Consider the following 144,179-nt stretch of genomic DNA (forward strand, 5'->3'; position numbering starts at 1 on the left):
AGTAGCATAATATGTGTCATGTCAATAAAGCTAAGGCCCCGTTTACACGATGGGAAAACGCAGATATTTCTCTGCGTTTTGGCCTGTCATTTACACGAAAACGCAGTTTTTATCCCAGAAAACGATTATTTCTAAAAACTCCGGCCAAAGTGGAGATTTCTGAAACCGCCGGTTATATGTTGTCGTGTCAACTGGGAGAAACGGGGTTTTAGGTTCTCTCTTGTCGATTCTGAGGATTCTGATTGGCTTGCATGGCTTTATCCTTCTCCCTACACTGCCGCCCATAGGTTTGGCATAGTTATAAAGGCGCTCGACGGCGTATTTATGCGGGTTGTGTGCACAATGTTATTATTGAAAACTGAGGGGGAGAAATATTCGGTTCTCTAAATACCCGGCTATGTGTAAATGTGGCCTAAGTCTGTCTCTATTGGCGCTTTTCCACTGCATGGTACGGCTCGGTACGGTTCGTCTCGGCGCGGAACGGTTCGGCTCGCTTCACTTTTCCACTGCGTGGTACGACTCGACTCGGTACGGAACGGTTCGGTTCGCTTTAGATCGGTTGCTTTTCCACTGCAGTTAGTACCGCTTCAAAGTGGGTGGGACTGATCGTTAATAGTTGTCGCCTCTAAAGTCCCTACACTGTTTGTAGGTCCGGCGACAATCAACGAGAGGAACGTCTGCACCTCGTCCACTGACCACGATTCAGCCATTTCTTTTTTTATTTTTTTTTACTTATTTTGTCAAGTAAATACTCTAAAAACAGGTGCCACTGTGTTGGCTGTTGTCTGGCTATTTAAATCTAGCGGGTTTAGTGTCTCGTGTCGCAAATACAATGACGCTGAAGTGACGATTCTGTCTGACCAATCAGTGATCTGCAGTGTTTTCACGTCACATTTAGTATCGGTACGGTACGCTTGGAACCTCAACAGAGGTGGTACCATTTAAAGCGAGCCGAAGTGAGCCGTACCGTACCGTACTATGCAGTGGAAATGCGCCATAAGTGAGCCGTACCGAACCGAGCCGTACCGTACCATGCAGTGGAAAAGCGCCAAAGCGTGCCGTGCCGTACCGTACCATGCAGTGGAAAAGCGCCATATCTAAAAGGGGGAAAAAAACAGACGGAAAGAGGGAGATAAATCAGTATTTTTCTTTTTGAGCTGAGCTCTTTGATGTAAAGACAACACTCATATACTATATATTGCTATTACTATACTTCCATTAGCTAAATTCAGTAGCTTGAGTCAGTTTCAGCGGTTATTGTGTCTTGCTTTATTTTATTTTTTTTAAGTATAGATCAATAATCTATTTGTCCTTGAATGATGGGAAGAGCTGCTGCTCATTTTTCTAGGTGTAGTGGAATGGAAAATTTCTCTTGATTTGTGACACAAGATATATATATACACACACACACACACACACACACACACACACACACACACACACGTTGTGTTTTCATGTTTTATGGGGACTTTCCATAGACATGATGATGGTTTATACCCTACAAACTGTATTGCATATTATATCCCCTAAACCTACCCATCATAAAAACCTTCAACAAACATCATTTTGTCTGATTTATGAGCTGTTTTCCTTATAGGGACCAAAAAATGTCCCCATGTGGTCCAGGTAACCCCTACGTTATTTCCCCACAAAGATGGCAATATCCGAAATCCTTGTCGGGACATTTTGTCCTCATAACGTAGGGGTTACCTGGAACACACACATAACACAATGAAAACTACTTTAGTGTAAATACGCTGTTACTGCCTTGCTAAATCAGGATAATGTATGTACAATAATTTATATATATACATTTCAGAAGTAAAAAATGTGTAAATGACTCTCTGATAGAAAATATAATTTCAGCTGACTGCCTCACTTAGGCTAGGTGTAATCCAAAGAGCTTTTCTGTTTACAGAAAGTATTGAGATTTTTCAACGTGTCTAAATCTACATCCTCAAAAGGCCTCAGTAAATCAGACTGTCAACACAAATCAAATTAGGCAGGTAGACTACAGCGATATGTCAGGCAGGTGGCTGGTCATCGCTCTCCTTTGAGGGGTAAATTACATTTGGCATCCACACAAGCTATAAATAGACACACACACACACACACACACACACACACACAACAAGATGTTTGATCTTGATAAAAAAAAGATTATAGCAATCTGACAACAGACTATAACATAAATCATGCTTTATCTCTGCTGTTGTTTGACTCAAAGGTTTTCAGCATTAGTGCGTTTGATTTGTTGTGTAACCAGAAACCATAATTTGCTTAAGGTGAATATGCTGAATGCAAAGAGGATAAAACGTCCCTGATGTTTAGTTGCATTTGGAGTAGTCCATGTGTCATGATTTGTGTCATGATTCTTGTCCTATGTTTAGCAGTTCCCCGTTATGTTGATTAGTTCCCAGGTGTTTCTTATTAGCCACGCCCCCTTGTTATCTTGTTGCCTCTGTCTCTAATCTGTCTGGTTTTGTTCCTTTGTTCTCTGACATCTGTTTTATGTGCAACTTTATTAAAATATCCTGCGTATAGATCCTCTGCTTCGCCTGCTGTCTTCAATACGTTACACCATGAATGTGTATGTGTGTGTAGCCTTCATTTATTATGTGCCATTGCTGCACCATTGAGACATGTGGTACAATGGATGTGAAGACTCAAATGCATCTGATGTGCAGTGTATTGCATTTACTCACTGGATAACTTATCTCAACATAAAATACCATTTTAATAATTGGAAGAATCTTTTTCCGCTATAAAGTAGCCTCCCTTTTGTCCAATGAAAGGATGGATCCATAGATACCAATAAAGAACCTTTACTTTATAGGGTGTATACATAAAGTTAAGATCAGGAACATTAGGAAAAGGGTTTCTTTTGAATTAATGTCAACTAAGTTAGTAATTACTGTTTACCGTATTTTCCGGAGTATAAGTCGCATCAGTCAAAAAAATGTGTCATGTAGAGGAAAAAAACATATATAAGTCGCACTGGACTATGTCGCATTTATTTCACAAAATCCAAGACCAAGAACAGACATTTAATCTGGAAAGACAAGTTATTCAACTAACTTACACAATAGCACACAGAACAACAGGCTGAATAGGTGTCCGGCATGTTAACGTAACACCTGGGAGGCTGAATAGGCTAACAAGTTACCGGTAAGCAAGTTGACCAAGCTCCCGCGATCTCATTCCACATCACTGTACTCTTCATCCTCGGTGTCACTTCTGAACAACTCCGCCAACTAGAGCGCCCTCTCGCGGCTGTAGACGGTAATGTTTTCTCTTGGTTCATCTCAGTCAGTATGAATACATTTTTATATATAAGTCGCACCTGACTATAAGTCGCAGGACCAGCCAAAATATGAAAAAAAGTGTGACTTACAGTCTGGAAAATACGGTATATATTTTTACACCACTGGTCACCACCACCGATGGCTATCAACTGGTAGCCTAGATCTGGGACTGTCCCTGTAGCTCCCAAAAATAATAGAAAAATAAATTAAGCTTGACTATATTTGTATATTTGTATAATTTATGCATCGAGACTCTAAGGCGCTAATTTAATTTATAGTAGTATTACAAATAATGCTGCATAAGATATAGAGAACTACACTTAATTTAGAATTTTGTTTGCACACATTTCAGTTCTAGTTTATAAAATGATAATGCTAAATGTAATAATTTCAGAAGCTTCAGTGGATAAGCAGCATAAAGGTGAGCAGTGGCATTTCATATGATCTGCTCACTGCAAGTGTTTTCTTGGTTGCATCAATCTGAAAAAAACAAATAAATCTGAAATTCAAACACAATTAGACTAAATAAGTACAATGTGCTAGGGTTTTTTTTCAGCTCAACTCTTAGATGATCTCGCCTTTCATCAAGATCGAGATATTGTGCTTAAAACGGTTGATGACCTCTGCTTTACACCATTACACATCCCTATTATAGTGTATTGCATTGTATTTTCTGTGAATGTACTGAATAGTGGCATGTGTACGGTATATTGATTGTTTGCACTACCATAAATAACTTAAGTCAAATTCCTAATAAGTATAACTTCCTTAGCCAATAAACGCGAATTGTCATTGTGAAGTTCCGCCCTCCCCTGCTGAATAACACACACACCTCAGTATCCTGAGGAGCTTCAGACGCTGCGAGAGAAACTGAAGAGACAAAGAGCAGCTTCACACACTCGAACTGAGGGTCTGAAGGACACCCTGGCCGTCCCTGCAACCATTCCGGCTATTTTATTTCATTCTCTTGCAACGAACTAGATAACACAGGAACAACAGAGCTTTGGGTTTGCGTGCAAAACATTGTGTAAATCTGTCTGTCCGAGGCGCGCCCGCCAGTTTGGCTTCACCACACAGGCTCTGAGCAACATAATCTGATTAAGTTGCAAATGTCCTACTGGTGAGCATACAGAGGAGGAGAACATCCAGCCAGATGTTGAAACGCATCTAGACTAGTTTTTTATATCCATCAATTGTTGGTCAAATCGCTGGACAGACGGATGCGCTAATCTGTGATCGGACTGACGAAAATCATCCACAACTCTGAGCTTCGGTTTGTAAAACTCAAATGAGCAGATGAGTGACAGACTGAGTGTTTCAGGACTCGAGCCGCTGGACAGCGCCTGTGGAGAGTTTCCCGCTTTCATCTCCAACGAGGGAACATGTCTATTTACTCCTTTTCCGTAAATAAACAAACGATTGCTTCCCTTTAAACTGAGATGATACGCAGGTAATGAGAAGAGAGGAGAAATCACTGCATGGTGAAATATAGGTAAGATTATTGTCTGTTTTTATTCTTTTTCAAATTGTCATTAGACCGGGTTTATCGTTACAATTTCCTCTGAGTAATTTTCAGGTTTTGAAAGTCAATATTTATATTTTATGACTACTACAAGCAAGCTATTGAACATTTCCACCGCCAAGAGGTTAATTCACTATTATAGATCATGGAATCTGCCGTCCATACTTTAACTTTATTCTATCTAAAGCTATCTTCCACAACATGTTTCTAAAATATTACAGGCTATTTATTTTTTTTACAAAATGCAAACAATTAAAGAATTATGGAGCAAAAACAGTTAATGAAACAGCCAATAAGGAAAAAAAAGAACATAAACGTAAGAAAATAACATTAAATGTTAAAACTTTATTTTGGTGTATTACATGTACAAGTTTGCTATAGTATTAACACCAGTAAATTATGCATAATTATAAGCAAGTAATCCTAAACAAACCCCAACCCTAAATCTATAGTAGGCTATTATAGTTGCCTACCTATGTTTATATATATATATATATATATATATATATATATATATATATATATATATATATATATATATATATATAAACATAGGTAGGCAACTATAATAGCTTACCATAGATTACTATAGATATAGACTAAGTTATATATATATATATATATATATATATATATATATATATATATAACTTAGGCTCCAAGGGGCTAAAGGCACACCTTAAGGAGAAATGTGCTTTTCACCATGATTGCAGAAAATATATGTTTGTATTGAACATTTATGGAGCAACAGATTTTGTGTGAAAATAAATCACACCATTTAAAAATGGTGTAAATGTATGTGGTGCCGAGGGGGGCCTTTTACCAAACACACGGGCTAAAAGGCTCACCATCATGGGGCAAAAGGCACACATTATTTATACAAATACGTTAGCTAAAATGATATGTTTTTTATAATGTCCTAAGTTAGTACTTGTTCAAAATAATCACTTTAGCAAAGTTTGCACCCTTTTCTATTTATTTTGATAATAAAACAATTATCAATTATCCGTCGTTAAGATATGTTAATATAAAACAAAACATAAACACAACTATTTTAAAAGTAAATATTCTGAAAGCATTGAATGAGATCCTATAATAATATAAATTTAGAGTAATAACATTAAATCACATTTTATTATATCATTTAATATCATATTTTTAAATATGATGGTTTGATTATAATTATGGTGATTATCTCTAAGAAGGTCACCCTATTGAATATATGATCCTTACTATCTCAATCTAATCATGTCATGACAACAAATGGAAAAGTCAGCCAGCTCTTTATCATCATGTTAATTATTGTGCCTTTAGTTTAGCCCCAACAACTGGCGCCTTTTACCCCCAAACACCATACTTTTACATATTATTCCATTATTGAAAAACTGTTGCTTTTAGCTTGAACAAAACTGAAAATCATCAAGAAGACCTTGTCTCAAAAATATATTCAATAATTTTAACGATTCTCATTTGCTGCTTAAATCTTGCCTACAACATTTTAAAAAAACATAAAATATTATCATATATCAAATTATAGCGCAGAATCAACTTTACTGCCAACAATCATGTCAAGGATCAGCCAAATGTCCATGTGCATCTTGAAAAGCAGATGTTTCTGCGACAAGTTTTTGTGCCATCTACTGATTTAGAGGAAAATAAAATCAAAGTAGCATTTTACCCCGTGTAACCTTTAACCCCGTTGTACCCTACGTGTATGTGTAATTACACTGTGAAAGGGACATCTTAAAATAAACCGTAACCTATAAAACCACTGTTCCGGTGAAATAGTATAAATCAACTGAATAAATTGACTATAAAACACGCGTGAAAACTTGCCCCGACCTGACATATCAGCCTTTCAGTATTTGACTTTTGACTCAAAAGCATGTACGGTAAGAGATAAAGACCAAGTGATAACTTCTTCATGTGACAACTAGCTTCAGTCTCTTCTATTTCTGTGGTCTTGTTTTTAACATCTTTATCCACTGAAAAGGTCATGACAGGTCTAATACACTGCTAAAATATCAGACAGTCAAGATAGTTTTACTGCTGTCTCTGCAGGATAAAATGTCTGCACTTCGTAAGAAATTTGGAAGCGACTATCAGGTAGTGACCACCAAATCCTCCAGCCAACAGAAGGACAAGAGGAGGAAACGACAGCGATTCGTGGACAAGAATGGACGATGTAACGTCCAGCATGGAAACCTGGGTGGAGAGACCAGCAGATATCTTTCAGACTTATTCACAACTTTAGTAGACCTCAAATGGCGATGGAACCTCTTCATCTTCATCCTCACATACACAGTGGCCTGGTTATTCATGGCCTTAATGTGGTGGATCATTGCATACATCAGAGGGGACCTGTACAGAGTCCACGATGAGAAGTACACGCCATGCGTGGCCAACGTCTATAACTTTCCTTCTGCTTTCCTCTTCTTCATTGAGACAGAGGCCACTATAGGATATGGCCACAGATACATCACCGATAAATGTCCAGAGGGAATCATTCTCTTCCTATTTCAGTCTATCCTGGGCTCCATAGTGGATGCCTTTTTAATAGGCTGTATGTTTATTAAGATGTCTCAACCAAAGAAGAGGGCAGAGACCCTGATGTTTAGTGAAAACGCAGTCATCTCCATGCGTGACGGCAAACTCACGCTGATGTTCAGGGTGGGAAATCTGCGCAATAGTCACATGGTTTCAGCACAGATCCGGTGCAAAATACTCAAGGTAAGAGCCTGCCTTTTGTCACATTTTAGAAATGCTTAACTTGTAATTAGACATGTATGTACTGAATAACATTAACAGCATGTCAGGGCTCCCTTGTAAAAGAGATTTAAATATCTCAATGGGACATCACCTGGTAAAATAAAGGGTAAATAAATAAAAAAAATGTAAATACAGTAATTTGTAATTTTGTTATGTTATAAAAATAAGTATCTTATGTTCACAAAGGCTGAATTTATTGGATAAAAAATACAGTAAAAAACTTAAATATTTTGAAATATGATTACAAATTAAAATAACTTAAAATGTTATTTATTCCTGTGATGGCAAATCTGAATTTTCCGCATCATTACTCCAGGCTTCAGTGTCACATGATTCTTCAGAAATCATTCTAATATGCTGATTTGCTACTCAAGAAACATTAGCATCAATGTTAAAAACAGTTTTTGCTGCTTGTTATTTTTGTGGAAACTGTGATAAACAAAGTTTCGGTAAATAAAATTTAAAAAATATTTTTATTCAGCAAGGATACATTGAATTGAAAGATTTATATTTCAAATAAATGCTGTTTTTTTTTAAACGTTATATTCATGAAACAATCCTGAAAAAAAAAAATCATGGTTTCCACACAAGCATCATAGGAATATAGGACATTTTAAAATATATATTCAAATAGAAAATAGTTATTTTAAATTGTATTAATATTTTACAATTAATTTACTGTTTTAATTGTATTTTCATTGTATTGGCAAACAAAAAAATTGCAGCCTTGGTGAGCATAAGAGACTTCTTTCAAAAACATAAAAATAATATTCCACATTTTTGACCGGTGGTTATTTTCTATACTGTAGCTGCTGAAAGTGTTACTCTGCCCTCTGTTGTCCATCTAGAGACTCAGCTAATGTTTGGATGTGATACTTGACATCCTCACATTTAAAAAAAAAAAAAAATTTAATTTAAATGTTAAAGATGTCAGTAAGAACAGTGTAAAAAAAAACAGTATACAATTTTCGCAGAAAATGTTTTCAGTCCTTTAGACCCAGATGGGTTATGGCTGCCTTATACGCAGGCCTATATTTAAGTACACTGGCCAAAATCTCGTACAATAACTATGAGACATGCTGCATAGTATCTCCCTGGCACCTTTGTTGTATTAAAAAACTAAACAAAAAATATAGCATTGGTTCCTTTATTGTAAACGTTGAACTTTAATTAGATTTCCTACCTGTCTCTCCTTTGATGACTGACTGTCTATCCTCACAGCTCACTTCACCGTACAGTTTGTAAAGCGATGTTTACGCCCCGTCTCCCCTCTTCTCGCTCCTGCAGTCCCGACAGACGCCCGAGGGTGAGTTCCTCCCCCTGGATCAGCTGGAGCTGGATGTGGGCTTCAGCACCGGAGCGGACCAACTCTTTCTCGTGTCACCACTCACAATCTGTCATGTGATCGACACCAAGAGCCCCTTCTATGAGCTCTCTCAGCGATCCATGCAGACGGAACAGTTTGAAATAGTTGTGATTTTGGAGGGTATTGTTGAAACAACCGGTAAGTTATTTTGTCTGCTACTTTAATCTTGTTTTGTCTTTCACATTTTGATTTTGAATTTAAAAGGCCTCTGAAATTGAAAGGATGGAATACACTACACAACATTTGTCCTGGTTTTTGCCCTGATTTACAGTCTGGATGAGTCAACACAGAAGTCAGTATGCAGATTCTGGGCAGTAGACTTTTTTAGCTTCAGATTTTCATTCCATCCATCAGAGGATATCAGACATTTTTGAGCTGATTTTGGAACACGTGTTTTCATTTTCCACGCGTCTCTTAGAAACTGAGTGCATGTTTCTGCGTAATTTCTTTTTCAAACTGGTAGTGTGTGATCCTTAGTCATTTAGAGTATGATGCTCAGTTTATCTCTGTAACCATTTACAAAGTCAGCAAGTGTATCTGTTCTGATCTTCTGTCCAGGTCTGTTCTGATTTAAAAAGTTGTGTAAAGTTTTACAACCTTAAGCTGCATGCAGAAGAACAAGGGACATTGTACTATTTATTCATTTAGAAAGACTACCACATCCTGTTAAAGCGAGTTACTAAAATAGGAGGCATTGGGTCTCACTGGCCTTGAAGTGCACATGATTGATTTTTTTCTATTGATCAGCAATGTGTAATTGTAGACATGCTGCTCGGGGAAGTTGGTAAAACCAGTGTGGTGTCAGTGTGTATCCCTTAGGATGAAAGGATAACATTTAACAGGGCTCAGTAGTTCATGCACATGTCTTAAAATCAAAACTACAGTATGTCCATTTAGCTCTCAGTGTGCTACAATTTTCCTTTATTTTTTGTTTAAGGTAATAAAAACGTTCAGAGCTTAATAGCAGATATTCTTGAGAAAAAAAAAAGAAAATAACGCGTATTGCATTCTGGAACACACATATATATATATATATATATATATATATATATATATATATAACTAATTTTAACAGGTGGTTGTCAGTTTTATAATTATATTCTATTTATTTAGGATAACTGTTATGTTGAGATATTATCAAACATAAAATAGCACTGTTGGATGTTTGGAGGTTGGCCAGCACTACGAGTTTTCGATCTAATAGTGTAAAAAAAAAGAAAAAAAACTGGTAACTAATTGCATGCCAGCTTATTGATATTGCCTTCATGTTAACAGATTTGCCATTTTGTCAACAACCCAAAGTAAGCCTCAAATACAGTACTCTTCCAATATCTCGTTATCTTCCTCCAGGGGCCTCATGTAAACTTTTACGTAGATGTCATCCTAAAAGTGTGCATAGACACAAAAGCTAGATTTTGCATATACACAAAAGTTTTCAGATTTATAAAACCATGCGTACGCAAGAACCTGTGCAAAATTCCCTTTATAAAACCCAGTCAGTAGAATTATGTGTACATGCATCTCCACCCCGTCTCCTCCCTGAAATAATATGGAGCTTACATCGCCTCGTTTTACTATGCATAAGATCATCTGCATATCATTTTCATGCATATTTCCATCCATGTGATACCATGTTTAACACAAGACATTAGGAAAAAATGAGATAAGGACTATGTGCCGTTAGCCTGGCTCTGCCCTCCTACGTACTTCCGCTCAATTTTAATTTTCCTTTGTACTACGTCTGGGATTCTGGTATATTCTTGGCTTTTCTCCTGTACATTTTTTACCGGTCCAATCAGCGAACAGTGGCTGAGAACGATGACGTTGAGGTTGTGCACTAGTTTGAGTCGTTATACGTCACGACCAAGCGTTAGCCAAGTCAAGTCATCTTCATTTATATAGCGCTTTTAACAATGTAGATTGTTTCAAAGCTGCTTTACAGAGATAAACGTATAAGTTAAGGTAACAGATTGTTTTAGCTTTATAGCGGTTCTTGAATAATGTTATTTTCCAGCTAAAGTTAGTTTTGATTGATTCACTTCCGTCGAAAGGATAATTTGTTATTAAATTAGGGGCCGCTAAGACGACACCGTTCTCTCTACACAGACTTTAAACGCAAACCTGTGATAAACACTGATGACGCTCACGTGCGCTTCAAGAATTAATTATATAGTTATGTGCGTTTGAATATATGTGCGCATGTTTGTAATTCTCTACAAACCAAGCCTAAACAAACTACTTGTCCTGCCTATAAATTTGATACAGAATTTTATTTTATTTTATCATCACTACGGGTTAAATACGCGAATTTTCCACAATGCTTTATCTGTAGAGTGATAAAGGGATCCTCCATAGGGAGAGGCTAGTTGGCACTTCAGCACTGCGTTGTCATCGGGTCCAGGCGAAGGTCCTTCGTCAGATCTGGATACGGCCTGGATCCGGCAGGCTGCGGGAAAACCTCGGAATGAACAAAGACACTAAAATTAGCGTAGATGCCATTCTTATGATGTAACGAGTACATCAGGATTTAAGGGAAGTGTTCCCAGTTCCGGCTGACCTAATCTACACCTAATCTATAAACATTAAACAACAGCATTTCACATTTACGCCTAGTTTATTTTATTATTAATCCCGATATGTGCGTGGAAAATTGATGTATAAACGTTGCGTACACACAAAAAAGGCAATAAAATGTAACGTTTATACATCAGGCCCCTAGACCATTATTTTAAAGTTAAACATTTTTTTTTTATCAACCTATTTTTAACGAATCTCTTAAATAAATGATTCAATGACAAATCTTTTTTTTTTTTTTGTCGTCACCTAGTGGCGGAACGATGTAATCGATACAATTGTTATTTGAAGCGCCATGTTACTTTCTAAAGGTGATTTACTCTATTTTGATAGCTTCCGTAGACATTTCTGTACACTTTTATCCCAGTTCTTCTGTGATAAAATTAATATATATATACAGAAATAACAATACTGTGGGGTTAAAAATACTGTTTGTGAAGTTGTTTCATACCTAGGCTATACATAACAACCGCTCTCTCTGGCTCAGCGGCAGCGCAAACAGAGATTTGAATGTTCCGGTATGATTTTGTCAAAGGTTTAATAGACACAGGCGAATTGTTGTCTCATTTAGGAATAAGATTGCGTGGGTGTTTGAATCAAGATTGCGATCTTTTAATGATTAAGCGTGCAGCTCTATACTGTGCAAAAGTCTTTGGCACGTTAGTATCTGATCTGATCTCACCATCATCGAGTCCTTCTGGGATTACATGAAAAAAATGAAAAAAACGGAGAGACTAAATCCAGAAGAACTAGAGCAACATCTCCAAGACGCTTGAAGAAACCTGCCTGCACAGCTACAGTACTGTGAAAAGTTTTAGGCACTTGTAAAAATGCAGTAAAGGGAGGATGCTTTCAAACATAATGTCATAAATAGATTTTATTTTTCAATTAACTAAATACAACCAATAGTTAGTGTGACCACACTTTGTGTTTATAACAACTTTTGTCGTACACTTGCACATCATTTTTCAGGTAGCATTGAAAGTTAGGTTTCTTCGAGCGCCTTGGAGACGTACATAACTGGCTTGTGTGTGTGTGTGTGTGTGTGTGTGTGTGTGTGTGTGTGTGTGTGTGTGTGTGTGTGTGTGTGTGTGTGTGTGTGTGTGTGTGTGTAGTTCCTGCAGAGTGACTATGTAACACGTGATTAATTGATGCATTTTATAACCATGTTCTGATAAAATAAAAAGTCTATCTTCAAGAACTACTTTTGAAATACATTTTAAATTGAGTCAACATAAATGTGAGATATTTATATAATATACTGGTCATGAAGAATGATTGTAAATTAACCGTGCAGTGCATTTTATATCTTTCACATGTCTTTGATATCGATTCAATCACTGCAGAAGTCATTGAGTCCAATCCCCAACATCTCAGACATCGACAAGCATTTCTGCTGTAGGGGACTCATGTGGCATGAGCAAACGACAACGTTAATAGCTGATGAACAGTGGAAGTACAGAATCCCAAGACTCTCCAGTGTCCTGGTGGCTGTAACACTGTTTCTATGGCAACCCATTTTGAACAGCACCCCCCCCCCCCCTTTTTTTTTTTTTTTTTTCCATACACCCTTTGAACATATGATTATTATGAAGCCCTGGAAAGTGTGTGCAAAGCACTTTTTTCAGAAAGCAGAGCAAGAATGTGCATCAAACAGAACATAGAAAGAAGCAGAGGTACAGAGAGAGCAAAAGTGCCTTGACATTGGTTTAGAGATACAGAAAAGAGGTACTTTTATGTTCAAGTATTGCTAGTTTATTTCATATTGGCAGTTTCTACAGTCTGAACAGAATAACCTCAACTCAAACGGGAGTAGGTGATTGCAAAATGTACAAATATCTGGCATTAATAACCATGCACATTTGGCATGTTAACAGATGCTCCTTGTGTCATTTCCAAAATGTATCAAACGTTTTCCAATATTTTCTGTGAATAAATATTGTGTGATAAAATGTTCTTCTGCACTCATTATACAGTATGTTTATTTCAGAACATTAAAATATATTAGTTTATACCATAAATATATATCAGTATTGAATGTTGAAAAATACATTTCAGTCAGCCACTATTTATATTGGTGTGATCCATGTGTGTGTGTACTGTATTAGAAACAGATGAGGAAACATTCATCAGCATCATGCCTCATCTTTTTTAAACACTTACTGAGCACTTTTTTTTTCAAGGAGATTTATATTTTGAGAGCTCTTAGTGCGCTCAGCAAATATTCCTGAATAGTTCTGACACAACAACAAAAGCTTTGGAGGTAGATTTTTGAATCCATCATGCTGATTTGAGGAATTGTGTCAGTGAATGCAGGAGCTCTTTAAAATAAAACTACACAAACACTTTTGAATGTCATGAAAAATAATCTCCTCGGGCTGTCGCTGATAAAGTCTATACTAAAGATTTTTCAGTGAAATTAAGCTAATTTATTTGAGAATAAGTTGTGTTCTAATTCAGGGAATTTAGAGCAACACCTTTCATTATACTCGTTTTTTTTATTCCAGAGGTTGAGCTTTCTATGTTTATGTACATATACAGTTGTAGTTGAAATGAATAAACCCCCATTGCAAATCAGGCTTATTGGCAACAATTTCAGCTGTTTGCAATGGAAAAATCAAACAAAAGTAATTGAAGTAGCTCAAACCAACAAATGTTTCAAGTGGTTTCCTCCAAATTCAACTGAAAATGCAATTTTTAATGACTTTTGTAGTCTCAAAATTATTCAACCCCATTCATGGCAAGCATCTTTAGTACTTAGTAGAACACCCTTTTGCTGTTATGACCTGCTGCAAACGAGATGTATAACCAGACACCAGCTTCTGGCTGAGATTCTGAGGAATCTTAGCCCATTCCTCATTAGCAATGGCCTCCAGTTCAGTAATATTCTTGGGTTTGCGTGCTGCAACCGCCTTCTTCAAATCCCACCAGAGATTTTCTAAGGGGTTCAAGTCAGGTGACTGTGATGGCCACTGTAGAATCTTCCAGGACTTTTCCTGCAACCAAGCATTGGAGGAATTTGAGGTATGCTTGGGATCATTGTCATGTTGGAAGGTCCAATGGCGCCCAATCTTCAGCTTCCTCCTGACGGCATGACGTTGCTCCAAGGATTTCCTGATACTTCAATGAATATATTTCCCTTCCACATGCTGCAGGTTTCCAGTGCCAGAGGATGCAAAGCAACCCCAGAGCATCACAGAACCACCATTATGCTTATTTTAGCCCTACAATGAGGTCATCCCGATAATGGCCCTCATAAATACAGACTTTAAGTTCTGAGCTTTCCTCAGCTGTTCTGCAACCAGTGATAAGAAGTTTCATAAATGATGAAACCAATGGATGGAATATAGCACATCTTGCTGGCAAAACTATAGCTTGAATTATAGATATGCTGAGATGAACTAGTGTCCCTTGACTGCATAAACTGTAACACCCAACAAGTAAGGAAAACTCACTTTATTTGAGGAAACCGATTTCCCCAATACATTTAAGTTTAGAAATAGTATTGAGTACTGTGAACTTATTTAATTTGAGCTCACTAAAAAAGAAAGTTTCTTAATGTGCAATTAAACTAAACATTACGTTTAGTTTAAACTTATTTGATTGTAATCACATCTTCACATGTTAGAAACATTAACTCAAACATCTTGAAGTTAACACTGCTAGCTAGCAATAGCTTACATGTGCTAATTATAACATTTATTTAAATATTCTAATAGTCAGAGCCAATAGTCTCGTAGGAAGTGTTTAAAAAATATAGTGTGGTTGTGCTTCGGGCAACCCAAGTTCGAGTCCTGGCTCAGGGACCTTTCCCAATACCGGTATTAATAAATATTAAAATATTTTCTAATTAAAACAACTATAGTAAATGTAAAACACATATATATACATATATATATATACATGTATATTTTCCAGAGGAACTTTGTGTACAGTTATGACAATCATCCAAAACCTCAAATAAGAGGGGTCAGACTCTATATAAAATAGCTGATTGCTACGCGGGTGCCATAGGGTGCCCAGTCTCCAAGAGATCAGGTCCTCTCTCAGAGAAATGGGCCAGGGAGGGGCTGTCGCGAGGAGTGCTAGTTCAGAGAATCAGGTCCGGTTGGGCCAATACGGAGCAACAAGCAAGACCTGCTCCTTGTCCTCCCTGACTTTGCAGAGGGTCCGTGCAAGAAGGCTCACTGGTGGATCCCGGGGCCAGCTGTGTGCCAGTGCATCCGTGCCGAGGGTCCCCTCGGTCAGGGAGTAAAACAGCTGGCAGTGCACCGTGTCTTGGGCGGCAACAGATCTATCTGTGCAGTCCCGAAGCGCCTCCAAATCAGCTGGACCACCTGGGGGTGGAGTCACCATTCTCCCGGTAGCACCTGCTGCCGTGAGAGCTCATCGGGCAAACAGGCCTGGAATGCAAATGGCACGAAGCAACTTCAGATGCTTCTGACTCCCGAAGGAGAGGAGATGGCTGGCGAGATGTGACATGCGGCGGGAGCGTAGACAACCCTGGCAGTTGATGTACGCAACGGTCGCAGTGCTGAGCGGCGTTTTGAAGCGGCCCAGCGCAAGATGTACTGCTAACAATTAGAGGCAGTTGATGTGCCAATGCAGTTGAGGCCCCATCCACAGACCTGAACCTGCATGCCCGTTGTACGTGGCCCCCAAGCCGGTGGCAGAGGCATCCATGGAGACCACAGAATGCCTGGACACATGTTCTAGGGGAACACCTGCCCGCAAGAACGAAGGGTCCAACCACAAGCTGAGAGTTTGGCGACAGTGCGGAGTCACTTGGACTCCGCACGAGCTGCTCTACCACGCCCATCTTGGGACTATATCGTGGAGCCAGTGTTGGAGCGGCCTCACATGAAGCAATCAGAGCAGCGTTACCGCGGCTTCAGATGTCATATGCCCCAGGAGCCTCTGAATAAGTTTCAATGGTGCCGCTGTTCTGCGTCTGAGCGAGCTCACACAGTTCAACACTGACTGGACACAGGCCTCTGTGAGGCACGCTGTCATGTTGATCGAGTCCAACTCCATACTGAGAAAAGAGATCCTCTGCCCGGGGGTGAGTTTGCTCTTTTCCCAGTTGACCCGAAGCAGAAGTCTCTGTGTTCGTACAACTGCTCTCTCGACTGGACCAGGATAAGCCAGTCATCAAGGTAGTTGAGGATACGAACACCACGCTTGCATATGGGAGCAATGGCCGCCTCCACGACTTTCCGCGACAGGGCCAGCCCTAAGGGTAAGACTTTGTACTGATATGCCCGTCCCTCGAACGCAGAGCGAAGAAACGGTCTCGAGGGAGAATTGAAACGTGTCCTTCAGGTCGATCACTGCAATCAATATTGGGGACGGATGCACTTTAAAATGCGTTTCTGCGTAAGCATCTTGAACGACAGCCTGTGAAGGGCCGGTTCAGGACACGCAGGTCCAAGATAGGTCGTAAGCCATCGCTTTTTTTGGGTACAATGAAGTACGGGCTGTAGAAGCCGGTCTTCATATCGGCTGGAGGGACCGGCTCGATTGCGTCCTTCGCCAGTAGGACTCCAATCTCTGCCCGCTAAAGGCCGGGGGACGCCGGGTGAACTGAATCGCATAGCCGAGTCTGATGGTATGGATGAGCCAGCGAGACGGGCTGGGAAATGCTAGCCAGACTCCCTGACACCGTACAAGCAGGACCAAAGGTACGACAGACGTACCTGTGGTGGGGCAGCGTGGCAGAATGCAGGGACCCGACTCGGATGGCATGGCGGCCCGAAGTGGGTTCTCAGTGTGCAACACTAACCTGACTCCACCAATCGGCAGAGGATGAGTGAGACGGCATAGGCGCGGCCTCGAGCACATCAGGCTACCACTGACGAAGCAAAAGGGGGCAGAGGGTGGCAAGGCATAGCGTTGCACACCGCCAACCTCGCTCTCTTGGGACCCAGAGTCCGTTAACATTATTTATTTGCTATCATCTCTGTGCTCTCTGTGCCGAGTCTGACCACCAAAACTTTAAGATTAAACAAGACGGTTCATTCATATTATTATAAAAAATGGGAGTCAATTTGTGTTTTTTTACTTTATTTCCCGGCTCACATTTTCTTATCCTAATTTTACAAGTTGCAAGTTACAAAAAACACACAAGCAGTGCTAACAGACTCTGATCAGATTTAGCGCAAATACTCAACTCGTGAGTCATCGTGATATATTAAATTTAGATTCTGCGCATATCTGACTTACTTGAACATGCCCCTCACTACGCAACAAATAACGGCACGCAATTCATTGCACTGAAGCGAAGATTTAAAAAAATATATATAATAATAATGTGGCGATACTTCCCGCAGACCAGAGTTCACATAGTTCACATGCAAAGACAGAGCTGGCTAGACAGGATTTTGGTTGAATTAGAAATGAATGTTCTAATTATATAAACAAATATATATATATATATATATATATATATATATATATATATATATATAGGCCCTAAACTGTGACGTAGTTAATCTGGTTAATTTATTTATTTTTGGCTAGTAGAAGTTCTAAATGGCCGGTTCTAAAAATGTTAACTTTTTTCGGTAACCGGTAACAAATTTAGTAGCCAACTTGGCTGGTGAGTGAAAAAGTTAATTTCAAACCCTGAACACAATGTCAAACAGACCTGGGACCCGAAGTAATAGATTGGTACCCAACCCGGACCCGGCTGACCATTTAAAATATAGACCCGAACCAGTTTGGGTCCCGGGTTGGATCGCGGGTGTTGTGTAGACCTCTAACACATAGGGCCCTATTTTGACGATCTGAAACGCAAGTGTCAAAGTGCAAAGCGCAAGTAACTTTGTGGGCGGATCCCGGCGCTGTTGCTATTTTCCCAGCGCGATAAATGACTCTTGCGCCCGACGCAAATCTAAAAGGGGTTGGTCTGAAGTAGCTTCATTATTCATAGGTGTGGTTTGGGCGTAACGTGAAATAAACCAATAAGAGCGTCCTCTCACATTCCCTTTAAGAGCCGGCGCGCTTGTTTCGTGGCGGATCGCTATTAACGGCGGATTTGCCGGCGCACGCCAGGAGCGGTTCACAGCCGAGGAAACCGACGTTCTCGTCAGGGCCGTAAAACACAGAGAAGTGACATTGGGGATGATGGGAGAAACCCACCCAAATTAGCTTCGGTTAAACAGGCGTATAATTTGGGTAGTAAATGTGTAGCCTAATCTAGAATTTTTTTTTTTTTTTTTTTTATCTAGATATATCTTTTTCACATCTTCACGGACACAACAATGATTTCCCTCGTGTGTTAATATTTTTCCTTGTAATAATGTATGATTTGCAAAAATGAAAACTGCTGCGTCTGTTTATAATTATTAGAGAATCAAAGTGGATGCGCGTTAACACACTGCATTATGGCCAAGCACGCGCCCTTAAAATACCATATCACTAACGCGCAACGCGCCACTGTCTTTAGACTGTTTTTTTCCTGATCAATGGCGCTATTGCTTTCTAAAACTGGAAAATAGCACCAGGGCAGTTTTGCGCCGGAACACGCCTCCTCTTTGCGCTGAACCGCCCCGGCGAGCGCAAGTTCATTCCCTAATTTACCGACGTGCGTCTGTGGAGGGAAAAGTCCGCTGTGCGCGGGTGCAAAATAGGAATGATACATGCGTCGGTGTTCAAAGTCAATTGCGCTGGGTGCAAGATAGGGCCCATAGACAGCAACGTGGCTTTTTGATTTTCAATCATTCTGTACTTATTTTGTTCATTTGTCTATCATATCATACTGTACAACATTTAAATAATTTAAAGATTGTAGAAAATCTGTCTGATGCAGTATTTTAGTTATTACTCTTGCCAAGCTCTTATTTCTGAGAGCATCCGTAATCTGCACCCAGCACATTTGATTGAGACTGAGTAAACATTATAAACTGGTTTATTTGTCTTTCTGAACGGGTGCATGATGATTCTGTGTTGTAGAGTGTTGCATTGCAATGCCCCATTACTTTGACGTGTTCATGACCTGTTTTATCTTTGAAGGTCTAAATGCAGCTAATTTTGGCTTGCACTTCTGTAACCGGAGCTAAATGTCTTTTCCCATGTAACGCATCAGCCATTGTCCCACCGGCTTGACACCCTCTGGCTCAGCCTGCCTGCCACAGAAGTCACACCCCAAACTCAGGCTATAGAGGGTATGCATTGATGTCACTTTCCCACCAGGACATGCCGGACTGAGTGGCAAAGCATACTGCAACATGAGGGGAAACTGTGAAAACTGTACTAAATCAAATTATTATCTTCTTAAATTAAAGGCAGCTGGACTAGACGGTGAATCCTTATAGCTTACCGAAGAACCAGTGGTCCATGGACATTGGCGTGTGGCCAGGAATCAGGTTTCCTGACATTTATGTGTCTGATTTGACGCCTGGGAAATATATAAAGCAAAGCCTGTGAACTTAATTTGCATGATTATTTATAACAGAGTAATATATAGCCTAGCCCTAAAACTGTTAAAATACTAAGGCATTATATACATAACATTATGACTTTCAGTAAAGCTACTTGGAAACGATGCTCTAAAAAACAAAAATTGAAGCTTCGTCGTACTTCAAGATGGGATAAAATGACGAGGACATCAATTGATATTCTGGTTGTTTCAATATATTTTGAAGTGATCTGGATTTATTTAAGAACTCATTTGTGCTAACTATTTATCTATATAAACTTGCTTTGAAAGAAAAACTGTTTTTGTCAGTTTTGGCATTATCCAAACATCCATCTTTGTAAAACTCAAGGCTCATCAAATGGATGTTTTTTTTTTTTATAAATGCTGACAAAACTTTAGTCACACAGAAAATAAGAGTCTAAATATTGAATCTATGAGCTGTAAATACAATATATAACCTAGGGTATAAACATCCAGCATATCTGACACAAAACGGAAATTTCAAATCCACATTTCTCTGCCTGGATTCCAGTTGTTTCTGAGAATTGCAGCAGTCCATTTGCTTCTCTTTTGGCCTTCAGCAGACTGTAAAAAAATTGCTCAGATTTCTTGTTGAATCTATATGTACACTCAAATCGCAAAGCTCTTTCCCATTTGAGGTGTGTTTTTCGTGGCATTCAAGCTGAACACCAATTCTGATGCTCAAAAACACTTAATTTTAACATTTACTATGCGAGTCAGAAGCAAAGTATATTCTGCGTACTGTAACTGGGTACTGGATGCACAGTATTTCATATTACAGATTGAATACAAAACAATTCAATAATTGGTGCATTTTTATCTAAACATTTAGCTTCAACCCTCACTGTTTTAGACAGTGCTATGCTATGCTGCCCCAGTCCCAACAACGACTGGTCATGCTTAAGAACGAGCAGCCCCTATCTGACATGACGATGAAGACAACTGAGAGTTGTAGCATTTTGTGTGTGTGTTGTGTGTGTTTGTGGGTCATCTTTCGGGTGAAAAAAAATTGTTAATTGTCTCTTTAGGGATTTTCTATGGCTTGGATGAATGGTGATACATTATTTGAGGGTGCACAGTGGCACACAACCCCATGTGAACCTGGTTTGCTGAGGAAAAATATCTTCCAAGGATCTGTCATAGACAGAAAGGAGAGAGAGAAAAATAATTGGCTCAGCAGTGCAGCTGATGTTGTTCTGTTGTATAAATGATTTGTTCTGTACAGAGTTCAGGTACGGGCTCATGGGGTTTTACAGTCATAAATGTTGTGATTAGCCCACCTGCACTGCAAACATCAGAACACTCAGTCAGTAACCCGTCAAAAAGTAAAAGCCTTTTTTTTTTAACTATATCAAGCAATAAATGTTACAGTAAACATACTTACATAAACATACTTACAAACATACACACTTCATACATGCAATGCATATAATAGAGTAACTTGGAAACACTGAAGCTCGTCTCACATTTGTAGTACTGGCATGATCGTACAATGTCTTATGGACAGATGACTACAAAAGTGGGCATTTTTGGTAGACATCAAGGTCAAGCATGGTGGTGAAGTTTTGGGCATATTTTTTTGCAATAGAACCTGGAAGAATTATGAATTCTGCTTAGAATCAGATAAATCTCTTGGAGCATGTCAAGACTGTCTGTCCTAATAAAAGTCTGGACTTAAACCCCATTGAAATGCTGTTGCAGGACCGGTAATGCACAGTTCTACCAGAAATACTCGGGAGAATAAATACTGTGACAATTAAACATTTATTAACAGCCCAGCAAGCAATCGAGTTCTTTGGCGTAGGCCCCATCCGCAGCTTGCAATCCGAGGGTCCGGACTCTGCATATCCTGCCTGAAGACGAAGGCAGGGACGCAGCCGACCCCCTGCGAGGTATGGGAAGGGACCATCCTGGTGGTGGTGGTGGGGTGGATGGAGGGAAGGGACCATCCTGGTGGTGGTGGTGGGGTGGATGGAGGGAAGGGACCATCCTGGTGGTGGTGGTGGGGTGGATGGAGGGAAGGGACCATCCTGGTGGTGGTGGTGGGGTGGATGGAGGGAAGAGACCATCCTGGTGGTGTAGGGGAGAATGGAGGGAAAGACCCGTCTTGGTGGTGGTGGGGAGGATGGAGGTGAATGGAAGCGTCAGCATCTGCGAACTCAGACGTGTGTAAGTACCAATCTTTTATACCACAAGTATAAGAATATGATTGGATAGATGAGAAGGTAATAAGAGACGTAACAATTGAGTCTTCCCGGCATAACTTATGCTAAAGCTTTCATTTCAGGCTCGAAAGCCTACAATTGTCACTAAACTGAAGCATTTCTAAATTTCTCCACAGCATTGTGAAAAACTCTAACTACAGAAATAACTACACTCTTAGAAGAAAAGGTTCTATATAGAACCTCAAAAGGTTCTATAGGCGCTTCGTATTTGGAACCCCTAAAAGGTTCTACACTCTTAGAAAAAAAGGGTTCATTGGGGTTCTATATAGAACTCTTTACTCAAGAGTTTACTCTTTACTTGAGTTCTTTACTCAACTCCAAAGAACCTTTTATGCTAAAAAGGTTCTATAATGACAAGAAAGAACCCTTTCTTGGGTTCTGTATAGAACCTTTTAGGGGTTCCAAATATGAAGCGCCTATAGAACCTTTTAAGGTTCTATATAGAACCTTTTCTTCTAAGAGTGTACAGATAACATCCATCCATCCATCCATCTTCTTCCGCTTATCCGGGGCCGGGTCACGGGGGCAGCAGTCTAAGTAGAGATGCCCAGACTTCCCTAGGTCTTCCCCGGGGTCTCCTCCCGGTGGGACGCACCCGGAACACCTTCCCGGGAAGGTGTCCAGGAGGCATCCGGAACAGATGCCCGAGTCACCTCAGCTGACCCCTCTCGATGTGGAGGAGCACCGGCTCTACTCTGAGCTCCTCCCGAGTGACCGAGCTTCTCACCCTATCTCTAATGCTGCGTTCACACCAAATGTGAATAGAGCGTCAAATTCACGTCTATCGCGTCTAGTTTGATGCTTGAACATTTTGAATGCATTCGCGCGTCCAAAGCGAAATCCGCTTCTTGTGGGAGGGGCAAGTGCTAGGCGGTGGTCTGTTTTTTTAGAGCTCTCTATATGGCTGGTCTGTTTGCAAGAAAGTTTAAAAAATTTTAATTGTTTAGTCGAGAATGTAGTTGTTTAAAGCTCAAATAGGTGGTTTATTTATAAAGATAGCGCCTATTTAAAAAATGTTATCTGACGTTTCGGAGTTGTGAGATCCAGGAGATCACCGGGCGCTCAGCGCTCATGTAACCTGCCTGGAACAGCCTTACCTCGGCTAGTCCTCCTGACGTTTGCCGCTGGTAAACAAGAAATGTTTAAAATCACAATCTATAGCTTCGGTATTATTTTGTGAAACAAATAAGTTAAAATACATTAATGACTCGTTATAACGTAGGTCAAATGACTTCTTTAATTATGTGAGTTTTTCTTCATCTCAGAAATGTAGCCAATGACTGCAAGTGTTCAGTGTCACATTCATAGTTAACATCTGAACAATGTCATTCATTCTTTCACACGGGCATTTAGTCATTATAAAATAATTTATTGAGGCCAAACATATAAGTTATTGAGGCCAATAAACATTTAAAATGACATTATATTCCTCCTCTCTTTGCGCACGTCATAGACTTATACAGTGCAAGGTGGTTCATAGAGCACACTGGACCAAAACCAGGTTAGCTCGCATTAACCCCTCTATTGACCCAGAGTGTGACCGGTGTCATTCAGGTTCAGCCACTTTAATTCATATGTTCTGGTCCTGCCCTGCCCTTTCTTCTTTTTGGAGGCAAATTTTTGTCTCATTGTCAGCCATAACCTCTGTGGAAATACCACTTTGTCCAATTATTGGTTTATTTGGGGTTTCCCAGCCTGGCCTTTCTTTGCCTTCTTATTTCTCAGACTTAGTAGCTTTTTTAACTCTCTTGGCTAGACGGTTAATTCTATTGAATTGGAAGAGCCCTGACCCTCCATCCCACGCTCGCTGGGTTAGAGACGTTCTTTATTTCATGAAATTAGAGAAAATTAGGTACTCTCTTTGCCGACCTAGCGCTATTTTTGTCAAGATTTGGCAACCCCTTCGTGAACATGTTCAAACTCTCCAGCTTGACCCTGCTCTCTGTGTTTGATTTTGCACCCTATTCTCTGACCCCAAGCTCACCAATCAATCTCCAGATGATACTTGTCTGGTCATTATATAATTGGGTTTACTTTATGCAGGATTGTATTAGATTGCACTCGTAAGTTTTTTTTTTTTTCCTTTCTTTCTTGTGGGACTTCGGTGTGTCTATGTTCTTTTACATATGTTAGTGTCTCTTTGTCTCCCATTGTTTTGTAATGTATCTTAAAATGTATAAATAAATCATAAAAAAAAAAAAATAAAAAAAAAATGACATTATAATCTGAAAAGCGGGCTTGCCCCCGTTTATCACGTCACTTCACTGCGTGACAGCAGCAAGCAGGCTCCTGATTGGTTAATGCGGCACGAATTGACGCAGAAGTTCAGATTTTTCAACTCGGGCGGCAGACGCGAATTGGCATCAAACGCGTGAATGTGCAAAAACCACTACACAAAATAATTTGCGCGTAACGCACTTAACGCGCCAGACGCTCAATATATATATAATGAACACCTGGTTTGTTGTGCCTTGTAGGCATATACCTGCAGGGCTGAATAAAATAATAATAACAATAGTATAGCAGACATCGTTAAAAGGAACACTTCAGCAACACTACACTAGAGAAAAATATATTGATTATCATATGTTACTTCAAATGTTTACAATCGATATGACGTTATGAAATGAGATTGAGGTAAAAACCATGATAAAGTTTTGTGTATTTTGCTTTTCAAACGCACGTCTGACTCAAACTCACAGCGCGTGCAGAGAACATTTACTGAAGCATCGAGCAACAGTTCAATGGCAATGTGAAGTTTATGCAGCAATAACAACATAGATCAAACAATTAGGTATCAATTTGTTATAAAACAAATTGATATTAATTACTGTGGCATTCTGGGTAAATTATTGCTTGACAACTATCACATAAATGTCTGAATTGTCCTCTGGTCAATTTAGAACTGTAGCCTTTGTGTTTGGGCCTTCAGTACTATTGATTGATTGTGTCTGAACACCTCTGAAGAGCACTTTAATCAATTGCAGATAAACACATGTGCTCATGCACATTTTGTTTTCTGGAGTGGCTCCTTGTGAGGTGATCCTCCGGGAAATATAGTTGCTATTTCTGTCCTATTGTTATGCTACGCCTGTCAGAGCCCTGGAAAAGCCTTCGTCAAAGGGAACGAGAAAAGTAATGTTCTTTTCGCTCCTTTTCTCTGACCTCACTTGATCTACAACCTCATTTATTCTGTATCTCTCTCTGCCTATCCTAGTGACACCATACATACAAATCTTTTCTCCCTTCCTCAGCTTTACTTAACTGAAAAGGAAAACCACTCCAATAAAAAAGGGTTGGGTTTGAAGCTGCAGGAATCAATAGCCTTTTTAAGGTAGAAACAAGTGATACTTTAACTGTTCCTTCCCAATGTCAAAGAAAGTTTTGAATGGGACACATTAGGGAGAGTTGCATTTTGCTAATTTCTTGAGAGCAGCACAGCAGATTACATAACATTCCAATGTAGTTTTGTCATATGCCAGAGCATTTATTATTAACGGCAATGCAAACTGCCATTCACAACCTATTTTACTTCCATAATCTGTTGTATTTCAAAGTGAAACTAGGTACACAAAGAGATAAAATGTAGGGTGGGATTTGTGGTTATCGAATGGATTGGATTATTAAAGTCTATATATATATATATATATACATTTTAAATTATATATATATAGTACGGGACTTGCTACTGCCAATACATATACGACACGCTGCTGCTTCTGTAAGATATAGTGTACATAGATTACCCATAGCAGATCACACAGTTGGAGCTGGGGAAGGAGGAAGGTTTCTGGAGACGCGCTGCAAGTCAAGTCAAGTCATCTTCATTTATATAGGGTTTTTAACAATGTAGATTGTTTCAAAGCTGCTTTACAGAGATAAACGTATAATTTAAGATAAAATATTGTTTTGGCTTTATAGCGGTTCTTGAATACTGTTATTTTCCAGCTAAAGTTAGTTTTAACACACACACACACACACACACACACATACACACACACACACACACACACTGCTAAGGCAAATGCTACCTAAGCATTTGAAGGTTGGGCATGTGAGTTCATTGGCTACTGATACAGCAGGAATATAGACAATGATGTGATTACAATCAGGTTGAGTTAAAGGACCTATTAGTCTGTGCCATCTAGAGTTTCATGACAGAACTTTGTATATTTATATATATATATATATATATATATATATATATATATATAAATGTACCTGTTAATGTAACATGACTGGAATGCTGAATAGTGAGACAAATGAGCATATGGCTAATAGAAGCAAAATAAATGTCATACAAAGAGCATGGTAAACTGACACGACCCAGACCACACGTTCCTCACATTTTATCATTTTATTTTTTAAGAAATAAATAATATTTTTGTAATATTTTTTGTATTTTTCCAAAATGAAATAATAGTAAAGAATCAGTAAAGAATTTTCAATAAATAACTGTATTTATATTTTCACTGTCTTGCATGTTGTGAGTCCTTGCATGTTGCGAGTGCCTCAAATTAATTATTAAAGGGAAACTGACAGGATGTGCTATTTTTCGCACATAAAATATGCAATTCTCAGATGAAGACCACTTTATTAGACCAGCTTAGACAGCAGGTGCTATTAAGTTTTTTTTGTGTGTGTGTGTGTGTGTGTGTGTGTGTGTGTGTGTGTGTGTGTGTGTGTGTGTGTGTGTGTGTGTGTGTGTGTGTGTGTGTGTGTGTGTGTGTGTATACACACGTGTGACCCATGCTGGCAAAATCATCGTAATGAGCACATTTAAAAATATATATATATTTTCATATTCTCTCTATAAAAAAAAACTTCAAAATGATGTATGATTTGTTTAAATCAGACAAAAAAATACTGAGCTGCACTTGTTTGAATTATACAATTCAAAACCAAATATTTCCTATAGGGAAAAAAAACATAGTCAACTGTTTTTTCCATTATGTGTAGGTCATGTATTAGGTGTATACTGTGTACATCAGCGTGAGTTTAAAAAACTAATTTAAATCTTCCTTCTCATTTCTTTGATTCATTCTGGCAGAGCATGCTGGGAGGGTTCTGGACTGGAGGGTCCCCTTGTTCTTCTAGTTGTATGAGAATGAGGTTTTATACCATTGAGGCAGATCTGTTGTCTTAACACAGTAATGAAGAGTGAGAAAAAAGTTCCATTGTGGTCTCTAATACTGTTGTTGCCATAGAAACAAATTTCTCAAAAAATCATGCAAGTACATTTGTAGAGTTAGAAAAATTAGTATGTCTGTAGATTCTTAACACTCATACTACTATTGCATTACTCTTTCCAACTCTTCAATTAAAATATATAGGCATACACTAAACTAATATTTGCATTGACCATTGACTAACTCAAGCTTAAATGTGTCTGTCAGTGATAGGCCACTTCCACATAATTTTAGAAAGAGGGCACAACTTTATCACCATAGACAATATAGTGACTCTGAACAAGTGGTCAGTTTCATTGTCAACCAGCTCCAGGGAGGTCTGTGTGGCTATAGAACAGCTGCTGTTTTGCCAGGACCATGGAAAAGAAATATAGAAAACAATAATACATGGCCTTATTAACATTATGTAAACATTATGTTTGCAATTTAAACTTGTTTTGTAATTGAGTAATTATTATGAATTGTTCACTTTCAGTTTTTAAATATATTTATTCACCTCCCCCCACAGTAGTTCATTTTAGTGCCCTGCGGCAGCGTGTCAAATAAATATTTTAAGGACAAATATTCCATGTAGTCTCTCCAAGTATCACAAACTACATATGTACCTCATCAATAATTGATAATCATAAACATGACTAAGACTTTAATGCTTGTTAAAAAAAAAAACCCCAGTCTTTCTGCTAGGTAGCGGTAACACAATACAGCAAAAAAAAAAAAAAAAAAAAAAAAGGAATATTCCTGTAGTCCCACATAATAACTGCAAACTGAATTAATAATTTGTAATAGTCTTGCTAATTTTTCCAGGCTGAAATTTGCAATGAGTAAACTACTACTAATAACTACTCATTTGTGAAATCTGACCCCAGTTAGATAATACCACGTCCATAAATAAAAGGATAAACAAGTCACAATAGAATATCTGCAAGAAATACATATCATAAAAATACATATAACTGCACAGCTGCATTTATGAGTTTTGGTAAGTCTTAATAAAAACAGAATTCTGAGATGTATTCATGTGTTTGTTGGAAGTTGATGTCAAGATGTAATTTGCTAACCCCACTTTTCTCCATTCTCCTCCTCTAATATGAAATCATGAAAGAATATGTAATCATGATAGAAACGGCATCATTGTGACCACTATTTTGGTTTGCTTTGCTGAGTTCACGCAAGTGATTTTTTACTTCTTTTTCGTATTTCTTACACTTCTCTTAAAACCTCTGGGATAAGGACAGGCCTCTCTCTCTCTCTCTCTCTCTCTCTCTCTCTCTCTCTCTCTCTCTCTCTCTCTCTCTCTCTCTCTCTCTCTCTCTCTCTCTCTCTCTCTGTGTGTGTGTGTAACAGTGAGATAAAACGGAGTGTGAAAACACTACAAATGTAAATACCTTTCCTCCATCCATCTTAACCTTTTATTTCCACACTTTCCACTTGGGGATCTCTACTCTACACCATAGAACCTCATTTTGCTTGTGGAAATGTATATTTTTGATGGTTAAGCCATGTGTGTGTAACTCACATTCAAATAGAATTAGTGGAAGAATAAATGTATTGCAGAATGGAGATGTAGGCCGAGCATATTCCTCAGTCCTTGTATTTGTTTGCACATGAAATGATTAGTTTGTTAGCTTTCATGCCAGGTCACTGCCTGAGAAGCACTGGGATTTCTCATCCCCCCATCCTTCTGCTGCCCTAATCCCCAAAGACTGAATTTTCACCTCACATTATCAAGGGATCCCCTCTGCTTTTAGTCTAAGGGTGTAAAGGACTGGATTCCTGTGTGTCAGCTCCATTCACCTTCATTTCCAGCTGTTATTTAAAGGATGTTACAAACACTTTCCAGTCACTGCCTTTCTTTGAATCCCGAGTAATACCTGGTTATTTCTGCTTTAGTGATTTTGTACACATATTTTAGGAGTTTATTGTAAAATAAGACATAATTAAAGAAATATAAGTTACATATTACAAAAAAAATACTTAGGCTACATGTATTGCATATTTGAATTTAAAGTAATGATGCTTGCCTTAGTATGAACACTAACGTTTCCAAAGTGTATTAATGATATCAGGCAAGGGTGCCCTCTGCTGACTGACTTTACTGCTGAATTTATTCACTTTTAACCTCACAGACACACATAAAGACCCTGCTTCCTTTATTAAAATTAGCACATGGGAAGTCTCCAATTTTATACAGTTCCCTTTTCGCCTAAGGAAAATACATTATAGTGTGTTGTTTACCGAGTTTCATCTTTGGGTAGTTTAGAAATGAAATCATGTTGTGCATGGTGTAGAACTCAGGGCACAGGGCATCAGATGATTTGTTATTATTTGTTTCTGCTGTTATACATGTTATAGCTGACAAGGTCATTCATTCATTTATACTGTATGAAGCACATAGGAGTTTTACAGTATGCTCTACACCCCAATGCAGCCCTGTGTCCAGCTGAACACAATCACAAATGTGTGTTATGTGTTGCAACTGGCTGTGAAACACTTTGTGTTTGTCTTTGGAAAATAGTGGTTATATCCCACAGACTGTCCTGTATAACCCTCAGACTGACAGATTGAGGTAAACAGTCTATGTTTATTAATGGGAGCATCAGCATATGCGCGAGTATGAGAGAACAGCTTTAGATGCAAGAGCTATGCATGTGCACATGGCAAGATTAGGTTTCCATAGAAACAGTATTGTAGTTCCCTTTCGAGTGAAGCTCAACGGAGCGGTATGGCTTGACGCTATATGGGAACGTTTCACGTGAACTGTTGTCTAAAGCACGTGTTTACACACACAGAGCCTGGTTTCTCCCAACGTTTTTTTTTCTTCTCCATTCTGCCACCTGAAGGAGTTTTTGCTTCCTTGACACTGTCGCCTTTGGCTTTTGGCTTGCTTAGTTGGGAACACTTAATATTCAACAATATTATTGATCTGCCTGCCTACAAATATTATTGATACCTTTATATGAGAACTGAACTGAGCTGAACGATGACAGCACTGTTTTCTCCAGAGTGGCTATAAATTAATAACTTCTTTATAACAAAAATTAACCATCACTGAACTTACTTCAACTTACGTTATTTTCTTCTAGATCTGCTGTACAGCAGAAATAAACTTTCCTGTTATCACTGTAAAGCTGCTTTGAAATAATCAGTATTATAAAAAGCGCAATATAATTATAAGTGACTTGACCAATCAGCGATTGGCTAAGCGTGATTACGTAGCGGCATAGTATAGTATGTCGGGTTAGGGTTGAGATTGAACGCCAAGAGTGTGTTTTCTTCAGCTCAGAGAACCACTTTTCTTGGGGTCATTTGGGACTCAACTACGAAGCTGGCACGGCTGCCACTGCACCTGTAGAATTGATCCTAAACCCTATGAAAGATATATCAAGCTAGGTCCGGATAGGGTTGGGAATCAAAAATCGATTCCAACTCTGGAATCGAATACTTTAGGTCATGAATCAGATACTTGTTATAAAATAAAAATTGATATCTCTAATCGATTATTTCGTGAGCATTTCAATATGACTTTAAACAATTCAAGCGCGCGACTCGCGGGCTGTTTTCTGTGCTACGCACACATCCAAAGCGCTCGCAGAAAAAGTGATTTTAATGTGGTTTTAAACCATTCACGCGTAAGAACAGACTCGGGCGCTGTTGGTGAACTGCGTTGGTGACGACACTATGGAAACGCCCCTCAGCGTAGCGCGTCTGAATCATGAATGAAAACTAAACCAATCCTATTGGCGTTGCGTGATGACGTAGCGTGTGACGGCATACACGGTTGTGTACAAAGGAACGCCGGCACACAGCAGAGTTAGCTTTTCGCTATTCAGCAAGCGCTCTGTGTTGTGTGAAAACATGTGTCTTATTTGGTGTTGTATTGTCTCATATTAAGCAATTGTGTAATGGCAAGCGAGCAGTTCAGAAAGTGTCCCTGCCCTCGCTATATTACGGGTGGGGACACATACAAGATGTGTGTCTTGTCTGAGAATGCAGCACGCCAAGGCAGCCCTCGAGCCCACTGTGAATCTCTACCCATCAGAGTGCTGTGTTCTCGTCTGACTGTATTCAATGAAGACGGCCAGGTTCGCGCTCCGCACGGTTCAGGTCCCGCATCCGTCGAGGCAGTGCGGCGGCTTCGATCGTGGGGCTCGCAAAGAGAGCTTGCAGAGGGGATCGAGACTGCCAAGGCACTTTCCAGATCCTCATCTGATAGCTCAGATTCCCCTAATTCCCATTCGGGAGCCCGCCACGCGGCTTCTCCTTTTCGGGATGTGGATCTGGTGCTGCAGCTGTCTGATTCTGAGGAATTAGACGTGCTCAGCATCGTGGCGGGGGATGCGGACGAGGCACACCACTCAGTTCAAACTTCGCCTAATTATGATGAACTCGTGGAGGTTGTGACACGGGCTGTGGCCAAACTGAACATTAGTTGGCCACAAGAGAAGCAGGAAGCGCGAGTCAAGAGCAAGCTTGATGTGCGTTTTCTGCAGCACCGCGAACAGCCTTCACACCGGTCTCTGCCGTTCTTTCCAGATTTACACAATGAGTTGTGTAAATCTTCGAACAGAACTTTTTCAGTGCGCCTGTCTAATCCCCCGAACTACAGCAACATTATGGGGGTTAGAGAGAACGGGTATGGGATGATGCCTCAGGTTGAGGAAGCTTTGGCCAGTTACCTCTCACTCGACATTGCGTCTTCCCTTAAGACACCGGCACTGCCCACCAAGTCATGTCATACTACATCTGCTTTGGTGGGCAGAGCTTATGGCAGCAGGTCGGGCAGGTGGGAGCCTGCATACCATGGCTATTTTGCAGGCATACCAGGCTGACCTGTTAAGCGAGATAGACCAAGGCGAGGGTCCTACAGTGAAGAACAGGGCCTTCCTCCTTGATGCGCCCGTTTCAACTACTGGTCTGTTTGGCGAAGCTGTTAATGCTGTCGTTGACAGATTTCAGGAGACAAAAAAGCAAAGCAAAGCCTTTAAGCAATACCTCCCTCGCCGATCGAGGACTAGGAGGGTGGCTGCTAAGGAGAGGCAGTGACAGCCATCATCAAGCTCTTCCTATCGCCAAAGACAGAAGGGGACCGTCACTTCTAGAGGTCCCCCTCAGAGAGCTTGGGACTCTAGGCGGCGCTCTTACCCACAGACTCCTGAGAAGGCAGATCCTTAGGGAAAGCAGTCCTAACTATTGTGAGACCTCTGAGGGTCCTGTCAATGTCTAACAGAGTTAGAGATTCCTGTGTGTTAGAGGAATCCAACAGAGTTAGAGATACGCCGGACAATTTCCAACCCTAGCTGCTCCACATACACCCCAAATCCAGCTCTCCAACTAATTCGATCTCTAGATCCATCTGTAAAAACAATCATTGTGCTCTCACTAATTGAATTAAGATATTCCTCTATTTTTGGTCCCACCTCCCATATTTTTTTCCCGAAGAAAAGCAAGTTCAATATTCAGTTCAGGCAGCACCCAATAGGGCATAGGTAACCAACTTGTGTGCTCTAAAATACATCCCTGATCCATGCTCATCTTCCCTGCCCACTGATTTATTATGACAAAAAAAAATATTGTATCTATTAGCTCCAGCAATCTCTTGCAACAGACACCTTGCTGGGAAGGTATGATTACACCCACTAAGTTTTACCCAGTACTGTAACCCTAACTTAATTCAGTTTCCTTGATTCTGCCTGTGCTTATTGTATTCAATTATCCCTAGCTTGCTTAATTATTAGTTCCCTTGTTTCAGGTGTGTTGCCTTGTTAGTTTGTATGGTCCCTCTCGTTGTTGTCATTTGCCCCAGCTGTGTCTCGTTCCCTGTTCCCCTCTGTGTATTTAAACCCTGTGTTCTCGCTTGTTCCTGGTCAGTTATTGTATGTATTTATCCATGTGCGTGTTCATGTTCCTGTTCTAAGTTTATCCTGTTTTGTGTAATTAAAATCTACTGCTGCATTTAGATCGGACTAATGTCTCCGCTTCTACGAGTTTCATGACAATATATAATTGTTTTTTTTTTTCTAAAATATCTTGCACCACTGACCTTCAATGTAGCTAAATGCACTTCACTCATAACTAACAGAAAGGGAAAAAAAATCCCACAAAGCCATAACGCAGCATTCCTACTCCTAAAGTTATTAGACATTTTTATTCAGGGAATAGTTGAGATTCCTCACAATTTTCTTTAATCGATAGATTTCTTTATTTGTAATTTCTAATTGTGCCATTATGCCTATTTCTGTTTCAACTAACTGTTTTAGATCAGGAAAATATTCCTGCACTTGCAGACCTCTTTTATTTTTAGTCGATCTAAGAAATAACTTGATATCATCAAGCTCATTACTCCGACCAACAAACTCACACTGAGAAAGTGTCACACTGGAGTCAGAAGACTCTTCTCTCTGTATCCTGATCCTCATCCTCGTGCACTTCACTTTTTTAAAAACATATTTTGGCATCAAGTACTTTGTTAATTTTCTTTCTTTTTTGGGGCATTTTGAAAATAGTTTGCTCTTCATCCATTCTAATACAATCCACCTCACAAGGTTTTTTTTTTTTTTTTTTTTTTTTTTTTTTTTTTGCAATAGCACTGAAGTTTTCTTTGCATTTTGCCCGTCTCTTTTGTTTCCAGAAAACTTTGCCACACTCGCTAAATCCTTCACACCAGTATCTGAATGTGTTTCGCTGTGGGGCGTATAAAGCCTGAGTTAAAATGTCATTGCTCACAAAAGGTGGAACATTTGTGAGAGTAACTCGCTTAGCTAACAACGCAAGGGGAAGAACAGGGACAAGTTCACCGCTAATTACTATTGCTAATTGCTATTCCGTGCTCAACTATTTCATTGGCTTTGTCAATACTGTCAAGAAACACTAAAACGGCACTATTCATTCTGTATATTGTCATTCCTTCAATAATAGTTTTAACAAGAACAAGACGACCTTTCACAAATTCTTTTGTTTTTTCAATACTAACATTTCCATCTGGAGATAAAATGGAGAGTATTTCCAGCGCTCAGATTTGTACCATGGCTAAGCATATGCTGACCGTTCCATCACATCTGCTTCCACTTTATCAATATCTGATTCATTATCAATATCACTATGGGTTTCTTGCAATAAGACGACGTGTAGCTTTTTATTCTGCATTATTTCAGACACCAAGGCTCGTTTATGCCGATCCCTCCCTCCATTCATATTTAATGAACCCACCCTCAAAAGATCCATAGGTTTAGGAAGAGGAGAGAGAGAGAGAGAGAAAAGACAACAGCAGAAGAAAACAGTAGAAAAAAAGACAAGAACATCACGTACGTGATGCATGGCTTATCCCAAAAGAATGCTTTTAGCCTCTTCTTTTTATCCACCTTTCTTCGTTTTCAAATGCATGTAACGTGTCTTTTTTTAACGAAAATGTTTATTTACACTCAACTGATCAAGACACATTATTTTAAAAAAAACGTCACTGACCCCTTACATTTTTCAACATCAGGGAAAAAAAACTGTAACACTTTACAATAAGGTTTATTAGTTAACTTTAGTTAATGTATTAACTAACCATGAGCAATCCATTTGTTACTGTATTTGTTTATCTTTGTTAACGTTGGTTAATAAAACATACAGCTGTTCATTGTTAGTTTTAGTTCACAGTGCATTAACTAATGTTAACAAGATTTTAATAAATTATTAGTAAATGTTGAAATTAACATTAACAGAGATTAATAAACACTGTACACGTGCAGTTCGTTATTAGTTCATGTTAACTAATGTACCTTATTGCAGCTCTCAATCGCTCTCAATGAGCCGAAGACGCAATAAAAACACTCTGAATGAGCAGATTACATAATAGAGAGAATAAACTGACACTTTTCAAAGTCTGTGATTGTAGCGCCTCTTAGGGGTAAAAGGTAGCAAATACACACCCGCAATTTTACCGCCGCGGGAACAGATTGCCAGATCATTTGCGTTTGAATAGCGCGCGCTCTCCGTGGGCGTGGTCATATTAGCACTTAATGAGCTATAATGAGCTGAAATGAGAATGACTGACATCTCTCTCTTTTCATAGATGACAGAAACTGAGAATATTTGTTTTTTATATAAATAACTTAATTTAAAAGAAGATAATTCAAGCTTTGTGCCTGTGTGACTCTCTCTCTCTTTTCATACAGATGACAGAAACTGAGAATATTTGTTCCCTTTCGAAGGGAACTCGACAATACGTCATTGACGCTTTGGGGAACGCCTCAGGCGTGACAGGTGTCTGAAATCACAATCAAATCACGGCAATCACATTGACCGGCGACAGCCCGTGAATCATTAACGTGAATGATTAACGTGCGACCTGGAAGTATATAAGGGCGCCTTGCAAACATGACAAATCATCTTTTCGTCTTCAGGGACTGTATGTTTGAAACGCAAATTAAAAATACGGAGAAATGAAGCGTGCAGCAAAAGCTAGTTGCTTTCAGAAGTGTGCCGACCCGTGTCCTCGATATTTGACGCCGGAGGACACACACCAGCTGTGCGTTTTCTGCTTGGGTGAAGAGCACGCACGGGAGGTTCTCGAGGGAGCTTCCTGTGCAAACTGTGAGCGTTTTTCCTTGAAAACGCTCCGCTCTCGTCTGTCCCTCTTCTCGAGTGAAGGGGGGTCAGCATCTCGTGCCGAGGCAGAGCGGCGACTTGCGTCATGGGGCTCCCAGATGGAGCTTGTCGATCACCTTGAGAGGGCTGTAAACCTCTCAGATGACTCGACAACTGACGAGGGTGAGCTGCAGGTGGATGATGATAGCCTTTCACCGACTATTCCTGCAGCTAGTGCTCTTCAGAACGCGCAGGAGATGGCTGAGGAGGTTGAGAGTCAGGTGGATCCTGAACCCCCTCAGCCATCCTGCCCCGTGTATGCAGAGCTGGTGGATGTGATGAAGCGCGCCGCCGGCAAGCTGCAGCTGCCATGGCAGCGCGCTAGAGGAGAAACCGCTCGTGGCAGGCTCGACGATCGGTTTCTCCCCGGCCATAGACCACCAGCTCAGGTGAGCCTTCCATTTCTCCCCGACCTCCACACTGAGGTCGAGAAGGCATGGAAGAATCCATACTCTGCCCGTATTCACCGGCATCAGCGGGCTAGTTTCGCTGATGTCGAGGGGATCGGAGAGTATGGATATGTGTCGATGCCGCCCATTGACGAGACGTTTGCGAGCTATCTCGTCTCTGGACAGGCGTCGACACTGAGAGCTCCAACCCTACCATCCAAACGCTGAAAACTACGGCTCGTTTGAATGGTAGAGCATACTCGGCAGCAGGTCAGGCTGGTGCTGCCCTGCACACCATGGCGGTCCTGCAGGCGTACCAGGCCGACCTGCTGAGGGATCTCGACCAGGGGGCAGGATTGTCCCCTGAGGTGGTGGCTGAGCTGCGCCGCACCACAGATCTTGCTCTCCGGGCCACCAAACAAACCGCTGCTTTGATCGGGCGGTCGATGGCAGCGATGGTGGCCACGGAGAGACATCTGTGGTTAAATCTTGCCGACATCGGGGAGAAAGAGAAGTCCTTTCTCCTCGATTCGCCGGTTTCGCCCTCTGAACTCTTCGGCACCTCCGTAGAGGCGGTGGTGGGGAAGTTCAGGGAGGCAAAGGCGCGCTCAGCAGCATTTAAAACATGCATACCGCTGAGATCCGGGTCCGCGCCCAGGCAGGCGGGAGGACCTGGCCCATCCCGGTCTGAGGACCAGAGGCGGGGCCAGCGAGCCAGTGTCACTTCTCGTGCGCCCCCTCCAGGTAGGAGCAGGGCGCAGAAAAGTCGTGACTCCCGCAACAGGAGGGACTTGAGGGATGTTATCCAGCAGAAGCGTCAGCGCCGCTGAAGGATAACTCCTTCCGAGGGTCATCAGATCTGCCCTCTCCTGCTTCCGACTCCCCAGGCATTCATCACATCAGGCCTGGGGCGGGGCCTATGATGAGAACGATGTTCTGATGGCCCGCCTAGGCTTGGCCTGTGAGAGCGCCTCTTTCAGGCATGTAAAGTGATGGACCCCAGGTTCATATGAAACTACCTGGCGAGTCTTCACTCCGCACGCCGCAGGTGAGCTGTCTGGTCTTCTTAAGAGTAATTTCTGAAGAATGTATACTAATATGTATCTCTCTACAGACCTCGTTCCCTGTATAGAGTCATGGGCATGTCAATGCAGAAAGAATAAGGTAAGGAGGAAAAATCTGGATTTTTGGGGGCCCTGAAGTTCCCCTTTAGGTGGCTGGAACGATAGGAAGAAGCACCATCTGTTGGGGCTTCTTTTGTGAAATTTGTGGGCCCTTGGGCTCTTAGCCACCTCAGGGTAGAGTAGTTGGTCTCTCTCAATTAGGATTTTTTGATCTGAGTTTGACTGACACTAGAGCTTCAGATAGATCTATGTGTCCGGCCCACGGGACCATTTGACTTCCTTCCTGAGTACATCGCCCCCTTGAGCTCTGTCTGGGTTTTCATTGGGCTGAGCGATTCTGCAGCCAGTTGTATGAAATAATAATAACTATTTTTCTGTTAGGCTGTGGCTCCTCCGAGCCCTCAGGTAGATCTATGCTTGCAGGTTGGCCCTCACCAGGGCCGCCTCTGTAGCTGGCCTAGGCTGTGCCAGGGATAGTAGGGGCGCTCTGCTTTAGCATTTCTGCCTCTGAACCTTCACTGTGTGATAAGAAAAGAAGATTTAGGTTCCTAGCATCCCTGTATGACAGCCTCCTCCAATGGAGTCGTTAGGCCAAGGCCCGCCCCCTTCTCTGCATTCTGGGGCGACAAGAGTAATGCAGCGTGGTGCAGAGGTATGGTTTATAAAGATCCTGGGTTAGGCCTCAAATAGGCCTCCCCGGTACAATGTGTCTTTATTGAGCAGGGTGAGGCCGCCTTTCGCCTCACGAGGAGGCTGGGTCTGTCTGCCCGACCCTGCCGTGCAGACTAGCATATGGAGTACTCCCCTGTGATACAGGGCAGGTCTGAGTCCTTCACTTTCAGTTCTGTATTATCCTACCTCGCACCACTGTGGCTCGGGTTGAGCGGAAAGTTCTAGCCTTCACTTCTTTTTTGGTCGAAGTACGCTCCCCTGAAGCCAGAGCATTGCCATGAGCTGAAGCCCATGCTTACAGTTGGTAGGCCCCTGACTCTGGGGCCTCCATTGAGGCAGAGTGGCGTATGTTGTACTCCCCTTGCTCAAAGGGTGCTAGCGCTCTTGCTGAGTACACTGCCATGGGCAATGTGATTAGGTACCAGAGTGCTGTAGGCGCTGTCTAAACAGCTTATCTGCCAACGAAGGCTGCGCCATTAGGTAGTAGGCATCAGCAGGCCTCCTGAATGGGCAGCTCCCAAGAGGGCGCTGTAGTATAGTTGTTTTTGGCGGCCTGTTTTAATTTTAGTTTTAGTCTAGTCTTTGTGTCAAGCTGTCATTTTAGTTTTTATTAGTTTTAGTCACATTCATACTCTTTTTAGTCTAGTCTAGTTTTAGTCGACGAAAAGTCTGAGCATTTTAGTCTAGTTTTAGTCGACGAAAACTAATGACATTTAGTCTAATTTTAGTCAATGAAAATAGTATTTTAGTCTCTTTTTAGTGATGCAATGCAGTTCTATTTAACCCAGTCAATATAGTATAAGTAGACTAGCCTTCGTAGTAATGTAGACGAAACAAATTTTGTTTTAGCCAAACTCATTTCAAACAATGTTATCTTATTATATTGTTACCTTATAGACTAGACACGGAAAACGCTCTGATTTGAATTTAGCCTACAACATAAGCCCTATTTATTTTACAAAGAATATAGCCTATAGACACATAAATGTCCCTTTCTCTAACTCACCGCAGCGGCATCTTCTAAACAGGGGTCGGGAACCTTTTCTTGACCAAAGAGCCATTTTTTTTTTTTTTTTGGTTAATGCACTTTCCAAAAGAGCCACAGTAAAAAAGAGAATAATATTATTATTAAAGACGTGCTTTTTTCTCATTAAAATTAAACAGTAGGCTAATAATTAGGTCCATAGACAACTAAAAACAAACAAATATTCAGCAAACAATAAATAAGTTGCAAAATATAATTAATTGGGCATGGCTTTCACTGTGAGGTTGAGTTACCAACTGATGACTTTTGAGCATTTTTTAAAATATATTTCTGTGTTTATTTGGCCGTTTAGGCGCGCAACCGAAGACAGGCTACTATGCGTGTGCGTGTTGCGCTTGAAGCGCGCGCAGCTTCCTATCCTATTAGTAGAATTCAGTTCTCTTTCGCGACTTATCGGGCTTTTAATATATGTTTTCAATATACAAAGCACATCCTGCTATTTTCTTTCTCATTCATTCATGTTTTGTTATTAATAACATTCAACAGTATGTATCGTAAACTGAGCTGCGACACGTTATAGGACATAATTGTCTCTGCGGCAAAAGTGAAAGTAGCTATTACCAGCGGTTGAAATGTTTCGAAGTGTCTCTTTGCACAGCAAAGCACCCGTTTCAATAAAAGGATATATTAAAGGTTATATAGCCTACTTTTACATTTTCGCCGCTGTTCTAAAAGTTTTTTTTTGCCATTACCTTAAGCAAGCTGTAGCTGCTCGAATCCCAGTGCAAGGAGACTAACATTTGTCTCGTTTTGGTCAATGAAAATGAGGAGACATTTTAGCATAGTTTTTATTTTGTAAACCACTTTTAGTCTCGTTTTTATTCGTCAACAATATTGCATTATACATTTAGTTATAGTCATCGTCACATGACCAGCATTTACGTCTCGTCTCGTCTCGTTTTCGTCACGTGATAAAGGTTCGTTGACGACGATATTTAGTCATAATTTTCGTTGACGAAAGCAACACTACGCTGTAGGCCAGCTCACCTCATGTGGCTGGCCTTGGTGGTTCGGGCAGTTGACTCACTGACGGGTAGTAGGCCCTAAACAGGCCTCCTCGGAAGTGAGTCCCAACATTGTGGGACATACTTGTTGGTGTGGTATGTTTCCCAACAGTGTACCTTTGGAGCAGATTGACTTGCTGTCAGCTAGTAGGCCCAACCAGGCCTCCCTGATAGGCGAGTCCCCAGTGGGCTGGCCTTAGCAGGCCGCCTTCGAACTGTCACCCAGATTCAGGGCTCATAGCTACCAGTTGTTTAAGATTACTATCAGGTAGTAGGCCTCCTCAGGCTTCCCTGAAGGTGAATTCCCACTTACGGTGGCTATCAGGTAGTAGGCCTTACCAGGCCTCCCTGTAGGCAAGCCCAAAGGACAGGCAACTGGACAGCTAGCCTGACCTACTATCAGGTAGTAGGCCTCACCGGGCCTCCCTGAAGGCATGTTCTCACATAATGTGATTATCAGGTGGTAGGCCGCTCCGGGCCTCCCTAAATGTGAGCTCCCAAGTATCGTGGCTGTCAGGTAGTAGGCCTCAACCAGGCCTCCCTGAAGGTCTTTCCCACATACTGTGGTTATCAGGTTACAGGCCTCACCAGGCCTTCCTGGTCATGAGCTCCCACATGCTGGGGTTATCAGGTAATAGGCCTCACCAGGCCTCCCTGAAGGTGAGTTCCCACATACTGTGGTTATCAGGTTACAGGCCTCACCCGGCCTTCCTGAGTGTGGGCTCCCACATATTGTGGTTATCAGGTTACAGGCCTCATCCGGCCTTCCTGGCTTTGAGCTCCCACACACTGTGGTCGCTAGGTTACAGGCCTCACCAGGCCTTCCTGGTCATGAGAGCTCCCACATACTGTGGTTATCCGGTTACGGGCCTCACCAGGCCTTCCTGGTCATAAGAGCTCCCACATACTGGGGTTATCAGGTTACAGGCCTCACCAGGCCTTCCTGGTTATGAGCTCCCACATACTGGGGTTATCAGGTTACAGGCCTCACCAGGCCTTCCTGGTTATGAGCTCCCACATACTGGGGTTATCAGGTTACAGGCCTCATCAGGCCTTCCTGAATATGAGCTCCCACATACTGTGGTTATCAGGTAGTAGGCCTTGCCAGGCCTCCCTGTGAGTGGTTCCCCAACGATGCTGGGTTCTGGAAGCTAGTGGCCGCTTGCTATCAGTTCAGCTGGCCTTATTAGGCCGCTGCTAAAAGCGAGCTCGTGCCCTGGCTCAACTAAAAGTGTTCGTCCTCTGCTACTGGTTCCCTGCCGGAACTTCTTACTCTGCCTACAGCCTGGTTTCCTACCAGTCGGTCCATTGCTCCCCTCACTGAGGGTCTCTATGAGTGTTTGGACTCCTGAGTCTGGTCAGACGGTCGTAGGCCTCTCGTGAGGCCTCCCAGTTAGATCAGCCCCTAGGCCTTCACAGGCCTCCTCAGTGTTTCTAACACAAACACTGGGTAGATCCGTGGATCGAGTAGAGAAACTCCCCTCTCTGCAAGGGTTCAAAGCACTATGCTGAGTCATACTCTCCGGGATATCCCGTCTCTGAGATCCGGGCTGAGGTTCACTGCCAGCTTCGCAGTCCCTCGGGTTGGATGCTTTACCTAAGGCAAATGTCCAGAGGCTCTGTCTCCAGACAGACAGGATTTTGGCCAGACTGTAGTGTCCGACGTAGTGACACCAGGTCAGGCCGTCCTGGTGGCATTTCGGGTGGTATATTCCCCCGTATAGTGACTGGCTGGGGTTCCCTCGGGTTCCCTAGCCACATTCCCTAGAAGGGACCCCTTCTAAATTGAAGTTGTGGTCCTAGGCCTTTGAGCAGGCCCAGGTAGGCCTTCGGATTACATATTTGGAGTTCCTCCTGTTAGGCTTATAGCTTGGGCTATGACCGTAGGGAATGCTGTCACTGACAGCCCAGTGTGACCTGAGGGTGAGTGGTTCTTGCATTTCATTTGAATTTGCTGGTTCTGACAGTTGTCACTGCCTCCTGGCATGCACTCCCCTCAGCATGGCGGAGTGGGTATTTCGTTCCCCAAAGCGTCGATGACGTATTGTCGAGTTCCCTTCGAAAGGGAACGTCTCAGGTTACAACTGTAACCTTTGTTCCCTGAGAACAGGGAACGAGACAATACGTCTCCCTGCCATGCCTCGGGGCCTGCCTACCAAACAGTCCCTTCAGACGAAGGATGATTTGTCATGTTTGCAAGGCGCCCTTATATACTTCCAGGTCGCACGTTAATCATCTCAGTATATGATTCACGGGCTGTCGCCGGTCAATGTGATTGCCGTGATTTGATTGTGATTTCAGACACCTGTCACGCCTGAGGCGTTCCCCAAAGCGTCGATGACGTATTGTCTCGTTCCCTGTTCTCAGGGAACAAAGGTTACAGTTGTAACCTGAGACGTTTTTTATATAAATAACTTCATTTAAAAGAAGATAATTTAAGCTTTGTGCCTGTGTGACTCTCTCTCTCTTTTCATACAGATGACAGAAACTGAGAATATTTGTTTTTTATATAAATAACTTCATTTAAAAGAAGATAATTCAAGCTTTGTGCCTATGTGCCTGAATGCCTGTGTGACTGAGTATTCGCTGAGTTACAGTTCATTTTTTGGACGCGTTTCAGAATGGACTTTACTGACAGTGAGAAGGCAGAACTCGCATCATGTTTATTTTTCTTTATTTGGCAAAAAGCACAACACTTTATTTTTATTTCTGAGTATACACAAAAAATAGACACTTAACAGGATCGAATGATGTATAACACTTATGTAAGATCAAAATCAACTGAGTATTTTGAGTCTCCTTTGCACTCTTTTGCATCCTTATCAAAATCCTCCATCTTAAGCAGTAAGGCCGATTATGAATGTAATTTGATATTTCTGACCGATCATGCCCAAACTCACAGAGTTAGAGACCGTTGCGTTCAGTCTATGTTCACAGTCTGTGTTTAAAATCTGCTGTCTTAGAATGTTTCAGCTAGTCGTTAAAGGGATAGTTCACTTTAAAAGTCATCATTTACTCACCCTCAAGTTGTTTCAAACCTGTATTAATTTATTTCTTCTGCTTAACACAAAGAAAGATATTTTGAAGAATGTCAGTAACCAAACAGTAGTCTGTACCCATTGACTTCCATAGTAGGAAAAAAAAATACTATGGAAGTCAATGGGTACAGACTACTGTTTGGTTACTGACATTCTTCAAAATATCTTTCTTTGTGTTCAGCAGAAGAAATAAATTAATACAGGTTTGAAACAACTTGAGGGTGAGTAAATGATGACAGAATTTTAATTTTAAAGTGAACTATCCCTTTAAGTGTGTCCCAGACATTAAATGCATCACCTCCTTCAATCCTTCAGATTGTGTTTGTTTTCAATCCCCGATGAGTCTGCCTCATGCGCTTCTTTTGCATGCACCTGCTCCAAACTAAAATCTGGCTGTGTGACTACAGGCATGTCATTTTGGTCGGCCGCTACCTCAGCTATCTCCACGGCCTTATTGCTGGAATTATCGTGTTAACTCCCCTGTTTGCTTATGTATTTTAGCCTGTGTGTAGTTCTGTCTAGTTGTCTGTCGTCCGTTGTGTATCGTAGGTTGTTCTGTTTTCCTTGATGAGTTTGAGTTTGTCTAAATAAACACTTCTGCAAATTAGATCCTGCATCCTTCCCTTCTTCAACCTGCGTATGACACCATTAGGGTCATTATTTCCATTACGTTCTGCCTAACGTGTCCAAATTAGACACAAATAAAACATTGACTCTAAAATAACTAATAAATTAATGAACTAATAAAAATTGTGTAATCCTTACCCTCAATGGTTAATTTCGCTGACAGGTTCAAAGCATCACTCTGAGAATTCTGAATCATGACAACCTGACGCCAAGTAGACTAAAATAGAAAAGATTTTTGCATCCGAGCATAACCATCTTAATGTATTTCCTCGAGTTTCTCATTTTTAACAAATGGGGGTTCAATTGATAAGACAGTCTTCTTTGATGGACTCGACAGAGGCAAAAGGGCACAAACATTTCACTGATCATTAAAAGTAATATGAAGTGGGCTGTCTGTTGAGAAGTTTGAGAAAGAGCCAAAAACTGCCCCAACCAATTATAACACCAGAAATTCTGTGAAAATCAAACCACTGCTCTACTAATTATCCAGCCTTTTTCACAACACGTGCTTTAGAAAAAATATAATTTGGATGACAAATTCTAAAAAAATTGATTTAGATTAAAAAAATTCTAGCTTCTGGCCAAATGTCTTTAAATTTTAAAGCATTATTTATTGCTGCCTTTTAAAACAGAAATAACACAGAAATATCTAATAATAAAGACAAGCAAATGTCCATCTCTCCCATTGGAATTAAATAAAGGTGGCCTCTGCCTTTTAAATAGGGTTGCCAACTGTCCTGTATTAGCAGTTTGATTTGTGAACAGAATCCTCTACCGTCACATTCTCTGTCCGCGTATTGATTTCGGCAAATCAGTTTTGGCGAATGCAAACAATGTGATTATTTATTTATTTTTTTTATAGTCCAACATCCAGCCAGGCAAGAAAACTTGCCATCTACACTATCTGAGCGAAATAATATGCTGATGTGATGATTTGCTGCTCAAGAAACATTTCTGATTATTATTAATGTTGAAAACTGTGAAGAATATTCAGGATTCTTTGATGAATAGAAAGTTCAAAAGATATTTATCTGAAATAGAAAGCTTTTCTTACATTAAAAATGTATTTACTGTCACTTTGATTCATTTAATGCATCCTTGCTGAATAAAAGTAGGCCATTACTTTTTCCCAAAAAAAAAAAAAAAAAAAATCATACTGACTTCAAACTTTTGAACTGTAGTGCTAATGTTAAAAAAGCTTTCCATTTCAGATACATGCTGTTATTTTGAACAATGATTTTTTTTGTATGATTCTTTTTAGAATTAAATTATACATAAATAGGTTACACAAAACAAGAACCTTTTATACACATACTTAACTGCCACTGAAATGTACAGTATGTGATACACATTATATTTTGAGTGTCCCCTATTTTCCTATAAAGAACCACGATTGTCCTGTTTTTTTCCCTTTTCTGAAGTTGGCAACCCTATCGGTAAACATCCATATCAGTATTTCCATTTTGAAAATAACAAATGGAAATAGATTAAAAAATTATTTAGGATTTTCCGTTTGTGAATTCTTTCTATCTGAGGAGCTGAGGTACAAAACTTGGTAACATAGTAAAAAAAAACGTGTTTATGTCAGGATTCTGAGAAGAGGGAGGACCCAGATGCAGAATGGGCAGCAAGCGCACGTTGACACAGGCGCGCACATTATGCACGTTTCGTTGTCACAGCTACATAAATAAATAAATAAACATCTGCACACAGGAAGACGGATGCTAGGGTAATATTTTTAATTTATTTGAATCACAAAAATGAATCTTTGCATCAAGTAAAACAGGCCCATTGGCTACCTACATGATACGCTTTTTTAAATTTAAAATGTTCAATGCCTTATCTGTCCGAACCCGGCCCGGCCAGTCAGGTTACCATCGGGCTCGGGTCAGGTATCCATCCTCTAGTGTCCATGTGTGAATGAATGGCACAGATGCGCCTGCTGTTTACTACAGGCCCTTACAACATGCTATTTTTGCATGAACACATCTACTAGTTTATCTTTTCTCAAACTATATTGCTATACTGAGATGAGTAAAAATCTACTGAAATATGTTGAAATAAAATGTATAAGCAACATATTAAACTGCAAATAAACATTTATATTATAAAAACGATATGTTACAGACAAAATATGAATGTTTAGACAAGATTGCGTTGACTAGTTTTGGATTGATTATAAAGTTTTTACAGTAAAATAGACTACTGTCACATCAAATAAGCTTTTATTCACCTATTTCTGCTCATATGTAAAATATATAGTATGAGATGTCAAAAATAAAATTAGGTATATTGAATTATGTTATTATAGTGTTTTATCCAATTCAAACCAATAAATCCTTAACTTTGAAATACGTATGATGTATACTTTTTACAAAGAAAGATTACACTTGAAATATTGTTAAAATTGTTGTTGATTTACATGTGAAAACTATTTAATAAAAAAGCTAAAAATATGTTTACAAGGTAGATGTAAACAAAATATTAATAGGTCAATATAGGCCTTCATTACATTATTAGGGCCCAAGCCCTGAAAGGGCGCAGAGCCCTATTGTTCTTCTAAGGATTATTTGTTATTAGGGCCCAAGCCTTGAAAAGGCGAAGGCCCTATTGTTTTTCTTAGGATTATTATTTATTCTTCTTCTTCTTCTTTATTAGGGCACAAGCCTTGATAAGGCGAAGGCCCTATTGTTTTCCAAATGATTATTATTATTATTATTATTATTATTGTTCTTCAAGGGTTTGGGGGCTTTTGGGGCCCTTAACATACTCAAAAACTCTTGAAACTTTGCACACGGGTCAGAACCCGCGGCCATTAGGGCCGGACTGAAGCTGGTACCCGGACGTGGCAGGGGGGCTCGACAGCGCCCCCTGGAACGGGGTCCGAAAACTTGGTCCATAAATCAAACACGCTTGCATGAAATAATATGAAACTCGGTACACTTATAGATCTCACCGGTTCATATATCCTTCGTGCTCTGACTTTTTACCCCAGCCCAACAGGAAGTCGGCTATTTGGGGTAGTTAGAAAAACGCATTCAATGGAATTTAAAATACTCCTCCTAGACGATTCAACCAATCGCCACGAAACTCGGTGTGCATGAAGTCAAGACATTCTTCTCTTCGATCCGGACAACTTTTTTAATTTACACTCATTAGCCCCGACCAACAGGAAGTCAGATATTTTGGTTTGAATGGGTGAAAATCTGAGAATTTTGCCAGTCTCTCTCAGTGTCTGTGTGTGTGAGAGAGGAGGGGGGCTTTATGTTAACCCTTTCTCTGCTGTGTGCGACTTCTCGGGCACTTATGGGGCCCTTGACGTGCTCAAAAACTCTTCAAACTTTGCACACAGGTCAGAACCCACGGCCATCAGGGCCGGGTTGAAGCTGGTACCTGGGCGTGGCATGGGGGCTCGACAGCGCCCCCTGGAATGGGATTCGAACACTTGTCCATATATCAAACACGCTTACATGAATAAGTATGAAACTCGGTACACATTTAGATATCATCGGGCCGAACAACTTTCGTGCTCTAAGTTTTACGCCAGTCCAACAGGAAGTCGGCTATTATGGGTTGTATGAAAACGCATGCCCCTGGAATTTGATATACTCCTCCAAGAAAAATTATCCTATCGCCACCAAACTCGGTCAGCATGAAGTCAAGACATTGAGGACGCTAAATTGCGGACGGATTTTTGATATCTCAAACGGTTTGGCCGTGGCGAGGAAACGAAATTATGGCGAGAAAAGAGAAACACGATGTGTTATAACGTCTTCATACATTCATTGATCTTGATGAAACTTCAGTAGCGTGTTTGTTGTAAGAGGGTGATCACATGGATGTAACTAATGTGAGTCAAAGTTATAGCGCCACCAACTGGCAGCAGGAAGTGTGTTACTTTTGACAAAAGTGGGGGGGTTAGTTTTACCTACAGTCACAAAACTTGGTATGTATATTGTGCACATCGAGCCGGACAACTTTCTAATTTACAGTCATTAGCTCCGACCAACAGGAAGTCAGATATATTGGTTTGAATGTGGTTTTGTCTCTCTCTGCCTCTCTCTGACAGAGTTCCCCCTGCCAGTGTGTGTGTGTGTGTGTGTGTGTGTGTGTGTGTGTGTGTGTGTGTGTGTGTGTGTGTGTGTGTGTGTGTGTGTGTGTGTGTGTGTGTGTGTGTGTGTGTGTGTGTGTGTGTCTGTCTGTGTGGAGAGGGGAGGGAGGGCACACACACAGACAGCCCCCCCTGTCTGTGTGTGTGGGGAGGGGGGCAGAAAGACTCTATTAAAAATAGGTATATTGTGCCATCTAGTGATTTATACTATGTATACATGTGTTTTAAACTACAGTAATTTCAATGAATATATATACCACACTTCATAGGAATTTTCGGTGTTGTGTACTTACAATGGCCTCTGATTTCATGTGTCCGTTAAGTCCATGAGACTGTAGGGTGTCTAATTTTTCATTTTAGGTTTCAGAAGGGTGTTCACGCATACTTTGTGGTTGATATGTGCCCTCGATGCGCACTTTTGCAGAACCCACACTGATGCAAGCTCTAAAGCAGACTTCTTCTCGACAGTCAAAGTGGAGTTACGTTATTGCCCGTTGTGCACAGGAACCCTAAAGGCACCGGGGTGGCGGTTTTATATATATATATATATATATATATATATATATATATATATATAGCCGCAAGCAGCGATGGAGGGCCCAAGCAGGTGGCACCGCCACCCTGGTGCCTTTAGTGCAACTAAAGGCACCGGGGTGGCGGTGCCACCGGCTTGGGCCCGTAATCGCTGCTTGCGGCTATATTTATTATTATTTTTCTTATGACTATTCGGGCACTTTTGGGTCTCTTAACGTGCTTGAAAACTCTTGAAACTTTGCACACAGGTCAGAACCCGCGGCCATTAGGGTGGCAGGGGGGCTCGACAGCGCCCCCTGGAACGGGGTCCGAAAACTTGGTCCATAAATCAAACACGCTTGCATGGAATAATATGAAAATCAGTATACTTATAGATCGTCTCGGTTACGTATGTAACCCTCGTTCCCTGAAGGAGGGAACGGAGACGTAGGTCGTGACCGACCAATAGGAATCTTGCTAGAGAGGCAAATCTACTTTGAGTGAAACTTAACAAGCCAATACACATTGGCGTGCAATCATTTGCATCAGCTGCGCAGTCCATTAATGTAAAAAAAACTGAATGCATGTATTTTCACTCACCCAGAAAAAGTTTTTCCTTTATCAATCATATTACATTTGCAAACCAAAATCTTGTTGTCACAAAGAACTATAATTATCTTGGTGTTTTACTGGACTCGCATCTTACATACCAAGAACATATTCTCAAATTAACAAAAAAGCTTAATCAGAAACTCTATGTTTATAATAAGATAAGGTCATATCTCTCTTTCTCAATTTCTGAAATCTACCTACATGCTATTGTGTTCTCAACATTGTCTTACTGTTTGCCAATCTGGTCTCTCACCACAAAGGACATTACTGAACCAATAGCACGACTATACTACAGAGCACTCAAGATTCATAGCAACCTCCCAAGATGGTCTCATCATTGCAAGGCCCTAACTCGTACAAAAGCTTTGACTTTCCAGAATTATATAAACAGCCAAGCCATTACAGTTTATTTTCAGATTCAAAATAGCACTTCACCAGCACTTACAGATCTTTTTCCAAAACACAAGATGAGACCACAACGTCTCACTAGGTCAGTCTCACAGGAACTCATTCCAATCCCCTCATACAAGAATAACTATGGTAAGAAATCCTTTTTCTATACTTACACCAAAATCTGGAATGACATTCCCTATCATATACGAACATTACCATCCATCACACATTTTAAAAAGTCATATAAACTATTTCTCCTGGATAGTCATACTTGCACACATTAATTTGTTTATAGGTTTGTCTTTATGTATTTTACTGCTGTATTGGTCTGTACTTTGTTCAATGTATATTTATGTCTTGTAAAAAATGTATTGAGTCTGTTCATTGTTTTATGTTACTGCAGAACAGGAACCTGCTGTAAACCAGTTGCTTAAACTGAGCCAGGCCCGTTTGACGGTGACTTAACTGTTACTTTTAACTTTCCTGTATAATAAATGAAATGAAATGAAGTCTCGCAGCGCGGGTATATAACGAGCAGCTGGTGATTGCACTGTAGTTTTTTGCTGAGGAGCCAAGCCTGATAACCTGGCCACCCCGGCGGGCGGCAGCAGATGTGGCGACGGGACCTTCGTCTCCGTTCCCTCCTTCAGGGAACGAGGGTTACATACGTAACCGAGACGTTCCCTATCAGTCGGTCACTACTACGTAGGTCGTGACCGACCAATAGGAATCCCTACCAAAGCGCCACAGCTGCTGCACCCCATCCAGCGCCCTGTGCAAGCCTCTACACCTTCTTGCCTGGAAGGACGATAGGAGGAGGCTTACACAGAGAGAACCTGTCACTGTTGTTCTGTGATAACCCATACAGTGAGATTATTGGATAACACTGGGAAAGCGTGCCCGAACTGAAGGAGGGGAACGCTGCGGAAGCCACATTCTCAAGGAGTTAAGTGGAGATAACATGTGGACTAACCCGAGGGTTGTACAGCATATGAGTAATGGGTGACTTAGCCCAAGGGAAAGACACGGGCTTCCGTTTAGGAGCAGCCGTGGAGAATATACACATATGGGATCCCCGAAGGGGGACCCAGCCTAAATCCGGTTCTCAAGGATTCAGCGGATAAAGGCCTGGCACCAGACGATCCGCCAAGTCCGGCCCGAGGGTGTTTGGAGGACTCACAGGTTTTTCACACTGGAGAATAAGGGTGCACAGTAGGGTGCAGCAAGCCGACAGAGCCGGGCCTCTCAGTGCTTCTACCCGTCTAGGGTGAGAACACGGGAGGAGACCGGGTCTACACGTAGGCTATAGTATCTAGCGAACGTGTTAGGTGTCGCCCAGCCCGCAGCTCTACAGATATCTGTTAGCGAGGAGCCACGTGCCAGCGCCCAGGAGGATGCAACGCCTCTCGTGGAGTGTGCATGCAACCCGAGCGGGCAGGGCACGCCTTGAACTTGGTAAGCCAAGGCAATGGCATCCACTATCCAGTGGGCCATCCTCTGCTTGGAGACAGCCTTTCCCTTCTGCTGGCCTTCGTAACAGACAAAGAGCTGGTCTGAGGTCCTGACGCTTTGAGTTCTGTCCACGTACATACGCAGAGCGCGAACGGGACAGAGCAAAGCCAGGGCTGGGTCTGCCTCCTCCAGGGGCAGCGCTTGCAGGTTCACTACCTGGTCCCTGAAGGGAGTGGTAGGAACCTTGGGCACATAGCCAGGCCGGGGTCTCAGTACAACATGGTTGTCACCCGGCCCGAACTCTAGGCACGATTCGTCGACCGAAAATGCCTGCAGGTCCCCTACCCTCTTGACAGAGGCCAGTGCAACCAGCAGCAAAGTCTTCATGGAGAGAAGCTTTAGGTCCGCTGATTGCAATGGCTCAAAGGGAGCATCCTGAAGTGCTCGAAGCACCAGGGAAAGGTCCCAAGAGGGTATGGAAGGGGGTCGAGGAGGATTTAATCATCTCGCCCCCCTAAGGAACCTGACGACCAGGTCGTGCTTTCCAACGGTTTTGCCATCTATGTGGTCGTGATAGGCTGAAGTAGCGGCAGCATGTACTTTGAGGGTGGAGGGAGACAGCCTTCGCTCCAACCCTTGCTGCAAGAAGGAAAGCACGGACCCTATCGAACATCTTCGGGGGTCTTCTCGGCGAGAAGAGCACCACTCGACGAACAGGTTCCACTTCAAGGCGTACACACGTCTCGTGGACGGCGCCCTTGCAGAAGTGATGGTGTTAAGTACCTCTGGGGGTAAGTCACCTAGAACCTCCGCATCCCGTCCAGGGACCAGACATGGAGTTTCCAGAGGTCTGGACGCGGGTGCCACAGGGTGCCCCGTCTCTGAGTCAGAAGATCCTTCCTCAGAGGAATGGGCCAGGGAGGGACTGTCACGAGGAGCATGAGTTCTGGGAACCAAGTCCGGGTGGGCCAATAGGGAGCCACCAGAAGGACCTGCTCCTCGTCCTCCCTGACTTTGCACAAGGTCTGTGCAAGTAGGCTCACTGGGGGGAACGCATATTTGCGAAGGCCCCGGGGCCAACTGTATGCCAGTGCGTCCGTGCCGAGTGTTCCCTCGGTCAGGGAGTAAAACAGCTGGCAGTGGGTGGTTTCTGAGGAGGCAAACAGGTCTACCTGAGCCTCCCCGAACTCTCTCCAAATCAGCTGAACCGCCTGGGGGTGGAGTCGCCATTCTCCCGGGAGCACAGCTCGTGATAGCTCGTCGGCCACACGGTTGAGCACACCGGGGACATACATGGCTCGAAGCGACTTCAGATGCTTCTGACTCCAGAGGAGGAGATGGCGGGCGAGTTGCGACATGCGACGGGAGCGTAGACCACCTTGTCGGTTGATGTACGCAACGGTCGCTGTGTTGTCCGTACGGACCAGCACGTCTCTGTCCTGTAGCGGCCTCTTTAGGCGGCTCAGAGCGAGATGTACTGCTAGCAACTCGAGGCAGTTGATATGCCAATGCAGTTGGGGAGCCGTCCACACCCCTGACACTGCATGCCCGTTGTACGTGGCGCCCCAGCCGGTGGCAGAGGGATCTGTGAATACCACAGCATGCCTGGACACCTGTTCCAAGGGCACTCCTGCCCGTAGGAACGAGGGATCTGACCACGGGCTGAAGGTCTGGCGGCACGCCGGTGTGATTGCCACCCGGTGAGTGCCGTGATGCCACGCCCATCTCGGGACTCGGCCGTGAAGCCAGTGCTGAAGCGGTCTCATATGAAGCAGCCCGAGCTGGGTTACCGCTGCTGCCGCTGCCATATGCCCCAGGAGCCTCTGAAAAAGTTTCAGTGGGACCGCCGTCCTGCCTTTGAACGTGTTCAAGCAGGGACTGTAGTGTCCTGACCTCATATCGGCTGGAGGGACCGGCTCTATCGCGTCCTTCGCCAGTAGGACTGCGATCTCCGCACGCAAGACATGGGCATCGGCTGCTCTCACTGTAGTGGAGTGGATGGCCCGAAACTTGGGGGGACGCCGGGCAAACTGAATCGCATAGCCGAACCTGATGGTCCGAATGAGCCAGGAGACCGTACAAGCGGGACCAAAGGGACCGTAGGCGTACCCGGAGTGGGGCAGCGAGGTGGAACACAGGGTCTCGGTTCGGGAGGCTCTCTCTGGGAGGCGAGAGAGCAACTCTCTCTGTTGCTGCGCAACACTTACCTGGTTCCACGGGGCAGGAGGTGCAGGAGGCGGCTTGGTTGCGTTCTCGAACCGCACACTGCTGCCCACTGGCGATAGAGGAGGCGGATGAGAGTGGTGAGGATTCTCTCCCCCCACTGCTCTCCGGGTCCTCTTCGGACCCAGAGATGTAAGAAACTGCTCTTTTATTGAAAATTTGGGTACCGCTGGTTTTGAGGCCAGCGGCAGAACACAAACAAAACGAAACTGAGGATTTTCCACCCGGCCCTCTTCCGGGGGAGGGAGCAATGCGATCATCGTCTCCTGGAGAGCAGTCCCTTCCATCTCTGGGTCGCCCGTCCTAGGGCCGCTTTCCCCTAGACTTGCCGGTCTTCTTGGCGGGGCCCTGGACGGGCGGGGCGGCCTGCCTGCGACTGGCTCCACGGCGCCGTTTAGGTGGAGGCTGCTGCTGCGGCGCGGGAGCAGGGGCAGATGCAGGAGGACGCCCCCGGCGACGAGCAGACTGAGGGGCCGCGGGCGGTGGGGTGGAGGCAGCAGCTGACCGTCGCGGCAGGATGTGTCTAATGGCCTCAGTCTGCTTTTGTACAGCCGAGAACTACTGGGCGAAGTTCTCGACCGCGTCGCCGAAGAGGCCGGTCTGGGACACGGGGGAGTTAAGGAACCGGAGCTTGTCGGTCTCCCGCATGTCGGCCAGACACAGCCAGAGATGGCGTTCTTGGACCACATCATCTCCGGGTCCGTCTCGGGCACCGCTGACCCACCCGAAGGGGGCAGTGGCACCGAGTCGTCGTCCGCGGAGAGGTCTGACCCACCCTCCGATGCAGCGATCGACATCTGATCGTCGCAGGGAGCCCCCAAGGAAACGACTGGTACACACCTCGTGGATGGTCCAGTACGTTCCGATGGCGGCTCAACTGGCTGCGGAGCATGAGAGGGGTGAGGGTCCCTAGGGGGTTGGTTCCCCGAAGGAAGCGCGCTCACCGTAATCCTCAGGTCTCCCGCGCCACTACCCGAAGCAAGCCTCTGAGGAGGATTGGATCGAAGCAGAGGCACGGGGACTCCGCCCCTTTGCAGGGACAAGAGTCTCGACCGAAGCTCCGAGATGGTCATCATCCCACAATGGGTACATGACTCATCCGCGAACGCTGCCTCCGCGTGTTCAATGCCCAGACACACGTGGCAGCGATCGTGGCCATCCCGTGACCCCAGGTAACGACCGCATCCAGAAACACACAGATAGAACGACATCTTTTTTTTTTTTTTTTTAAAGACGCGTTCTATCTGTGTAAGCTCTTTCAGGGACTGCTCTCACTGATGCTGAAACACGCAGGGGAGCAGTCACTGCGGACACAGACAGGAATGTGCACCTGTCTGTGCGCTGTCTCTCTCTCTCTCGCTGGCAGGTCTTACCAGCTGTGAAAACAGCTATTGAGCGCTCGACGGCGCACCTTACCAGCTGTTACAACAGCTTTTGGTTTTTGCTCAACCAGAGAAACAAAAAGACAGAAGAGAGAGAAAAAAATAAATAAATAAAGACTGCTCGCGCTGCCGTGCTGTAACGCCCGCACCGGGAAGGAGAGGTCCAAAGAAGAGGCTTTGAAGAAGTCACACTCTTGCAGAAGCATTGAAGTGCTTGGCTCCGAAGCAAAAAGCTACAGTGCAATCACCAGCTGCTCGTTATATACCCGCGCTGCGAGACTGCGCAGCTGATGCAAATGATTGCACGCCAATGTGTATTGGCTTGTTAAGTTTCACTCGAAGTAGATTTGCCTCTCTAGCGAGATTCCTATTGGTCGGTCACGACCTACGTAGTAGTGACCGACTGATAGGGAACTCATCGGTTTATATATCCTTCGTGCTTTTACTTTTTACTCCAGCCCAACAGGAAGTTGGCTATTTAGGGTAGTTTAAAAACGCATGTTCTGGCATTTTAAATACTCCTCCTAGAAAATTCATCCAAACACCACGAAACTCGGTCAGCATGAAGTCAAGACATTGAGGATGAAAAATTGCCAGGGGATTTTTGATATCTCGAACGGTTTGGCCGTGGCGAGGAAACGAATTTATGGCGAATATTGGAAACAGGAAGTGTGTTATAACATCCTCATACATTAATTGATCTTGATGAAACTTCAGCAGTGTGTTTGCTGTAAGAGGCCGATCACATGGATGTGACTATTGTGAGTCAAAGTTATAGCGCTACCAACTGGCAGCAGGAAGTGTGTCACTTTCAAAATGCTTTGAATTCACCCTCTTATTTTTACCCGATTTGCTTCAAACTTCATCTGTATAATGTAAACACACGACAGATGTAGACCTGTGAAAGGATTATTGATATCTTTAATACTGTCGCCATGGCAACGCTTTAAACTTTTATATTCTTTTTGGATGCATTTGAGGCTCTTAACATGCTTCAAATTGCATGAAACTCAACATGCATATCACATTTATTGTCTAATAGACATGTGCGAAGTTTCAGAAACGTGCGTGGTAAGGGGCTCAGTAGCGCCACCTTTAGTCAAAAATGGGGTATTAGTTTTACCTACAGTAACCAAACTCGGTACGTATATTCTTCTCTTCGATCCGGACAACTTTCTAATTTACAGTCATTAGCTCCGACCAACAGGAAGTCAGATATTTTGGTTTGAATGTGTACTTTTTGGAGCATTTTCCCTCTGCCCCTCTGCGTCTGTGTGTGTGAGTGTGAGTGTGTGTGAGGAGGGGGGCTAGTTTAGTTTAACCCTTTCTCTGCTGTGTGCAAAATCTCTGGCACTTTTGAGGGCCTTAACGTGCTCGAAAACTCTTGAAATTTTGCACACAGGTCAGAACCCGCGGCCATCAGGGCCAGGCTGAAGCTGGTACCCGGGCGTGGCAGGGGGGCTCGACAGCGCCCCCTGGAATGGGATTCGAACACCTGTCCGTATATCAAAAACGCTTGCATGTAATAATATGAAACTCGGTACACATTTAGATCTCATCGGGCCGAACAACTTTCGTGCTCTAAGTTTTACGCCAGCCCAACAGGAAGTCACCCCGTGTGGGGCTGGGTGTCTGTTACAGTGACAAGATTTGAACCTTTTCATTGCTGCGTGCAAATTTCTGCCTGCATTAAAAGATAAAGAAATCTCTTGGCTTGTCTTTTACACACACACACACGCGCGCGCGCATTGCAATCTTGACATCGCAGTATGTTCATTATAGCCTTAATAAAATAGTCAACCTAACATATAAAAATTACACTGCTCTGTTTAAATAGTCAGTTGTACAGTTCGTACCGTTCACAGTAAGCACCGCTCCACTGTGATGTTTCCAAGCACATTTTTGCGCATTTGAAGAGGATCATTTTTCAATATTGGAACATGAGTGAAATACAAAGCCTATAATAAAGAATAGTTTAGCATCCAAAAATTGTAATTATATATATATATATAATAATACATATATATATATATATATATATATATATATATATATATATATATATATATATATATATATATATATATATAGAATAATAATATACATGTTAAAAATAGGGGGGGGGGAAATATACACACATACCGGTATATATATATTTTTTTAAAAGCCTTTCATCGCTGCTTGCAGCTTTAATTTATTATTATGCTTTATTAGTGACACATTTGGGGAGAGGATAAATATTCCAAAACTTTCTGAAAATACAGTATAATAATTAACTGCACAATTACTAGAAATGCTTACATTAGATATTATACAATTTGCATGCATACAACATTTGTGGAAAAGCTTTCTTTTTTTTGAGTTTCTAACTCTAACTTTGAATCTATTCTGTAGAATGGCCTATATAGTCTATTTGAACAGGATTTGTTTCCAGGTATGACTGTGTACTCAAAATGTGCTTTTGACTGACATTTATATTTGGATTATATTGTTAACTATATTCCAAATAAATTAAAAGCAACATACATACATATATATAATTTTATTTATTTTTTCTTGTGGTTCTGTCTCAGTGACATACCTGACTGAAAGGCTCATTATGCAGCTCATTTTGCAGCTCATTGTCTTCTTAGATGTGAATCACAACATTATTCATGACCATTTATGGTCATACATATTGCCTTTCCAAACAAAAAGTGCCTTTCACAATTCAAATCAATGTATTGTTTTATGTGAATGATTAGGCAGGATGATTTTCACATCACTGTGAAGCAAAAACTCTAGGCGAAAACATCCTTTAGTCAAAAGATCTGCGGACACATATTTAAGTATGTGTTTTGTGGCCTTATTTCAGAAACTTTCATTTTTGTTTTTTCAATAACCATGCATAACATTATTCTCTCAAAAATGTACATACATGTTGCTCACATATTATGGTAGCTCTGTTTGTGCTAAATACAGTGTTATGACACATTTTCTATTAATATGTTAATAAGCAATTGAAAAAAAACACAAATGTAAGGGCATGTCAAAACATCTCCAGGACCCCAAAAACACCTTAGACCCCTAAGGGTTAATCAATGCACCAATCCTAAAAGTCTAAAAAAAGCCTAAAGTCTGACTTGGTAGGCAAGACAGATGTTTGGCTGCTCACCCTCCCTATTCATCCAGCATAGATCCAGCATCACCTGACATTAATGCAGTGACGACACTCTTGACCAGGGGCATAAACTGCTAAGGCTAGTTTTTCAAGTTTGTCATCCTTTTGTTTTTTCTTTAAGACTGTTCGTAACTGTTACATAAAAAACATAATGTGACAGTTGGTCAGTATGGAATTTGACCCGCCCCTTGTGGACGGCTGAGTAAAAAGTGACAGTGATGAGTGCTCTGTTTACCCAACGTTGAACATTCTTCAACTCTCGGTAATCAGTAAAAAACGCTGAGCACTCAGCGCTTCAACGTGAAATAGACGCTCAGCGCCTCGCAACGCTCCTGGTGTCTCATTTATACAACTGTGCTTAGGATCCTTACTAAAAGTGTACGTGCGCCCGAAAGCCAAAAATGCAGTACGCAAAAAAATATTCAGATGTATAAAACAGTGCGTACGGCATAACCAGCGCAGAATTCACTATATAAATCCCAGTCAGCGGAAGATTACTACGCATATCCTCATCTGCATATCATTTGCATATGATTATTCTTCCACGTGATACCATGTTTAACGGTACAAGACATTAGGAAAATATGAAATACGGATGTGCTGTCACATTACATAAATACAAATTATTTAAGCCTATTATTGCCTTGTTTTTGAACAAATAAATCAAATAGTGTAAAATACATTTCATAGAAAGTTTTTTTCTCAATCTTTTCATCTGGCCAAATAGTATTTTTAACTTTATTTATATTTTTTAATGGAAACGGATAGACCTTGTTGTGCATTATTTGCACAAAACTATTTTCTCAGACAATCTGCTATTATCATAAGCAATTATCTCTGTAGTTATTTATTTTTATTTTTTCCAGGAAGGTCCCATTGAGATTAAAATAAATCTCTTCTTCCAGGGAGTACTGGCCAAGATGGTCATTTATCTCTGTAGTTAAAACATTAAAACACAGCATGCCAGAGGAAAAGTATTCAAAAGCATTGCATCCACAACAAATATTAATGTTTATTGAATATAAAAAATGTTTTAACTTCTCAGTAATGATTTCATGTAGTTTAATTGTTTAACTCCATTAATGAGAATGGCATATTTAATCTAAATGTTTATATCAGAAGTAAAACATAGTTTAAATAATTATTTTATTTATTTAAATTGTTATTGTGAACATGCACTGCATTTATGATTAGGACTGCCGTTTATGATAGGATCTGCCGTTAGGCTATACGTCAGTTTCACTAAACGGCCCAACACACTCGCTGGCACGGACATTTAAGAAGGCATCGATATTTTCTTCAAGTGGCTTGGTCAGTGAAATTATATTTGTATTATCTTTCTGTACATGTATAATTCTTTTTAGATTTTCTATATAAAAGTGACCAAAAACATATTTAAGTCCAGCTCACCATCAGTGTCGCCAACCTGCTCAATCTCCAAACCGTTCGTCACAGTTTGCGTGAAGGTGTGCAAATTTTCCTGTCAAGTTTGTTTTTATAAATCACAACTTATGAGTCGGAAGTGGCTCTTGCATGGCCTGCATGGCCACAATGGTTATAAATGAGGCCCCTGGTGTTTTAAAAAATGTGGTGCTCCCATTGAAAATAATTTTAAAAATACACTAGCCGCGGGAAAAAAAACACTTTGGTGGAAACTGCTAGCTGGTCATACTAAGTATGCTGAGTTTATGCAACTGGCCCCTAGGAGCTGTATACATTTTCCCATCCAAGAAACCCCACAACACCCAGTCTACAATGGCAGCGACAATTCGGTCCACGGACGTGGCACATCCATAGCTAATTTGAAAACATTGTATGTTTAATTTATGGCTAAATTGAGCAGAATAAAGCATTCATATAATATCATGATTATTTTAATCATAAAAACCAGGCCTATTGAACAAATCAATAACATTTAGGGAAAAATTTTAAATATAAAAATTTCAAAGACATTTCTATAATCTTTATATCAGTAGTGCAAATATAAGTGGTCTTTTGCCTCTTATGGAGGAAAAAAAATGTATATGAAACCTCTCACTAATAATTGCCTTGGTCACAATAATCCATAAATGTAAATCTTGTCAGCCTCATGTTCTATTGTCTCACAGTGCTTAAGCATTCAGGCACCATCAAGCCAGAACAAATAGAAACAGATTAAGATAATCAAATTAGCTAAATGTTGCTCTCTCTGTCTCTATGTTTTTTGCATGCTGGGAGCGATTGAACAGAGTTTGGCATGGGTGAGGAGTTGTGTTGGAGTTTAACTTTTTTAAATTTTTCCCTTTTTTGAATCGTGTTTTGTAAAGTGGTATAATTATTTGGGCTGACTTCGATCAGTGAGTGAGGACAAATACGGGTGATTTATTGCAACTGACTATTAGACATGGTTGTAAATGCATGCCGATGCGTCTGTGCCAGTAGAGGATTGCCTGGTAGCCGTGAGGGCTGCAGTCGGTGGCATTAATATCAGATCTTCCTCTTGTATGAACAAGGCAATAATTATTTTCGATTGGGGATTTTCGCAGCGATTAGCCTACCACACATTTGGACTTTGTCATCGGAGGAACGACCAGCTGTTCTGCCCCGGCCTGTACCACAGTACTCAGGATCCTCAAACATCTTTGTTTTGTCAGGCGTATTCAAAAGACTGCCACGCCCTCTACCAGGTGTAAATGGTAAATGTATTGTCCCTCCCTAAATCGCTTCATCTAACAGCCATTTCCCTCAGGTGTCAGAATACACACACAAAAAAATTATAAATAAAATCAACCCGTGTTTTAACTCAGAAAAGCCAAGCCACAACTCACCAGTCCAACTAACTGTACAATCGTCCACCCGTGGCTTCAGCGTTGATTTCTCGCAACACAGTTCATCAGCAGTCTCCTCCTAGGCACAGCTCTGATGTACGTCTGACATTCAAACGCCACCGAATAAACATCAATAGTTGACTGAACAGATGACTGAAGTCCCGTATCGCCTACAGCTCCTCTCAGCGCCACTCAAACTTCAGGTCAGCAATCCCAGCGGTCGACAACGATCAACCATCCGGCGGGTCACGGCACCAGTTTTGTAGCGGTTGTTCCTCTGCGTTGTGTTATTTTGATGTTAATAAAAGGATTTTCTATACAAATCTGGTCGTGCTTAAGGTGAATTTAATAGCAGTGCCTGTGTGGTAAAACACAAACAAACAGGCACTGATATCAGCAACTCTTTGGCTCTTTTGCCTCTCCTCTCTAGTAACAATGCAGGAAAAAGGATGATCACCATTTGCGCTGCCGTTTTAACCACTGACCTACGCATGACGTCAGCCGATTTGCATACTGTGATTGTTACCTCTAATAGAAGTACACAAACTTCTTTCAAAATAAAATACCCCAAAACAAACAATAATTAAAACAAATAACAAAAAAAAGATGTATAATCTGGTGTAACAACATATCCCTGTCTTTTCAACTGAAACTTTAAACCCCATGAATAAGACCATTTCTCAATCATTCTTATTGCGTCTTGCATCTTCTTTTGTATTAACATTAAATTCTTCACATATTTCCAAAGAGCAACATCATCAGCAAACAATGATTTACCCAATATCATATTTGAATTCATAGAACACATCCTTAATCATTATGGAAAAAAAGTAATTGGCTGATCACGCTACCCTGTGGAGTCCCATTATCTACTCTGTACTGGACAGTGTTGTTCCAATTTTAACCTGTATATATATTTCAAATAAAAAATCTTTAATCCAATTGACAGTTTTTCCCTTTATTCCAATTTTGCCTAGCTTAATGAACAGTACCTCTTTCCATACCATATCGTAAGCTTTTTTACGTCCAAAAATATTGACATTTTTAATTTGGGCTTTTTTAATGTGTGTTTCCAGACACACTACTGAATCCCTAGCTACGTACTGTAAAAGGAGCATCCATCTTATGTTCATTCATGTCTCTGCAATGTGATCTGCGGGGCTGGCTGCCACCTCACTGCATGCTATGCCCATCCTTGGGCTTGTGTGGAACCCTCCGCTATGTCCCAAGCGCTTAAGGCTGATGATCGTTTTTTGGGGACGCACCGGTACACGTCGGCCCGCCCCCAATTCCTTTTTTCCTGGACGTGCATGAAGAGGTCATGAGACTACTCAGCGGCCTCTTCCACCTTCTCTGCCCTCAATGAGGTCGCGGCCAGTGGGTACACTGGGGTTCCCCCCTGTGGAGTGTTCTGTGGCAACACAACTGTGGCCCACAGCGCCTCCACTGGCTGTGCTGCCAAATGCTCTCAAGCGCACATAGCTTGGCCTTTTTTAGCAGAGCACACGGCCTTAATTTCCTAAACTTCACCATGCATTCATATTGCGAGCAGGAGACAGGGGTGACCGGTGGATGGCATGAATCGCTCCTCTGCTGAATCCTCATAATGGCTGGTTCGTTCTGTCATGGAATGGTGAAATAGTGAAGCGAGGATTCAAGTGCAGTAAAGTAATAAAAAGTAATAAAGTAATAAAAAACTAAACAAAAACTCGCCATGAGGGAAAATGAGGCAGGCATCTGGCAGGAACAGGAAACACTTGCACATACTGTAGACAACGAACCAGCACAGGACTGCAAACACAGGGAGACTAAGGCTACATTTACACGTGGACGGCTATTTTCATAAACGGACATTTCACGAGAAGTCAGAGCTCTGTCACCAAACCAAGATAAAAACCAGACAGAAGTGACAGAACCCTGACAGATATATGATAATATATTATATCGCTCCTGCCCGCAACATTCATGTTTTGTCCCGCTTCTGTCTGCAAAATCCCGCATAAAAGTATAAATAAAGCACCAACATTCTCAAGCCACGGTTAACATAAACGCAAGAATAGGCTGCATTGTTTGGCATGGCAGAATGCACGCAAAGTGTGCTCCCTTAATAATCTTTAAAGTGGTCATCGGATGCAAAATTCACTTTTTTATTGTGTTTGCATATGTGTCTTTGCAGTGTGTGGACTCAACCACCATACAATGAAAAGAAATCCATTCACTCCTTTTTTTAAATCATCAAAAAGCCTAAACACTTTCAATAATCAAGCCGTTTGGATTTTCTGAGCAATATGATGTCATATTGCTCATGCTCCTCCCACGACCACTGACGGATTGTCCCGAATTAGCATATTTCCGCAATTTGTATACTGTCCACCAAGGCAGGTTGCCAAGGCAGCACTTTATGTGTCTTGTTTGACATCCCCTATGTAAGAGAGGGGTAGCGTGAGCAGTGGCTCATTATCATTTAAAGAGACATGCACCGAAAAGGGGCACTGTGAATAGAGCTGTTTTTGAAGAGGTAAAAATGTGTTGTTTTACTCAACCATTGAGGAATTTTAACCAAAGTATGTTACAAACTTTACATGAAGACCCTAAAGAATCATACCAATTTGTGGAAAATGGGCATCTGATGACCCCTTTAAAAAACTGACATCTCAGTTATTCGTGGTCTCGTTATAGCTCAGTTATAACCACTGAATCTGCACAATGCATCTTTCATAATGTCAACACTTTGTTTGTTATAAAAAGAGGATTTGCATGCAGAATTCAGTACGGAACAAAAACTCAAACATTTTAAGCTGTGAGTGAATCTATCTTAAATGCATCTGATCGGACATTGCATTTAAGAAATCAACACATATGTCTGTGATTGGCTACATTGCACAACACTGCAAAAGCATGTTACAATATAAATATAAAATCTGTTTGCATATTATGCAGTTTCTATAGCATTTACTTTAAGCTGTCAAACCACAAAAGGACAAACTTACTGAAAAAAATGTCTATACACAATGTATCTTCCAGACAAGGGTCAAGTCATCTTTAATTGTTTATTAGTGTTTAACATGTATAGGTTTAGAAGTTTAGAGCCAATCTCAACCAGAAATGTTGAGGAATATCAATATGCCTTCCAAGCACTGTACTAATCAAGAGAGTTGTGTATGATACTCTAGAGTGAAGCAATGCTTTTCCCAATTCCATCTGATTAATCATTGACCATTTCTTTAATTCTTCATCTCTTCCTTTTGTGTCTTCTCTCAAAGGCATGACTTGTCAAGCACGGACATCGTACACAGAGGACGAGGTGCTCTGGGGCCACAGATTCTTCCCGGTCATCTCTCTGGAGGAGGGATTCTTTAAAGTGGATTATTCTCAGTTCCACGCTACATTTGAGGTTTCCACACCTCCCTACAGCGCAAAGGAGCAGGATGAGGCCTTACTCATGTCCTCTCCACTCATGGCCCCATCACTGTGCAACAGTAGAGAGAAGAACAGCTCCCTGGACTGTCTGGAGCTGCTGGAAGATCTAGAGAACACCAGTAAATTACCAACCAAGGTACAGAAAATGACAGGTAGAGACGGGCTGCCTAGGAAGCTACTGAGAATGAGCTCCACCACATCAGAGATGACATACAGCCTTGGCGAACTGCCCATGAAGCTCCAACGCATCAGTTCTGTGCCCGGGGTCTCAGAGGAAATGCAGGTTACCAAGGCGACTAAGATTTCCACAGAGGCCATGAGCAAATCGGTTGCAGACTTGCCGCCGAAACTTCAGAGAATGGCTGGGGGAGGAAGTCGCATGGACGGACACCTGCCACCCAAACTCCGAAAGATGAATTCTGATCGTTTCACATAGAATAACTTTCTTCTTTAGCAACAGTCAAATGGGCCCTCTTATAATTCAAGATATTTAGCGTGTGTATATAGACAGATACACCGTTTATGCTACTAATGTAGGTTAATGTAATTCAGAACATCTGTTCCTGTGGTGGGTTCATATGCAGTAAAGAGACTCTTTCAGATTGTTGTTACTACAAGCACAATCTGGTATGGATGACACCCTCAAGTGCATGTTAAAATATTTCTCTCCCTCTGATGGCATGACAAGCTGTACATATTTATTTGCCAAGGAAATGTTAGCAAATATTATTTTCTCCAAGCCATATGGTAATATATCGCACAATTCCTCCCAAGTGGCTAATTAGCGATTATTCATGTCATACAGTTAAGTTGTTCACCATAATACCTCTATACTGAGCTTATCTTACAATGCATGTGTATAAATATATATATATAAACATGATTAAATAAGTAATTATTTAGAATAGTAAAGCTATTGATGAACACTGAAGAAACAACATTACTGAGACTTGTCATTACTGAGCTTTTTATGACTTGAGAATATCAGAAAAGGAAAACAAAATTGGGAAATCAATTGGTAAAAGCTGGTATCTGTCACCTCATTCAGAATAGTTCACCCCAAAATGCTTTTGTTTCTCTCCCTCGGGTTGTTTGAAAGCCGGCTTGCTTTCTTTTGAGAAACACAGAAGTATATGATTTGCAGAAAGTTCATGCTGCAGTTCCAGGGGCTGTCAAAGTTAAAATAAGAAGAAAAGAAAAAGAAAAGAAACCTGCAAAAAAATAAGGTCCAAAAGAATTTACACTATATTTCAAGCTAAACATTTTCTCCTTCACATTAATGGGTTTGAAAGAACACGAGGACAGAAATTAAATTTTTGGATGAACTATTCCTTTTACTGTAACAGAGCAATAATTTAATGGCCAAAATACCAAAATCAGTGCTACCATTTAGTAGCCTGGGTTTCCCCATACTGCCTTTGCGCAGCGCGATTTTATTCACGCTGAAAGGCAGTCTGGATACCATGGACCAGATTTTCGCCTCATCTAGGGAACCAATCACAGAACGGGGAGGGAGCAGCGAGACGATGACGACATCTATGCGACACAACTAAGCAGTTTGTTTATATCCATATATATACCTTCGACCCTCATGTTTATCTTGCACAAATGGCAATAGTCGCTGAACGTCATTGTTTACAAAAAAATATCTTACCCATCGTCTTCTTCCTTGTCTAATTTCTGTCGCTCTACATACGTCATCTGGTATAATGGAAACGATTGGCTATGAGCTACGTACAGGCGCATTTGATAGACATTCTTAGCACCCAATAAACGGCGCCGGGCATTCGTTAACCACGCCTCAAATACGAGAAAATGAACATGTGGTTCCCAGACCCAAGTCTCAACGAGAATTGGGTCTGGCGTTAGCCAGGCTAACCATTTAGCAAAATTACCTGGAATTTCAACACAAATTTGTTCATATGTCTTGTTTAAACTTGGGACATCTAATACACATTTCACTACAGGTAAAGTTACAGGTAAACATTTTTAAATGTTAAGATACTGCCTTCTACACCAGGTACATATGTATAAGCCATTCTTAGTTTGATTTCTCAAAAAAGATTAAACACTGTTATAACCTGACTAATTATTCTATTTTGTGCACACAACGGTGAATGTACTTTTCATTTAATCAATAACATATAAAAAATATGCCCAGCTTGCACAAAATGTGTTTTATTTAAAGAAAACTCTTTCAGTGGAGGATATTTTGTGAATCAATTGTTCTTATACATTTGGTGACACTGGTGGCTAAAGCAGTTTCTAAAGCATATTACTTGACAGTCCTTGATGTGCTTTCAGGACTTTAGGGCTCAATATAATTCCCACTATCCACATTATTAAATTATTTCCTCATAATAAGTCGAGTGAAGAATCAAGGAATGAAAAATCTGATTATGCCTCTTTGACTTTTAATAACCCTGGACTTAAGTGCACCCTCTGCCTTTATTGAAAAGGATTTAAAGGAAGGTTAATTGTATCCCCCCACCACCACCGTTCTTTCAGATTTGAAATGTAAAGTTCGGGAAATGTGCAATCAGTGAAGTAGAACCGAGCATTGATTGGCTTATCCTTTAAAGTGTTGAGGTGGTGTCTAAATCCTTTTAATGCATCCTCTCTGAGCACCTCTCTCCCAAGAGATTTTTTTTTTTTTGCATGGATTGCCATTGAGGTCCCTACACTTATGTCCATTAGCCACAGCATCTTAAAAAAGTGTGTAATTTGAGTGTAGTACACCTGCACCCTTAAAGATCTTCACTGCTGTATAATACATGATATGGATTGAGATCCATTCCAGCCATAAGCTGTAGCACTAAATAGAGTCACTCCATCAGACCAACCCCTCACTATCATCTTCTTTACCACTTCTAGCTGACTCTGTTATTGACGTTTTTGTATATCACTCTTACTCTCCATTGCAGGTCTGTGGTTAGTATCAATAAAGAAAAGAATGAGGATTGAGGCTGGAACCAATACCCAATTGAATGCTGTCTATAAAACTAGTCAATCAGTCATTAATTAACTGTCTGTTAATTAGCTATATTGATTTCAGAGCTGGGTCATTCTCGGGATACACTGCAATTAGTGCCTGGTAATTTCTACAAGGTGGTCTTTATGTTATATCGTAATAAATATGAGTTGACAATTTGGAAATTGCACATAAAACTCCCCTTATCATAATCATGACTGGATTTGTTTTATATTAGAGGTGGTATGTAACAGATAAGATAAAAGTTCGAAAAATACTTCGAACACTTGCTTTGTGGCAAGAACAAAACTATTAAGGTCAAAATAAGTAAAATAGTGATAGAAATTTGCTTCAACTTTGCACAGTTAAAAAAAAAATATATAGTTTGAATAGAAAGTGCAGTGACAAATACAAATTAACTAGCCTGGGAAAACCCAGACGAACTTTCTGCAAATTTAGATTTGCTCTGCAAGTCAGTCTGGGCAAGAGCCCATTCAAGCCCATTTCTAATCCTTCCAAATCGTGGCACCAATCACAAACGTTGAGGCGGTCTTTACACGATGACGATTGCTCTGATTGGTTTTAGGTCTATATCCAATTGCGCCCAGAGGCATTTGAGCGACGTCCGTTGGTGACGCCCTTTTGGAAATGGGCTGTGAATTAACCTTTCCCAGACCCACTCTCAGTTACGACTGAGAAGGGTCTGGTGTTAACCAAGCAACAAATTCACATAAACATTTAAGAGGAAAAAAGGAAGCTAAATAGACTGAAATTTATTTAGAAAAGCTAATTTAAGGTAGGATACGTTTATAGGTGATATTTAAAACATTTGAAAATACATTCAATGTTAAATATTTCAAATAGTGTGAATGTCAAATAGTACAAAAAAGTTAATTATCCTCTTAATTACCAAGCAAATGACAGTTTCCTAACAGCGGCATTGATGTCAAACATGTTTGTAAAAATATATTTAAGCAATATCACACAACATACAGAAAATAAAATAGATTCAATCCAGGCAATGTTACATGACTCCTCTACCCAATCTGCTTTTACTTCACATCACTGACAACTCAGGTCTAGAACCCTTGAAAAAAGCACAGAGACTGGAATGCCGCTTGGTCAATATGCAGTATTGAAGTAGCATAATATCCTTTACAATAAAAAATAAAAATTAGTATAATATCCTTCATCAGAAACATTTTTATATTCTATTATATTGCATTATACAATGTCAGACATGTCCTGTTGGAGTGAGAGTGTGAGTTAAATTAGCATACTTTATACTATGCCTAAGTGGATTGATATGGATTCTCAATACACACCATGACTATATTAAGGTAAATAGTTTAGATACATCCGTATGGAATGTTATATATATATATATATATATGTATATGCATATTCCTATAGCCATATTAGTTATTGTAGATTTTGGGTGTTAACTGAGGAAGAGAGTGTGTGGGGATATCTGCACAATTTACTGTAGTGATGAACTGTAACCAAAATAAAATGACTTAATCTGTCCTTTAAGTGACAAAAGTATTTGCTTGATTTGTTAATTATTCCGAATACCTTTCTTGGAAAGGCATGGATAATGGCTTCAAAACAAATAACAAATTCTACCGAATAATAGGAAAAGTATTTGGCAGACACATTCACTCCTCAAGTTTGCTGCATTACAGGAGAGCCAGGGGACAGCACAATATTATAAAACCTCTAAAATCACTACACAATAATGAGTGTGTGAAGTGAATGAGCATAAACTCTATGAATGAAATGAGCACAGTACAATCCCAAATCAAATAGCCTGCACGTTGCTGTCTCTGTGTGTCTCTCGGAAATCAAGTAAAGTCACATTTATTTACAGTATATAGCGCTAAGCGCTAGGTGTACAATACAAATAGTTTCATATCAGCATATCAGTAAAATAATGATTCAATGAATGAACATGGTGTGGTTTAATTCCAGGCTGCATCACAAGTCAGAATGTGGATTGATATTCAAAATATTTCATCCAGTTCTTTCTGCTTTAATTGGGTACATCCCACCGGCATATGGAGGAAAGAGAGGAGTTGAAGCTGGCCATAGGGTCTGTGCAGATAATGCAGACTTTGCAGTCTGGTTCGCATGGTTTTTGCTGAGGATCTGTGCCGATGGCTGTCTAGATGACAAGGTCTTCACAGAGCTGAGCTCATACCCTGCACCATTCTCAGGTGGTCCATCTGATATGGAGTCGATTCAGGGAAGCAAAGGAGGACCTGTTCGCCTACCAGGAATCTTCCCACTGTCCACTGTGGTACTCCCTAACCGAGGCCCCCTTAGGCACAAACCCATTGGCTCACAGCTTGCCCCGGGCCTGCACAAGTATGTGTTTCCCCTAGTAAGCCTCACTGCACATACTGCAAAGCCAGGGAGGAAGACGTACAAGCCCTAATGGTTGCACCATACTGGCTCAACCAGACTTGGTTCTCAGAGCTCATGCTGATTGTGTCGGCTCCATGGTGGATTTCTTTTTAGAAAGAAGGTTATACTTGCGAGGTCACACACCTGTGTGCTTTGTGGCCTTATTTCAGTGACTTTTTTTCAATAACCACACAAAAACGTTATTCTCTCAAAAATACAAACATGTACATACATGTTGCTCACAAATTATGGTAGCCCAGTTTGTGCTGAATACAGTGTAATGACACTTTTGCCATTGATATGTTTATAAGCAACTGAAAAAAGCACACGTCAGGGCATGTCAAAACTTCTCCAGGGCCCCAAAACCCCCTCAGGCCCCAGAGGGTTGATGTTATTTTAGTTAAAGTCAGACATCATTAGCGGCAATGTGAATAACAATGTGAGAGTATTTATGTTTCACATTAGCCAGAACTTTTACATTTGCTTTGATGTCAGGTGCTCTGGCTCTCAGTAAACATTTCACTGTCGTGGCTAAAATCTCTATTTTCACGTTCCTTACAAAAGAATTGCTAAGGGGAACTTTCAACAGGTTTCTTAGTGGGCGAGTGGGGAGAACCTGTTTATTGTTTTAATAGGAACAGAATAGCAGTGTTTTCAAATGATTTGTCCTAGCGATAGTGATTTACATTAGGAGCTAGCAGTGTCAGATTAAGGTGATCGATAATATCATAGATATATGGTGATGAAGTTATATTGTTATATTTAACAGTTTAAATGAGAAAGAAGGTAACACTTTAAAATACTGTTCCATCATTAATGAATAACCACACAGGAACACACTATTAACTTTCTAGTAACCACTATTAACTAACTAAGTAATATCGCTTAGTTAAATGTGGTAGTTCACTATTAGCTAATCAGTAACTACTAATTTGTCATACCTCCCAGAGGACTATAAAGTCCTATTAACTAATAATGAATGTAAATAATCCATAATATATAATCCATTCTAAAGTGAAGATAATGATAACCAACTACACTGAACAAAATTATAAACGCAATGGAATTGTGTACAGATCCTTGCAACATGGGGCCGTGCATTATCATGCTATAACAAGAGGTGATGGTTGTGGATGAATGGCACAACAATGGGGCTCAGGATCTCGTCACGGTATCTTTGTGCATTCAAAATGCCACGACGAGCATGCAGATGAGCTGCCCTGAGACAGTTTCAGTGAGTTTGTGCAGAAATTCTTTGGTTATGCAAACCGATTGTTGCAGCAGCTGTCTGTCCGGGGTGGCTGGTTCTTTATAACTCTCACTGTTCGCAGAAGTCAGGCACACCTTTTAGGTGAGTGAGAGTGTCCTGTTACCTCTTAGTCCGTTTTCCTTGGGGCAGTAGCTAAGGAATTTCACCTAAACAGTAAAATAGCAAAGATGATTGTTGAATAAATTAATTTATGTGAATTGGAGCGATTTTGTCATCTGACCAATCTGAAGGATTTATGAGATATTGTTAACTTGTAGAGAGCCTCTTCTGTATTATCTACATAAGGATGACACAAGTGTAATACAATATTGTATTTGAAAAAAAACAAAAAAAACAAGAGTAAATCAACGCAGAATGATAAAATGTTGTTTCTTTGAAACTAATGAGGTGAATAACCTTATTATACATCAAACAAATAAATGAAATATTTGTTTTTATTGATTGATACTTTATTAATCCCGAAGGAAATTCAAGGCCCCCAGTGGCTTATACACAAGACAACACAACCCACCCACTATTGCAAAGTATAAAACTTAACAGTAATAATAACAACAGTCTTATAACACCTTGATAAATACCAGATAAAAAGTGCAGTATAATTATGTATATACGGTAGAGGCAATAAAATGAATAGTTCAAAAAAGGGAAGAATATACTGTATATATAACCACGTTTAAAAAACAATTGTGCACAAGGCTACTTATCCAATATACAACAGCCACCCTACCCCCCTTCCCTCTCTCAAGTACTGGGGAGAAAAAACATTTAGTACTTTGTAAGTAATCAGCAATATTTAAACATGTATATGATGTTTAATAGGGAGCCAATGCAGTGTTGACAGAACCGGGCTAATATGGTCATACTTCCTGGTTCTAGTAAGCGTTTTGGACCATGCGTGCAGGGCAACCACCCATAAGAACATTACAATAATCTAGCCTTGATGTCATGAACGCATGAACAAACTGTTCCGCATTTTTCATTGAAAGCATATGTCGTAATTTAGATACATTTTTAAGATGGAAGAATGCGGTTTTACAGATGCTAGAAACGTGGCTTTCAAATGAAAGATTGGTATCAAAGAGCACACCAAGGTTCCTAACCGACGACGGAGACTTGACAGAGCAGCCATCATTTATTAGTCAGTATTCTAGATTAGTATGTGCAGAGGTTTTTGGTCCAATCATTAGAAACTCTAGCCTGGCAAGCCAAACCTACATCAAGATGTTAGGTCTGGCAACTCAACATTGGGATGGCTCAATCTGAGGGGCGGGATAAACGATTGTCTTTCAAATTCCCTCTGCACGCAATAGGATAGCGCTAAAACCAACCAGAGCAACGAAGAATGTGACGTAGTTAGAGCGGCAAAGATCCGGTCGGCAAAACTCTGAACACTTCTTCCTTTTTTAAGAATGACTTAAGTGCTGTCGTAACTCTGTCGTCATTATGTTAAGCCTGACCCAATTGTGATTGGCCTGACCCAATTTAGGTTTTTCCAGCTCGAAAGTCAACGGAGAGTTGCTAGACTACCCTGGCTGCAAAATACATTTTGCTGCCGCTAGGGTGCGTCTAGATTTCTAGGCTATAGAAACTCTTGTTTTATCATAATTAAGTAATAGGTAAATACTAGTCATCCAAATTTGGAAATGCAATGCAGATTTATATTTTTCATTAATGTAAAGGTGGCACATAATTTTTGGAGGCTTTATTACATCAAATCATCAAGTTTCCTCTGCTGAGGAAATGACTACCATTATCAACCAATCAACAAAATAAACAAATAATTCATGTCAATTATATTATATTTTATGTAACAGTTTGATATGTCTGACATTGATTTGCAGTCACAAAAGCTATATTCCTCATTTCAGCAAGAGCAGTTCGAACTGTCCAAGGCTAAATTTAGAGTGTTGGCTTTGTGTCAGTTGCTGAGTGTGGCTGTTTTGCTGTGTTGTTGACCAACTGCCGAGTGTAACTTGGATTTACATTTTCTAATCTACTCAAGCTGTGGTATGTTCTAAATAGCATCTCTCACATATATGGTTTTGTTCTGTCTGTCCCTGAGACAGAGATACACAGTTGAACTACCCATATGGCATCTGCTGAATTAGTGCTCTGTTGAAATGCAATATCATGTCAAATGTTGTCCTGTAGCATGATTTCTCAAAGTTTTTACACAAATTGTACTGTTTTGTTTCATTTTATTATGCATTATTTCTTGTTTATTTGATGCTTATTGCTAGAAAATTATCAAATTACATAAATCAGGTATTCAAACTTTACGCATACATAAGAGCCAATATAATAATAATTAGACTGACCTCTTCTGGTTGAGAAACAACATTTTATTTATAGTTTAAGTACCTCCTTTCACTGACACTTTGTAAAAAAAAATACAAAAAAAGATTTTTAAGTTTACTATTTTGTACCCTGTTTTGTGGAACATGGCATTGTTACTTTTGAGATTTCTTTTTCAAATCAACAGAGACATATCTGTTATTTTCTGAAAGCTCAGAACAAGCATCATCTTTGGGTATACAATACGGATGATGTTTTCAGAAATGGCACTTCGTGTTTTAATATAAAGGCATCACAGAATGTATGTGTAACAGAGCTTATTAAGTAATTATCAATCATTAGTCTTTCATTAATCTTCTCTTCTATTGTTCTCTTAGTACATTATATCCACGCTTCCTTCTTTGCTTTCATCCCCCCCCCTTTCATCCTTCTCTTCATCTCTCTCTTCTCCTCATCCTGTCCCTTGTGAGAGCACCTCTGTGTGGCCGCTCTGACGTACATGTGATTAGTCTGAGTTAGGCTGCAGAGATGAGGGAGAATATTCGATTCACAGCAGCTGCACTCTTTGCTGTGGAGTGTACAGATGGGGTGCACCTGCATCCCTCAGCCCTTTCACATACACACACTCCCCCACATTTTGTATCCGTATTGAGTACACATGAAGCTATACACACACAAACACATTAACTCAAGCACATACAAATTTACAGATTCTTAAAGGAACACTCCGACTTTTTGGGACTTTAGCCTATTCAACTTATCCCCCAGAGTTAGATAAATCCATACATACCTTTTTCATCTCCGTGCGCTATAAGTCTGTTTGACGCACCCACCGCTAGCCTAGCTTAGCACAAAGACTGGATGTAAATGGTTGCAGCTAGCATACTAATCCAAATAAGTGACAAAATAACGCAAACATTTTCCTATTTACATGTTGTGATTTGTATAGTCACAGAGTGTACAAAAAACAAAGTCATATGAGACACAGACATATTTTAACCGTATAAATACTGGGAACTTTCGTCGATCGCCGGCTGACAGCGCGGGTTGTCACGGCAACCCAGCGCGTGTCATTCGGCGCTCTAGATGCGCGATCGAGACTCGTGTACCTCTACGAGGTTGAGTCCCTTTTGCTTGTTCCCCAATCTAGTTCCTTTTCTAAAAAGGAGAGGACTACTTTGGCTAATGAGCATTTGGTGATTACAGGGGGTTACAGTGCAGAATGTCTCGCCTGGTGAAAGACCCTCACGAGCTTCCCACTCCTCTAGCGCATCGCAAACATGCTGAGACTGTGTTCGTGGGTGGTTTATGCTTTCTTATGAGAGCATGACCACGTCGGCACATTGTTCGCCTTGCCTGAAGGCTTGAGCGTCCAGCGTGCCGTGTGTCATCGAAACGATGGCCACGTTCACTGTCTTGCATGCCTGGTGACAGCCACGATCACTGTTTCACATGCCTAATCAGTGTGTTGAGACTGCGTTCGTGGGTGGTTCATGTTCTCTCATGAGTGCATGACCACGTCGGCACGTTGTTCGTCTCCCCTTTCACGTAAAGGCTTGAGCCGCTCAGCGTGCCGTGTGCCGTCGAGGCTTTCGGATGGGATTCTGGTCCTTCTCATGGGGGACCAAGCATTTCATTCGGGGCTCCAGGGGAGGACAGATGTCGATCGCTACATCGGAGAGAGGGCTGTTATACTCTGAAAATGATGCTGCGTTCCTACTATAATAGTATGTTCTCATGCTGAAGATTCAGACTTGACAGCTACACTTTCCTGGTCTATTCTAAAGTGTCTGGGTGAGTGTGAAAAATGTTGGCAGTATGGAAGCATTTTGGTGCCAATATGGCAAGCCAAACATGCCTAAATCTGCAGAAGTTTTTCCTCTCTCACTACCCCTGCACATTCAGTGCACGTGGGTAGCTCTGACTCGGGGTGGAGCTGCGCTTGTGACTGACCGTGATTAGTCATTAGCCTCGGGCAGACGATGTCCACACTGGCGGTCCAGAAGTGCCTTAAAACCAGCCCGCTCGGGGTTAGTTTTCCCTCAGCAAGAGGATGGGAAACGACCCTGAGAGGAGCGACCCAGAGTATGTGATATCTGCTCTTCGGGAGTGTGTGTTATCACCACTCCTTCCCCCGGGGGAGGGCCGGGTGGAGAATTTCGTTTCTGTTCCGCCGCTGGTCATCCAGTCAGCGGTACCCAAATTTTGAGCAGTTCACTTCCTCTGAGTCACTCACGGGCCCCAGCGCTTAGATGAGTGAGGGCTACGGCCTTGTCACTCTTGTCTCTCGCTGGGCGACGAGGCGGAAACCTCGTTTCCCCTCACGGTCGGGACTAGCAGTAAAATAAGACCTGTCTCCTCCGTCCGAGAGGGTCAGAATGGCAGTGTGCGCCGCCCCGAACGGCAACACTCCCGCTCCGCTCTCCCCAGCTCGCGGATAGCAGTGGCTGCGTCGCTCTGGTCTGCAGCTGAGCCCGGAGGCGCAGAGACCAGGACACGAGGAGTCAGGGCCTCGTTCCTCGTCTCTCCCCCTCCCTTCGCCACCTGGCAGCCCGCAGCAGAACGCCCACGGGCCTTCTCTGCCGTCTGCCCCCCGGTGGAAGCGGGTTGGTGTCGAGTTCGACGCCCAGACCCCGCTCTTGGTCGCTAGAACGCCACCAGAGCCGGGTCCCTGTCTTCCACCTCGCTGTCTTCCAGTCCGTCCCAATGGCTCATCCGCACCTCCCGATTCGGCTATGCAATTCAGTTTGCACGCCGGCCTCCCAAGTTCAGCCGCATCCACTCACCCGTGTGCACTCAGTGGATGCCCCTGTCTTGCGGAAAGAGATCGACGTCCTGCTGGCGAAGGACGAGGTCGAGCCGGTCCCTCCTGCCGAGATGAGGTCTGGATTTGCAGCCCCTACTTCATTGTACCCAAGAAAATCGGTGGGTTACGGCCAATCCTGGACCTGCGAGCTTTGAATTGGGCCCTGCACAAACTCCCGTTCAAAATACTCACGCAGAAGCGCATTTTCGAATGCATCCGTCCCCAGGATTGGTTTGCAGCGATCGACCTGAAGGATGCGTACTTTCACGTCTCGATTCTTCCTCGACACAGACCGTTTCTACGGTTTGCTTTCGAGGGCCGAGCGTGTCAGTACAAAGTCCTACCCTTCGGGCTGGCCCTGTCGCCCCGCGTCTTCACGAAAGTCGCGGAGCCGGCCATTGTTCCCATGAGAGAACTAGGCGTTCGCAATGCGATCACAGGGAAATGGTGTTTCGGCACCTCAGCCGGTTGGGGCTTCAGGTCAACTGGGACAAGAGCAAACTCTGCCCCGTGCAGAGGATCTCTTATCTCGGTATGGAGCTGGACTCGGTCACTCGGACTGCGCGCCTCACGGAGGAACGCGTCCAGTCAGTGCTCACCTGCCTCAGGTCCTTTCGAGGCAGGACAGCGGTTCCACTGAAACAATTTCAGAGGCTCCTGGGGCATATGGCAGCCGCAGTAATGCCGCTCGGCCTGTTACATATGAGACCGCTTCAGCGCTGACGTCATGATCGAGTCCCGAGGTGGGCGTGGCAGAGCGGCACGTTCCGGGTCAAAATGACCCTGCACTGCCGCCAAACCTTCTTCCCATGGTTAGATCCTGCGTTTCTTCGGGCCGGAGTGCCCTTAGTCCAGGTGTCCAGGCATGCTGTGGTTTTCACAGATGCTTCTGCCATGGGGTGGGGTGCCACGTACAAGGGCATGCAGTCTCGGGTCTGTGGACGGGACCCCAGCTGCATTGGCACATCAACTGCCTAGAGTTGCAAGCAGTACGCCTAGCCTTGTGTCGCCTCAAGGGGTTTCTCAGACACAAGCACGTACTGGTCCGTACGGACAGCACTGCGACCGTTGCGTACATCAACCATCCCGGTGGTCTACGCTCCCGTCGTATGTTGTGACTCGCCTCCCACCTCCTCCTATGGAGTCAGAAGCATCTGAGGTCACTTCGTGCCGTTCATGTTCTAGGGGCGCTCAACCGTGTGGCAGACAAGCTTTCACGGCAGCCTCCCCTGCCAGGAGAATGGCGACTCCATCCCCAGGCGGTCCAGCTGATTTGGAGTGTCTTCGGAGCCGCACAGGTAGACCTGTTTGCTCTCCAGACATGACCCATTGCCAGTGGTTTTACTCCCTGACCGAGGGGACCCTCGGCACGGACGCCCTGGCTCTCAGCTGGCCCCTGGACCGGCGCAAGTATGCGTTTCCCCCAGTGAGTCGCCTTGCACAGACTCTGTGCAAGGTCAGGGAGGATGAGGAGCAGGTCCTTCTAGTGGTGCCGTATTGGCCCACCAGGACTTGGTTCACGGAACTCATGCTCCTCGCGAAGTAGCCCCCCCTTCGCCGATTCCTCTGAGGAAGGGCCTCCTCTCTCAGAGACGGGGCACTCTATGGCACCCGCGTCCAGACCTCTGGAAACTCCATGTCTGGTCCCTGGATGGGACGCGGAGGTTTTAGGTGGTCTGCCACAGGCAGTGGTAGACACCATCACTTCCGCTAGAGCCCCCTCTACGAGGCGCCTCTATGCGTTGAAGTGGAACCTCTTCGTCGATCCTCCCGTCAGGAGGACCCCCGAACTTGCTCGATCGGAGTGGTGCTTTGCTTCCTGCAAGATGGGTTGGAGCGAAGGCTGTCTCCCTCCACCCTCAAAGTGTATGTTGCTGCAATAGCCGCAGATCACGATGCAGTAGAGGGTAAATCTTTGGGGAAGCACGACCTGATCATCAGATTCCTTAAGGGTGCTAGGAGGTTAAATCCACCTCGCGTTTTGCACCCTGTACCCTCTTGAGACCTAGCTCTGGTGCTCAGAGCTCTTCAAAGTCCTCCTTTGAGCCTTTGTCAACAGTGGAGCTTAATATCCTGTCCAATAAGACAGCGCTCCTGTTGGCATTGGCCTCTTTCAAGAGGGTCGGGGATCTACAAGCTTTTTCGGTCGACGAATCGTGCCTAGAGTTCGGGCCGGGCCTTTCTCACGTTGTATTGAGACCCCGGCTTGGATATGTGCCCAAGGTTCCTACCACCCCCTTCGCGGATCAGGTAGTGAACCTGCAAGCGCTGCCCCAGGAGGAGGCAGACCCAGCCCTAGCTTTTCTCTGTCCCGTCTGCGCCCTGCGGGTTTATGTTGACAGAACGCAAAGCTTAGGAACTCAGATCAGCTCTTTGTTTGTTATGGAGGCCAGCAGAAGGGGAAGGCTGTCTCCAAGCAGAGGTTGGCTCACTGGTTAGTGGATGCTATCACCCGAGCGTATGAGTCTCTGGGTGAGCCTTGTCCTCCCAGGTTGCGTGCTCACTCCACTAGAGGTGTTGCCTCTTCCTGGGCTTTGGCTCAAGGCGCCTCGCTGACAGACATCTGTAGAGCTGCGGGCTGGGCGACACCTAACACGTTCGCTAGGTTTTATAGCCTGTGTGTGGAACCTGTTTCCTCCCGAGTGCTCGCTACGGCCAGTGGTGCGAGGGAATAGGTTGTGTCGGTTTGCTACGCCACCCTGCACTTCGGCCAGGTACGTGCGTTTTTTGCTCCGTTGGCGCCAACGCTGGTGAGCCTCGTGAGTTCCTCCATCACCCCTCCGGTGCCTGGCGTAGCGGACCGCCAGCGCCAGGTCTGCTACCTCTAGTGGAGTTGCTAGTAGACTGGGTGTTCTCTAGTGGTCTCTACTGTGACCCATGATGCCACGTGCAGTTCAGCCGTGTCTTCCCCTTGACAGACTCTTTCTGTCGTCCCTGTTGAGTTGGTTGACCACCTCAGGGACCACCTCAGGGACTGCCATATGTTTCACTATCCCACTGGGCTAGTACATATGTGTATTCCAGGCCTTCCTCAGGCAGGCTGGGGCTTCCGCAGCGTTCCCTTCCCCTTTTTTTTGGGGTTAGGGCACGTTTTCCCAGTGTTATCCAATATCCACTGAGCGGGTCTTGTGGAACAGCAGTGTGATTCCTAGCTAGCTCCCGCAACTTATTCAAGAAACTGCTGCAGGGTAGCTTAGCTGGGCGCTGAAAGGGGCCAGCACCATGGCGTTTTATTAGGGATACCAATTCGTCAGGGAACTCCCCGACGACACGTCGGAGTTCCCAGGACGAAAGGGAACGTCTCGGTTACGTATGTAACCCTCGTTGTGTCGTCCCTTCGCCATGTTGCTGTACCTTCGCGGAGGACTGGACACCGTTCGGCTCCTCAGCGAAAAGCACTATGCATGCGTTGCTTCCGCCTTTTATACCCGCACTGGTAGGCGGGCTGCGGAATGCATTCCTGCATGCCAATTTTCATTGGCTCGTTTTAATTCTCTCGTAGGCAATTTGTCTCCCTAGCGTGATCCCAATTCGTCAGGGAACTCTCCGACAACACGTCTCCGTTCCCTGTACTCAGGGAACGAGGGTTACATACGTAACCTAGACGTTCATTACTAAAATATGTAAAATGAAAAAAGGGAAATAAAAAAACGAGCGCCAGTCGCTAGAAGGACGGGACAGTTTATTAAATCTGTTTTTCTCAAAATTCCGTTTCTGAAAATCATAGCGATCAGCCGACTTCAGATGACCATAACTTTTGTTACAGACAAACGATAAAATAAATAAAAACAGATTTGGAAAGGGCTTGAAAACTGCTTTAATATGGTGACAAAACCTGTAATATGTCAAATTTTACCATGTGGTGGGTTTTCCCAGATCGCATCACATATGTATTTATGAAACTAGTCACCAGGTATGAATCAGATGGGATTCTAGCAATGTCCAGCAATGTGCACACAGCAAAAGGCAAGGAAAATTCCTCAACGTCAATCTCAACCATAGACTGTAAAAAAATATGGACGTAGTGTCCGTGACGACACCAGTAGGTTCCTGAAGAGCATTTTTGAAGCCTAAAGTGGGCGAAGCCGGCCATCGCCATCTTGGCCTCGTGTCACTGCTCATCACTCCCGGATAACAGAATATGGGCAAAGAGGCGGAGCTGAGGAGCCTGGCTATCTTAAACCACGCCCACCTAGCACGACGTTATGGAGTTAGATCCATGGTTAGCTCAGGCTTGGGAGCTAATGCTATATGCTACTCACAGTACATAGTCTGAGACTGCACGGGGACTCGCGCTAAAGTTGATGATTAAAATCAGAAAGCCAATTAAAAGGTCCTGTTTTTGCCCTTCGAAATATTAGTTAAAAGACATAGCTACAAGTGAGAATGTGTAACGTTATCATGATTCTGTACAGCTATTCTGCTAGTTGGAAATGTATTATGCAGTAACTTTACAATATTACTGAGTGTGTGTGTGTGTGTGACCGTGATTATGTGCATACATGTCAGTCACTCTTTTATTACAGTCTATGGTTCGTCAGCGCGGCATCGCTCGTCAAGTTCTTAGAGAGCTTTATTATTCAGTCCATTTTAAAATCTGATTTTGGCCGCATCTCAAATGAGTCAAAACATAGATATATAACCTATGAAGTTCAAGTAAATGCGCTAGAAATCCGCGCTCATTCAAGAATGTGTATTTATTGCATGGACGGAGAAAGCACCGACACCTGCAGGATTTCATCTGGTACATAAGCATATTATAATCTGTTCCAGAGCAACGGTACCGCAGAACGAGTGTAGCCTTTATATCTATAGACGCTTTTAAATCTGAAAACTCCAAAAAGCAACGAAATTGTCAGACATCCATCAGTGGATGTTCACAGAGGAAAACAACTGGAATACAGCGCTGGTTGTTCTTTCGAACGATACTCGACGACAACGACGGAATCCAAAGGCATCGGTGAAAGCGAACTAAGTCCTGTGGAATTTGTGTTCCCCCCGGGATGGTGTCACTGTAACACCGGCCCGGTCTCGGTTGTGTATCTGTCACCATAACAACGCTAATGACAGATCAACATCAGGTGCGGGGGATTTACGCTGGGATCTGTGATAGGGCTGTGGAGGCAGACGGACCACATAAAAGGCAAGTGCAGAGGCAGTGAAGTGTTGTTCTTCCCGGGGTTGGTCTTCCCGTGTTGTTCTTTCCTTGGAGTGTTCCCCCGAGAGAAGTCGGTTTCTTTGGCGGTGTTGCTGATGTGTGGAGGTATCCGAAGAGTGTTGCGGGGGCTCGGCTGTTCGGCTGTGTGAAGGGTGCAACGGCGATCAAGTAAACACGAGTGAAGACGTCAAGGGATGGAAAGAGAGTGAGTTATGGGAATCGAGTGAAGACTGGAGAACGCCATCATCATTGGAAGGGAGATAAGTAGTATGATCTTGGATCTTATTGAATGTATGCACCTGCACCGAGACGGATGTAAAGTCGTGAAGTGTATTTGATCATGAGTGTCGTGTCACTTGAGCGTGGGTGGATTGAGTGATCATTGAACTCCTGTTCTCTTCTTCCGAGTGTGGGCGAGAAACGCTCTGTCCCCCGTGCCAGTAAGGAGGCACCCAAATCTCCTCGCTATTGGATGAGACTCGATTCAGCTTGACAGTGGAAGGAACGATCGTTGGGTGAGTGCTGGCATTATTGCACAGAGAGAGAGAGAGTGGATATGCAGTGCCTGAATTGATGTGTTTGCACAGTATTGGCTTGAAGTGAGGTTGCAGTGTGTGGGGAATATATATATACTGACCGCCGTGTACTCACCATATCAAATTTCATCGCTGTCACTGAAGAAGGACTCCAGGTGTTTAATGTGAAAATTATCCTTACATGTTGGAAGACTGCGTATACTCGTATAACTTACTCTGTCTGTGCAAATAGAAGAATCCCTCCGACCAGGTTCCTTTATGTGATGTCTGCTGGAAGGAGAGACGGATATTAGAAGTACCCTCTCTTCGGCTTGACCGGAGCACCCCCCAGTCGTAAGCTCTCGTTACTTCATTGAAGAGAATATGCATGCAATTGAATTGTTCACTCCATCTGTGTAGTAGAAGCCGTCCCCCGCCGAGGTCCTGTATGGGAGGTCTGCTTGAAGGAAGATCCTCCGTGCTTAAGTAAAGGCATACGTGCTTGGATATTCACCTGTTTGGTAGAAGGTTCCTTTCTGGTCACCAGCTCCCGCCCTGATCGTTCTACGGTCCAAGAAGGTTGGCTTACCCGGATACTTACCCGTCTGTCCAGCGCCAGATCCCCCGCGACCACGAGACTCTGTCCCGCTCTGCGCCCACACAAAGGTACACATGCTTGGATATTCACCTGTCTGGTAGAAGATTCTTCCTGGCCATCAGCTCCCGCACCGGCCACGTCCTGATCGTTCGACGGTCCAAGAGGGTTGGCTTACCTGGATACTTACCCGTCTGTCCAGCGCAGGATCCTCCGCAACCACGAGACTCTGTCCCGCTCTGCGCCCACACAAAGGTACACATGCTTGGATATTCACCTGTCTGGTAGAAGATTCTTCCTGGCCATCAGCTCCCGCACCGGCCATGTCCTGATCGTTCGACGGTCCAAGAGGGTTGGCTTACCTGGATACTTAGCCGTCTGTCTAGCGCAGGATCCTCCGCAACCTCCGCAACCACGAGACTCTGTCCCGCTCTGCGCCCACACAAAGGTACACATGCTTGGATATTCACCTGTCTGGTAGAAGATTCTTTCTGGCCATCAGCTCCCGCACCGGTCACGTCCTGATCGTTCGACGGCCCAAGAAGGTTGGCTCACCTGGATACTTGACTGTTCGTCGGGCCGGTGGCCGACTTCCTCCTCTCCTAGTTGTCACGTCCGGGCACGAGCTGCCGTGAAGAAAACTCCACGCCTTCCCGGGGGTCCGAGGCCTGGTCCCGCTCTGGTTGGGGGACACAGAAGCATAATCAAGACTTTTTAATTAATTTTATTCAATAAACCTTGTTAACTTTTACTTATTTGTCTGCTTGGTCTTTGGCACGCTCCTCGAGGTGGTCCTGGGTTTCAGGGGTGGGTGCAGTCTGGCTTGACCCCCACGACCTGTGACATATTTTGGCGTAGTCGGCAGGATACCACCTTGAGTTGAGCGACCAGAGGCCTAGATGGCAGAAGAAGAGGCACCAGTGGTGCGGCAACCAGTCATGCCGATTTTTATGGGAGCCCCGTGGGCCCAGAAGTATGGAGGCCCGGGGTCAGGTTGAATACATGGCAGGACTCCAAGGTTTAAGTGCCCCCCAGAGAGTGCAGTTTGTCCTGAATTCATTGGAGGGAGAAACGAGAAGAGAGGTACAGGCAGCGCCGGAAGCAACCCGAACTACGGTTCAATCCATCTTCGACTTCCTTACGGGACAATATGGTGACACCACCCCGGTAGCCATCCTCCGAACGCAGTTCTTCAATTGTAAGCAGGGATCTCGACAAACAATCCGGGCATTTGCACTACAGCTGAGGGAGCAGTTCTCCAGATTAACCGGGAGACGGGATCACGGCCTGGGAGGTGAGGAGGTCCTGCTGCGAGATCAGTTTGTACTGGGATTGCGGGAGGGTCCCGTGCGCCAGAGCTTGCGGGTTCAGCTCCGACGGGAGCCGGACCTCACCTTCGAGGACCTGCGGAGAGAAGCCCTAGCACTTGAGCGAGACCACACGGAGAGTATAGACCTCCCCCACTGCATGGCCACGAATGCTGTCAGCGGTCCTCCGCCCCCTGGTTTGTCTGATTGGAAGCATGCCTTTCGCGAATAATTGAAAAGGGATGTTCGCGAACAAATGTCTGAGCTGTCTAAGTCTGTTATGGAAGAGCTTCGCCGGGAGCATCTCCGTTCATTGTCCTTACCGCGGGAGCCGACCTCCAGAGTGCCATCTACACCGACCAGCCGGACCCCGATTCCAGTGGGATGAGCAGGGGCGCCCTATCTGTAACGGCTGTGGAGAGCCAGGACACTATCTTCGTCAGTGTAATTCCCGCCGTGCCTCGCAAGGGGGTTTTTAGAGTCTCCGGCCACTGTGGGTCAAGTGGTCGGGACCCCCTTGTTAGACCCTTCTCCACCTAGGACTTCCAAAGAGTATCTGGTGGGGCGTTGCCCCGTGGTGATGGTCATGTCCAGGTGAACGGCCTGAAGGTACAATGCCTCTTGGATACGGGGTCGCAAGTTACTCTATTCTCGGAAAGTTTGTCTCAGGAGTTGTTGGGCGCCCAGGGCCGACCAATGACAGAGGCCCCTTGGCTGATTTTGTGTCGGGCTAATGGCCTCGATATCCCGTACGTGGGATACCTGGTAACCGACCTGGATAGACATGGGGTTGTCGTACCCCAGAAAGGAGTGGTGGTCGTACGGGACGCATGCCTGGGGTCCCATCGTGCCCTGTTGGGCATGAATGTTATCTCGGAGTGTTGGGAGGAGCTATTACGGAACAGACCAGCTCAAGCAGCCTTGACATCGGAAGGACGGGAGTGGCATCGTGTTGAAGCCGATTGTCGTCGGGTCAGCCTGGCCGAGTCACAAGGGAACCGCGAAAGCACCGGGAGGGTGGCTTGCCGCTATGCTTTGTCTATTCCAGCTCGGAGCGAGGCTGTGGTCCGGGCCAGGCTGCCTCCTCGACTCTATAGCCCGGAGGAGTGGGTTTTGGTGGAACCCCATTCGGACTGTTCAAAGGTGGAGGTCGCTCGGGGATTGGCATCTGCCAGACGAGGCCTGGTCTCCGTTAAAGTGAGGAACTTGAACCCCTTCCCTGTCAACTTATATCGTCACCAGCGTCTAGCCCGAGTTACCTCGGTGGACGCACAGCAAGTTCGAGAGCAAGGAGAAGTCAAATTCCGTCGGTTGAGCTCGACAGTGGTAGAGGTGGCCTTGGTGCAGGCGGATCATCGCGTGGAGGGAACCGGGGAGGAAGTGCCGGCCCATCTGGGAGGAGAGTCTCTATGGGGAGAGGGGCTAGAAGAAGAGCAGACTAAACAGCTCCAGGTTTTCTTGTCGAGATGGCAACACTTGTTTTCCACCCATGATGAAGACTACGGTCGCACGAATGCAGTCAAACATCAGGTCCCGACTGGAGATGCCGCACCTAGTAGGGAGCGTTACCAGCCAGTACCCCCGACCTTATATTCCGAGGTCCGCACCCTCTTGCGGGGGATGCTGAATAAGGGAATCATCCGCGAGAGCAGTAGCCCCTGGGCCGCACCAATCGTTCTGGTACGGAAGAAGACCGGCGCGTGGAGGTTCTGTGTGGATTATCGGAAGTTAAATCAAGTGACCAAGAGAGATGCTTTCCCGTTACCCCGAGTGGAGGACTCCCTCACTAGCCTTACACAAGCAGCCTGGTATTCGACTCTCGATCTGGCCAGTGGGTACTGGCAGGTGCAGGTGGAAGAGCGGGACAGAGAGAAGACGGCGTTTACCACCCCCTTCGGGCTCTATGAGTGGAACCGGATGCCGTTCGGCCTTTGCAACGCTCCAGCCACGTTCCAACGGTTGATGCAGCGTTGCTTGGGCAGCCAGCTGATGGAGACTACCTTAGTCTACTTGGACGACGTAATTGTCTACTCCCTTGATTTCGGGTCCCACCTTCAACATCTTGAGCAAGTCTTCCGCTCCCTGGAGAAATATGGATTGAAGCTCCAGCCGGACAAATGCCAGCTCTTCCGGAAAGGAGGTAAAGTTCTTGGGCCATGTTGTAAGTGCTGCAGGGATCTCTGTTGACCCGGAAAAAGGTATCAGTCGTCCAGGGATGGACCGCGCCTAAGACCGTACACCAGGTCAGATCCTTTCTGGGCTTTGTAGGGTACTACAGGCGGTTCATAAAAGGCTTTTCCAAAATTGCCAAGCCCATAAACCAGCTGTTGGGAGGCACTGGACGGCTCCGGGGCCGGGGGTCTCCTCCAGTCCAGTGGGATTCAGCATGCGAGATTGCCTTCCAGCAACTCAAACAGGAGTTGCAACAAGCCCCGATTCTGGCCTACGCCGACTTCACTCAGCCGTTCATTCTCTACACCGACGCCAGCAATCTGGGTCTGTGAGCAGTACTGGCTCAGAAGCAGCAGGGGAGGGAGAGAGTTATCGCATATGCCAGTCGAAGCTTACATCCGACTGAGAAAAATTATGCCAATTACAGTTCCTTTAAGCTTGAGTTGCTGGCTATGAAATGGGCACTGAGTGAGAAGTTTAAGGACTACTTGTGGGGAGCAAAGGTACTTGTCGTGACTGATAACAACCCGTTAGTGCATCTACAGACCTCTAAGCTGGGGGCAGTTGAGCAGAGGTGGGTGGCTCAATTGGCCAACTTTGACAACCAGCTTCAGTATCGGCCAGGGAAAGAACACACTAACGCCGATGTACTGTCTAGACTCCCTGAAGCAGGATCGGTGGGTCGAAAATCATCACTGAGCGAGGAGGGACTGATGGTGGGCATTGTGGAGGCACCGGTTGAGCCCCCCGCAGCGTTGGAGGATGTGGCAGGGGGAGGACGAGGATTTGAGGTTGGTGCGAACTTGGCTGAGGCAAGGAACTTGGCCCGAGGGCGGGGAACGCCGGGCCCTGACACGGATGGTGCAAGGGCTGCTGGGACAGAGAGAGAGGCTCTTCCTGAGAGAGGGGGTGATTTGATCTGCCAGGTGGTGGTCCCCGAGGGACAGTGTCATCCTCTGTTGCAGGCCTATCACAACGCCTTAGGACATCAGGGGCAAGAGAGGACGATGTCTCTGTTACGGCGACACTTTTACTGGCCTGGGATGGAGGGAACCACGAGGGCTTACCTCCAGGGGTGCCCCCGCTGTATGCTTTTCAAGGCAAGGAAGGAGGTGCGGGCCCCGTTGGTGCCGACTCGAGCCAAGGCCTGATGTTGGGCCGGCCAGTAGATCGTATACAGAATATCCTTGTAGTGACCGACCTATTCACAAAGTACGCTTGGGCCATCCCAACTTTGGATCAAACTGCTACCACCACCGCTAATGCCTTATGGAAGTCTGTAATCCAGCCATTCGGGTGTCCCGAAATCTTCCATTCGGATCAGGGTCCAAATTTCGAGTCCCGGGTGATCCACGAGCTGTGCCAGTTGTACGGATGTAAGAAGACCCACACGACCCCATATCACCCCCAAGGGAACGGAGGGTGTGAGAGGTTTAATCAGACATTATTGAGCTTATTGGGGACCCTGGAGGGAGAGCACCAGGGCCATTGGGTGGATAAACTCCTGGTGGTGGTCCAGGCGTACAAGTATGTAGCGTATGAAGCTGAAGTCATGATTGGTTCACCTGAACACGTTCTTGCTAAGAGACTCAGATAACTTAAACCTCAGAATTCCTAAAATTGTGAAACAAGCTGCTGGTGCCTACGTGTCTGCGTCAAACAGTCACTCGACACCTTTATGGGGCATCTGGGAGAATGTAAGCAGGAACCAGCTCCAAACTCCCTTTCCAAACGCATTAGCACGTGACATGGACTGACCTCTCCCAGACTGCCAACACGCACACACACAAAGTCTTTTACATTCTAAAATATAGCCCAAAGCAGATCGTCAGTTTCTACTATCTTGATTAAGTTACTATCCCAAGCAACAAACACAGGCTCTGTGTTGCAGGACTGTGACGCGCCGACCATGTTCGTTAATCATTTATCTCTGATCTGAGAACACAGATCTCTTAACAAAAAGCATTATGTTTAACTGCCTTGCTGACCAGCCCTTCGAACAAGCCACCATGGTCTAACAGATGTTCACGAGAGTCCACTGGTTGTTAAGCTCATCAAATGTACGCACATACATACAGATTTCCCCTGAGGGGGGGGGGGGGGGGGGGGGCAGGGTAACACGAGTTCACCCAGCAGCCATCCTGGTGCGTGAAATGTGACTGACCCTGCGCACCAGAAACCAAATCCAGAAAAGGACTTCTACCATAAAGTCACTCTTAAATGTACTAAATATATCCCTTTTTGTGTTAAGATGTGTTTATAAACCATAGGAAAGCATATATATGTCCTAGTGTAACATTAATCGAACTGCAAATGTCTATACTAATGCATAACAATCAAACGCTGTATTGCTATAACCTTAGGAGGATGTGTTTGATATCTCTGTAATTCTCTAAATCTAACGGGGTCGAATTCCGATAGCAGAATGCAGTAATGTACATTGTTTTACACATTTCATATTTCTGGAGCCGAAAGGTTTAAGTCAAACACTTTTGTAATTCAAGCCAGAAGGATGTTCCCAGCAAACAAAGGAATCTTCGCGCTTGCAAATCTTGGCAGATGATTTGCCCTTCCCGAAAAACAGGGCGGAGAAAGGATTCCCTCAAAAGCCAGAACTCCCCTCTCAGCGCTCTCTTCCTGCCTTCATCACTGCTTCGTCATGTGAAAAGTCTCCGAACTCCCTTTGGAGTTTCCGTCTTCTTTTCTTTTTCTTTATCTAAGTCTTTTGTTTCCATTTTCAAATTCTCCTTTGTTCGCTCCCACCTAAGAGTGAAGCGAATTTAAGCTGAATTATTCCTTCGGCAACTTCACTTTCCAGAAGCCTTCAAATCTCCCGCAATCAGAGCGCTCCTGAAACACGAGAGAGCACGTGACGAGAACGCGCTCTACTCCGAGGACTCACGAGAGAACGTGCCTCCGCACGAGAACGCGCGCTCCCCTGGTCCAGACACACACACACACGAATATGCAAGTATTAACTCCAACGAGTTTAACCCCCTGGGGTCGGCAATCACGCCGGCGTGATTTGCGCGTTTTTTTTCACATAGCAGCTGAATAAACTTAAAATACTCCGTCATATATGGTCATACAGACTTAATAAAAATGAAAAAAGAATCTGTGAGATGTCTACTTTTGTATGTGTCCACTTACAATCAAAACAAAACGTTGTGCTTTTGTAAAATAAAGAAATTAAACAGGGTGTGCATTCTGCCTCTCCGTCTCGTGAACTTTTTTTTCTTGAGCACGTCTCTAAACATTTAAAAAACTCAGCGAATATTTGTCACACATTTGTGAGCTCTATATATTTATAATCATTTAAGTGTGTAGTTTTAAATTATCTGATTCAAAACGAAAACAAATATTCTCTGTTTAAGTAATTTGTATAAAACCAACAAGATATTCAGTTTCTCTAACCCTTCCTCATTAGTTTTAATGTGACCACACCCACACGCGCAAAACATATAGACATGCAAATCGTCCATGTGTCCCGCGAACGCCCCCATTACCTCAACAACAAAGCGGCAAACTTTATCAGTCATCTGCTGGCGTCGAGTTTGGAAGACATGCTGTGAGATTATTGGGTTTACATCTGAAGAAGAAGATCGCGATTTGAAGAAAAGAACGATTTTAAGGTAAGAAATAATTCTGAATTATATTAGTTAGTGTTATTGTTGCATAAACTTCATATTGCCATTGAACTGTTGCACGATGCTTCAGTGAATGTTCCCTGCACGCGCTGTGTGTTTGAGTCAGTCGCGCGACGTGCGTTTGAAAAGCAAAAAGCACCATGATTTTACTCCAATATAATTTCATAACGTCATATCGATTGTAAACATTTGAAGTAACAATATGATAATCAATATGTTTTTCTCTAGTGTAGTGTTACTGAAGTGTTCCTTTTTAACTATGCCTGCTATACTATTGTTCTTATTATTTGATTCAGCCCTGCAGGTATGCCTACAAGGCACAACAAATGTATATATATATATATATATACATGTATGTGTGTGTGTGTGTATTTTGTAAATTTTAAAAAGGAATTTTCACCAGAAATCTAAAATGTATTCCCACAATCATGCAGCCCTGGTTTCTTCTTGATATCAGCATGTTCACAGCTTTTTTTATATATATATATATATTTTAGGTAGCTACCCGTCCTGCTGACTTCAACATGAGCATGAGGAGGTAAAGTGAAAAATCAAACACCTTGGAAATGACAGGTAGGCTATGCACTGTTTCAGGAAAGGAAAGGTGTGTGACTGGTTAAGTCTCTGTCTTTAGTTCAGTGTGTTAAATAATGTGCTTTTTGCCATTTGTTGTGTATCTTTGGATTATGTTGTGTTGTAAATAAATTCAAACAATCAAAAAGCCGTTCTTTTTTAAATCTCCTCATTCTTTGTGCAAGGTAATGTAATGATAGTGCCTGAGAGCTCCTAATAGGGCCATTATGGGAGGCCCTTTGTCTTTTCTCAGGTGTGAAACACTCAATATTCATGGTGGTTAACGCCTCCTCGCATAAAGCTTTCTTACACAAAACATGTCATACAAATTTTAAATCAATATATTGTCTTATCTGAATGAGTATTCAGGATGATTTTCACATAGTTTTGGAGCAAATATTCTAGGCTATGTGATACAATTTTCAAAAGCCTTGCAAAGAAATAATTAGTTTGTGTTTCATGACATTATTTCAGTGACTTTTTTTTTGGGTCATTTTCACAAACCACGCATAAATGTTATTATCTCAAAACTACAAACTTTTACATACATGCTGCTGACATATTATTGTAGCAGAGTTTGTGCTGAATGCAGTGTAATAAGACCTTAGCCATGAAAATGTCACAAGTAACAGAAATAAGCACAAATGTTAGAGCATGTCAGAACACCTCCAGGACCCAGAAAACACCTCAGACCCCTGAGGGTTAATGTTTTAAGGTTTGTTTCGATTGTTGGCTCTCAGAAAGTCTGTGATTTTGCTATTCTATGATCATTCGTGATCTACTCTCTCTCACACCCTCTCATCCTCTCTCTCTCCCTCTCACCCTCAAACCTCCGCGCACGACCGGCGCGCGTCCCTGCTCCGAGTCGATTTGAGTCACTCTCCTTCTCTCTCACTCTCTCCCTCTCTCCAAATCTCCCTCTCTCATCTGTTATCCGTTTTGTCTTGTATTGTTTAACTGTAAGTTATGTACATAGACGTATAATCAGTGTATATTGTGTAGTCCGTATATTCTGTAGTTTTGCATTTATTAAAACCGTTGTACAGATTGTTTCAGTGTAAATGTGCATAATTACAAGTCAATGAGATAGATCCAAGAGCTACCAGCGCTCATTATTTACTACATTGAGTAGGTTTAATTTTATAAACACAGGAAAATTAATGTTCACGGCCGGAAAGTTAATATTTCTTGGAGTTTATAAGGGATAACTTTAGTGAGAAATTGATGGGTTAATCTTATCTGGTCGTTCGCTGGACGAACACCGATTTGATAATTACATTAGTTTCCCTTAAGGATTATCTTATAATCGATCTGAAATAAGATTATTGATATATGAATGAGGAATTATAAGACGTTGTGATTGATTATTCATATATTCATATAATCTATTTTCAATTTCGATAATTAAATGTAACTGTAATATGCAATATATGAATCATATTCATGATTAGTTATTAAAATTCCCTATAGATCATTTGAGCTAATTCATGGACCCAGAGTCCAAGTCATTTACATTACAAGTACAACAACAGTGTGCATAGCACCGGGGGGGTATGTCACAAGGTGACAAAGTGAAAGCGGAACTAAGTCCTGTGGAATTTGTGTTCCCCCCGGGATGGTGTCACTGTAACACCGGCCCGGTCTCGGTTGTGTATCTGTCACCATAACAACGCTAATGACAGATCAACATCAGGTGCGGGGGATTTACGCTGTGAAAGGGCTGTGGAGGCAGACGGACCACATAAAAGGGAAGTGCAGAGGCAGTGAAGTGTTGTTCTTCCCGGGGTTGGTCTTCCCGTGTTGTTCTTTCCTTGGAGTGTTCCCCCGAGAGAAGTCGGTTTCTTTGGCGGTGTTGCTGATGTGTGGAGGTATCCGAAGAGTGTTGCGGGGGCTCGGCTGTTCGGCTGTGTGAAGGGTGCAACGGTGATCAAGTAAACACGAGTGAAGACGTCAAGGGATGGAAAGAGTGTGAGTTATGGGAATCGAGTGAAGACTGGAGAACGCCATCATCATTGGAAGGGAGACCCAGCCAACACACCCATGTGGGGCCCATATGGGTTACAAATGGGCGACAGGGGTACAGAGTGGGCATGGGCTCAAAATGGGCTTCTTATCTGGGGCCCACTTGGGTCAACTGAGTAAGTCCAACATGGGCAAACCCAGTTGGGCTCCCTTTGTGGGGCCTAGGTGGTTCACTAATGGGAAATGAGTGCATGGGTTGAAAATGGGCTACACTTGGGGATCAGTTTACAGAGGAAGTGCAAACAGTCAAACCCAAAGTTTTTTTTTTTTACAGATAGTACACACATATGCACCTTTGAAATTACTTTTATCTATACAAATGCCAACAAAATTGCCATTTTAACCAATTTTCTGCCAATTAAAAGGACCAATACCCTGCAGATACTGTCACAGTGGTGCAGTCAAAAGTATGCACACTTTTACTCAGAATATCATTTAAACAGTTACAAAAAGACCTACAGGTCCAGACACGGTGACAGATAAAAAAAAAAAAAAACTTTTGCAGGATGGATCTCGCGAGATTTCATTCAGCGCCATCCCATGGATCTCGCGAGATTTCATTCAGCGCCATCCCATGGATCTCGCGAGATTTCATTCAGCGCCATCCCATGGATCTCGCGAGATTTCATTCAGCGCCATCCCATCCCCCTCGCCCTTTTCGCGCCCGCGACACCATTCACTCTCTAGTCTCTCACTCACTCTCTGCTGTAATTTTCGGGAGGAGATTTGGAAGATTCTCGCTGTCTTCGTAGTCAAGGCTAAGTCAAGGTAAGAAAGTTACATTTCACAATATAAATGTTAATTCAAATACATTGTTTTCAAAACACGATGTTAACCAAAAGCTTGTCACTTTAGAATTTCGAATTCCAGATCGCGCAATATGTTCCCTTATTTCTGGCGCCAAGATCTGTAACGTTAACTAACATTCTTATTTTTTATGTTATTGTTAATACACCAACTGTGTTATGACAAATTGATTGGAGTTGAGACTCCAACTTTACAATTTTACCACTGTTTTACGATAACGTTAAATCCCACAATGACAGCAATTTTTTAATTTGTATAAGATCGATGTGCACATCAAACAGCCAAAAGGAAAGCATTTCCTTATTAATTTTTCGAATGCAATTAACGTTACAAGACAAGCCTGTTTAATCGTGTCTGCTCCCGTTTATTTTGTGATCACAGAACAACGCCATAACTTACAGCGACCATTTCAGCAGCTAACGTTAGCTGTTATTTTAAAAGTGTGCACATTCAATGAAAAAATCCCCTTCTCAAATGTTATTTTTTTATAAATCTTTAATAAATGTCTATTTCGTCACAGAACAACTAGTATCCGCTTAATTATGAGATTCGAGAAGCTTTAACACCATCTGCGCGGCCTGTGCTTTTTTTCCCTTTTTTTATTTAACGTTAGTGCTAATTCAAATAACAAATGGCACAAAATAGGCTATATAGAATATAGTTAACGTTACACTTTAGAATACTGTTCCAATTCCTTCGTAATTTATGCATTATGAACTCATATAGTAGTTATCTGTATGAAAAACAGCAATTATTGATTAGTTATAGAACTACCACATTCAACTGAGGGCTATTACTATTTCATTAATCAGAGTTCCTTGTTAGATAATATTAGTTAGTAGATAGTGTTTTACTCATTTGTTCCTGTGTAGTTATTCATTGATGATGGAAGAGTATTCTAAAGTTTTACTCAAAATATTAACTATTATAACACTTTACGGTAAGGGTACATGAATTATCATGAATTCATGTATAAATTCATGCATGAATTATGCATTCATTCATGCATTAATATCTCATGAATCATCAGGAACTAGCCTAACACAAGTTCAACGTTTTCATTTACAACTTAATGGATGAACAACACCTTAATTAAAACATTAACTAAGATGAGTACATCATCATGAAATATGATTTATTACGCATGATCATGATTCTTTCTTTTTTTACAGTTATGCCACCATATTGTTCATCAGTGTTTCAAAGGACCTAGTCAGCGTTTTAGTTGAGGGGCCACACACATGATGAAGTCATTGATAGATAATGCTTAGTTAAGGATGACTACTGTATTTGAAAAATAGACCCCAAAATATACCAATCAATATACCAATCACAGCTCATCATAGCACACCAATTTTGTTGCCATACAAATACAGTAGTCATCATTAACTAAGCATTATCTATCAATGACTTCATCATGTGTGTGGCCCCTCAATTAAAATGTTTATAATAAAGTTAAATCATTATTAAATACAAGTGAGGTTCTACAAATAAAATAAGTAAAAATACACTAGTTACAAGCATAGGTAAATACAATAGAACAAAAGTTGCTAAATTAAATTAACTGTATTAATTTAATTAAGTACAGAACCAGTCCCTTGTTTGGTTGGTTAATAAACCTTTGCAGCAAAAATGTCGTGTTTGACAGAATATTATATCTGATACCATTATTGTATTACCTGAAAAATAACATGGTGGAGATTTCTGCTTTGTTGCAAGGGCTCAAATAAGGAATTTAATCTCACTCTAATGCTCTTTATCTTTTTTACAGGAAGCTTGAAAAAAAATGCCCTTACAAACCAGATTACTAGAAGAGATGCTGAAAAGGCAGTGTCAAAGTGGCTAATTGGTGCCAGGGACAGGGGAGGAAACCGTACAGCGAGGGCACGTGGTGGAGAGCAAGATGGGTAAAAGTCATTATCATTAAAACTGCAAAGTGTTTAGCCTATATATTTGTGTAAAACACAACATTGTGCTTTTGTCAAACTTTAAACTCTTGTCAAACTGTAGGCTAACCTACAACTGTCACCCAACCAAAATCACACACACACACACACACACACACACACACAAAAAACTGATTTTAGACAGACTTAGGAGGTTTAATGATCTACACCAAAGGAGAGAGAGCATTGGTGACAACAAAGTGAATATAATAATTACTACAATACTAATTTCTAGAAATTACTTAAAATGAAGTTTTATTAACTAAGTTCGGGAGGAGCACGTTCAGATAATTAACACGAGTGTATAGCACTCAGCAATCAACGATAAGAGGGTAAAAAAAGTGGTAAAAGTTGGTCAAAATTTTTATCTTGTGCCTCCAATATGTGCAGTGTTCCGGGACAGGTTTGAAAACCCCTTATCTACATAAGCTTGATTTGGAGCACCACAAGACTAACCTGACATCTGAACTGTGAGAAAAGGAATTGCAAAAGTTGAAAAATGGTTGATTTATTTATTTTCTCTTTTCAAAGGGCCGTTGGGAGAGCGACAACAGAGGACTGAGATTCTGCACTTTTGTTTGTGAAATATAGAGTTGTCTGACATAGGACTGAAAAGCTGCACTTTTGTTTTGTTTATGAAATATAGAGTTGTCTGACAGAGGACTGAAAAGCTGCACTTTTGTTTTGTTTATGAAATATAGTGTTGTCTGACAGAGGACTGAAAAGCTGCACTTTTGTTTTGTTTATGAAATATAGTGTTGTCTGACAGAGGACTGAAAAGCTGCACTTTTGTTTTGTTTATGAAATATAGCGTTGTCTGACAGAGGACTGAAAAGCTGCACTTTTGTTTTGTTTATGAAATATAGAGTTGTCTGACAGAGGACTGAAAAGCTGCACTTTTGTTCATGAAATATAGAGTTGTCTGACAGAGGACTGAAAAGCTGCACTTTTGTTTTGTTTGTGAAATATAAAGTTTGTCAAAAGCTTTCACTTTTGATACTTGTCTGTTAATACACATAATATGTTAATAAATATTATGTTAATAAAGTAAAGCATGAAGTAATTGTTTCTGTTCATTGATTACATATAATGTTTATATTTAGGGGTTTACTGTAAAATAAGGTAACCCAAAAAGACAAATATGGTAGCCCATATATACACCTGTTGTGGCCCATAAGAGCCCTAGATAAGACCTATATGGGTCCCATCATCATACCATGTGGGCAGAAACCTGTAGGCCCTAAATGGGAACTACCTAGGCTACCCCTATGGGCCCGATATGGAGCCCACCAAGAGCCCATCATCAACCCATCTGGGCTAACACATGTGGGGCCTCCATGGAAACTGCGGCCAAAATTAGCTGGGTCCCAGCTGGGTAGCCCGGGTGGGCCCTGGATATCAGCCCATTTGCAGCCCGTTTGGGCCCCACATGGGTGTGTTGGCTGGGGATAAGTAGTATGATCTTGGATCTTATTGAATGTATGCACCTGCACCGAGATGGATGTAAAGTCGTGAAGTGTATTTGATCACGAGTGTCGTGTCACTTGAGCGTGGGTGGATTGAGTGATCATTGAACTCCTGTTCTCTTCTTCCGAGTGTGGGCGAGAAACGCTCTGTCCCCCGTGCCAGTAAGGAGGCACCCAAATCTCCTCGCTATTGGATGAGACTCGATTCAGCTTGACAGTGGAAGGGAACGATCGTTGGGTGAGTGCTGGCCTTATTGCACAGAGAGAGAGAGAGAGAGAGAGAGAGTGGATATGCAGTGCCTGAATTGATGTGTTTGCACAGTATTGGCTTGAAGTGAGGTTGCAGTGTGTGGGGAATATATAAATTTCATCGCTGTCACTGAAAAAGGACTCCAGGTGTTTAATGTGAAAATTATCCTTACATGTTGGAAGACTGCGTATACTCGTATAACTTACTCTGTCTGTGCAAATAGAAGAATCCCTCCGACCAGGTTCCTTTATGTGATGTCTGCTGGAAGGAGAGACGGATATTAGAAGTGCCCTTTCGTCGGCTTGACCGGAGCACCCCCCAGCCGTAAGCTCTCGTTACTTCATTGTAGTGTTAATTTCGTCAGACGAGACGAGACGAAATATGTTCGTCAACGACTTTTTTTTCCATGACTAAGACGAGACGATGACGAGACTGCACTACTGTTCAAAAACGCTGACTAAGACTAAATTAACATGCATTATTGTTGACGAAAAAAGACGAGACGAAAATGTTTTGCATAAAATAAAAAATAAGATAAAATCTCTCTTCATTTTCGTCTACAATCGTCTCTGCTTTTTCATCAGCTGTTACGGCTTTAAAATATTCCGAATGAGTTCGCGCTGTTGCAAAAAAATAGCCTCCTGGAAGTTCCGGGAGTCTCCCGCATATTGATAGCGGCTCACTGATGCCCACGAATTAGTTAAAATCTCCGGAATCTAGAACGAGCGCGCCCGCGAGACAGAGACTGTGCTCCAAACCGCGTAGCGCGTGCACTGCGGAGAGAGAGCAAGAGACCGCGCGCGTGTGCCTCATGAAGTATCATCATGAAAAAAAACTCAGCACCGGGGTGCACCCCAACCTGAAACGTCTTCCCGCGCCTTTGTAACTTCAGTCGTCTGTTGGGCCCCAGCTTTTGAATTGTGTTGGTTAAAATAAAATACTCTTCAGAACAGGTTCCTCATTTGTAAATGTGTCTCCTCAGAAATTGAAAACCAGACATGTTTAACAGTTGCATTCAACAAAAATCATTCAACAAGTGTATTTTGTCAGGTTCTGACATTTAACCAATATTTGAGATATGTGAAACACTTTTATACTGAAATGTTAATCAGAAATAATCTCAGTAATAATGTGTTATTAAAAAAAAAAGACTATTTTTTTTACTAAAACTTGACTAAAATGAAAACACTTTTAGTCGACTAAAACTTGACTAAGATACCTTAAGTTCTCTTTTGACTAAAACTAGACTAAAATGATGAGACTTTTAGTCGACTAAAACTAGACTAACAAAAAAAGATATGTGAATGACTAAATATGACTAAGACTAACAAGGACATTTGGCACAAGACTAAGACTAAGACTAAATTAAAAATAGGTGACAAAATTAACACTACTTCATTGAAGAGAATATGCATGCAATTGAATTGTTCACTCCGTCTGTGTAGTAGAAGCCGTCCCCCGCCGAGGTCCTGTATGGGAGGTCTGCTTGAAGGAAGATCCTCCGCGCTTAAGTAAAGGCATACGTGCTTGGATATTCACCTGTTTGGTAGAAGGTTCCTTTCTGGTCACCAGCTCCCGCACCGGCCACGTCCTGATCGTTCGACGGTCCAAGAAGGTTGGCTCACCTGGATTCTTAACTGTTCGTCGGGCCGGTGGCCGACTTCCTCCTCTCCTAGTTGTCACGTCTGGGCACGAGCTGCCGTGAAGAAAACTCCACGCCTTCCCGGGGGTCCGAGGCCTGGTCCCGCTCTGGTTGGGGGACACAGAAGCATAATCAAGACTTTTTAATACATTTTATTCAATAAACCTTGTTAACTTTTACTTATTTGTCTGCTTGGTCTTTGGCACGCTCCTCGAGGTGGTCCTGGGTTTCAGGGGTGGGTGCAGTCTGGCTTGACCCCCCCACACTGTGACAATTATATGAAATACTCCCGAAAAAAAGCACTAACACGGCAGAGATGGCAAGTTCAGCAGCTGGAATTTGCTGAGGTGAAGTGACGGCTAACCGGCTAGCATTGACATCATCGGTCACTCAAAAGTGGGCACACCCTTAATTTTGCAGAACTTTAAATATTAATCAACTAAACGGATGAGTAGATGAAGCGGCCGGTAGATGAATTGCCGTTTAATTCACTTCCGTGTTGGTTTCAAGAGAGAGACAGGGAGGTTGCCGCTTGATCTTAACGGCTGGAGCTGAGGATCGGCAGTAGATGAAACATTCACTCACATATGCCCAAAAATAAAAGAGGAAAGAGAGAGAGAGAAAAAAAACAGCCAAAAAGCAACACTCATTAAATCACATTTTTCAAATATTCAGTCATCAAATCTCATTGAAATTTCTAATAAACTTTTTAAAATAAAAAAATAATAATAGTTATCCTTATACACAGCGAATGCGCATGCTAATCAACTCACGTTCAGTTGACACTAGACATATATGTACGCGGTTAGCAAAGTTAGTACCTCGTGGTAATGAATTTGGTAACGAGAAGAAAAAAAAACTAACCCCACACAAATATACACATTTTCCTTCAACATTAAACCCCATTTACACATCCACATCACTTTACAGCGGTACAGTGCTCATTTTAACAGCAAATACATCACCATTTCAAATCGTTCAAATCACCAATGTAGGCTATATGTGTATTATACATTAGTCAATATTCACATTATTCCTCAGTTTCACATTCAAAAACTCAACACATCTTATACATAAAATGTCACTCACCAAGGAGAATATAATCCAACAATACAATTTTGGTGATTATCCTAAACACCCAACGATTTGGCCTTATTTCTTCTGTAAATCGTCACTGCTTAAATCTTCCTTTCGATCAAGAACATCTACATACATACAATATAATCAAAGATTGTTATGGTTTCTTCAAGTTTTTATCTCTTATCAGACTTCAATACAGCTTTCACATCGCTTCTCATCACTCTCCCTGGCGATCTTTCTACACTGTAAAAAATAATCCAGTGGCTTAGTAAATTTCACAAAAATAAAGAGCTAAATTAACTTAATAAAATCTTTTGAAATCATTTAAGTGATTTTTTGAGTGGATCAGGTTCAAAATTTTTTTTAAAAATGCCTTAAGTGATCACGTGTGCAACTCCGCTGAAAACAAAGGCAATCTGCTTTCCTCAGCAACGACTAGCCACACTCCTCGCAACTCTGCTCTGGTAGCGAACGTAAGTCGGTTAACTTTATTAAAAAGTTAATAGTTATTAAGCATTTCCTAACAATTGTCTTTTACGTCATCTTGAAAAGTTTAACAAGTTTCGCGGCTTAATCGAAGCCACCTGAATGACGGCTTTCCTCAGCAACGACAAGGCCCGCACTCCTCGCATATCCAGGTATGTAATTTAGCCAGCTATGTTTGTAATACTTAATTCAGAAGTTAGTTATTTAGGATTTCCTAACAATTGTTTTTGTATTTTGCATCATCTTAAAAAGTTGAACAAGTTTCGCCGCTTAAGCAAGAGGCACCTTTCACTGAAGGACTGCTTTCCTCAGCAACGACGTGAACAGCATTCCTCGAATATCCTGTAAGTAGTCAGCTTATAACTATGTATATTTGCAATACTTTATTCAAAAGTTGATTAAACGTTGACCGTGTGTACGTGTACACAACAGTGTAGTTTTCTAAGTGTGTGTGTGCTCGCGTCGAGAGTTTGTGTGCGTGTGTGTAGAGTTTGCGTGTATGTGCGTGAGCGACTTTAGGTGTGTCGTTGTGTATTTAATATTTATTTGTTTTAGCATTCAGCAGTATACATACAAGTGTTTCATATATGTGTGCGTGAATGAAGTTTGATTTAAGCCTTAGACGGCACCTCATACATTTTAAAGGGGTGGTAAAGTATGATTTCACTTTTCCAACTTTAGTTAGTGTGTAATGTTGCTGTTTGAGCATAAACAACATCTGCAAAGTTACAACGCTCAAAGTTCAAAGCAAAGGGAGATATTTGCTTTTAAAGAAATCGTTTTTTTAAGGACTACAACAAACGGCTGGTAGGGACTACACGACATTCCTCCGGGTTTAGTGACATCAGCAAGTCTAAAATGTACATAAACCCCGCCCCCGGTAACGCAGTTGAGGGAACAAGTCAAATATTTGTATTTGTAATATTTGTATAGTATTTTGTCACAGAAGTGAGTCAGCTCAAACTTTAGCATCCATATTTTCACATGCAATCGAAAGTCACTCTGTGTGCATCTCACAACAGTTCCTATACAAGCGATTTATAGATTACCATGACAGAATATGCTAATTGAAGATAGTTAACGCCACATCAGCAACATAAATTCATCAACTAACCTTTCAGAGACGTCCTGTTGCATTCTACATGTTGTCTCTCCATCTTTGTCTGACTCCGTTTTGACGTTAAAGACAGAACAGTTTCTGTCATTTTAGTGTGTCTGCATGAGGTAATAGCAGCTGCTAACACACACATGAGCTCTTGAAACCCCGCCCTCTGCAGCAGCTCATTTGCATTTAAAGGGCCAGACACAAAACGGTGCGTTTTTGCAAATCCTCAAAAAGTGAAAACTTTAACATGCTATATAAAAATATCTGTGGGGTATTTTGTGCTAAAACTTCACATACACACTTCTGGGGACATCAGAAATTTATTTTACATCTTGTGAAAATGGCATTTTACCACCCCTTTAATACAATTTTCATTCAGATTCATTGTTAAAGTCAAGTCAAGTCATCTTTATTTATATAGCGCTTTTTACAATACAGATTGTATCAAAGCAGCTTCACAGTGATAACATTAAAATAATACAAAAAAAACAATTTCATCATCATCCACCTTTAAGGCAGATCTATAATATTGTTGAATATTAAATGTCCCCAACTAAGCAAGCCAGAAGGTAAGGCAACAGCGGCAAGGAACCAAAACTCCATCAGGTGACAGAATGGAGAAAAAAACCTTGGGAGAACCCAGGCTCAGTCGGGGGCCAGTTCTCCTCTGGCCAATGAGTGAACAGTGTATGAAGTTCAGAATGAATCAGAGTATTTGTAAATGTATTTGTTTTGTCAGAATGAATCAGAGTATCAGAGTTAAACTGTGTCTGCTGGCGCACCCCTATCCAAAAAGCACAACCAGTTTGATTAATAATGTTACCCTGAGTGAGAAGTGTTACCAGAATTTGTTTTAATTAAGTTTTGTGTTTAATGTATTTTTGTTGATGTTGAAATGGATTTTAAAACATATGGTATCGAAAAAAGTATCGTTAGGAACTGGTATCGAAACTGAGGTATCGAAATTGGCACCGGATCGAAAGATTTTGAACAATACCCAGCCCCAGAGCCATAGAGAGAGAGAGTTGCGACACTCTTTGATGTCGCCGCTATGGCTGTCACGTGGTTCATGTAAGCCCCAATAGTTCCAAAACATACGCTGGCTGTCATGTTATTCTATGGGACAGACAGCAGCGATTGCATTATTGAACGGTAAATATAAAATAAAACACATACCCAAGTACTTTTTCAGCTGTTATTGCATTTTGTTAATATCAGTTTTGCATTTGGAGGGGCAACGAGGTACTGTATATTACTTAGATAAGTTTTAGGCTATATTTTTGGAGGGAAAAGCTTAGTGTTCATGGTCGCATGGGTAGTAGCACTGGCTTTAGCGGCTCTAACTTAACTTTTCCATATCATTCATCTGATGATGGACGTCTCATGATATTTATTTTAGCACAACTGGGCTGTATTAGGCTATTGATTCCCGTGATTTTGCTTATAAATTCCGATTCAGCCATTAGCCTAACGTTACCTTCGTGATCACGCAGAGGTCTGCCGTGGCGGTCCGTTCAGAATTCGCATGGCTGATACAAATGAAGGTTTTCAAATAAAATATTTTTTATTAAACAATGACAGACAACAAAAATGTGTGCTTGTGTGAACAAGAAAAACAAAAACCAGGGGCAGGTGATCCATGAAACAGACAGGATTGGTGATGGCCATAACAATCCTAGAGTTCCAGCATTGTTCCCACACGCCGCTTCACTCAAGACAATAAATGAAAAGTTAGTATATCCCAAAAAATCAATTAAATAAAAGTTGCTATAAAGGTGGTAGCGATTAATTACCGAACTAATCAGATATGCTACCTTCACAGCTGGCGAAGTCACGCTGGCAATGCTAGAAAATTGGTTGAAATAACCAAGATAAAATATAAATAATTACGCTGTGCATATACAAATGAAGACCAGTATAAGCATCGCAAAGGGCCTCTGAAACAATATAGACAGTTGACAATTCAAAAGAGGTCGATATTTCAGCAAGTTACCTCTGGAACAACTCGACGCGCTGCAATGTAAGTGAATGGGGTTCAACGCTCAAATGACAGTGTTTGGAACTAATCCGATCTCCACATCCCGGAAGTAGGCGGTTAAAAGCGCCGCCATTTTTTACAACGGAGGTCTATGGGAGTGTCGCAACTCTTTCTCTCTATGGCTCTGCCCAGCCCTAGATATGGACAACATAAGGTAGTCTTACAACTTGCATCTGCACAAAAAACCTTAACGTTCGTTAACTTGACCGTGCTTGTCGGATGTGGAACTCTTGTTGTGGATGCGCTCCTCCTTTAACCGCGCTCTGAAAAACCAAAGAGAATTTACAATGTTCTATTACAATCATGTTCTCCTCATAATGCTATGCATATGACAGAATGGCGCTGCACTTTACTTTATTTCGCTTTTCTGAAAGGCATGCAGTCTAACCCCTAACTGCGGAACAATTGTCAATAGGTTTCCATTAAAGTCAATGTGTGTATTTTCACTGACTGCAGAATTTTGAGATTTTACCTGTCATATGGTCCGACAGGATGTTTGCTTCTTCAGGTGCTATTTGTTTTGTGTATTTGTCACTTTCTTGTAACATTCAGGTTTGAATGTTAGCTCTAACCAGTTATCTTTATGTAGCAGTATGAGTTTAACTCATAACCACTCTGCGTTCTTTTGGCCAATCAGTGCCATAGCCCTTCCCATAAATACAGGTAGTAGTCTTTCTGCCTGCCCTCTCGCTCGCTGGTGACGGAAGTGCGTCATACTTCCGGGTCACTCACTCGGTGTTTTGCTGCTGCGCGTCCACAGGTAAAGTAGCGACTCTGCTGTCTCTGAACCGATTTCACTGTTATGGGCTGCCGTTATGTTTACTATCCATTGAACGATCGTAGATCTCCGGTTGGCGGGCCAGTCCTTTCCTCTCTCGTGACATTCAACACAAGTGGATGTTAGCACTGAAAGCTGCCTGTACTGTTTGTACCCGTTGAGCGGTTTCCTCCTGGGTGATCTAAACGCTGCTGGATCGGTATGTAGGATACATGATGTCGGATTTATTTGTTTGATTTGGGGTTAATTAATTTTTTTATAAACAACAGGAACGGGGCTGGTTCATCGGGAGATTGACGTCAGTTGCAGAGCTTTATTCACTAGCTGCTGTTTTGCCTGGATTGCTGCTTGTTAAACGTCCATTTTTCTGAACATTGTATTCATAACTGTAACCTAATCTGATTTCTGCACGCCGTCCTGGAGTGTTGCTGGCCTAACGCGCAGATTTGGAACATTGTCATCACTTTACTTGATCGTTACCCGTCTGAGTCGCACTCATCTAACGTGCACGTTTTGAACATTTTTGCACGGAACGTTGCCGATCGCTGTCCAACCGTTCTGCCTTCACGGCTCTTGGGCAATCACGGCCATACGGCTGAATGTGCGAGCCTCTAGCTCGACGTGGGCTAGTATTTTAACTGTTTGAATGCAGCTGAAGGGGTTGGCTCTTTTCAGTTAAAATTTGGGTTAAGTATCTATATTTCTTTTCTATTATTTTGCTTTCAGTTTAGTTAATTTGTATTTCTAGTTTGTTTCTTTATCAGTGATATTGCTAATACATTTAAATATTTTGTTTTCCGTTTTATTATTGGATTTGTTTTCCTTGGCCAAGGTTTCATTGTACTTTACCCTGTTTATTTTGTGTTCTTTTCTTTGTTTACTGAGAAGTGTCTAAGAATTTACATCTATACTTTTCTAGCGTACTGCCTCTTGGAACCATTGCTGGTTCTGGTCGTTTGGTTATTTTGTATTTAAGATTTTCAATTTGTTTTCTTCATTTAAAGATTACATTGATTCTTTCTTTTGTTTGAGTGAATCCCCTGTTGATCGTGTGTTTGTGTCTGTTTCAGTTGCTGAGAGCCGAAGTGGGTGGTGTTGGTGTCCGGGTGGTGGTATCCCCTTCCTGCGTGCTGTGTTGTCTACCCCGTTTTCTTTGGCTGTGTTCACTTGTGTTTTTCAGTGTTTGTGTGTGTGTTCACGTGGTAGCCTTTCCTGGGATTCCTTTGTGCCTTTGTGACTCCTTCCTCCCCCACGGGTAAGCCTCAGCAGCAAGTATGAATGTGTTCTGAATTGTGTTTTAATTAGTGAATAAAATTTGTGATCTCTTTTTAGAAATTGAACCTCGTCTCTGGCTGGTTTGTTTACTTACCTGTGTGTCCTTAAGTGAATCAATAGTAGTGCAATTAGGAACTAAAGAAAATCATTCTCTGGGCGAAACTCCCAGGGTGGCGTAGTCGGTGTTTTTGGGGCAGGTTTCACCTAGATTATAGCCTCCTCAGTACTGTTTTGCTCTCTGTATTGCCACATTTACAATTTGCCTGTAGGATTCAGATGATCTACCCGTCTTTGTACAAGCAGAGTTGGCAGAGGAGGTCATAAAAATCGACATCCTTCGGGAAAATGGGGCAGTCAGCGATGTAGGAGTTGTGATTGAGGGCATCACTGTTGCAGAATTTTGCAATCTATTGAATATTAAGTTGGATGAAAATGTTTCATAGTGTTAATTTCGTCAGACGAGACGAGACGAAATATGTTCGTCAACGACTTTTTTTTCCATGACTAAGACGAGACGATGACGAGACTGCACTACTGTTCAAAAACACTGACTAAGACTAAATTAACATGCATTATTGTTGACGAAAAAAGACGAGACGAAAATGTTTTGCATAAAATAAAAAATAAGATAAAATCTCTCTTCATTTTCGTCTACAATCGTCTCTGCTTTTTCATCAGCTGTTACGCCTTTAAAATATTCCGAATGAGTTCGCGCTGTTGCAAAAAAATAGCCTCCTGGAAGTTCCGGGAGTCTCCCGCATATTGATAGCGGCTCACTGATGCCCACGAATTAGTTAAAATCTCCGGAATCTAGAGCGAGCGCGCCCGCGAGACAGAGACTGTGCTCCAAACCGCGTAGCGCGTGCACGGCGGAGAGAGAGCAAGAGACCGCGCGCGTGTGCCTCATGAAGTATCATCATGAAAAAAACTCAGCACCGGGGAGCACCCCAACCTGAAACGTCTTCCCGCGCCTTTGTAACTTCAGTCGTCTGTTGGGCCCCAGCTTTTGAATTTTGTTGGTTAAAATAAAATACTCTTCAGAACAGGTTCCATATTTGTAAATGTGTCTCCTCAGAAATTGAAAACCAGACATGTTTAACAGTTGCATTCAACAAAAATCATTCAACAAGTGTATTTTGTCAGGTTCTGACATTTAACCAATATTTGAGATATGTGAAACACTTTTATACTGAAATGTTAATCAGAAATAATCTCAGTAATAATGTGTTATTAAAAAAAAAAGACTATTTTTTTTACTAAAACTTGACTAAAATGAAAACACTTTTAGTCGACTAAAACTTGACTAAGATACCTTAAGTTCTCTTTTGACTAAAACTAGACTAAAATGATGAGACTTTTAGTCGACTAAAACTAGACTAACAAAAAAAGATATGTGAATGACTAAATATGACTAAGACTAACAAGGACATTTGGCACAAGACTAAGACTAAGACTAAATTAAAAATAGGTGACAAAATTAACACTAATGTTTCATAAGGTTTAGTCATTTCTCTTATACTTTACATTTTTGAATTTTACATGCAATCTAATTGAATATTAAATTGGATGAAATTTTTCATAAGGTTTAGTCATTTCTCTTATGGCTACTTTACATTTTTGAATTTTGCAATCTATTGAATATTAAGATGGATGAAATGTTTCATAGGTTAATTTTTAGACTGTCTAATGTTTAATTGACAAATAAATGTTCAATTAAAAATGTGTTGCTTGCTTTATTTGGTTTTATTATATTCATTGTAAAGTACTAAGTAAAGGGTAAATAGTGTAAACAAGTGAATGCAACATTTTGATAATTTATAGTCCAATATTAAGTTAAATTCACTTTTACATTTAGTAAATCTAGCACATTTGTTTGGTTAAATTTCATCTAATATTTCAATTATATCTACTAATTTATTTTAGTTTATTTGACATAGAAATACAGTTGTGGCGTTTTATAATTTTGATTATATCTAATTAATTTTATTTCTCATATAAAGTAATTCAGTTATTCAGATTTACTAAATTTTTTAACTGACATTTACTCAATTTATACCGTATATTTCAAAGATTTCACAGCTTTAAAATTTACTAAATTTTTTTGAGTGTAAAATGTTTCACCAATAAAATTGAGTAAATAATAGTTAAACTTTTTACAGTGTAGGGGCGGGACTAAACTCATGGGTTACTCTGACTAGTTTCAACTTGGAAATCTTATAAAATACAATTAATTATTTTATTGATTTATTTTATTATTAATACTAAATTGCATAATATATATAATTATTTTTCTACACATAATAATATTTGTTTTTCTCAAGATTCTATTTTAACCCTTTGTGACCTGGGTTGCAACTGCAGATCACTGATTGGTCAGAGAGAATCGTCACTACCAGCGTCACTGGATTTGCGAAACGAGACACCAAATCTGAACAAACAAACTTCTTCGTCTTGTAGTTAAAAACATCCACATGCCAAGAATCAAGAACACCATTCCATCGATATGCTCAATTTCTCCTGTCCTGTGTTGGGCGTTTGTGTCGTGTTTACGATTATGTCACGGCAGTAAAGAAGTTGAAACTATAATCCCACCCACTTTGAAGGGGTACTAAACTGCAATGTAAAAGCAAGCCGTGTCGAGCCGAGCTGTACCATGAAGTGGTAAAGCGCCATATGTAGATCATGAGTACCCTTTCATATATTCACTTGATGGTGTGTCAGTAGCTGATGCTAAGAGGAACACCCTCCAGGTGTGATGATTGTTTGAAGCCCATATAGAATCACACCATTGACTGATGGCGCTTGCACCGCCCACTGAGGCATCAGTGACGTGATCAACATGTTTGCACCAAATCGTCTTACATGTCTTCAGGAAGAAGAAAGCCTGTGCTTTATTTGCTTGGACCCATGTCCAGTGGTGGATAGTAACAAAGTATTTTTACTTAGTTTCTGTTCTTAAGTAGATTTTTCAAGAAAGCTATCTGTACTTTACTGGATTATTTTTATTTTGAGAAACTTTACTTTCGCTTAACCCTCTAAGCCTGAAGCACATTCTGCTGGATTTTTTTCCTTATGACTGCGTAAACAACTTAAAATACTACTTCATTTTCGGTCATACAAATAAGTAATTAAACATCATTATAAACTGTAAAAGGTCAACTTTTATTTGTGTACACTCACAATAACAACAAATCCTTGTGTTTTTGTAAAATAAAGAAAATAAATAGGTGAGGAAGTTCTTCAGCTCGTCCTGGACAGTGACAACAAGATCACATTTTCCTCAGAAGAAGAGCGGGACTCTGACGATGAACGTTTGCATTTTGAATAGCAACTTGATCCAGCCGTGGATACATTTTCGGATAAGTAAGGTGCTTTACACCTGCCTCATTTAGTTTGGTTGAATCGCACTAGAGTTTGTAGTCCTCCTTGCTCTGGTTCGTTTGGGCAGGTGTGAATGCAACAATCGCACTCAGTTGCGCACCAAAAGTGGACCCTTTCAAACGGATTCTGGAGCGGTTTGTTTGTGGTGAGAACGTGATCCAACCTCGAATAGACCCAACTGCCAAATAACCTTTAGGGTCGCACGTGTCTGTGGCACGTTACATTTCTGCTATGGCAACGTCGTTGTCTACGTCCTCGCAATATTGTTACAACAGAGCTGTAGCAACATTGTTGAGCGACATTCAGCAACTGGGAGATGATGTTCTGACATTTTTTTTTTTTATGCTAGATAGGCATATAGATATCCCCCATTTAGTATTTTATGTTTTGAGGTTAATTTTTAATAAGTCGGATGTTAGATAATTTGATATTCTTTTTAAATATTGTATATCCTTATTATTATTTAATGGGGCTATAAGTAAATTAGCCTAATTATAATCAACACCTCCAAGTTTACACTTTGAAGAGTAAAAATGACTGAAGCTTACGTTAATTCAACTTAATAAATGGTAATCAAATTGCACTTCCAAAAGTCATACATTTGTGAAAAAAGAAAAAAAAAACTAAATAAACGAATATACAAATTTCTTTTAAGTATAATAAATAAAACATAAAAAGCAAAGATCAGAACATTTAATGAACAAAACCGGGTTCTGTACATGGCAGACAGTAGTCGAAAGCCGGGTGTTAAAGGTCGGTAACCGGAATCAGTCCAGGAAACATCCACAAATCCAGAGGAGCAAAGACACAAATAAGACTAAGGCTGGGTCCCAATTCACCTACTTATACTACGACCTGAAAGTATGTACTCTTTTTGTGAAGACAAAAGTATATACTTTTGAGTGTGTAGCAAAAAGGTAGGCAAGCTTTGAGACATACTACTTCGTCATCTTTAACGGACAGATCTGTCGCGTGCATCCTGTCACTGTAAACTGCCCTGTCAATCATCTTGTCACAATTAAAATCCTCCATTCAATCTAATTTAATTTCCTACCGTTTTGGAGAGAAATGTAGTAGCACGTTCATTTGCCAGTCGCGGGTCTTTCATGCGGAGACTCTCCTCATGTGTTTGGAATTTGAATATAATGAGGCATTTAAAAGTTAATGGCTAAACGTGTCTTTACAAAAGTTCACAATTCTGCTGCAGATGCAATATAATGTGGACAACATTGAATGAATACATTTTTGTCAGGTTAGATACTAATTAATCACTCAAAACTAGGGGTGGGAAAAAAAATCGATATTGCAATATATTGTTGTGCTCTCTGTTGCAATAAATAATCGATACACTAACGTCCAATATCGATATTTTATTACAACACAAAATGATTAATTTACCTGTTGTCAATGTCACTGTCACTACCCAATATCTACCATTCTGTTTGCGGGGGGCGCTGTTCGAGTAAATAGGGGTAAAGTGGCGCAAACAGCGGCCGGTGAAGAACACAAGTAAAGGCTGTTGTACATGGTGCGAGTTCGGACACTCGGGAGGTCGTGAGATATTGCACACATTACGAGTCAGTTAAACTGATAATCGCGTCAAAGCAGCTGGTACACGGCACGATTGTCCTGCACAAATTTTATCCCGAGCCGGCGGCAATCACGTGAGCATTCGCGCTAAACACAGAGACCTTTCAATGTTGCAGGCAATAGCTTCAGATAGAAAAATTACAGAATGTGTGTGCAAATGATTTGTTGAAAAGCAGAGAACAGTAGACATGCCGTTCAACATAAAAAACAAGAGAGAGAGAGAGAGAGAGAGAGAGAGTGTGTGTGTGTGTGTGTGTGTGTGTGTGTGTGTGTGTGTGTGTGTGTGTGTGTGTGTGTGTGTGTGTGTGTGTGTGTGTGTGTGTGTGTGTGTGACAGTGTACGCGCACGCTGTATGGTTGCTACCACTGAGGTATAACGTTAGCCCCATATGGATATCGTCAAGGCAGTGAGTTATTATGCAAATGCATATTTCTTTGTACAATGTTGGAAATGTTGGCATTAATAAATGCATAAAATTTCTTTATTTCCTTATCCTTTTTCTTTTCAGTCACATATATCGTGATATATCGTTGATGAAATTTCTTCCAATATATTGAATATCGTAGATATCGCGAATCGTGATATTATCATATCGTGGACCATATATCGCCACAGAATTGAATCGTGAGGTACCTGTATCGTCCCACCCCTACTCAAAACCCCTTTATCTAAACCTCTCTACATAACGCCGGACTTGCGCGTCCTCCATGTCTGTAGTTTTTTAACACTTTTCACTCGTGTTTGTAGTTCTAACCGAATCCTCGCCCAACGCGCGATGGGTTATGGGCAATATTAGCCGTTAGAGTGTTCATCGATCTGCACTTCGGATTCTGACCGGAAATAGTAGACCATCCGGGTATCTTTGGAACACTTATTTCAACATACTACGATTTGGGACGTACTAATTCTACTTTCGAATACTATTTAAGACGGATAGTATGCGAATTAGGACGCAGCCTAAATTAAAACCTAAACTGTGCGAGCTAGGCTACATTAGTCACATTAGAAAATGAACTTGTAGGTTATGTTTAAATAATTACGTATCTTATATAGCTGAGGTAGGCAAAATTAAACGCAATACTCACGTATCCTTGCTCCATGAAGAATGAGACAACACAATGAGCCCAATGGGCGGTTGAAATTTAAAAGGCTGATTTTTGCGCTTCAGGGCAGTGACGAGTACAGATGTAGTCCAGTGGTTGTCAAGACACCATAGACACAACTTTAAAGCTACACTGTGTAGGAATTACTCCCATCTAGCGGTGAAATTGTATATGACTACCAACTGAATATTACTTTCTAGCCTCTCCCATTCCGAGGGCGTTTTAACTCCTACAGTGGCCGTATCATTTCAAATCTGCTGGCAGTCGCGAGTAATCTCCCTCGCATTCGTCACGGAGCCACTGAGTGTAAAAACGCAAAAGGCGAAGCTTGAATTTACAGGTATGTCCCTCTTTGGCTAATGTATTTTCAAGATGGAGGCGTAACATGGCTTCCACCATTCTAGCAGCTCACCCGTATGTATTACAAATGGCAGATTCTACGCTTACGAGAATACTTGATTAGTTGGTAGAAGTAATTATATATAAATGAGCACATATAATTTTTAAAGAACAAAGTGTTTTTTGCTAAGAATCAACTTAAAAAATGACACAGTGTAGCTTTAAGCAATGGCCCTAAACGGTGGTTTAATGTCAATATTGTGACAGCGCTGTAACAACCTTTACCACACAAAGTAGTTATAGCAACCTGTTGGCCATGTTGTCAAAACGTTGTTAGAAGGTTGGGTACGTTGTGCCAACGTTCTGTTTTGCTGGGTTGTAACATTTTCATGGTTAAAGTCTGAATACACTGTATTCAGCACAAACTCCGCTACAATCATATGTGAGCAGCATGTATGTAAAAGTTTGCAGTTTTGAGAAAATTACGTTTATGCGTGTTTTGTGAAAAAAATAGTGAGGGAACTTGCACAAAGAATGTGAGGATATTTAAAGAATGGCTTTTTGATTGTTTGGATAGTGTCGGGTTTTTTTACAACACAACATAATCAAAATATACATAACGAAGGACAAAAGGCACATTATTGATCAGAACAGAGAGGCTCACACATTTTTTCCATTCCTGAAACAGTTCCTGTTCAAAATACCTGTCATTTCCAAGGTGTTTTCTATTTCATTTTACCATGTTCAAGTCAGCAGGACTCATCAGTGGCAACAACAAAACAAATGTAAATATGCTGATATCTATGGAATAAAATCACTTTCAAAAATAATCGTACGTAATTCAAAACATTTGTGTGTAATTTTAATATACTCGTGCATAATTTAAAACTATTTTATGTAATTCTGTTTTTTGTCAGAGTTGGATTCCAAAATCTACGGCCACGACAGTTTACAGATACGCAATTTTGTGTTTTTTAGAGTACAACTCTAAAATGCACGACTGTGACAGTTTACAGACACAGCGCTTGTTTTCACAACAGCTCTGTTACACACACAACATGCGAATTACGACCACAAAGTGCGGTGTGCGAAACGACTGTCAAAAATATGTCATCAAGGTCACATGCATTACTGTGCGAGGGAAGAGGAATCGATTCAACGAAGTGCTCATGCGCCCCACCAACGTTTTAAACCACTGGCGCTGAAATGGCGGATCAGCAGCCAAGTGCTCACTCCTCGTCTCAGGTAAGTTAATTATTATTTTTGTTAAATTATTATTCATGTTTAAGCAGGGGTCATCAAACTTGTTCCTGGAGGTCGTGAGGTCGGAGCTAAACTCTGCAGGACACCGGCCCACCAGGACCGAACTTGACGACCCCTGTGTTTAAGGGTTAGTTATCACTAATTACAGAGAAGAGCAATATTACAGAGATGGTATAGTAGGTAAGATAAGCTCTCAGAGTACATGTAACGTGTGACGAGCGTCCTTGGAGGAATCAGCGTCGCCCTGGCAACCAACACAAAACACCTGCACGTCCTCACCACCGGCTGATCGGTCACAGCTGCTCCCAATCAGCCCACAGCCACATAGGCAGCACATGCTTAGCAAACAGGCAGACTCTAGTCTCGAGCTGAATGGAAGAGCTGGTCTAACCTTTCTCTCTGTTCTCCCCCAGAAAGCAGCGAGTGACCGACAGCACACCGTTTTGGACACCCACTTTTGTTTGGACTGAACACCGAAGAGCACTTAAAGCACCAGCCACCACGCACCGGCTTACCTTCTTTCACCAGTTTATTTGATTGTAATTAAATCCACCCTCTGGGGTCTTTTCACGAAGCCTGCCTTGTCGAGTGATTCTTCACCCCGTGACAGTGGTGGAGAATGCGGGCAAGTTCATGAAGAATCACCGACAAGATCACCGGCCCAACCCCTAATTTTTTCCTTTTTTTTTGTCTGTGCACAACAGGTGGCGGAAAGCGGCGTGCTCGTCCCCGCGATGGAGGAAGTATTACAACGCCTCGCTAAGGTGAGCATCCGCCAGCAACAAATCGCGGAACATCTCGCCACTTGCCAGGGCAGGACGGAGGAAGAACTCGCCGCCGCCCAGCATATTCCGCTACCTGATCCTTGTGCCCAAGCAACCCGCCTGCTGCCGAAGATGACCGCTGATGACGACGTGGAAGCCTTCCTGCAGGTCTTTGAAACCACCGCTCAGTATGAGGCATGGCCCGAGGACGATTGGGCACGCGCGCTGGCACCCCTCCTCACCGGAGAAGCCCAACGGGCTTATTTCTCACTTCCCCAGGCGGACGCCGAAGACTATAACGAAGTCAAGCGGGAAATTTTAGCGAGGCTCGGCCTCTCATCCATCTGTGCCGCCCAGCAGTTTCAGGAATGGGAGTTCAAGCCCCGCATGCCAGCCCGTGCCCAAGCAGCCGAGCTCAGCCGCATTGCTCATCACTGGCTCTTGGAAGGGAACCCCACCGCAGCTCAGGTAGCGGAACGAGTGGTGGTCGATCGCCTCCTCCGTGCTTTACCCCGCACACATCGACAAGCGGTTGGGATGAGGAACCCTACCAACACCCTGGAACTCGTGGAGGCTGTAGCAACACTGACTTTGAGTATAAATTGGGGAAATTAGCACTCAAATGGGAAATTAAATAATCATGGTTTTGATGAATATTATTTGCATACGCTCTAAAATGGTTCCCAAATATGGGCTTATACCGTTTTGACCATATGAATATGTATCCGGATCACTCCGGACAATATTCATACAGAGAAAATGAATGATCTTAATCAGTCGTACTTGGAAATACAACTTTTAAGCACTAAGGCGTATACATATAATATTTACCTCAACACTTCGATCCGTCTAGCTCTTGGCAAGCAAAATCACATCCATCTGGCCATAATGGAGATAATTTACCTCCCAAGTGATCGGATCGGAAATATTTAAACTATGCAATGTTTAAAAGTGTGGTAGAGCGTTTTTAAAAAGGTAGCATAGAAGATCTGATTTTCAGGGATTTCAGATTATGGATTCATAGAACACAAATTCAGACGAAGATTAAAATGAAGTTTAATAAAAGACACTTTAAAAGTACGTAGGTTACACGATCAGGAGTATAACAATATGCATAAACAAAACAAATGATTCTAAAACGATTACGTAGCGTGTATATATATAGTAACACGAGATTAACCAAGAGATGGAGAGAGAGAGAGAGAGAGAGAGAGAGAGATATGAGAGAGATGAGAGAGAGAGAGAGATTACACAGTTTAAGGAATACTTTCAATAATCAAGAGACCAGAGGATGCTCAGACAACCTTAACTAGCTTTGTTTCAAAGATCAGATCAGAATTAGCCTACTGTGTTGTCGTTGGAAAGTCGTCTGGTGCTCGTGTTGTTTCTTTTTGGAACCTCGCGGGCTTCCGGGTTGCGTGCGTCACGTGGTTGGTTTGACGCAGGGTGGAGGCGCTAAGCTTTCGTTCGTTAAAACGCTGGATCAAGGAAGTAGCTTTAAACTTGTATAAAAATAAAGACTTAGTCTTAGAAACGGAAAGTAAACGGAGAGCAAGGCTCTCTTGAAGTTGAGTTAAAGCTAAGAGTTAGAGAGACTAGCCGTTTTAGACTAGAATCAGAGACTAGAGTGGTAAACTAGAATTGAAGAGCGGAAGACGAAGAGACTGGAACGATGAGGAACAAACTTCTTGGCTTGCGTCTCGAAATATGAATGAAACCGGAGCACGCCCATTCTGAGTCTGGGAGCCAATCACGAGTGGGGATTCTGCGGCGCCAAGAATCCCTTTGTCTGTATGGCACGCCTTATTCAGCGCGTGGTGAGAGTTCAGAGTTTATTCTGACCTTCTCCTACACATCGGTAAATGTTTAATAATGCATAATAGGTTGTTTCTCAAAACAGATTCGAATTCGTCTAATTTTATGGTTTGCAACCATACCAAATTCGCTATCTGTAGATAATGTTAAAGCGAACTATAATGATTTATGAGTATTACGCGCATCTATTGGCCGTTTTCATCCGGTGAACGCGCATTCTACGTCAGATTCTGCATGCTTGTTAATCGCCGTTTCAAACAGAATGTTGCATTCTCACAAAACAACGTTATTCTCACTTTTAGAATTCTGTGCGTGTATGTGTCTGTGATTCGCCCCCAGCGTGTGTGTGTGTGGGACGTGCGAGATACGTGTGTGACCTGTTTTGACCTCCTGGGTGTAAAACATGTTTGTGTGTGCGGCTTATAACAATACATGAAAGGAACTTTCACTGCGGGGCGTCCCTGTGAAAAAAAATAGACGCGGGGTGTACGTCCTCACCCCACGATAAATTAAATTAAAACCCCGGGATACCTCACCTTATCTAAGCATAGAATCAGCTAAAAGCTTTCAGCACGCATTTAACGTCTCTGGCAAAAGGTGAGAAGACAATTTGGAATGCATTAAATCACACAGTCTGTGTTTGTCTGAGTTTAGCAAAATGTCAAGAAACCTTTTAGTCCTGCAATAAGTCAACAAAATAGAACATGTATGCTTTATCTATCAACATCTGGCGATGGTGCTACAGTCCCCCTTTTGTTCGGGAATGTTCATCGGATGGACGTTTGTCGAACAACGATTATCACAATGGTCAGATGTCAGGTGGAAACTTTTGAGGTTGACTGAGGCAGGTGGCGTTTAAGGCTGAGTAATCAGCTCGATGAGGTTGGAGGCAGTCTCTGCCGGGTTGTCGTCTTTCTGAGGAGTGCGACGGAACCTTACGGCCACCGCTTGGCAGAGTCGAGCAGTGGTGCTTTGCATCTGGTTGAGGCGTCTGTACAGAATAAAGGCCACGATCATGGAGATGGTTTGGCCTATGACGGCAGAGAGGCAGATTGCGGTGTCAGCCGCGGTCCAGGTTTGGACGACAGGTGAAGTGTCCAGGATGGGCATTTGGGACAAAGCTTGAAGGGCGGAGTCCAGTGGAGCAATGTCAATAAGTTGTCCCCCCTTCTGTTCAATCCACTGTTCCAGTGCGGGATCGAGGGTGAAGTTTTGGTCCTTGAAGAAGGATGGGAGTTCAAGTTCCGACTGGTATTCTTCACTTGGGAGATGGTATAAGGCCAGATCATCGAGGTGGAGGATGGCTCCTCGAGGGACTTGGATCCACATGCTCTGGTTTAGCAGGACAACCCGTGTGGCGGTGTCATGTTGATCGTAGGTCAAGGTTGCAGTCCGAGCTGGCGTGTTGACGAGCCAGCGGTCACCGACGATTTCGGCTTGCGTCTCGGTGACCTGGCTACGATGCGTGGCATCGGCTGGGCAGCGGGTATCTCCCGCCAACTGTTGAAGACCACAGATTCCATCAGTGTTGTCTCGAAGGAAAGGTTTGCTAGGGCAGAGGTAGTGGATGTCTTTGGTGAGCGTACACATGTGGAGATTAGGAGCGAGGTAGAGCTGTGGGTTGCTGTCGTGATACGCCACCACCTCGGGAGTCTGCACCCGGAACCGGGTGTTGCTCTGCCAAAAGCCCACATTTACAATGTCTTTGAGTCTGTAAATCCGGCTTGACTCGATGATCGGCAGGTTCAGTAAGAAACCCATCTCTCGTTGTGCTGGGTCGATGTAGAGTGGAATAGCACTACCCAGAGAGTAGGCAAGGTGGACTTGTAAGGGATCTGCAGGTGTGGTGATGGCGGATGCCAACACGGTTTGAACAAGGCTTAAGGGTACCAGGTATGGTGGAATCCTACCCATGGCCAAATTGTCTATGGAGGAGCTTACTTCCCGGAGCATGTCATTCATGAGTGCTGTGACTAACTGCGTTTGGGAAAAGTCATTTTGAAAAACAGTGAACAGCTGCTTCATGGAGTTCACCGTCTGGTTCAGCAGGACGCTGTGGGTGTTAAGGATGGTCACTGTTCCTCTCAGGGTCTTCCCTATGGTCTGTAAGGATGCGCTTTGGATGGTGAGCTGTTCTTTCAACTGTGGGAGTTCCGTCCGGATCTCGGCCACCTGGCGTTTCACAGTGGCGATGTTGACGGTGTTGACACTTGACATTCCGATGTTGAACAGTGTCCCAACCGCAGCAGCGGCTCCGAGCAGCGCTCCGAGGAACCGTTTGGAACGGCGGCCGTGGCCACTTAGCTCTGCTTGGGTGACAGTCATCTTCTCGAGCTGGCTTAGCATGTGTTCGATGTCGGCTTCGGCGTGGTGGAGGGCAGTCTCGGTCCATCGGGCCCCGGCGAAACTGTATTGGCTCACTCCGCTGGGGGAATGTGCACGGTAGACGTTTCGGGGGTCGAGTCGCACGTACACCTTCTGGGTGTGGGTACGGCAGTTGGTGATCAGAAGCCCAGGTTGTTCCCTCAACACGATTCCAGAAGCCGGTCCTGGAGAGATGACGTCGGAAGGCGGCTGGCCTTCGGTTGACTGGACCCACAGGATTGCGATCAGCAGCAGCAGCATTTCTGTTACAGGCAGAGAGAGTAGGAGAGGTGTGGAGGAAAGGGGGGAGAGAGAGAGAAGGCAGATGTCAGCGGGGCTGTCCCAGGATGGAGGGACAGTTTTTTCATTTCATCGGAGGTGGCAGCTGTTTCAGTTCGCATTGGCCCCTCCCTGTCTGATTCTGCTAGTGGCCGCATATCTTTTGATTTGATTGCGGTGGACCCATTTGAGAACAGGTTCTTTCTGTCCCCGATTCAGCTTGATCTGGTAAGCAAGAGGGGAAAGTTTGTTCACAATTTCATGGGGTCCTGTCCAGCGTGGCAAGAACTTTTTTGACAGTCTTTGAGTTGGAAGAGCGAAGTTGTAATACAGGACCTTGTCGCCCACCTCGAGTTCCTGGTGTGATGCCTTCCTGTCATAATAAGCTTTCTGTTGCAGATGTTGTTGGGCAAAAGCAAAAGTCTTTTTCAAATGTTCGTGCAAACCTTCCAGGTATTGGGAGGTGGTGTAGGCTGTGACGAGGTTGGAGTCCCCCGGCTGGTACAGCAGATGTAATGGCAGGGTCATTAGCCTTCCAGTCATGAGTTCAAACGGGGACACCCGTGTTGATTCTTGTGGGGTTGCCCGAATGGCCATTAATACAAGGGGAATTTTAATGTCCCAATCTTTTTGGTTAGTGGACACATACTTTTTCAACATGCTGACCACCGTCTTGTTGGAATTCTCAACCTGGCCTGATGCGATTGGATGTCGAGAAATATGCAGTTTGGCTTGTACCCCCAGGCATCTCCAGATCTTTTGCATGATCTCAGCAGTGAAGTGGGTACCCCTGTCAGAGTTGACTCTCAGTGGCAACCCGAACCGTGAGAAGATGTGGTTCATGAGGAGGAATGCCGTGGTTTGGGCTGTGTCGTTCGGTGCGGGAAGACACTCTACCCACTTGGTGAACTGGCATATGACAGTGAGAAAATACTTGTTCCCCCTTGTTGATCTGGGTAAGGGGCCTACCCAGTCGATTTGGAGGTCTGACCACGGGAACGTGACACCTCTACGCTGTAGTGGGGCCCTGTGATTTGGGTTTGATGGTTGGAACTGACAGCAAACCAGACACTCTCTGACATACTCTGCCACATCTTGCTGCATGCCTGGCCAGTATGCCACTGTTTTCAACGTGTCATACGTGGCTCTGGTGCCATGATGGCCCGCACATGGATTGTTGTGTGCGTACATCAGCATTACCCCCTGGTTGCAACGCGGGACCACGAGCCGTGGCGTAGTGGTGTCGTCGGGTGCAAACCACAAGATGTTGTCACGCACACGCTGCATGTGTCTAGAGTTGTACAAGTGTCTCAGGTCAGAGTCAGCATTGAGGGCTGAATCAGCGATAGGGTGGCTGGCGGGGTCAGAGAGGAGGTCAAGAATTGTCTTTACGGCCGTGTCAGAGGCCTGCATGTCAGCAATGTCATTGTTGGAGACTTGCGGAGTTAGCGACAGCAGTTGTGAGGCTGGAGCTGGATTAGGTGTGAGCCGCTGGCTGCGAGTTATCACTGCCACATCTGGGAGAGGTGTGGTGGCAGGAGGAGACCATGGGTCGCCGTGCAGAGCACCTGCTTTTGCTAAAGCGTCAGTGCGGTCATTAAAGTCTTTGTCTTTACCAGGCAGCTTGGAATGACCTTTCACCTTCTTCCAGTACACTGTCACATTGTGTGTGGTCGTGATGTTGTCACATGCTTGAAACAGGTGTTGGTGTTTTACAGGTTTGTTGTTAGCTGTCTTGAACCCATTTCGTTGCCAGGTTGGGAGATGGCACACAAAACTGAGTCTGGTATAATTAGAGTCTGTGCAAATGAGAAGTTATTTGATGTCATGGGCCGCTGCGATTTGCAAAGTGATGAGGATGGCGGCCACTTCGGCGTACTGAGACGACTGAGGGCCTAGCTGGAAACTTTGCGGGGGACACGGCTGGTTGTTGACAAACAGAACTCCTGCACCTGCTTGCAGGGTGCCCTGATGGTTGTAGGAGCACCCATCGACGTAAGCTGTGGTCATGCCTTGACACGCATTCTCATCAAAGTACCTGTGGCAGGTCAGTGGGGGCTGTGTGGGCTCCGGTGTGTCCATCATAGCAGCAGGCGAGTTGTCAGAGCAGTTTTGGCAGGCTGCCAGGCCATCGCCTAGCGCAGACTTGTGTTTCTGTGCATAGCGAGCCTCAACATTTCTTCCTTGAAGAGCCATCAACCAGGTGGCGATGCGTGAGTTGGTCACCACGCCATCACGGATGCGTTGGCTGTTGAGGAACATAACAGGCTGGTGGCAAGTCTCTATGATAACTTTCTGGGCACCAATGTAGTTGGAAAAACGCTGGATGGCCCACACGGTGCAGAGCAGAGCTTTTTCACAGTCTGAGAATTTGCATTCTGGGGGAAGAAGTGTCTTACTGGCATATGCGACCACCTTCTTGTCTTGGTCATGGCGTTGGTAAAGGCCAGCACTTAGACATTGGGCAGAGAACCCAGCCTCCAGGAAGAATTCCTTTTGCGGATCGGGGTAGGCGAGGCATGGGGCTGAGCACAAATGTCTTTTCAGTTCGGTCATAGCATGTTCTTGAGCTGTAGACCAGATGAAAGGGGTGTCTTTTTTTAGCAAAGCTGTTAGAGGTCTGGCAATGTCTGAGTAATGTTCAATGAACTGCCGGGAATAATTGCATACCCCCAGGAAGCTTCTCAGCTCCGAGACGTTGGTGGGAGGCTCGATGTTCTGGACGGCCTGAATCCGACTGGATTGTGGTTCTATGCCATTTTTTCCAATAAGGAGACCGACGTAATTGACTTTAGTTTGACACCACTGACCCTTGTGCAGAGCTATTTTGGCTCCGGCGGTGGTTAGCTGGTTCAAAACATGGTCAATCTCGTTCAGGTGGTCGGCTACTGTTGGGCTTTTCATAAGCAAGTCATCGACGTAAATCAAGTTACCTCTCACTCTGGCGTCTGGGCAGGCTTTGTTCAGGAAGATGTTGAACTCAGCAGGTGAGTTGGCGTAGCCAAACGGGCACCTGTTGAAGGTGAACTGTCTGTTGCCAAAGGTGAATGCCAGTTTGTGTTGGTCGTCCGGATGCACCGGAATGGTCCAGAACCCAGAGGCCACATCGAGGGTAGAGAAGATGTTAGCTCCTCTGATTCTGGGAATTTCCTGTTCAAGCTGGGTCATGGGCCATCTTGACAATGGCACCTGTTTGTTTAATTGTCTATAGTCGATGGTGAGTCTACATTTGCCGTTAGGTTTCAAAACGGGCCAGATGGGGGCACTATAAGTAGAGTTGCAGTGACGAATAACACCCTTTTTCAGCATGGATTCGATGATTTCTTGCACTGGCTCGTGTGAGGCGATGGGAATTTTGTACTGCTTGACAAAGGTGGGAGGAGCCTCAGGGGGTGTGGGTATACGCACAGTGTGCAGGGTGGTGAGCCCACAGTCTAAAGAGTCTTGTGCAAAGGAGTCTTTGAACTTGTAAAGGACTTGTCGGAGGTTTTGACGGTCCGTGTCATTGTGGAGCGCGTTGGCGTTCTGTAGAATTTGCTGCACTTGAGTTTCAAAGCTGTCAGTAGTGTCAAGAGGTGCCGGTGCATCAGTCTCAGTGGCCTGCTGGTGGGAGACTGTGTACACAGAGAGGTGTTGATCCTCTGTGAGCTCGGTTCTGCATACCTGTTCTTTTGGTATTGACATGACAGATGTGATGGCGATGAACTGAAAGGGTGCAGTGAGTAGTGTGTCGTGTGGATGCCTTTCCGTCAGCAGTGCCTGTGGAATAGGCCCAATGACAGGTAACACAAGTTCAAAGTCATGAAAGTCTTGGCTGATTAGCCATCCCAGCCGAAAGGCTCTGGGAATGCAAATGTCAGTGGCTGTGCAGTTGTTGAACAGGATGTAGAGTACACGGGAAGACACTTCAGTGAGTGGTGTTGCTTCAAGTGTGAGTCCGAGTTCCACACATTCAGGGGATGGCTGGAAGTAACCCAGCGTGTGGTTGAGAGTTTGACCACAACGCAAGTTAAGTCGGACAGCGACCCCTTTGGTGTAAGCGGGTACTGCGGCTTCCTGTTCATTAATCAGGGTGCACACTTCAGGAATGGTTTGCCCTGACAGGAGATTGTCATAGACAATGGGCTTGGGTGTTTGCAAAGTCAATGGGGCCCATATCACTTCATTCACAATGTCTATTTGAGCCCTTAGGCGCACCAACAGGTCTGCTCCGATGTAAACATCATGGGGTGGGTCCGGCAGGACCAGGAAGTAGTGTGTCAGACACCGGTGGTTCCATTTCAGATGCAAGGCGCATATCCCTTTTGCTGTTGTCATGGATAATGACTGAGAGTTCAGGGGAAAGCGTGTGCGTTTACTGGCGAATGGTAAGTCTGGTGTGCTTTCAATGATGGTATTGAAGAGTGACAGGCTGATGGCTGAGTTGTCAGCATGCAGGGCAAGGACAATGTCTGTTGTGGTGACATCTTGTAACTGCAGGCTGGACTTGACCTTGGGACAGTAGATGTCAGAGTTGAGGTTGGCTTTGAAAGTGCAGAGTTTTGAACTTGAGCTGTGCTGGGAAGTTTGGGAAGTTCCCGGGAACTCTGAGGACTGACAGTCCGTCGCTGTGGCAGTCTCCGTGACCTCGTTGACCTCACTGTCTGGGTCACCAGACTGGTGTGGCTGGAGTGGCAGAGGTTCACGCACTTGAGCCCATACCTTTAGTTGCTTGAAGTCCAGTAACGGCTCGAATCGATCCAGCAGATCTTTGCCAATGAGAAGTGGGTGATTGTTCATGGGAGACACATATATGGGATGTACCAGACTCATCGGACCTATGGTCAGGTGAATGGGAGCGATGTTTCGTAGCTGAATGTCATTTTGGCTGTACGATTGCACATTCATCTCACAGGTGTGGGAATTGAGAGTTCGATTTTGTCTTCGGGCTTCAGATTTGAGTTTTTCAAACAGCTGAGCCGAAATCAGCGTGAGGTCGGAGCCTGTGTCAACCAGGGCTTCGAGTCGCATCTCTCGTTCCAGGGTGATGGTGAGATACAGCTTACGGGCCACTCCCTTTTCGATCAGATTACCCAGGAGCTTTGGTGTGTGGGTATCGATCGCTAGGCAGTGAGGGTGTGACTTGTGTTGCTCGTAGTGGGTGCAGATGAGCAACACAGCACTGTCTGGTATGTTGGCAGGAACATGACAGCTGTCAGCTGTCAGTTTGGTGTCACATGTGCTGCCATTGAGTGGGACAACAGTGTGTGTCAGAGTCTTTTGGCAGTAAACAGTTTCTTGAGGTTCTGTCAGCTGTTGGTTGGCACTGGAAGTGTCATTTTGTGGGGAAACAGTGGGTTCAAAAGTCTTTTGACAGTAAACAGTTTCTTGAGGTTCTGTCAGCTGTTGATTGGCACTGGAAGTGTCATTTTGTGGGGAAACAGTGGGTTCAAAAGTCTGTGAGTGGTGAACTGTGTTCTGCAGTTCTGGGTCAATAGGAGGAGAGGAGTTAGCAGTGTTGGTTTCAGGCCTTGGAGGTAGTCATGCAGAGTCCGGCTTCCGTTTGTCATCCTTCTGTGAATTCTTTTTCAGGAATTCTCTCAGCATGTCTAGAAGTTCAGCTGAGTCGGCTGCAGCGGTGTTGTTACCTTTGGAGGTGGGCTCTGGCTTGAGCTTACCACCACGTCGTTGCGCGGGACTCTGTGGGCGATTCTCGGGGCTTGTGGTTCGGGGAGAGGCTGGTTGGCGTTTCTTGGGTCGCCGGCTTTGATCCCAGGTGTTCTCACCTTGTTGATGGTGAGCAGGCCTGGGCCGGTCACAGAATTCATCAACACGCTCTTGGCGCTGTCTGGTGTGGCCCCCTCCACGACCACGCTGCCCTCTGCTGGCTTGAAACGGTCTTGACTCTCTGTTGGCAGACTTGTAGTTGTGCTGTTTGGCGCCCTCTAGTGGAAGTTCTGGAAAGGGCTGAGAGACAGCGTAAACAGTGGGATTTTTAGTCTTTTCAGAAGCAGTTTTCTGCTTAATATAAGCCTTGTGGGCTAAATCACGGAGTTGCTGTGTGTTCATAGTCTTAGGGCATGCTAGCACACCCAGGTGATGGCTAATGGTTGGGTGCAAGTTTCTTAGGAACAAAGTTCTGAAATTCACATCTTCCTCCATGTGAGACTCATTCAGGGCTCCGAAGTAGGACTGTCTGAGTCTGTTGTAGTAGGCTTGCGGGGTTTCCAGCCTGGCTTGCTTGACGTCCAGTGCCTTGATGAACCCCTGGTCTGTGTCTGGATCAGAAAACTCACGGACCAGAGCTTGGCGTAGCTGTTTGTAGTCCATTTTGACAGTGTCTGGTTGTCGATCCAGGAAGCTCCGTACGTCACGGCTAGACGTAATCCGGAGGAGGTACAGTTTGTCCCAGTCTGTGACGTCGGGAATTGTTTGTAGATGAAACTCCACATCTTGCAAGTACAAATGAATGTCACTACCACCTGTTGGCTGTGGCGAGAACTGTGGAATGTTCCTTGCCAGCTTGTCAAGGTTCTTGGAGTAGGAGTTATGGGAAACAGCCCGTCCCGTCTGGGTGGGGACCTGACTGTTCCCAACGTCGCCCCCTTCAGCTTTGGGTGTGAGGCTGAGAGGTGGGGCGTGGCTGTGGAGGGGAGACTGAGTGTAGTGTGTGTCTCCCCCCGGCTCACTTTGAAGCTTGTACGAGTATGCGAGCTCTGTCTGGGCACTGTCAAGTTCATCTTTGAGGGACTGTCTTTGTTTCAAAAGTTCGGAAATTTCAGCTTTGGCAGTGTGTAAATGCTTTTCACACGCTCTGAATTTTGCGGTTCTGTCTCTTAGGGCAGTCTCTGCTCTTTCCAGAATAGTAGCTCCACGCTGCACTTCATCATGCAGTTCAGCCGAGATGCGTTTTTCGGCGTCCACTTGCTCTTTGGTCTCTAGGCGCAGGTTTTCCATGGCCTCTTGAAGTTGCTGTAGATCCTGATGCTGATCGGCGCTGGTGTCGTCCTCCTCGTTGAGCTCCTCTTGTAGCTCCTCCAGACGACTTTGCACTTGGTCCTTTTGCCGACGAGCGTCCTCCAGCTGCAGTTTCAACTGTGCAGCTTCCTCCTTTAGCTTGGCGTTGTCCTCCTGAAGAAGGATGTTGTCCTTCTCTGCAAGTTGGGCTTGACTTAGGAGATTATGGGCCACGCTTCCGACGAGTCGGGACCATTCTTTAGAGCCATAGGGGTGTGTGGGGTCGTGGGTCACAAGCAGGTCCAGGTCGTTGTCCAGCTGTTCTCTGGTGAGAGTCGACAGGTCCGCTGCTTGGGGCAGGGAGCTGGCTGTCATGGCTCGTAACCACGCGTCCAGGTCCCGCCAATGGGCTGCTGGACTGCTGGTACGCGACATTATGACTCACTGCGGCGAGAGAAACACAACAAACACACACACAGACAAGACCAATCGCACACTTGTAGGCAGGCTACTAGGTTATAGTACGTCGGGGCCGTCTATAGTAAATTTGGCTAACTGACTTTCAGACAGTTAGGAGGGGCCAATGGACGGATAGGCTAGGGCCCACAATAGAGTCGCCAGGCAGTAGTCTGGCTTAGCTGGTTGACTATTTAGTTCCTCAGGTCTCTTGGTGACTGAAAGGAAACAAAATCAACAGAACAAAACAAAACAGAACAAAATCTCAGTGCACTAAAAGAACCTAAACTTGGTTGGTCTGTTCTAAAGGGTGGCAACTAGTGTCACAGTGGGTGTTATTGGATTTAAAGGGGGCCTTCAGCTACACTTCTCTGTTAGAGATGGTGATAGGGGTGTCAGGTTCGCAGCTTTTGGGGCAGGAAACCTAAGAGGGGTGTATATCGTAGGGAAGAAGAGTGAAATAGACACTTAAAATATGCTACGGGCGAATACCTAGTATTCGTGAGCCTATAATAAATGGGTGTATTTTACTCAATGTCAGTTTAACTGTGGAGAGTTTGAGGTCACACCAGTCGGCCTCCGGAGCGAGTCAACCTTTTCCAGTGCCTCCAGACACTCCTCCGCAGTGAGCCCCGGATCTTTTTCGTTACTCTATTCCCCTGCTGCGCCCTCTCAAACAAGATGCTCTGCCTTGAAGCCCCCGGCGCCTCTGAGGTATCAGCCAGCCTTATGCAACAAAACTTGGGTGTCTTTCCGAACCCTCCAGCGAAGCCGGAGTGGCCCCTTTGGGCCCCGGATGGATTAACTCCCAAAATTGAAACGGTTTGGCTTGACTGACCCTTCAGAGTTGTGGGTTCAAGGTTAGCTCTTGTGTGCCGCAGCAGTAGGTTAGAGATTGAAAGGACTCGCGAGTCCCACCACGGCCGAAATGCTGTTAGCACCAGTCAGGAATCACACTCACGGAGATCGGCCCGGCTCCCTCGGTTCACCACAGATACTGGGATCGTACCTATGAACATACACAGGAGAGATACTAAGCTTCAAGGCTAAAAGGTTTTTTTGCTTGACCAGACTGAGAAATTTCTGCGGGGGAAATAACTAGAAATGGACTAAACAAAGAAAACACTTAGATTTTAAAATTAATCTGAGAAAATTAATCTAACCTGAAAAGAAACAATAACAGGGGTAAAATCAACAAACAAAAATTGAAACTTAGCCTGACCCAAATTGGACAATAACCGAGGTCGTTGAAACAAGGAGTGGTCGGCGTTTAGGCTGCGGTAGTGGACTGCGGGGGCCACTAAGGGTTACTTCTCTTCTCCAGTGGTTCACCTAGTTTGTTTAACACAATTGAAAAATGTGTTTAAATCAAATCTAAGTAAGCCTGGGAAATTTCACAGAAATTATATTGGTTTTATAATATTCCTTAATGAAATGATTATAAAATCCTGAAAGGGAAGAGGTATAGGTTGGATTAACACAGCATGAAGTTGATAGAAGGCTGATAGCCAGACTGGAGAATGATGTCAACACCAGGGGGCGCTTCTCTTTCAGGTGGGCTTTTGACGGACTGGAGAATGGGAACCTGTCTTTCACCTCAAGTCTAAATGCACTTGGAGAAAACAAACAAACAAACAAACCAAAACAAAACCAACCAAAACAGTGTAATAAAAATATTTCAAAGAGTTATAATAGTTTCAGACAATAATCATCACAACCTGAAGTTATTAGAAGTTATTAGCTGAGACAGATAAACTCAGAAGGTTCAGAGATGAGATTGCAAAGAGAAAGTTCTGAGAAAATGTTTGGCTTGGGGGGTTTATGGCTGAAATTTAATTCACTTTGTTGAAATAAACTCACATAAACTGCCTCAATCCAAAACAGGAAAGTTTATTTTTCGAAATAAACAGCTTTAAGTTCGAATCTGTATTTAAACAGTTCATTCATTAAACCTCTAAGTTTAATTTGGAGGAGCAAAAATTGTCTTAACCTCTATCGTCCACGCGATGGCGCAATTTCGCTAACAGTTAGAAACTGTGGTTTAGAGTTTCAAAGGAAAAACTGATTAGCTTGCACTTGCGAGTTACCTCCACGCGATGGCGCACTTCTGTTCACAGAATGACGTCACCGGCGGTGGGGTCAGAGTTCAGAGGGGACAATAATTTGAAAGCATGCACTTCACTGTTTCAACCACGCGATGGCGCAATTCTGCTCACAGAATTACGTCACAGACAAGTGGGATCGAGGTTCAGAGAGAGACACTATAAACTTGCATGAGCTGTTTTATGCCACGCGATGGCGCGCTCGAGCTCTGTACACGGTTTACAGTAGTATCTGCTTTTTCACCAAAACAATTTACAGCGTGCATAAATTACAAGCATTTACTGGTTTTCTTCACAGTCAAATCAATACGAGGAGTTCCTATTTACCCTAGAAAACACCACGATCGGTCTTTTGCGCGTATTTTCGCACGGAATCAACGGGAAACGAAATAAGAGCTTATCACGGGTAGCTAGTCCGTACGCAATCACTCGAGTCCACGTTAGCTAGCTATAGTGCCTTTTACAGAAGGAGCCTCGCTTCTGAAGGTCTTATCTTTACCGGTTTAAACGTTTACTAAGAAGATTTCGTCGTTCTTACAAACGTAATTAAACAGTATAAAAAGTGTACGCAGTTGTGTCAGAGTTTTTTTTTTCTCTGCACATTTAACTGGACAGTTTTTAATACTGTAACACACAGGAGGGCTGGGGAGAATGTTTTTAGATTCTCTGCCAGTCGTGCTGCGTTTCACAAGCTTCTGCTTGGTGTCGACGTAATACACAATTCAACGGTTGTACAGTTATTAATATTCATAAATCACATCTGAATACAATATGCATATGAATCCACACTGAAGTTTGAAAATTGTCCGCGTGAGACCGCCATTAATGTAGCAACACTGACTTTGAGTATAAATTGGGGAAATTAGCACTCAAATGGGAAATTAAATAATCATGGTTTTGATGAATATTATTTGCATACGCTCTAAAATGGTTCCCAAATATGGGCTTATACCGTTTTGACCATATGAATATGTATCCGGATCACTCCGGACAATATTCATACAGAGAAAATGAATGATCTTAATCAGTCGTACTTGGAAATACAACTTTTAAGCACTAAGGCGTATACATATAATATTTACCTCAACACTTCGATCCGTCTAGCTCTTGGCAAGCAAAATCACATCCATCTGGCCATAATGGAGATAATTTACCTCCCAAGTGATCGGATCGGAAATATTTAAACTATGCAATGTTTAAAAGTGTGGTAGAGCATTTTTAAAAAGGTAGCATAGAAGATCTGATTTTCAGGGATTTCAGATTATGGATTCATAGAACACAAATTCAGACGAAGATTAAAATGAAGTTTAATAAAAGACACTTTAAAAGTACGTAGGTTACACGATCAGGAGTATAACAATATGCATAAACAAAACAAATGATTCTAAAACGATTACGTAGCGTGTATATATATAGTAATACGAGATTAACCAAGAGATGGAGAGAGAGAGAGAGAGAGAGAGAGAGAGATATGAGAGAGATGAGAGAGAGAGAGAGAGATTACACAGTTTAAGGAATACTTTCAATAATCAAGAGACCAGAGGATGCTCAGACAACCTTAACTAGCTTTGTTTCAAAGATCAGATCAGAATTAGCCTACTGTGTTGTCGTTGGAAAGTCGTCTGGTGCTCGTGTTGTTTCTTTTTGGAACCTCGCGGGCTTCCGGGTTGCGTGCGTCACGTGGTTGGTTTGACGCAGGGTGGAGGCGCTAAGCTTTCGTTCGTTAAAACGCTGGATCAAGGAAGTAGCTTTAAACTTGTATAAAAATAAAGACTTAGTCTTAGAAACGGAAAGTAAACGGAGAGCAAGGCTCTCTTGAAGTTGAGTTAAAGCTAAGAGTTAGAGAGACTAGCCGTTTTAGACTAGAATCAGAGACTAGAGTGGTAAACTAGAATTGAAGAGCGGAAGACGAAGAGACTGGAACGATGAGGAACAAACTTCTTGGCTTGCGTCTCGAAATATGAATGAAACCGGAGCACGCCCATTCTGAGTCTGGGAGCCAATCACGAGTGGGGATTCTGCGGCGCCAAGAATCCCTTTGTCTGTATGGCACGCCTTATTCAGCGCGTGGTGAGAGTTCAGAGTTTATTCTGACCTTCTCCTACACATCGGGTAAATGTTTAATAATGCATAATAGGTTGTTTCTCAAAACAGATTTGAATTCGTCTAATTTTATGGTTTGCAACCATACCAAATTCGCTATCTGTAGATAATGTTAAAGCGAACTATAATGATTTATGAGTATTACGCGCATCTATTGGCCGTTTTCATCCGGTGAACGCGCATTCTACGTCAGATTCTGCATGCTTGTTAATCGCCGTTTCAAACAAAATGTTGCATTCTCACAAAACAACGTTATTCTCACTTTTAGAATTCTGTGCGTGTATGTGTCTGTGATTCGCCCCCAGCGTGTGTGTGTGTGGGACGTGCGAGATACGTGTGTGACCTGTTTTGACCTCCTGGGTGTAAAACATGTTTGTGTGTGCGGCTTATAACAATACATGAAAGGAACTTTCACTGCGGGGCGTCCCTGTGAAAAAAAACATACGCGGGGTGTACGTCCTCACCCCACGATAAATTAAATTAAAACCCCGGGATACCTCACCTTATCTAAGCACAGAATCAGCTAAAAGCTTTCAGCACGCATTTAACGTCTCTGGCAAAAGGTGAGAAGACAATTTGGAATGCATTAAATCACACAGTCTGTGTTTGTCTGAGTTTAGCAAAATGTCAAGAAACATTTTAGTCCTGCAATAAGTCAACAAAATAGAACATGTATGCTTTATCTATCAACATCTGGCGATGGTGCTACAAGGCGATCGAGCTGGCGGATGCCATCCATCACCGCGAGGCTGGGGACCGAGCGCCGCCGTTTCCCCGGAGGGTGGTCCAGGAGCGACGCCCGCTTGAAGGGACCCCACGACCAGTCAGCAGGCCGACGGTTCCCCCACCGCGAGATGAGCCCATGCCCAGCGCTGAACCACTGTCACCTCCGCGAGCATGGCTGGCAGGTTGCATCGTCCACCAGCATGTACCATCGGGAGCCCCCGAAGCAGATGTGATTGTGGAGGGGAAACGTTTCCGGGCCCTGCTGGACTCAGGCAGTGCGGTCACCCTAATCCAGTCGAGGTTGTGCGCCCCCCGAAGCGGCCAGAAGAACTTCCTGCCGAATACCTGCGTGCACGGTGTAGCAACATTGACTATTGACATCTGGTCTGCCAATTAGTGAATTAAGAACACATACTTCTTTGTCTGAAAAGACAAGACATTTTGGTGGCTCCCCATAGAACCCAGCCCCCAAACTTCCTGTCCAAACGCGTGCATGAGCACGTAACCGGACACTCACAGGCCATAAAACAGAAGAAACTCCGTTCCTCTATCACCCTCTAGAATGTATGCACACACACACACACACTCATGGACCCTTAAACTGAAATGTCCACATATGATCCAATAGCAATGTTTTTGACATATATTTTTGTGTGTATAATTGGTCAAGATAATGTCTGAAGCATCTGAAATAATCCCTATGCTAGTGATTATGAGGAAATTATGTAACCCTGTATTTGTGCAGAAACGTCATTCGAGGTATCATTGTAATGGGAAAAACATGTTGGAGTTGAATCTTGACTGCAAGGTACAATAATATGCATTTATTCTAGGAAATACCATACTTCTAAATATGAATGTTAAATTCGATCTCTCACATGACATAGTCAAAGTGGGCGTGTCTTTACAAACAAAGGAACATTCTCCCGCTCCGGATCAGAGGATCCGATTCGCTCTTGTCCCAGAAGAAGGCGTATCCTTACATTCCTTAAAAGCCAAAACGCTCTCCCTGCTCCCTCTCTCGCGTCCTGCTCTTCCTGCCGTCGTCAGCATGTAAAGTCTCCGATCCTGAACTCCTTCCAGGAGTTCCCTCCACTTTTATTTTTCTTTATAAAGTTTCTTTTGTTTCATTTTCAAATTCTCCTTGGTTCGCTTCTACCCAAGAGTGAAACGAACGAAGCCTGAATTCCTTCAGCAACTTCACTTTCAACCAGCCTTCAAAGCTCCCGCGAAAACGTGCTCTGGCAACGAGCACGCGCCTTGCTCCGAAGCTTCACGAGAGAACGCGCCTCAGCACGAGAACGCGCGCTCTGCTCCGAGAACACGCGCAGGTTGGACACAGCTCGTGCACGCAAACGATCTTTGCAAGTAAAACTCTAACAAGTTTTAATGTTTTAAGGTTTGATGCATTGATGGCTCTCTCTCAAAGGTCTGTGATTTCGTGATTCCTATGATCATTCGTGATTTACTTTCTCTTTCTCTCATTCTCTCTCTACAATCTCAGCGCGTGCACGGCGCGCCCCCATTCTCTATCTCTCCCTCTCTCCCTGTCCAGCATTCGAATCGAGCGCGCGCCTCTGCCCTCGCTCTTATTCGCTCTCTCTTATTCTCTCTTACGCACGACCAAAACCTCCGTAAAGCGCTTCCCGCGCGTGCAAGGTGTGCGTTTCGGCTCTAAATAGCACCAGCCTATATCAGAGCTCTCCCTCCTCAGAACTTTATCTCTCTCACCTTCTCTCTCTCATCTGTTATTCGTTGTCTTGTATTGTTTACTGTAAATTATGTACATAGATATAATCGGTGTATAATCAATATGTGTAGTCCATATATTCTGTAGTTGTGCATTTATTAAAACAATATATTCAACTGTTTCTGTGAAAGTGCTTGTAAAAATACAAACGTCAATGAGGTTCACGATCCGAGCTACCGCGCTCAATATTTACTACATTAAGTAGCTTTAATTTTATAAACACAAGGAAATTAATGTTCAAGGCCAGAAGGTTAATATTTCTTGGAGTTTATAAGAAAGGATAGCTTTATGGAGAAATTAGTCACTTAATCTGACGGTTGGTCGCTGGACGAACAACGATTTGATAATTACATTAATTTCCCTTAAGGATTATCTCATAATCGAAGTTAAGTAAGATTATTGATATATGAATGAGGAAGTATAATTCGTTGTGATTGATTATTCATATATTCATAAAATCCACTTTCACTTTCGACAATTTAATGTAACTGTAATATGCAAAATATTAACCCCCTGGGGTCTGAGGGGTTTTTGGGGCCCTTGAGAGGTTTTGACATGCCCTGACATTTGTGCTTATTTCAGCTACTTACAACATACCTTTGGCCAACACATAATTATGCTGTATTGCAGCACTAACTCTGCTACAATAATATGTGAGCAAAATGGAAGTTACATGTTTGCATTTTATAGAAAAAAAATATTATGCGTGGTTAGTAAGTTTTGGGAAAAAATGTGTCACTGCAATGAGCTCATATAACCCATACTGCATAGTTTGGCACAATACTTTTGAGTTACTATTCTTGTAGGCTAGAATGTTTACTACAAAATGATGTGAAAATCATTCTGATCACTCTTTCACAAAACAACAATATAATGATTTAAACTTTGCAAGTCAGTTTTTGTGCCAGTACTGCTTTATGCGTAGGGGTGTTGATGGCCATGAATATGAATGAGGGGAGACAATAGACACTCCCCCATCCATGGCCTCACAGCACCTTGATGGCACAGCACCATCAAGGTGCTGTGAGGCAGAGAGGAGAATCTGAGAATGAGAGGACATTCAAAGGTTTTGTTTTTTAATCTGTTTTTATTGTAATTCCTCTATGTGGAGGAACTAAATGTTGTGCCTCACAAGACCACAGTGCTACCGTACATATATAAACATATAGTACCAGTCAAACGTTTGGACACATTACCATTTTTAATATTTTTGGAAGATGGCTGCATTTATTTGATAAAAAATACAGAAACAACAGTAATATTGTGAAATATTATTATTATTATGATTTTCTATTTTAATATACTTTAAAATATAATTTATTTCTTTGATCAAAGCTGAATTTTCAGCATCCTTACTCCAGTCTTCAGTGTCACATGATCCTTCAGAAATCATTCTAATATCATGATTTGATAATCAGGTATTATCAATGTTGGAAACCGTTGTGCTGCTTAATATTTTTTTATAACCTGTGATATTTTTTCAGGATTCACTGATTAAAAAGAAAAGCATTTATTCAAAATAGAAATATTTCCTAACAATATAACTTAACACATCCTTTAAAAAAAAGAAAGAAAGGTAGTGTATACTGTTACAAACAGACTCATGGGCGAATGTGAGTAAACAGAGGTCACTTGCGGTCCAGTTTCCCGGGCAGGAATCACGCAGTCTGTGCAACCATGTCAACATCAGTCTCGGTTTTCCATGACAGGGTGGACTTGGACCTGTTGCTTGTTTGCCATGGCTCTCTTTGGGACCGGTGCTTGGACATGTTCATTGTCACATCTGTTGATAACACAATCAAAGAAACTGTATTATTATCGCTATCAATCACTATGGCCATGGATTAAGAAAAAGACAACCGATTTAGTAATTTCACACAAGAATAGGTAGGCCCTACTTGTATATTATGACGAGTATATTATGTATATTGTAAACACAATTACATTTCATCAGTAAAATATAACGTCTGTGCACTTACCATCATTCTTGATTGAGATCTGAACGACACCTGCGTGTCCCTCTGCTGGAGAAGGAGAGTGTGATGCAAACACATTCCTAAAAAAATAAAAACAACTGTGTTAGCATACATTATCCAAAGATGGGCGATTAATGGGTATGGACGCACAATGCATGTAGTCTATATATCTGTTGATGGGCCATAGGACGGAGAAATATCTATTTATGGGCCATAGATGCGTCACCGCGAGCTGTTGATGGCCATTATCTGCGCACGCATTTACAGCATTTCAAACATTTACACCTGCATTCACAATCATCTGTGGCAATATTTTAGCGTGTGTCATAGGCTAACCAAAACCGAACATGTATATATAAAAATATAATGTCTAGTATTTAGACAGTATCACATTTTACCGGAGGCTGAAATATACTATTTGCACGAAATCATATTTACACCTAAGCAGATATTCGCAAAAGTCAGTATTTTTAGCATGATAATCAGTGTCATAAGCTAATCAAAACGGATTGAAATATAATACAAATATGTTTAGAGAGTAATATCACATTGAAACACGACCATATACGAATGTTAGGGATATTGTAAGGCAATCTTTCCAAGATGTCAAAAGCTAACCAAAACTAAGCAAAATATTGTCTGAAAATTCACATGAGTTCTATATAATCAGAAAAGAATTATATAAACACTAAACAACTTACTCGAACTTGTATCCTCTGTGGGATCAATTCCCTCTTGAAAATGCAGCCGTTCTCCGTCTGAGATGCAACCGTTTCTCTGAGGAAAAGGTGAATTCTTCCTCGCTGTCCATAATCATCTGGAGGACGACATTACCGGAGAAGCGTGCCATCCTCAAAACGCGATGAACTATCCGTGAATCTGACAAAAGAAACTGCGTGTTTCATGGCATTGATCGGAGGGCGTGTGCGATGCGTATAGATCACCTCAACTATTAGCATGTGAATGGCGCCGGGGGGCGTGGCGGCATCAGCTCATTAAAAATAATGAAGAGAGAACGAAAAACTGCGCCTCTCCATGGTTTCAAACGGATTACATAAACTAAGAATATGTGTTTTTTAATATAAATTACTTAATTTAAAAGAAGAGAATTCTAGCTTCATAAAGACAAATGTCTCGTTCCTGAGTGACAAGTATTCGCTGAGTTACAGTTCATTTTCGGACGCGTTTCAGAATGGACTTCCCTGACAGAGAGAAGGCAGAACTCGCATCATGTTTATTTTTCTTTATTTGGCGAAAGACACAACACTTTGTTTTTATTGTGAGTATACACAAAAAAAAAATAGAAACTTAACTGGATCGAATGATGTAAAACACTTAAATGTAAGATCAAAACCAACAAAGTATTTTGAATCTCTTTTGCACTGATAAGAAAAAAAGCGAGCAGATCACGCCGGCGTGATTGCCGACCCCAGGGGGTTAATCATATTCATGATTAGTTATTAAAATTCCCTATGGATCATTTGAGCTAATTCATACGGACCCTGAGTCCGAGCCATATACTTTACAACGGAGACACTCGCCAGGTACCGTCCCGTAGAATCACTATCTCGTCACCCCAAGGCACCTGGCCGGTGGAGGCTGGCCTGGTGGAGGCTGGCCTGGTGGAGGACCTGCCGGTGGCCGTACTGCTTGGGAGAGATTGGCCTGGCTTCGACAGACTGCTCACCGCCGCTACTCAGCCTCCCAGCCCAGAGGGGAACCGTCAAAGACGGAGACGGCCTTGTGGACCCCGCCGCCGACCGGCCCTGCTCGCCTGATGGTGAGTCCCCCTCCCAGACTACTAATCTGTTCTATGATGTATACCAACAGGCTGCTGGAGGGGGCTCCTTCGCCAAGGAACAGCGGGGGGACGATCGGCTCAAGCACTGTTGGGCTCAGGTGCGAGTCGTCGATGGAAAAGGCCTTCTTCCCACGGCCCCGTCCTCTCCTGCATTTTGTCGTTGAGAATGGCCTGCTGTACTGTGTCGCTCAGCGGAGGGGGGAGGAGAAGAAATTGCTGGTTGTACCCCGAGCCAAGACCAAAACCATCCTGGAGCTGGCGCATTCCCATCCCATGGCAGGTCACCTCGGGGCAGCCAACACCACTCAGCGCATCCGCGACCGCTTCCTCTGGGCGGGCCTGGAGGCCGAAGTGAAGCGGTTCTGCCAAGCCTGCCCGGCCTGCCAGGTCACATCGCCCAGGACCCCACCCCCCAGCCCGCTCATCCCGCTGCCTATCATCGAGGTGCCCTTCGAGCGGATTGGAATGGACATAGTGGGGCCGTTGCCAAAGTCTGCCCATGGACACGAACACATCCTGGTAATCCATCGCCCAGGAGCTGTTTCTGCTGGCCAGCCGAGTCGGCCTCCCCACGGAGATCCTGACTGACCAGGGGACCCCGTTCATGTCCCGGCTGATGGCGGATCTCTGCAGGCTGCTACGGGTGAAGCAGTTGAGGACCACAGTCTACCACCCTCAGACGGACGGACTCGTGGAGAGATTCAACCAGACCCTCAAGCAGATGCTTAGACGTGTGACGGCGGAGGATAAGCGGGATTGGGACCTCATGATTCCCTACGTGCTCTTTGGGATCCACGAAGTTCCCCAGGCCTCAACTGAATGTGACGAGCGTCCTTGGAGGAATCAGCGTCGCCCTGGCAACCAACACAAAACACCTGCACGTCCTCACCACCGGCTGATCGGTCACAGCTGCTCCCAATCAGCCCACAGCCACATAAGCAGTACATGCTTAGCAAACAGGCAGACTCTAGTCTCGAGATGAATGGAAGCGCTGGTCTAACCTTTCTCTCTGTTCTCCCCAGAAAGCAGCGAGTGACCGACAGCACACCGTTTTGGACACCCACTTTCGTTTGGACTGAACACCGAAGAGCACTTAAAGCACCAGCCACCACGCACCGGCTTACCTTCTTTCACCAGTTTATTTGATTGTAATTAAATCCACCCTCCGGGGCCTTTTCACAAAGCCTGCCTTTTCGAGTGATTCTTCACCCCGTGACAAACGTTAGGTGCTTAAAGAAGACAGTTGTTTAGGAGGTTATCACTGCAGCCTGTAGCGCGATGAGATAGTGCTAAATTACATAAAAGAATAAGCAATTTTAAGTGTTGACTTCCTTACAGCCATGTTACATGCACTGTAATACACAGGTCATGTAATATAAGTGTTCACTGTTTAAGTATTGAAGTCATATTTCATTTATCACTAAAAAAAGATAGAATTTTGTCTAAGTAATATTAATGACAGAGTAATTTGACTTACAGGGACCGCTGATGACGCACCTACTAGAACGCCTCAGGTCACGAATAAGGGCAGTTTTATATGGTCATCAGCTGGACTTGACTATTTATGTTATCAATCAAGAAGTGTTTATTTTGTCATCAGCCTCCACTATCTTTAATGTGCCAAATGATATTTTGGAGACCCTCATGGATTTACAACAAAAAATTCATGCAGCTCTTTCCCAGGAGGTGGCCCCAGTTCTTACGAGGGAATGTGGTGGTGGACGAGGTCGACCTAAGTTTATTGTTTCCCAGGAAATGCTTTCCCGTCTCATAGAGACTTTACCAGTTTGTTGTATTGCAAACGTTTTAGAAGTAAGCCAGTCAACAATCTTCCACCGAATGCGTGACTTGGGTTTTTCTGTAAAATCTACATATAGCACCATATCTGACAATGAATTGGATAATGCCATTTTGGCCATCAAAAGAAGACTACCAAATGCTGGATATAGGATGATAAAAGGCTGCCTGCAAGCAGACGGACATAGAGTGCAATGGAACCGCATAAAATAATCCATGCCCAGAGTGGATGCCCCTGGAATTTTGGAAAGGATGACACAGCTGGGGTGTATTGTCAGGTCATATTTTGTTCAAAGTCCACTGTCCTTAGTCCATATTGACACGAATCACAAGCTCATTGTCACGATTTGGTCTTGTCTTGGTTTTGTTCATGTCATGTTTCAAGTCTGTCATGTGATTCTGTTTGTCATGTGATCCTGCCATGTGTTCCCTTGTCTGATGTGTCATGTTGTCATTGGTTCATTGTTTCATTGTTCACAGGTGTCCCTTGTCTTGTCATTAGTCTTGTTTGTATTTAAGCCCTCATGTTTGCCGTATGTCTTTGTCAAGTATTGTTCTCTGTAGACCACTGTTTGGTAAGCTTCATGGCCATGTCTTTGTTTTGAGTTTTTCATGGCACGTCATGTTTTTGTTTCAATGTTTGATCTTGTTCTAAATAAAGCTGCACTTGGGTTCTCAAACTTGCCATCAGTGGATCCCTGTATTACACTCATAAGGTATGGTCTTATATTTTACCTGCGAAACTGTAATGTTATGCAATATTATGTTTAACATGGTTTTCTTTGAAGGTACAAAATCAGTATATTTGGTGGGATAGATGGGTTCTCACGAAAGGTAAACGCATTTATTTCCAACCCAGTGGAATCTATCTATCTATCTATCAATCAATAGAGCTTGCCAACCGACGTCACTGCGCAGTGCATTCTGGGACGTAAACAAGAGGGCGCCGCCATATTGTGAGGCCACAAACACAAGCCGGTAACCAAGAAACACTATATAGAGCAAGACACAATGTTGGTTGTATGAATTATTAATTTGAGTATGCTTAAAACTAGTTTAAAACAAGGTGGATTGTACAGAGACAAACTCCTACCGGACGGCAAGAAACACTATGTTGAAAAAAATCAACTTTATTGGAAATGTCGATCCTTATGAAGTCCCAAAAGACCAGTGGATCCGTGACCCTGACGCCTTACCTCCCATCACATTTCCGGATATTTTTACTTATTTTGTTTGTTGTGTCAGTGCCTATACCGCTGAGCAATTTCGCACTTATAAGTCTCTGGAAGCCCACGTTCAGCTTACCAATGGTTGGGTACATGATCTGGAAAGTTTTAAGCCTGTCAACGGTGAAAACACTGTCGTCCAAACGAAGGTAAGTTATTCTTTTAGCATTTTTCTATAACCGGTCCGGCAACGTTACAATGGTATTAGGCCTACAAGGTTGTTTATTTGTCATTATACAAGACAGGATTGTATACCGATAATTAAAAATGAATAAATCAACGATTAAAACACTTTCATTGTACAGCACAAGTTTGTATAATGATACAAATAAATATCCCACGCACACATGGGCAGTTTGCAAAACACTACTAACAACAACTGCGTTACTTAATAGAAATAAAAGCAGGATAAGAACAACAGAAATAATAAACGGGCTTGCGCACATACATGCGATGTTCACAGCTCGCGCTCCTCATATCGACTGCCCACTCTGAGAGAGGGAGTAACAGAGTGTGTTGCACCTTAAAGGCGCAGTACCTAATTTTACTTGTTACAAACGGCTGCTGTTATACATCATACATCATACATCAAATACATGAACATTACAATATTCACTTTTTTGTCTTTGTTAAGGTCATGCACTCTCAGCAACTGAATGTACGGCCTTTAAAGCCATGGGTAATTGTCAGCACCAGTGGAAAGGTGGAGTGTGCACACTGCACATGCAACCCACAACACACAGTGTCCACCATACAAACCAGATGGGGTAATGATCATGAGATTGATGCTCAAAAGACCTACCTTCACACCAGAGCCCCACGTCACATAAACCTAAAAGTCAAAGAGTGTGGTTTTATAATTAACCCCAGGTTTCCAGAAGTTGGAGCCTCTCCTGATGGACTTACAATGTGTGATTGCTGTGGGAAAGGCTGCCTTAAAATTAAGTGTCCCTTCAAACATAGATCATGCAGCATTCAACAGGCCTTAGAAACAAAAGACAAAAACTTCTGTCTCGAGTTGTCCTATGAAAAGCTTCAGCTTAAGAAAACAGTTATTACACACAGACGCAAATCTTTGTCTCTGGATCTAACCACTGTGACCTTGCTGTTTGGACTCTGGAGGTCTTTGTTGTAGTACGTGTAAGCCGGCTATTCGGCCCAACTTCCGGTTTCTCGAACAGCCGGTAAGGACGCGCGTGTTCAAGTCTTTCCAGCGTCTCAAAGGAATTTTAGTTAAATAAGACACATGTTCTCATATGCAATTATCTCGTTTTAATCAGACTCCATGAATTAAAAAGGTTCAATGTGCAATAAGGTTATGTTTACACTTAAAATAGTTACAACATGATGTAATGATAATTTAAACCATTTGTACCCAGCATAAATGTAAAATATTACCAGAGAGAGAGAGAGAGAGAGAGAGAGAGAGAGAGAGAGAGAGAGAGAGAGAGCCTCTGTCTCAGTTCAGCATCCAAAGCAAAGAGAGAGAAGAACATTTGCAATCAAGTTTTGTCATCTCCTCCGACCATGTGACTCACACCTAGGTGTGAGATATTCAAACTGACCAATCAGACCATCACCATTTCCCCCATTGTCCAAAAGATTTGGCCTAATAGGCCCACATCAGTCTTAGCACTGCTGTACTGGAAATGTCTGAGAGAAAAGCAAGTGTCTTTGTTGCTTTGAAATAATCTTGGATTATTTCCAACCTTACATACGGATCTTTCCAGACCAGGAATTCTGGGATCTACGTCTACAGAAAGCACAAAAGTTATTTGAGAAAGTTTGCTTTCCAGAGCTTGTAGCCAAATATTACTCCAAGAATATATCACAGGTACTATAAGCTCACTTGCACAGCCATATAGTCTGGGTCTTGCACTTTGTATACTATATATGTGTATATATATGAAGTTTGTTTAGTTTAGTTTAGTTTATTAAGATCCCCATTAGCTGCTGCAAAAGCAGTAGCTATTCTTCCAGGGGTCTATAGACTTCAACACAAAAAAAAATATTCTTATAACATAAAACCATACATTATATAGACAAAAATGGAGTGTACACATTCATACATAACAATACAGCAACGTACTAAATAATAATAATAAAAAAACAATAAAACAACAGCTCTACATTATTCATTATCACAATACACAGTTACAGCAATACTACTATAGGGTTCATAATTTTCACAATGTTTTTCCTCTTTTCAACCTTTCATATCAAAAAAGCAACACATATAAATAACAACTATTCAAATGTAAATAAATAAAGTCTTAATCTTTTACGAAAATTCATTGCATTCATTCCCAAAATCAAAAACTGCGGAAGAGAATTCCATGCCACCATTGCTCTATACAGCACCGTCCTTAAGGTTAGTTCGACACGGAGGTAACAAAAAGCGACTCTCTGTTGACTGACGAATATTGATGCACAGCACTAAAAAAAGACAGTCTGCTGTATAGTATTTCTGGCATTTTTGTAACAATTTTTGTAACAAAGTTAACAATACAATAATTAATCCTACTTTTTACACTTAGCCAAACTAACCTAGTATTCAAGTCTCTAACTTGAAGAAGTGCTTAGCTTTCACAAAGTCGGATTCGTAATAGTCTTCACTTCCGGGGCGCTCCAGTGCGTGTGCGACCCAGCAGCTGCTCATCCATTTGTTTGTTTTACTACTTATCTGTCTTTTTATGAGTGTTTATTGTGCACGTTGATGTTTATGTGTGTGTGAAAAGTGCCAGTGATCCAGAGATGCGGCTTTTAAAGACTTTCGATCAACTGTTCGCAATATCTATTGTGATAATGTCACGGGGTGACAAATAATCCCGGAACTTATTCCCACCAGAGAAGTGTTCCCGCCGGGACACTTTCAGTGTAACACTGTCCCCGGGCCGGTGTGTGTGTCTGTTGTCATGACAACTAAACGGCAGATTGGCAACAGGTGTGGGGACTTCACTCTAAGTGACTGATTGAGGTAGCGCCAGTGTTTTGAGAGGATAAAACACAAGGGGAAGAGAAGGCTGGGTGTTGTGTTTTTGCTTTTCCCCGATGATCTGGTGTGGTTCTCTCCCGTTGGGAAATGTTTGTGGAGTGTTGCAGCTGAAGGATCATCGTGAAAGAAGAGGAGTGTTGCTTGCGGGATCCGAGGGCAGTTTTGAAGAGTGGAATCCGTCGCCTGGACTGGAAAGGAGTGAGATGAGTAATTGACAAATTGAATCTCATAAACGCATGTTTTCTACACTAAATTGGATACTGGTTTGGAGTACTTGGATCACGTTGTATACATCGCACTGAGTGAAATATACTGATTCCTTGTCGATCTCTCGCCTCCTCCTTGGCCATTGGAAACGGCGAAGTGAAGCCCGCTTGTAGTGGTGAGGAAAGTATTCAGAATATCCGCCCCAACCCTGACGATCATCGGCTCTTTAGATCGAGACCTCTGGGAGAGTGTTGGCCCTATTTGCACTTGAAGAGTGGATTTGTAGTACTGGAATTGACGTTTCCCCTCACGTTGCATGTTTGGAGTTGGATTGCCGTGTGTGTGTGGAAGATTTATCTTTTATCGCCGTGCACTCCCCATGTGTCATGCTGGTCTACCGCTTACCACAAGAGCCTAGTAAGATCGATTGTATTCACCTGTTGGATGTTAGAAGGAAAAACCTCCGTGTGTTAAAATAACCCCTCTGTTTGAGAACTGTTTACCTCTGCTTGAAGTCTTTATGCTGTCTGTTCCCAGCGAAAGCCCCGCTCAGCTTGTGACCCTGTCCCCTGCAACACCTGTGAGCACTGTTTACCTCTGCTTGAAGTTTTTATGCTGTCTGTCCCAGCGAAAGCCCCGCTCAGCTTGTGACCCTGTCCCCTGCAACACATGTGAGAACTGTTCACCTCTGTATGAAGTTTTGATTCTGTCTGTCCCAGCGAAAGCCCCGCTCAGCTTGTGGCTGTGAGTCTGCTGCAGCTCTGAAGCCCATCTACATAGCGCGAAGTGTCTGTTCCCTGCAACACATGTGAGAACTGTTTACCTCTGCTTGAAGTTTTTATGCTGTCTGTCCCAGCGAAAGCCCCGCTCAGCTTGTGACCCTGTCCCCTGCAACACCTGTGAGAACTGTACATCTCTGCTGGAGGTCTTGATCCTGTCTGTTCACAAGAGAGTTCCGCTCCGTCGACGACCCCGAGGTTGCCCGGAGGCCCCTTTGTGTGGTGTCTATTACTTACCACTGTGAGTCTGGCACCAGCGCCAGAAGGAAGTGAGCCCCGACCCACCTACTCACCTGTGATACCCACCTGTCCAGTACTTACCACTGTGAGTTTGGCACCAGCGCCAGAAGGAAGTGAGCCCTGACCTACCTACTCACCTGTGATACCCACCTGTCCATTACTTACCACGGTGTCGCCTTGGATTCCTGGGAAGAGGAAGGAAGAGGATTTTAGATTAGGATTTTCAAATTTCTTTTAGATATTAAATAAAGTTTGTTATTCTTTTATTCCTGTCTCCTGCCTCCTCCTTTGACACGCTCCTCAGGGTGATCCTGGTCTAGGGGTGGGTGCAGTCTGGCTCGGCCCACCCCGACCTGTGACAATAACGCTACTGCTGGAACTCTCCACCTGTTGCAGTTCGGAGTACGGAGTACCAGGGAAAGTTATCTACAGCAGGGAGTTTCTGATCTCCCTACGATCAGCGTCTGCCGGTATTATACCAGATATTCCGGCGAAGCTATGCAGATTGCATACACGGAGCAAACATCGGAAAAGAGGGAGAAGAGGAGGCCTGCATCGGAGACTTAAAAACCTCAGTCTTGATAACCGCCGCAGGCTACCACCACTCCCCACCATCCTGCTGTCAAATGTGCAGTCATTAAGACACAAGACAGATGAGCTGGAAGCTTGGATCAAGTGCAAACCCGGCATAAGAGACACTTGCCTTCTCGCCTTCTCTGAAACATGGCTAAGGGAGTCAGATCGGGACGAGGATTTAATTTTGAGTGGGTTCGGCAGCCCAATTCGCCTGGACCGAGACCCGTTGACAACCGGTAAAAGTCGGGGAGGAGGAGTGTGCCTCTACGTAAACAAAAGGTACTGTAACACAGTGGTAGTGAGAGAAAGAATATGCACTTCGGATATTGAATTGTTGACTGTGTCCCTCCGGGCCATTTTATTTACCTCGAGAGTTCCAACAGCTGTTTTATACGCTTGTGTATATTCACCCACGAGCCAACGCATCAATTGCAGCGCAAATGATTGCTGACGTCACTTATAGATTGGACTCTATTTGCCCAGAGGCGCCCAAGTTTTTTATAGGAGATTTTAACCACTGCACTTTAGACAAGACCTTAAGAACATATGAACAGTATATAACATGTTCTACAACGCAGATGAACACCACCTTAGATCTCTGTTATGGCTCAGTAAATGGAGCCTATAGATCCATTGCCATGCCGCCACTTGGCGCCTCCTACCACAATAGTATTTATCTGATGCCTGTGTATAAACCTGCGTTCAGACGCCTTGAGCGTGAGGAAAAAAATATAAAACTTTGGACAGAAGACAGTATTTCCTCTCTACAAGGGTGTCTGGAATGTACTGATTGGACTTGTTTTTATGACACTTGTAATGATATTAATGAACTCACGGAAACCATGTCTGCTTATGTTACTTATTGTGTTGATATGATTATTCCATCTAAAAAAGTGGTCACTTATCCTAATAAGCCTTGGGTAACGAAGGAACTGAAAAGTGTTATTAACAGGGGAAAAAGACATTCTATTTAGGAGACTTGGTAGAGAAAAAAAGCTGTCTCAAGAG

At 43.0% G+C, this 144,179-nt stretch overlaps 1 protein-coding gene and 1 long non-coding RNA gene across 3 annotated transcripts; both read left to right on the forward strand.

Annotated features, from left to right (window-relative positions):
• The first annotated feature begins 4,131 nt into the window (after nucleotides 1–4,131).
• Nucleotides 4,132–67,347, forward strand: kcnj3a (potassium inwardly rectifying channel subfamily J member 3a). 2 transcript variants are annotated; one of them, XM_079617685.1, is made up of 4 exons: nucleotides 4,132–4,797; nucleotides 6,889–7,557; nucleotides 8,884–9,100; nucleotides 63,837–67,347. In XM_079617685.1, exons 2-4 carry the CDS (start codon nucleotides 6,895–6,897, stop codon nucleotides 64,427–64,429), a joined length of 1,473 nt encoding a protein of 490 aa, XP_079473811.1. In that variant the 5' UTR covers nucleotides 4,132–4,797; nucleotides 6,889–6,894; the 3' UTR covers nucleotides 64,430–67,347. The 2 variants fall into 2 exon arrangements, with proteins under 2 accessions (XP_079473811.1, XP_079473812.1); XM_079617686.1 differs by lacking the exon at nucleotides 63,837–67,347 and adding an exon at nucleotides 12,883–12,963 and having other exon boundaries at nucleotides 4,169–4,797.
• Nucleotides 67,348–99,332: 31,985 nt separating this feature from the next.
• On the forward strand, nucleotides 99,333–105,020 carry LOC307001700. The gene is made up of 4 exons (XR_013798300.1): nucleotides 99,333–99,394; nucleotides 99,474–99,559; nucleotides 99,660–99,751; nucleotides 104,873–105,020. It is a non-coding gene; the product is annotated as an uncharacterized lncRNA (long non-coding RNA).
• The last annotated feature ends 39,159 nt before the right edge of the window (nucleotides 105,021–144,179 follow it).

This window comes from Phoxinus phoxinus (genome assembly GCF_949152265.1).
Source record: "Phoxinus phoxinus genome assembly, chromosome: 7".
In the NCBI taxonomy this organism is placed as follows: Eukaryota; Metazoa; Chordata; class Actinopteri; order Cypriniformes; family Leuciscidae; genus Phoxinus; species Phoxinus phoxinus.

What these genes read in the sequence shown, in the direction of transcription:
- kcnj3a (XM_079617685.1), top strand. Translation starts at nt 6,895, where the DNA reads ATGTCTGCACTTCGTAAGAAATTTGGAAGCGACTATCAGGTAGTGACC. An exon ending in TCCGGTGCAAAATACTCAAG is followed by an intron (nt 7,558 to 8,883) that starts GTAAGAGCCTGC and finishes TCGCTCCTGCAG; the next exon opens with TCCCGACAGACGCCCGAGGG. An exon ending in GGGTATTGTTGAAACAACCG is followed by an intron (nt 9,101 to 63,836) that starts GTAAGTTATTTT and finishes CTTCTCTCAAAG; the next exon opens with GCATGACTTGTCAAGCACGG.